Source organism: Haematobia irritans, chromosome 5 (assembly GCF_050003625.1).
Source record: "Haematobia irritans isolate KBUSLIRL chromosome 5, ASM5000362v1, whole genome shotgun sequence".
Classification (NCBI taxonomy): domain Eukaryota; kingdom Metazoa; phylum Arthropoda; class Insecta; order Diptera; family Muscidae; genus Haematobia; species Haematobia irritans.
The window spans coordinates 39,416,508-39,560,686 of NC_134401.1; the positions used below are offsets into that span (position 1 = coordinate 39,416,508).

The 144,179-nt window shown below is 33.9% G+C and overlaps 8 protein-coding genes and 2 long non-coding RNA genes across 12 annotated transcripts; 5 read left to right on the plus strand and 5 right to left on the minus strand.

The window, feature by feature from the left end:
* Positions 1–1,959: 1,959 nt before the first annotated feature.
* Positions 1,960–9,319, plus strand: LOC142239646 (uncharacterized). The gene is made up of 3 exons (XM_075311437.1): positions 1,960–2,634; positions 6,652–7,827; positions 9,233–9,319. Exons 1-3 carry the CDS (start codon positions 1,960–1,962, stop codon positions 9,317–9,319), a joined length of 1,938 nt encoding a protein of 645 aa, XP_075167552.1.
* A 4,537-nt stretch (positions 9,320–13,856) lies between these two features.
* On the minus strand, positions 13,857–27,344 carry garz (Sec7 domain-containing protein garz). The gene is made up of 9 exons (XM_075313363.1): positions 26,935–27,344; positions 26,530–26,728; positions 25,403–26,475; positions 24,339–25,337; positions 24,072–24,280; positions 23,769–23,995; positions 21,367–23,703; positions 15,737–15,993; positions 13,857–15,680 (listed from the first exon to the last, which is right to left on the minus strand). Exons 1-9 carry the CDS (start codon positions 27,034–27,036, stop codon positions 14,520–14,522), a joined length of 6,564 nt encoding a protein of 2,187 aa, XP_075169478.1. The 5' UTR covers positions 27,037–27,344; the 3' UTR covers positions 13,857–14,519.
* A 2,324-nt stretch (positions 27,345–29,668) lies between these two features.
* On the plus strand, positions 29,669–33,265 carry LOC142238206 (protein HID1). Its single transcript, XM_075309783.1, has 2 exons — positions 29,669–31,201; positions 31,268–33,265. Exons 1-2 carry the CDS (start codon positions 29,866–29,868, stop codon positions 32,578–32,580), a joined length of 2,649 nt encoding a protein of 882 aa, XP_075165898.1. The 5' UTR covers positions 29,669–29,865; the 3' UTR covers positions 32,581–33,265.
* A 208-nt stretch (positions 33,266–33,473) lies between these two features.
* Positions 33,474–34,687, plus strand: LOC142241327 (uncharacterized). The gene is made up of 2 exons (XR_012723577.1): positions 33,474–34,046; positions 34,104–34,687. It is a non-coding gene; the product is annotated as an uncharacterized LOC142241327 (long non-coding RNA).
* Positions 34,688–35,713: 1,026 nt separating this feature from the next.
* Positions 35,714–36,194, minus strand: LOC142238232 (uncharacterized). Its single transcript, XR_012722683.1, has 2 exons — positions 35,985–36,194; positions 35,714–35,927 (listed from the first exon to the last, which is right to left on the minus strand). It is a non-coding gene; the product is annotated as an uncharacterized LOC142238232 (long non-coding RNA).
* Positions 36,195–36,785: 591 nt separating this feature from the next.
* mIF3 (mitochondrial translation initiation factor 3) lies at positions 36,786–37,998 on the plus strand. Its single transcript, XM_075309882.1, has 2 exons — positions 36,786–37,186; positions 37,258–37,998. Exons 1-2 carry the CDS (start codon positions 36,867–36,869, stop codon positions 37,649–37,651), a joined length of 714 nt encoding a protein of 237 aa, XP_075165997.1. The 5' UTR covers positions 36,786–36,866; the 3' UTR covers positions 37,652–37,998.
* On the minus strand, positions 37,935–50,736 carry LOC142238275 (spondin-1-like). The gene is made up of 7 exons (XM_075309881.1): positions 50,478–50,736; positions 49,563–49,948; positions 49,282–49,494; positions 48,962–49,216; positions 48,628–48,799; positions 41,547–41,956; positions 37,935–38,892 (listed from the first exon to the last, which is right to left on the minus strand). Exons 1-7 carry the CDS (start codon positions 50,659–50,661, stop codon positions 38,074–38,076), a joined length of 2,439 nt encoding a protein of 812 aa, XP_075165996.1. The 5' UTR covers positions 50,662–50,736; the 3' UTR covers positions 37,935–38,073.
* A 12,648-nt stretch (positions 50,737–63,384) lies between these two features.
* Positions 63,385–79,232, minus strand: LOC142239647 (uncharacterized). Its single transcript, XM_075311438.1, has 7 exons — positions 78,954–79,232; positions 73,404–73,792; positions 73,134–73,346; positions 70,640–70,897; positions 65,481–66,008; positions 64,193–65,137; positions 63,385–64,095 (listed from the first exon to the last, which is right to left on the minus strand). The coding sequence occupies exons 1-7, from the start codon at positions 79,135–79,137 to the stop codon at positions 63,442–63,444; spliced, it is 3,171 nt and encodes a 1,056-aa protein (XP_075167553.1). The 5' UTR covers positions 79,138–79,232; the 3' UTR covers positions 63,385–63,441.
* Positions 79,233–83,510: 4,278 nt separating this feature from the next.
* LOC142238813 (spondin-1) lies at positions 83,511–98,723 on the minus strand. The gene is made up of 7 exons (XM_075310533.1): positions 98,594–98,723; positions 88,490–88,663; positions 87,828–88,420; positions 87,403–87,657; positions 85,182–85,353; positions 84,773–85,122; positions 83,511–84,716 (listed from the first exon to the last, which is right to left on the minus strand). Exons 2-7 carry the CDS (start codon positions 88,656–88,658, stop codon positions 83,622–83,624), a joined length of 2,634 nt encoding a protein of 877 aa, XP_075166648.1. The 5' UTR covers positions 88,659–88,663; positions 98,594–98,723; the 3' UTR covers positions 83,511–83,621.
* A 7,534-nt stretch (positions 98,724–106,257) lies between these two features.
* salto lies at positions 106,258–138,025 on the plus strand. 3 transcript variants are annotated; one of them, XR_012723371.1, is made up of 16 exons: positions 106,258–106,469; positions 106,561–106,664; positions 110,017–110,064; positions 110,181–110,373; positions 117,286–117,579; positions 117,662–117,777; positions 117,855–117,953; positions 126,164–126,307; positions 126,369–126,496; positions 126,554–126,821; positions 131,808–131,866; positions 131,939–131,987; positions 132,144–132,383; positions 137,002–137,204; positions 137,272–137,379; positions 137,675–137,865. XR_012723371.1 is itself a non-coding variant. In XM_075312458.1 (15 exons), the coding sequence occupies exons 1-15, from the start codon at positions 106,427–106,429 to the stop codon at positions 137,853–137,855; spliced, it is 2,169 nt and encodes a 722-aa protein (XP_075168573.1). In that variant the 5' UTR covers positions 106,258–106,426; the 3' UTR covers positions 137,856–138,025. The 3 variants fall into 3 exon arrangements, 2 of the variants coding, with proteins under 2 accessions (XP_075168573.1, XP_075168574.1); XM_075312458.1 differs by lacking the exon at positions 137,272–137,379 and having other exon boundaries at positions 137,675–138,025; XM_075312459.1 differs by lacking the exons at positions 110,017–110,064; positions 137,272–137,379 and having other exon boundaries at positions 137,675–138,025.
* The last annotated feature ends 6,154 nt before the right edge of the window (positions 138,026–144,179 follow it).

The window sequence follows — 144,179 nt, forward strand, 5'->3', positions numbered from 1 at the left end:
TACCGGGTAATGAGAGTTTTTGCTGGGTAGTTAGGTCCATATCGGTCTATAGTTATATATAGCCCTCAGATAAATCGATCCCCAATCACACAAAAATTGGTCCATATCAAGTTCATAATTCTATATAGCCCTCATATAAGCGACCCCCATATTTCAATTTCCATGTCGATTCGTAATTATTATTTTATAAATAACTTTTTTGTCTAATAAAGGGTGATTTGTTAAGAGCTTGATAACTTTTTTTTTTTAAAAAACGCATAAAATTTGCAAAATCTCATCGGTTCTTTATTTGAAACGTTAGATTGGTCCATGACATTTACTTTTTGAAGATAATTTCATTTAAATGTTGACCGCGGCTGCGTCTTAGGTGGTCCATTCGGAAAGTCCAATTTTGGGCAACTTTTTCGAGCATTTCGGCCGGAATAGCCCGAATTTCTTCGGAAATGTTGTCTTCCAAAGCTGGAATAGTTGCTGGCTTATTTCTGTAGACTTTAGACTTGACGTAGCCCCACAAAAAATAGTCTAAAGGCGTCAAATCGCATGATCTTGGTGGCCAACTTACCGGTCCATTTCTTGAGATGAATTGTTCTCCGAAGTTTTCCCTCAAAATGGCCATAGAATCGCGAGCTGTGTGGCATGTAGCGCCATCTTGTTGAAACCACATGTCAACCAAGTTCAGTTCTTCCATTTTTGGCAACAAAAAGTTTGTTAGCATCGAACGATAGCGATCGCCATTCACCGTAACGTTGCGTCCAACAGCATCTTTGAAAAAATACGGTCCAATGATTCCACCAGCGTACAAACCACACCAAACAGTGCATTTTTCGGGATGCATGGGCAGTTCTTGAACGGCTTCTGGTTGCTCTTCACTCCAAATGCGGCAATTTTGCTTATTTACGTAGCCATTCAACCAGAAATGAGCCTCATCGCTGAACAAAATTTGTCGATAAAAAAGCGGATTTTCTGCCAACTTTTCTAGGGCCCATTCACTGAAAATTCGACGTTGTGGCAGATCGTAAGTCTATTCATGATGAAATGTCAAAGCATACTGAGCATCTTTCTCTTTGACACCATGTCTGAAATCCCACGTGATCTGTCAAATACTAATGCATGAAAATCCTAACCTCAAAAGAATCACCCTTTATATACCACGTATGGACTAACTCACAATTTAGAAAACGATGTTAAGAAGTTTTAAGATACCACAACCCAACTAGTTCGATTGTGGATGACAGTCTTTCGTAGAAGTTTCTATGCAATCCTTGGTGGAGGGTACATATGATTCGGCCTGGCCGAACTTACGGCCCTATATACTTGTTTTGTTTAGTGTAGGATAAACAGAAATCCAAGGTTCTCTCTTTGCTACTTGTATAATATGTCACAATCAGATTCAATTGTCCATAATCTGAACAATACATCACAGTCAATTATCAGTAAATTATCAACCTATAATCAAAGTTCTGGAACCAATACCAAAATCCTTAAGGAGAGACCAAATTTTTGGATCCAAGAAAAAATTTTTTTTCGAGTGTAGAATAAACAGAAATCCAATATTCTTTCTTTGCTACTTGTACAATATGTCACAATCAGATTCAATTACCAATAATCTGAATGTCTCATCACAGTCAATTATCAACCTACAATCAAAGATAATTTCCCTCCAAAAAGGACCTTATTGGTTCATAATTCAATTAAGAGTGGAATAACTGAATTGATGCAATTTCAGGCTCAATTTAACTAATCAAAGGAGGGAGATAAATATCACAGAATTATTAAAATGCATTCCTAGATTTAGGTATAAAAAGAAATGCTTCTTCAAATTTCCTTCACAAAGTTCTCCGATAAGCTATGAAAATATTTCAAATATCAGTTTTATTCCTAGCCCTTTGCCATAGTATTTTGGCTAATATTTCTTTGGATTCAATATTCCAAAGACAAGTTTATAAGCTAGTCGAAATTATGAAGACGGTGAATGCCATGTATAAATTCGATAACATTATAATCTATGGGACTCCCGATGAGGTATATGAACCACCCATGGACAATACAAGACTTTTGGTCAATAGTTCAATGCTCTATAAAAGTGTGGGTGATGTATTGACGGATTACGTCTTAGCTGCTCAATTCTATTTGCCCATTATGACATTTTCCATAGCACCATGGAATTATGTAAATAATTCCGAGGATATACCTAATTTGGGAAAAATGTTAACCAATCGCAATTTAGTAGTGGTCATATTGAATGATATCTTCAATACTGAAGTTAAGGAATTCGTATCCACCTCGTTGGGCGCCAGTTTGGAAACAAAATTAATTTTTCTTTTAATTGGCCATGAGTTAACGGATGTCCCTTCATTCATACGTTTGGAGAAATTGAAACGTTTCTTTCGTTGGTGTTGGACAAAAAATCTCCTCAATGTTATCCTATTGTTGCAGCAACGCCATATAAAAGCTGGCGAAGATGTGAATACGCTACAAATGGAACTTTACGGCTATACACCATTCCCGAATCCTATAAAATTATTGACTTTGACTAAAAGCAATCCCTGGGAATATTATGTGGATAGAACAATGGATTTGCGGGGTTATGAGTTTAAGACACCCGTGTTCCATGATAAACCCAGAGTGTTTAAGGTAAGATGACAATCCTTTTTAACTACACAAAAATATTCAAAAAAAAAATACATTCATAATTAATTGTTTTATACAACTTTAAAAAAATAATTTAAATTAAATTATATATTTTTTTTTGAGGGAGGGGGTGGTATAAGGATAATAAAATCGTTTATGCATCCGACAGTGCGTCCACCCGTGTGCCGGAAACCACGATACCGGATAAAAAACCATCCGGAACCGATTTCGTATTAGGTTAGGTTAGGTGGCAGCCCGATGTATCAGGCTCACTTAGACTATTCAGTCCAATGTGATACCACGTTGATGAACTTTCTCTCTTATCACTGAGTGCTGCCCGATTCCATGTTAAGCTCAATGACAAGGGACCTCCTTTTTATAGCCGAGTCCGAATGGCGTTCCACATTGCAGTGCAACTACTTAGAGAAGCTTTGAAACCCTCAGAAATGTCACCAGCATTACTGAGGTGGGATAATCCACTGCTGAAAAACTTTTTGGTGTTCGGTCGAAGCAGGAATCGAACCCACGACCTTGTATATGCAAGGCGGGCATGCTAACCATTGCACCACGGTGGCTCCCTTCGCATTACTGCGAGGTGGACATCCACGTGGTCCGAGAACGTATACTACGAGTACAAAACACCTTACAATATTCCGTTTCCTCTCACATTGTACCATCTTGTGCCCTGTGCCAGAATTGACGATGCCGGATAAAAACCAATATCTCTTCCACGGAACCGATTTTGCATTACCTCGAGGTGGACATCCACGTGGCCCGATAATGTGTTCTACGAGTTCAAAATGTCTTACAATCTCCCAGTTCCTTTCACTTTGTACCATCTTGTGTTATATTTCTCGGAGGGACATGCCTAATTTCTTCCGCTGTTTCTTCGCTGTTCTGCCCACCGACTACATCTAACAAATCTATGCTGGGCGTCATCATCGCTGCATTTCCCCATACGGTACACGTACTTTCAAAAGTAGGCGTGACCAGGGAGCACATGAGCCATGTAATATCTCACTTTCCCGTATCTCCTCTTTTCCGATAAATGAATGTCGGTTATAACTCGGTGTGTCCATCTGCCCTTTAACTCGTTCATCCAACGATCCTGTCACTTATTACTGGTCCCATGTTAGTTGTTCGATATCAAGTTTGTATCGCCTTGTTGTTTGCTTTCGAAAACCTTTTCGCTCCATCGCCTGGAGGTATATTGGAATCGTTCCTGATATTGCTAACTTCGCACAGCCGCGTGCGGTATACTGAAGTGATTCTCAGAGCTGCTGTTCTCTCTGTACTGGTAACTGCTTGTTCGCTCTAGTTCGTCACTGTGGTGTCGACGCCCAAATCTAACATCCATAGAGGAGTATGCTGTTAATCATTTTCAAGAGCCTGAAAATAAATCGGGCTGCCACTTTAACCTCCCAGCTCCTTTCACTTTGTACCATCTTGTGGTTTATATTTCTCGGAGAGAAATGCCTAAAATTTTCTTCGAGCGTTCTCCGCTCTTCTTTCCGCCGGTTACATCTAAAAAAATATATGCTGGGCATCATCCGTGACCTCTTCTTCTTTGTAAATGCTGTTTTCTGCAATGTATTTCTCCACACGATACAGATACTTTCGAAAGTAGGCGTGACCAGAGAGCACCTGAGTCATCTAATATGTCACTTTCCCGTATCTTCTATCGCGCCATAATTGTATGTCGGTTATAAGGCGGGATGCCCATCTGTCCTCTGTCCAGTTCGTCCAACGTTCCTGCCTATCATCGCTGGTCTCTTGTTGTATATTCGGTACCAAGTTTATCGCCATGTTGATGGACACACCGATTGTAAGTCGGTGTGCTGATACTGTGCGGCATGCTGAAGTGATTCTCAGAGCTGCAGTTCTCTGAACTGAAAACAGCTTGTTCGTCTCTGCAGGGTTGATGCCCAGATCTAACATCCATATGCTCTTACTCATCTCTATGAGTATTCTTCTTTTGCTTGGGAGAGGTCCGCATATATTTGTCATTAGCCTGCGCAGTCGTGTCGTTTTCGTCGGAGCTTTTCCCGTTGCGTCTATCTGCTGGGAATACGTTAGTTTTGAATCCAGCCTTTGTCCGAAGTATTTGCCGTCTTGTTTGTAGTAATAGTCATTCGTGCCTAAACAGTATTTCCAATGTATCATGGTTTGGCGAAGTTTGTGTTGAGCCTCCTCATTATTTCTTGCGGTTATGTCATCAGCGGAGCCAACAAGAAATGCACCATCTGTCATGGTGCATTTCTTGTATTTCGTAGTATGTTGCATTCCAGAGATCCGTTCCAAGGATTGAGCCTTGTGCGGCACATGTGGTTACATATATCAGAACTCGGTCTTGAAGATAGTCTTTCAATATTCTCGTTGAGTATTTCGGTATTTGACATATCATCTCTAGGGAGCCACCGTGGTGCAATGGTTAGCATGCCCGCCTTGCATACACAAGGTCGTGGGTTCGATTCCTTCTTCGACCGAACACCAAAATGTTTTTCAGCGGTGGATTATCCCACCTCAGTAAAGCTGGTGACATTTCTGAGGGTTTCAAAGCTTCTCTAAGTGGTTTCATTGCAATGTGGAACGCCGTTCGGACTCGGCTATAAAAAGAAGGTCCCATGTCATTGAGCTTAACATGGAATCGGGCAGCACTCAGTGATAAGAGAGAAGTTCACCAATGTGATATCAAAATGGACTGAATAGTCTAAGTGAGACTGATACATCGGGCTACCACCTAACCTAACCTAACCTAACCTAGGTTGATATTGTAACGTGGTTATCCTTTTGTGCCTCGTGTACGGCATCTGATACTTCTTTAAGGGCTTCTAGTGTCTGAATCTCGCGAACAGATCCCTCAATAGTCTTGATAGCCTCTGATCTAGGTTGTATATTACATCTGCCCACCTTAGAATGTTGATCTTGAAACGTGACTTCCCTATTGTGCCTCCTGTACGGCATGTGATACTTCTTTAAGGGCTTCTAGTGCCGATTTTCCAGGCCTGAATCCGTATTGTCACGCCGAGAGACCGCCAACAGTCCTAACAACCTCGTCGAGGCGTTTGAATAATTTTCTAGCTGTGTCCAACATTTACAATGGTCTCTACAACTGGGACGAATTTTGGTCCCCCTTGTCCTTGATGTTCAGAACTAATCCTTGTTCTTTTCACACTTTAGGGAAGACTCCTTCTATTTGACAGCTGTTATGCATAGCGAGTAGAGTTTAGGGTCTCTTGGTTGCTATCTCTTTAACGACCTCTGCCGGCATGCCGTCAGGACCGTGTGCTTCTTCTCCTTGGGGCTTTTGGCAGCATTTTGATGTTTCCCTGTTGTAAAGACAGAAATGTTTTTGTTTGTGTCTTCTCTTCTCTGATTTCATGGTTTGGGGAAAAGTTTCCACAATGTTTCGTATTCTCGTCTATCTTGTAATGTAGGGTTTCGGGTCGCTTAGTTGCTATCTCTTTAATGTCCTGTTTCTCTGTTGAAAAGACAGAAATGTTTTTGTTTGTGTCTTCTCTTCTCTGATTTCATGGTTTGGGGAAAAGTTTCCACAATGTTTCGTATTCTCGCCAATCTTTTAAAGTAGGGTTTCGAGTCGCTTAGTTGCTATCTCTTCAATGTCCTGTGCTGGTATGCCGTCAGGACCGGGTGCCTTCTTCTCATTGGGGCTTTTGACAGCATTTTGAAGTTCCTCTGTTGTAAAGACTGGGATGTTTTTGTGAGCGGTTCTGTTTCGTTTTTTTTTTATATAATATTTTGAAAATAAACTGTCCACGATCTTTCGCATTCACGTCCATCTTGTCTACCGGACTTCTGGTGCCGAGTTTCTGCATAACTATATTGTATCCTAGTCCCCAATGGTTATTATTTATATCTTATCTATTCCCCATTTATCTCGTTTGCTCTTATTTATACTGTACTGTAATTGTTTCCTAAATTAAATTAAAATATTTTAATTAAAATTATTTTTTTCTGTATATCAATATATTTCTTATGGTTTCCCAATTTTCTTTACAGGCAAAAAATGCTTTTGGGGACTCGGAAACGGTGACAGGTATTGCTGGTCATTTCTATGTGGAATTTGTTAATAGCATCAATGGCAAATTCACTGAACTTGAGATATCGGATATTGATTATTCCATGATGGTGGAATATGAGAATAGTTTATTAGTTGCTCGCAATATCGACATAGCCATACATCCGTTCTCTTATCTTCTGCCCAATAATTACCATGGCAGTTATCCCGTTAGTAATACTAACAGTTGTGTTCTGGTTCCAGTTGTCCCGGAAATATATCCTGGCTTTTATATACCCTTGACTCTCAATATAAACATGTGGGTGCTATTGTTATTAATGTTTATCGCCTTCCAGCTGAGTTTTTTCTTCATAGACAACTTCGATTATGGCAAATGGAATCCTTGGAGAAGTTTCTCCAGCACATTACTTGGCCTTCTAAATATGCCTTTGGGTGATTTACATCTGAGTAGCAGACGAACATCTAGACGTAAACTTTTAATCTACACATTGGTCACCGTATGGGGTATGCTATTAAGTCAACTTCATATAGCATCATTAACCTCATTCCTAAGTGTTACCATCTATGGCAAGCAATTGAATACTCTGGATGATCTACGACGTGCTAATATCACCATTATGCTCATGGATAATATGTTTGAAGTCTACAACTATATGGACTTGATACCCAAGAGTTTTGAATCGAATCTAATAATAGCCGATGTTGATACTGTTTCCCAGCATTTGAATTCCCTAAATACCTCATATGCCTATGTGGTCTATAATGAGGAGTGGGAAGTCCTAGAGGTTTTACAACAGAATTTATGGAAGCCTCGTTTTAGGATAGCTGAAAAATTATGTATACCCAATATCTATTTGTCTTGGCCCATGCAATTCAACTCCCCGTTCTATCATCCTTTGAAGAATTTTATCCTAAGAATGCGTGAGACTGGTTTGAGTCTTAAATGGACCGATGACATTCTAACCAATATACGTAAGACAAGTAGCGGTAACAGCACTGTATTGGAGAATCTACAACATCCTGTTCCATTAACATTGAGACATTTATCTGTGGTGGGGTCTATATGGTTTATTGGTATTTTTGTGTCCTCCATGGTATTCGTATGTGAAGTAAAAATGAGAAAACCTCGGAGAGTAAAGGTTAGGCGTATAAAGCATGTGAGCAAAAAAATTTTGAAATAAATTTGTTGGTAAAATTTTCAATATGAATAGTGTGGAATAAAAAGAAGCTATATCAAATTGTGTAAAGCAGTTAATGGGTATATATATTTGGGAGTTCAAGGAGGTCAATATGTTCCAAATTTAAAATAATAAGGAGCCTTGGAAAAAAATAAAGAAAGAACCTTGTCCAGTGTCACCGTTGACGCAAATATACCTTTGAGGATATTTTGCCACTGAGGAATCAACATCCAGTTCACACGAAGCTTCCATTGTTTTTATCATTTTCAGAAGAGACCCCTAGCGGGAGTATTGCGGAAATATGGAACTCCTTGAGGAGATGTAGCAACTTGACCCAGAGACCAATGGTCTATTATGTACATCCTTTAAAAAATACATCCATGTCGGGTTGCGGAAATATGGGACATGTAGCAATTGGACAATCTATCGCAACTCCACTTGGGGGCCAGTAGCCTATTGCGTTCATTCTTTAAAGAATACATCCATGTGGGGTTGCGGAAATATGGGACTCCTTGGGGAGATATAGCCACTGAAGAATCTGCAGCAACTTCACCCGAAACCAAGGGTCTATTGTGTTCATTCCTTAAAGAATACCTCCATATGGGGTTGCAGAAATATGGGACGTCTTGAGGCTGTTGAAGAATCAACAGCAATTCCACTCGGAGACAAGGACTCCATATCCTATTATATATAGGCCCCTGGAGGGTTTATCGGGATATGGAACTATCTCAAGAAGTAGTAGCCACTGATCAATCAGCAGTAACTCCACTCGGAGATCAGGGGTCTACTTCGCTCATGCTCTGTAGAATAGGTTCCTGGTGGGTTTGAGGAGATATGGGACATGTAGCTTAAGAAGAAGAGTGCAACAACTCCAGCGGTCTATTGTGTTCATACTTTGAACAATGGATCCATGAGAAGTTTGCGGAGATACAGTACTTCTTGAGGACATATAGCCAGACCTACTCCAGGTTAGGTTAGGTTAGGTGGCAGCCCGATGTATCTAAGTGAGTCTGATACATCGGGCTGCCACCTAACCTAACTACTATTCAGTCCATTGTGATACCACATTGGTGAACTTCTCTCTTATCACTGAGTTCTCCCCCATTCCATGTTAAGCTGACAAGGGCCCTCCTTTTTATAGCCGAGTCCGAACGGCGTTCCACATTGCAGTGAAACCACTTAGAGAAGAAGCTTTGAAACCCTCAGAAATGTCACCAGCATTACTGAGGTGGGATAATCCACCGCTGAAAAACATTTTGGTGTTCGGTCGAAGCAGGAATCGAACCCACGACCTTGTGTATGCAAGGCGGGCATGCTAACCATTGCACCACGGTGGCTCCCTCTCCACTAGGACAATTCTATTCTATTTGCTAATCCTTTAAAGAATACGTTCATCGGAGATAATGAACATCTTGAAGTCAATGAAGAATCTGCAGCAATTCCACTCGTACACCAGGGACCTATTATGTGAATCCTTTCAGGAACAGATCCATGGGGATTTGCTGAAATATGGGTCTTCTTGAGAACATGTAGCTGCAGAAGAATCAGCACTCAGAGAACAGAGACATACATATTGTGCTCATCGTTTTCAGAATATGGGGATTTACGGAAAAGTGGGACTTTTTGAGGACATGTGGCTACAGAAGAATAAACACCAACTCAAATCGGAGACCAGAGGTCTATTGTGTTCATCCCTTGTAGAATAGGTCCATGGTAGGTTTCCCGAGATATGGAACTTCTTGGGAACATGTAGCCTCTGAAGAATCAGCATAAACTCCTCTCGGAGACTGGAATCTATTGTGTCCTTGTGTGGTTTGTGGAAATTCTGAAGAATTAGCAGCAACTCGACTGGAAGACCTGAGGTCTCTTGCGTCCATCGTTGGAAGAAGAGGTCTATGGGGGTCTGCGAAGGTAATGGACTTCTTGAGGATATTGAAGAATCAACCGCAATTCCTCCGCGATACCAGAATCTATTGTGTTAATCTTTTAAGGAATAGGACATTTATAATTTTGAGGACATCTAGACACCCAAGAATCAGACAAGATTCCATTGGCTTATACTTTTAAAAATAAGTCCATAAGGGTAGATTTTGCGCAGATAATTGACGTCCTGAGGACACTGAAGAATCTGAAGTAATCGCACTCGGAAACCAAAATTCCAGTGAGCTTCATGGGGGAAAAGTCAATAGTAACTCCACTCTGAGACCATGGTCTAATGTATTCATCCTTTGAAGAATATGTCTAGTATGGTTTGCGGAGATAATGGACATCTTGAGGACATTGAGAAATCAGCAGCAAATCCACTATTCTTTAAATAAAAGGTTGACCGAGGAGTTTCGGAAATATAAGACCAAGTGTCTATTGTGTTCAATTTTAAATTTAAAGGATAGGTCCATAGGGGTTTTGCACAGATAATGGACTGCTTGGTATCCTCTCGAATACCAAAAGTCTATTGTATTCATCCTTTAAAGAATAAGTCCATGAAGGTTTGCGCAGATAACCGACTTCTTGAGGACATTGGGTAATCAGAAGTAAATCTACTAGGAGATCAGGGAGTCTATTATGTTAATCCTTTGAAGAAAATTCCACCGAAGATAATAGAATTCATGAAGACAATGTAGAATCCGGAGCAACTCCACTGCAGTCCAGGGGTCTATTGTGTTATCCTTTGATGAATGAATCCCTAGTGTAAGAATCAGCAGCAACCCTACTCGGAGGCCATGGGTCTATTGTGTTCATCCAATGAATAATAATATGGGACTTCGTGAGGACATTTAACCATTAGAGAATCAAGAGCAACTCCAATCGGAGACCGGGGGTCTATTGTGTTCATCGTTTGAAGAATAGATTTATGGGAGTTTTCGGACTTCTTGAGGTCACGTAGCTACGTAAGAATCAACAGCAGCTCCACTCGGAGACCAGGGATCTTTTGTATTCATTCTTTGAAGAATATGTCCAGGGGGAGTTTTGCGGAAATAATGACCTTCTTGAGAACATTGAGGAGTCAGCAGCAACTCCTCTAGGAGATTAGGGGTCTAAGGTGTTCATCCTTTGACAAACATGTCCATGGGAGAAGAATTAGCAACAACTCCGCTCGAATACCATGGGTCTAGTTTATCCATCCTTTGAAGAATACGTTCATGGATGTTTTGGGAAATTAGCAGCAAATCCCTTAGGAGATCAGGGGTCTATTATTCTCTAAATAAAAGAAGTTTCGGAAATATGAGAAGCCTGGTCTGAAGAATCTACAGCAACTTCACTCAGAGACCGGTGGTCTATTGTGTTCATCCTCTGACGATTAGGTCCATGGGGGATTGCTGAGATAATGGACTTTTTGAGGACATTGAAGAATCATCAGCAACTCCATTAAGCGATCATGGATATATTGTGTTCATCTTTAAAGAATAGACTAGGATCAAGAGCATCTCTACTAGGAGTTCATGGGGTCTCTTGTGTTAATCATTTAAAGAAACGGTCCACCGAAAATAATGGACTTCATGAGAACAATGAAGAATCTGCACCAACTCCACTCGCAGTCCAGGGGTCTAGTGTGTTGATCCTTTGACGAATCAGTCTATGGGGGAAGAATCAGTGGCAACCAGGGTTGGCCTGTCACAAACTGTGACTTTTGCGACATACATTTGCGACGGTATAATACGTATGTCGCAAAAGTCGTAAACCTACTGTAGAAAACCAAATTTTGAATAGAAGAAATCCTGAACATTTTTTAATTTAGTTTGATAGCATTTGCTGTGAGTTTCTGCAGAAATTTGTGAAAGTTTTCCCATGGCCAAGCCTATTTTCTTAGGTGGTATCGAAATTCCCGTTGGTGAGTGTGCAAAATACCTTGAGGTTATATTGGACAGGAGACTGAACTTAAAGCTAAGAAAGGACGAGAAAATCAACGGTTTCCCTGTACTCGTGCAAAAGGCAATAGGGAAAATGTGGGGACTAAAACCGAAAATTGTGAACATTCCTAAGAATTGAAACTTCTTCGCACATACCATCGTCTTGGATATCATCGAATTCGCTGCCTAGCTGACGCGACTAAAGTATTTTCAGTTTGCGACTTTTGTTACTTTTTCTACATTTACGACGCGTATGTGACGTTTACGACTTTTACAACTTTGCGACAGTCGCAAACCTAAAAATGTTTGATACAACTCCATACGGATACCATGGGTAAATTTTGTTCATCCTTTGAAAAATAGGTCAATTGGATTTTGCGGATTTCTTGAGGACATGAAGCCACTGAAGAATCTTCAGCAACTCAACTCGATGACCGGTGGTCTATTGTGTTCATAAAAGGTCCTTCGAGGAGTTTCGGAAATATGAGACCAGAGGTCTATTGTGTTCAATCTTTAAGGAATTCATTGGTTTAGGCATTTAAGAATAGGTCAATGGGGGTTTTGCGTAGATAATGGACTTCTAGAGGACATTGAAGAATCTGCAGGAACTCCACTCGGAGATCATGGGTCTATTGTGTTCATCCTTTGAAGAATAGGTCCATGGGAGTTTGCGGATATTCTGAGGACATGGAGCAACTCAACTCTGTGACCGGGGCTTTATTGTGTTCATCATTTGATGAATATGTCCATGGGGGTTCTGCGGAGATAATGGATTTCTTGAAGATATTGAAGAATCGGAAGCAACTCCACTAATAGATCTTTTGTATTCATCCTTTAATGCGTTTTACAGACTATAAGTTATTCCGGACGGAATGTCGGTGTTTGTAAAGAATCTTACAGTGTGTCGGATCGATACGACTTGTCGGCGATGACTAAATAATCGGTAAATGTGTTATCGATCCCATAAACATGCAGCAGTATCGATTATGCCTTCGGACTTAACTTATAATGTGCACAATATATGGGATATGTTCGACACGAGCACTGTCGTCCGGAATAACTGATAGCCTGTAAAGCGCATTAGGAATACGAATATGGGGTTTTGGGATTTCTTGGGGACATTTAACCGCTGAAGAAACGGACAAGGTTCCATTGGACTGCTTGAAAACACTAAAGTATCTGGAGCAACTCCACTCGGAGACCAGGATCCTTTGTATCATCCTCCGACGAATAGGTTCATGGTGGTAGAATCAGCAGCAACTCCACTCGGAGCCCATGCGTCTATTGTGTTCACCCTTTAAAGAATATTGAATATTGAGGAATATTGCTGATATAACAAACACCTTGAGGACATGTAGCCACTGACGAATCAACAGCGACTACTGAGGATTCTCGACCCTCTTTCTCTCTCTCTCTCTCTCTTCCCTGCAACCTCACAAAGCCTGCAGATGGTTTTATATCTGTAGCTCCTATACTTCTTGAGGACATGTAGCCACTGAAGAATCGAACAAGGTTCCATTGGTTTATATCTTTACATTTACTGGACTTCTTGAGGATATTGAAGAAGCAGAAACTCCACTCGGAGACCAGGATCCATTGTTTCATCCTCTTACGAATAGGTTCATGGTGGCAGAATCAGCCGCAACTCCACTCGAAGACCATGGGTCTATTGTGTTCATCTTTTAAAGATTATATATTGCTGAAATATCGGACTTCTTGAGGGCATGTAGCCACTGACGAATCAACGGCAACTTCTATGGATTCTCGACCCTCTTTCTCTCTCTTTTTCATTCTCAAAAAACCTGCAGGCGGTTTTACACCTATAGCTCCTATACCAGATACGGTTTGCCCTCTTCCTGTAAATCTATGAACTATGCCAATGTAGTTAGAAGCTCTCCTGTGGCTTTAACACTTATTTGAAGAACGTGCCGCGTGTCATGTGACCCTTGCTATCAATCACTCATAAGCAGAAATTAAGGCGGCTGCATTGGCGTGATCTTAATTGGGCCTTTTTTATATTCTGGAATCTATAGGAAAAAAACTTTACGATAGTGCGTATATCATTTTGAGGGCTCCGAGGTGAGAAAAGTCTATCCCATGGGAAGCTTGCAGAAGCGATTATCCTTAATTTAATGTTAAAAATTTAATTGATTCAAATAATTTTAAATAATTCATTTTTTTAATAATTGTGTCATTAACATTTAAGTGAACTTTACAATTAAAATGCATGTGATTTATAAATTGCTGAAAATCAGGCGCAGATTAAACATCAGAAATTTTGGGTGATATATAAAAATAGTGCACAATAATTTTTTACATTTGTTCTTTAGTGTAAAAATAAAAATCAGCCATTATAAAGACAGAAATTTACTTTTGTTCCCTAGGGCTTGGTCACGGGAAAAAAATATTAGCGGCAATAATGTCACACTGTCATCTTTTGCTGACAGCGTATTAAATACTATCGAACAATTTTCTATATATTTATTTAGATATTTATTTTTTTTATATCATTTATGTACAGATTTGACATAGATTTCTCTTAATATTTTGTGTATAAATTATTTGTAATAATTACACTGAGGCCTAATAATTTCCTTTAGCTTAATTGATCTAAAATAAAAAAAAACGTTGAAGGTAAAACATCGTACAAACACAAACTATTAGTGGAATGTATTACAATTCCACCTATACTCTAGGTTTCCATCAATCAGCAAAGGGACAGTTACTGCCTCACAACTGATAACGTGTAGGGTGTACCTCTACTTACTTACACTCTAAACGCTTTTGATTTAAGCGATTATTTTCTAAAATTATGATGATGCTTTATGGTTGACCAAACAGCATTTCTGAGCCAGGTGGTATTGTATTAGGATCCACGGTGGAAGTGAAATAGTTGGCAGGTGTGTTAAATGCTTCAGTATGGGAACGTTGTTGCTGCTGATGCTGTTGCTGCTGTTGTTGGCGTTGTTGTTGTTGCTGCTGTTCAAATTGCATTTGAATTCGCATAAGATTTTGTTGATTTTGCTCCACACTAACCAAAGGGGGAAGTTGACTCTGTTGCAATGTTAGATTATAAGGATTCTGTACATATTCCTGATAGATATCACCCCCTGTTGGTTGAGTGGTTGAATGTTGCACATAGACCGGGGTAAAACTTTGAACAATAGCAGGTGTTGGTTGTTTTTGCAATGAAGGATATTCATTACCAGCCATGCGATGACTAAGTGGTATGGTCACATTTTGCTTATCATCCACACTCTTGGTATTATCTCCCCTCTGGGCCGCAAATTCTGCTTCAATTTCCTCGAGAGTGCTTACTTCATCTCCGGTAAATACAGAGGTATTGTGTTTACTGGTATTCATAGAATCGGTTGTTTGATTGCCACTTCCACCAGTAGCATTCAATGATTCGTTGTTTGGTTTAACGTTCTCCTTTTGTTTGCGAAGTTCCTCGTGCATTTTATATTGTTCAAAATATTGATTGTATTGTTGCTGGACCAAATGTCTTAGTTGAGCTTCTTCGGGTTTCTCCTTCATCTGCGACGATTGATTCATCATGGAAGCTTCTGTTGGTGGAATTGTATCAAATAATTCTATAGAATAGCTTTGATTCGTTCTGTCATTTGTAGCATTATGGGGATCATTGCGAGGATCTTGTAGCAAGGTAGATGTTAAAGGCATCCCAGTGGCGGGCCTTTGGTGGTGGTGGAACGTATTATTGTTAGGAACATTACTGGTAAAATGTAAAGTTGTTGGGGTGGGAGTGGGAGTGGGATTAGTTGTCATCATGCTAGCAACTTGTGGTGCAGGTTGTGTGGTTGACGTTTGAAGTTGCGATAATACAGCACTCTCATTTGCATTATTTTGCAAACCCGAAGTAGATGGCTGCACTGCTGGTGAGACTGGGGGTTGTGAAACCGGCTGCTGTTGCTGATGCTGCACTGGCTGTTGCGGCACAATTATCGGCATATTTGTTGTGGGTACCTTAAAATGAACGGGTTTTAAATTGTTTTCTTAATTTCGTAATCGAACTATCTAACCTGGCCCAAGAAAAACGGTGGCTGTTGTAGAGTTTCGACAACAGGTGGCTGCAAAATTATACTATGTCTTGGTGAACCTATAGGCGACATGATCGGCACTAGTGGTGCCGAAGAAACTGCAGGCACTGTAATTGTATTCGACTGTGGCACTATTGCCACTGTGGGTGGTGATCTCACTTCGTTTGTGGCTGTAGCAGCAACAGCCGCGGCGGCTGTTGCAGCTGCATTGGATTGTTTCATAACATGAGCTCGATTTCCTTTGGAGAGATAAAATTCTTAGATTACTTTGAGGCATTGATGTTATCTTAAATCTAAATGGCGAGATGATGGAACTAGATGCTAGATTTTTCAAAAAAACTAATTAACATTTTTGTTTTGTAAAACTTTTCTTTAGGTGGACTTAACTCTTCGACTACCGTTGTAGTCTGCGGGAAACATGCTAAAAGTACTCCATAGTCTACAATTAAGTGTAGTTTCAATTTATCCACCAAAAACTTTCATAGGAAATCAAAATACAGAAATAAAATTTTGACAAAATTTTCTACAGAAATAAAATTTTGACAAAATTTTCTACAGAAATAAAATTTTGACAAAAATTTTCTACCGAAATAAAATTTTGACAAAATTTTCTATAGAAATAAAATTTTGACAAAATTTTCTATAGAAATAAAATTTTGACAAAATTTTCTATAGAAATAAAATTTTGACAAAATTTTCTATAGAAATAAAATTTTGATAAAATTTTCTATAGAAATAAAATTTTGATAAAATTTTCTACAGAAATAAAATTTTGACAAAATTTTCCATAGAAATAAAATTTTGACAAAATTTTCTATAGAAATAAAATTTTGACAAAATTTTCTACAGAAATAAAATTTTGACAAAATTTTCTACAGAAATAAAATATTGACAAAATTTTCTACAGAAATAAAATTTTGAAAAAAATTTTCTATAGAAATAAAATTTTGAAAAAAAAAATTCTATAGAAATAAAATTTTGACAAAATTTTCCATAGAAATAAAATTTTGACAAAATTTTCTGTAGAAATAAAATTTTGACAAAAAATTTCTATAAAAATAAAATTTTGACAAAATGTTCTATAGAAATAAAATTTTGACAAAATTTTCTATAGAAATAAAATTTTGACAAAATTTTCCATAGAAATAAAATTTTGACAAAATTTTCTATAGAAATAAAATTTTGACAAAATTTTCCATAGAAATAAAATTTTGACAAAATTTTCTATAGAAATAAAATTTTGACGAAATTTTCTATAGATATAAAATTCCCGTGTAAAAATTAGAGGATCCAATCCTATCTAATAATATCAAATTGGATCTAATTGGATCTGGTCAGATATTGGTTCAGACATAATTAGATATGCACAGGTATGCTATATATGGTGCTAGATCTGGTTAGATATAATTGCAGATCTCATCATATATAGTATAATATCTAATTATATCTGGCATATCTAATAATATATGCTTGGATAGGACCATATATAGCACTATATCTAATAAGATATGGTAGATATAACATCATATCTGACTATATATGGGGAAAATACGGTCCAAAATATAATTTAAAAAAAATCATGTACAAGTTAAAAAGATTTTTGAAATACACGTCTAAACCTCAATATCATTATGTCAAATGTCAACGCCGTCAGGGTCATCATTTCTAAACAAATTTAACGCCAGACTAGCTGAGAAAATTAAGAAATTTAATTTAATTGTTTTAAATGTGTTCCTTTGATAAAGTGTATATCGTTTCCTTTATTGCGGAGATTATGTAGGTAAGTATATTGTATTTGTTATTTCCTTAGTAGTCATTTTCATATTGTTTTACTATTTTCTAGATTTGGAAAAAAAGGAAACCTCAGTGGTGTACTGGTTAACATGCCCGCCTTGCATTCAAAAGGTCACGGGTTCAATCCCAGTTCCGACCAACACCAAAAATTATTTCGGCGGTGGATTATCTCCTCGCAGTAATGTTGGTGACATTTCTGCTTCAAAGATTCTCTAAGTTGTTTCAGCGCAACGTGAAATGCCGATAGGACTGGATTATAGCAAGGAGGTCCCATGTTATTGAGCTAATTATTGAATCGAGCAGCAATCAGTGATAAGTGAGATGTTGATCACGGTGATGTCATGATGGTCTTAATAGTATGTATGAGCCTAAAATAACAGCCTATCGCTATACCTAACCTAATCCCGAATACACTTTAAATGTGAGTATTAAAAGAAACATAAAATTATATGGCAATTTTTATTGCAACTTAAAGAAGAATGATCCAAAGCAATACTAATACTTGCTTACATAGTTCAATATATTCCCATATTTGTTTATTCCTATATTTGTTTAATAATTGTTTTTTTACTTAATTTCATTGCAGATTGCCTTATCGCTAAAATACTTCAGTCGCGTGTCTAAGTCCAAAGCAGAAGAAACAAACGAAAAAACCCTTGGACAACACTCTAACTCAACTGTCAATACTCTTAAATAGCTTTGATGGATCAATTTAAATTAAACATATTTATTATGCACATACTTTTTGTCTGTATTATTAAATAAAACAATTGATCTCATTTTATATACTAATTATGGGCTTTTATGTGTTGAAAGATCTCGAAAGATACGATTGTATCAAATAATATACAATTATATCAAATTAGATCTGATTAGATGTGTCTCATTTTTGAGATCTGATCAGATCCAATTTCATAGTATTTAGATCTGACCAGATATAACCATTTTTCGGATCTGCTCAGATCTGACCATATCTTGGCTCAGATCTAACCCTATCAAATCAGATCCCCCAATTTTTACACGGGTTTTGACAAAATTTTCTATAGAAATAAAATTTTGACAATATTTTCTATGGAAATAAAATTTTGACAAAATTTTCTATAGAAATAAAATTTTGATAAAATTTTGACAAAATTTTCTACAGAAATAAAATTTTGAAAAAATTTTCTATAGGAATAAAATTTTGACAAAGTTTTCTATAGGAATAAAATTTTGACAAAATTTTCTATAGGAATAAAATTTTGACAAAATTTTCTATAGGAATAAAATTTTGACAAAATTTTCTATAGAAATAAAATTTTGAAAGAAATTTTCTATAGAAATAAAATTTTGACAAAATTTTGTACAGAAATAAAATTTTGACAAAATTTTCTATAGAAATAAAATCTGGACAAAATTTTCTGTAGAAATAAAATTTTGAAAAAATTTTCGATTGATATAACATTTTGACAAAATTTTCTATAGAAATAAAATTTTGAAAAAATGTTCGATTGATAAACATTTTGACAAAATTTTCTATAGAAATAAAATTTCGACAAAATTTGCTCTAGAAATAAAGTTTTGACAAAATTTTCTACAGAAATACAATTTTGAAAAAATTGTCTATAGAAATAAAATTTTGAAAAAAATGTCTATAGAATTATTTCTATAGAAAATTTTTTCAAAAACAAAATTTTCGATAGAAATAAAATTTTGACAAAATTTTCTATAGAAATAAAAATTTGACAAAATTTTGTACAGAAATAAAATTTTGACAAAATTTTCTATAGAAATAAAATTTTGACAAAATTTTCTATTGAAATAAAATTTTGACAAAATTTTCTATAGAAATAAAATTTTGACAAAATTTTCTATAGAAATAAAATTTTGACAAAATTTTCTATTGAAATAAAATTTTCTATAAAAATAAAATTTTGACAAAATTTTCTATATAAATAAAATTTTGACAAAATTTCCTATAGAAATAAAATTTTGACAAACTTTTCTATAGAAATAATAAGAAATAAATAGTAAGTGTTATCGAACGGCTACTGGTTTACTGAAATCGACACCAATCGAATCGTTAAGGCATGAGGGTAAATTTAAAAGTTTTCGTGAATTACATGAGAAATACTGTGTTTTTTTGTCCTCTCGAGGAATCACCATGATCAGGTATGGGGTCCATATCGGGAACATATCGTAAATGGATCTCAGTTACCGAAGTCTGCTATCAACAAAATTATGGGCTTACTTTCCGACTTTGACATATCTATTCCTGATAGACCCGTCGAACTATTCGACTTTAACAGAATTCTTTTCGACGACGGTCTAAGAAGATACAACAAAGATCTTACTGCTCCCCATGTATATAAGTCTCTGATGGCTTAGAAAATAACTCTTTATAACCCACAGACTGTATTATATACAGATGGTTCCTTTGATGGAATTCGTACTGGGTTTTCAGTCATATGGACATCTGATCAGCACTTCTGCATTATAAAGGAATGTAGACTACCGGACAAAGTGGGCATATTCTCTGCTGAGTTAGTTGCCAGTGCATATGCTCCAGAGCAACTCGGCAGAACACTAATCTGTACCGACAGCCTTAGTGTGTTAAGAGCCATTCAATCCAACAAGGCTCAAGTTTTCGACCACTTAATTTTCCACGCCTCTCGATCTAACATTGTAATAATGTGGATACCTTCCCACATCGATATAAGCGGTAATGAGTACGGGGACGAGATTGCAAAGAGATCCTAGAATTCGAATCGAATTGTAACTCCACCTTGTTTCCACAAGGTTATAACAACACCTTTTTTGTCCAAAAAGACCTTCATTAACACTAGGAATTGGTGCGACTCCAGTGTATTTCTTAGCTTGATAGACCCTACTATAAATAGATCTAACTACAACTCTCGCCTTAGTAGATCGGAATGCATATTTCTTGCTCGCCTTAGGGTGAATAAAGCGCTTTTCAATACACAACACTATTATGATCGAACTGAACCCGCCAAATGTAGTTTTTGAGACGATTACCTCTCCCTGAAACATATTCTTTCCGATTGCCCATCATCCAGAATAAATAAACCTATTAAGAGCATCCTTGACTGCTCTTTAAAAGTAATGATCCCGAAAATACGAGAATACCTTAGAATCCATGGAATCTCAAACATCTAATTTTGTTCTTTTATATATTCTAAAACCATATTAATATCATTATCAATTAAAGATTGTTCATATTATGTACATAAATAAAATTTAAACCAATAATTTAACTATACAACAGGCACAAATGATCTGTGTTATCCGGTGCCTTTTAATTATATTTTATAAATTTATTTTATGAAATATATTTTGTAAATAAATAAATAAATAAAATTTTAAAAAATCATAAAGTCAAAATCCAAAATTTTCAAAGGACAAAATGTCGGTGTTTTTTATTGATCAAGCTGATCAAGAAAACATAATATACTTTAGGAGCTCGGAAATCATATCCAACATCCCATTGTGGTCGATATAACAGTACTGTTTTGGCTCCTTTTAGATAAAAATTCAAAATTTCATGTATATTCCTCTTCATCAATTTAATGTTTACAAATTCCTTCCTTTAATATTTATTTGTTTTATTTAAAAAAAAAACATCTTCGTTTTTTACGATTTCTAGAATTTCATTTCGGTATGCGTTTCATTTTTAAAATTCACTTCTTTCATTAAATTCCCTTCAAATTTCATCAATTGCAAATGTAGGAATAGAGCTTTAGCAAAATTTCCTATTTGTACAATGATAGGTGATGATGATGATGATGATGTCAGAATAATAATAAAATCACCACACTTACCTTCATCACGGAAAAGCTCATCCTTCAAATTAGGCAAAAATTCTCCAATACGCTTCCAGGTGAGTTCCCACAAATCCATACGCAATGAACCATCATTATTATGAAATACACGAACTGAATGCATTACCAAAAGCATATTCTTTAAAATCTCTTGCATTTGCTCGGACAACATATCCGAACCGACTTTCATAAATTTCTCAATATAATCCAAAATTTGTATCCACAATTCATTGAAAGCATTGCCCAATTCAATGAGCGGTGTTAAATGATGTAAAAATACCTTAGACATAATGGTGGCCGTTCGAATTCTTGATTCTTCCAAAAGTATTTGATCTAGATGCACCACAGCAGCACTCTCAGGCAATAGCTCATTGAGCAATGGAAAGAGGACTTGTTGGAAACAAGATGCCCATTCTGTGCCCGATAGCGTTTGTAAATCATGGACCAATAAAGCTCTTTGTTGTAAACAAGAAATGGCATAAGTTCTTACTTCACGTCGTCTATCCATGGCCAGACGGGCAATGCCCTGTAGTAAGGGGCACCAACCTTGGGCCCACAATGCCGAACATTGTGGTACATCACAACCTTCTTCTGCCCACCAACGGAATATCTGGGCTGTTCTTGTATACAATGTGTACATTAAGTCAAGCAATTGGATAGACAAAGTTTCATAACGTTGTGCCAAATCTGATTCATCAACACTTTCACCTTCAATACCAGTATCAATGGCTCCCCCGCCAGCTTGATCACCACCATGTCTATTGCGTTCATTGGAACGATCATTACGTTTATTATTGGGTTTTTTCTTTTGATTGCCTGCTGCAGCAGCAGCAAAAGCTGCTTCCATTTTTCGTCGTTGTCTAATTCCACCATCGCGGCATGCTTCCACAAATGTTCGTATACATCTAACACAACTCTCGAAATTATATGGTGTAATATGGGCCACGTTACGTACAATAAAAGCTAAAGAATCCCAACATTTGAATAGAGCAAATGGCATATGATCGAGCAATTTGCAATTGTACACTAAGTTCGATAACACTGGGGCACTAAGGGATTCCGGAGGAGATTGTGGTCTTGAAGCTGCTAAATCTGTATCCTTATTGACCAATATCCAATTTTCCCCCGTTGGGGTAGAAGCATAGGGGCTACTAGTATTGGAACTTTGTTGTTGCGATGGTTTTTGCACATTTTGTTTACTGCCCAATTCAGAATCGGATATATAACCTCTATCGGGTAGACCAGAATCATCTTCACTACTTAAGGCTCCATCGGATTTGGCAGCCAAACCATTGGGAACTGGTAATGAGGCATCATCATATTCTGGAGGTTCGGCACCAGCCCCAACACACTCAAGTATGGTAAATACAATTTGCCAATCTTGTTCCGAATGAATATTTTGAGCCGATGTCTTTAACAATTCATACATTCCAATAGATATTTGTTTGGATATCCTTAAGAGGACACTAGGTTTTAGCATGAGTAACATTTTCAGGGATTTCAAAACAATGGGACACAACTCTTCATTACGCATTAGATAAATGGCCAATTTGAGCATGGCAACTATACAACGATTCAATAGATAATCATAGCCACACGAAGAACTTCCCATTAGCAACAGGTACATTTGATCACGAACAGCTGGCCACAAAGGGATCATACGATCACGATTGTATATAACAATTTTCACCAGGAATTCCATCCAAAAGACCACAACATCTTCGCCATAAGGCATTCCAATGGATTTATGGGCATTGGGAGCCTTTAAAGAGCCCAATACTTGTTTCATTAGCTCTTGCAGTGACTCCAACTGAACAAATTTCGATTCTTGTATCATTTGATCCAATTGACATTCCTTTATGCATTTTTTGCCAATCTTTATAAATTCTTGCTCTTCGTAGGAGGGTTCACGTTGACCCTCTGATGATAGATAGGAATATAGACTGGAGAAAATACCAGATTCTTGTTTTTGACTTGGTTTCTCCAAAATCAATTGGGCTTTGCCCGTTGCTTCACAAAAGTCTTCGACTTCCATGAGGGATTTTGGTAGTAATTTCAAACGGAATAATTGCAAATACAAGTCGAGTATATGACGCCAGCCATCTCTTAAACAATCACCATAATCATGGACCAAAGCAAAGACAGTACGCATAGCAGCTTGGGCTTTGGCATTTAGGCCAAAATTAACAGCTTGTACTATCTCATTGGGTGGTGGGTGTGCGGTTTCCTGTTGGGCAGAACTTAAAATTGTGGTAAATTTGCAGAGAGTTAAAATCAAAGCATCAAAGTCTTCATGGAGACCATAAAATCCAGATATGGCAGCACATTTGGTGAAACCTTCATAGGAGAAAAAGAGCATGTTTATGATTGGGGCTTTGGTAAATTTTACAAAAAAATCATACCAGTCAAGGTCCTTTGATAACCATTTTCACTGCTCTTATCAAACATAAAGCTTAGGGAGCTCAACGATGGTCCCCATATGACATTAAAGATTTCCATATCATAGCTAGAATCATGGACATAGGTAAAAGCTGCATCTGAGCCAGCCCCACGTCTTAATAAAACTTTCCAGAGATAATTTTCGCGAACCAAACCGGTTTGCTCGGCAGGCATAACAATTTCATCATTCCTAGAAACCAAAAAAAGATAGTCATGAATAAAAACTCCATAAATTTCTTTTTAAATTTTAAGATAGGAATCCCTACTTTATAGCATTGAAGATGGTGGCCAATAAATCTTGATCATAGTCAATACCGCCATTAAGACCTCTTAAATTCTTAAGGAAATCCTCTTGAGTCATGGGTATATTCAAACGTTTAGCATTGGAATTATGTTGATCCATATTCAACATAATAATGGAATAGGCCAAACTGAAAGCAGCATCTGTATTGGCAAATGGTTCACCATTTTGTTTCTATCAAAAGAAGGAAATTTATTTATAGTTTGTTTTTATACCCCCAAAAAACACTTACATGCCAATGCTCAGCAAAATGTTCCAATACCAAAAATATCAAGGGAGCCTCTCCCGGCAAACGGAATGTTTCCAAATACAAACGTAAAGCTTGATCCACCCGCAAACCCACAAAATCAAATGACTCTACAAAATTCATTAGAATCTTGGAATCGACATTCTTCTTTTTCGATATGTATTCGCCAATCATTTTCTTATCCAGACCAGGATTTTCCCTTAAAAACATGGCCACCTCCATGGGATCAAGTTGTGAATTTAAAATACCATTCTCTTGTAGGAATTGGATACCCTTATCGGGTCGTTGATTGAAAAGCTCTGTACCTTGACTAAGTAGACGTTTCTTGTTCTTCACTTCTTTGAGGTATTCACCAGTAATAGCTTTCTTTGAGGCTGTATCACCAGCCATAAGGCGTAAACGTGATGAGGTATTAATGAATTTTGAAATATTTTCCACATATTCCTTATCCTCTGGCGCTGTGGCATTAGAGCCATCATCTATAACAATACCCTCTAGTCCCGAGTTATGACGAGAATGCCTATACGACGATTGGGTTTGCATATTTACTCCATTGGCATTACCATCGCTAGCTCCATTAACATTTTTGGCAGCCGCACAATTACCTTCTATACTATCAACCACCGATATTAAGGTATCCATGGCCAATATATGCGTATTATAAATGGCATTTGTAGCCGATAGAGTATATTTCGATAGAAGATTCGTTATACTCTCAAACAAATCGCTACAGTAGAGATCACAGTCATAATTAATATAAAGCTCAGTGACAAAACCTGGTATACGCCACAGCTGTAGCAGATTGTCCAAGGCTAATTCACGCATTTCATAGGGTGTCTTGGGATTATCACTAGTAATTATTTCCGACAATTTCTTGAGGTAGCTTTCCAATTGGAATTTCAAGTGGCCCCTTAGTGATTCGAACATAAGGAAGCAAACTTGTAGATCGGCAGCAAATATGGTCAAACGTTCCGAATTCATAAGCTACGGGAAAATCAAAAACGAAATTAGGAAATACTCATACCAAAAAAAGAAAAACAAAAACTTACCGCAAATAAATGACGACACAAATCATCCTTGACCAACTCCAATAGAGAATCATACATTCCTATATTATCAGCTCCCACCTCAAAAGCCACAGTGAGTAGGCTCAAGCCCATATGCATCATGGTATCGGTGTTTTGTTTATCCAAAGGATTACAAAGTAAAATCAAAAAGCGAAATAACTCCTGGATACAAGGTAAACCATAAGGAACCAATGGAGCCATACCCTCGGAACCATCAACCGAATTTTGTTGGGTAAAACGAACACCCACAGAGTTTATGTATTCGCTACTGCCATCCTGAGACTGGGGAGATTGGGGACGAATTTCGGCATTATCATCACCCGCATTGTTCGTTTCTGGTGAAGCTGGTTCTATGGAAATGGCAGGAGTCTTTAGCTCTGCATTGCCACTTTCTCCAGCTTCCGTTTCTGTGGTAACCAAAGCTGATGTTGGAGTTTGTGTGATTTTCCCCTGTAGATCAACTATATTTCCTGCTGGTGTGGCCGGTGTTGTGGCCAAAGGTGGAGCTTTTAAATGATTCAAAGATCCCGGAGTAGCCAGGCTTTGCCCATCATCTCCAGGAGCCGAGTGGGTAGATATTTTTCTTACATCATCTCCTGCAACTTTAGATAAACTCTGACTTCTTTGAAGATTTTCATGACTTTGAGCTGTGGTTGTTTTCACCGAACGTTTTCTTTGTTTCTTGTTTTTTTCCATAGATGCAGCCATCATATGGAATTTTTTTAGCAAACCCGATTCACTGCGATCATCTACAAATTGTGGCAAACGCATAAATAATAGCAGCACCATATCCTTAAGAGCTTGTTCCGCAGATCGGCGTAGCAATTCGTTGAGACGTGGCTCAAAGCATATTTTAAAGCAACTCAGCATAACCTCACACACCGATTCATTGGTTAAAACAGATCCCTCTGGGCTACGCATTAGAGTGTGCAATACTTCGAGCACCCTAAACAGGGTAACACCATCCGAAGATTGATCGGTACCCATAAAACGGGCATGTGTAACAGCATCAGCAATATTTTCTATGGTCACAGCCAAATTGGCGCAAGTGGGATCTAAAACAAAAACGACCATAATAATATGTCACCTATTTAACATATTCTTATTACCTATTAATCCATATGATAGAAATTTGTTTATTGCCGATAAGGCCAAACTGGTTACTGCTCCCGTAGTTTCTTCGGTTCGTATTACTTCCAGAAAAGGGGCCAAGAAAACATTTGGATCAATCAGCCGCAAATCTTCTATGCGATTTAAAATTTGTTTTAAATCCATAAACAATTTCATTAGGCCATCTTTCTCATCATCCTAAGTTTAACAAAAGAAAACAGCATCAGTAATCGCAAACCATCATAAGACACACACAGTGTTACACACAAGCATATATCGACGCATATTTACAAACAAACAAGAATGAAAAAAAAAAACGACATATACACAAGAAGAATCTGGTCGACCAACCTACTACATATATACACGTCCATATGTCTCTTTGAACGGTCAAATATACTTACCACGTATGCTGAAGCATTCCATCGGGAACCCCTGCGCATGGCGGTCATTAACGTGGACATTTCGCCACGGACCACAAATATGCCATTCCCTGGTAATGACATTTTTGTTTTACTATTTTCCTCGGAAAATCTTTAGATTTTAGTTTTCCCCCAACGAAAGAAAAACTCCTGGAAAATTTTTTCTGCAAATCGATCGAGAGGGTGTTGACGGCAAGACGTGTTTTAAGTTTTTTCTATATCTTCACCTTGTTGTAGATGATTTAGCACATTTAAAATATTTTCTATTCAAATGAAGAAGATTTTTTTCAACACTCTAATTTAATTTACATTTTAATAGTATAGTTTTTCCCACAATTAATCTAATTTTTCCACATACTCCACGCAACACCACGATAAAATTATGATTTTCTGAGTAGCAAGTTGATGACGTTTTCAAACTGTCAGAATGGCAGATATTGTCAAAGTGGCATCTCTCAAATTGTATGGTCAGTGTTGCCGTTTCTTTGGCTAAATTCAAAGCAAAGAGAGTTGTAGAATAATTTACTTTAATTTATGCAAATATTATCAAAATCATCAAATATTTAAGGAATTGGATAATAAATACGACAAATAACCTGCGTTCGAGTATTAAGGTTTAAATTGTGATTTAAAGAATCTAAAAAGATATATGAAGGCGTTTACAGATTAATATAATTTATGCAAATATAATTAAAATCGTCAAACGTTTAATAACATTGGATAATATATGCGACAAATAAGGCTATGTAAGAGTATTATGGTTTAAATTGTGATTTAAAGAATCTAAAAATATCCACGAAGGCATTTATATTTTTATAAAACAATTTCCATAGCGCTGATTGCATAAAATTTTAAAATTAATTGATTCAAAATTATATCCGTGAAAATAATCTGGTTTTCGACATGAAAGCCGCATCCCTGCTAACATTTTTTGAATTTGACGGCGCTTCCTAGAATCCCCACTACGTCGAAAACAGTCGTATACGATATCCAAAACTCCTCGGAAAGCGCCGTCACTATTGAGAAGTTGTACAACGCCAAGTTACTACAAAAAGTATCGCATAAGTGCAATTATTATGTGCCCTTCTGGATACATTTAGAAGGACGCCAATAAGAGTCCCTTCAAACAATCGGAGAAAGTGCATTTTAAGACAGTTGTAAAAGAATCATTGTGGTCAATAAAAACACGATTGTTTAGATGTTAATTAATTTTATTAAACATTTATAAATTCTCATAAATTTAACATTTATACGACTATCACATCACATTTAATATATTTTTATGCATTAATTAAAGGTTGATGTTGAGTTACAAGTTGCAAGTTACATGTTGTAGCGTCTATCAGCCAGTGCTTTTATTCCCAATGCAGGCAGCGAGTCTGGAAAAATATTTGAAAAACTATCACTTTATTCCATTTGGAAAGTCAAAAATTGTTCACCAATATACCTTTCACAATTTTAAGCGAAATAACTATGTTTTCAGCACTTCATTATCGTTTTTATTTAAATAAATTATAAGAAGCTAGTTGCGCTTGGTGTTTCACAAGATATAAAATGCTTCTTGTGATGGCAAAATACTATCACAGTTGGCGATTGTTGCAGTGTCACTTACGAGTCTGTGGTAGCGATGATGATGAAATGGAACTTTGAAATGCTGGCAGGGTAATAAATATGTTTTCAACACTTTATTTTCCTTTTACACAAAAAATGGCTCTTCTAACAATAGTGATGGCAAAATACTTTCATGTACATTTTGTACTATTTAATATGCTTCGCCCATCACATTTGGCGATTGTTGCAGTGACGTTTACGAGTCTGTTGTAGCGATGAGGATGAAATGGAACTTTGAAATGCTGGCAGGGTGGTAGCGATGGGGAGCTTTGAAATACTGGCAGGGATACCATCTGGTAATAAAAATTCTTTTTTTTTTAATTAAAGGCCGGTATGCACCTCTAGCGAAAAATTTCATTCCCATAAGAAATGCATTGCTATTTATGCTAACGAAATTTTCGGTAGCGTTCAATTTCGTAAGCTGGTACGCACCTCTAATGAAAATAACAGGGTTGTCAAAAGCATATTTTGGCAGCAAACATTTAATTTATTACAATCATTGTGTGCGTAAAAGTTTTAAAAGGTCTGTAAATAATAAACAATTTATTTGAGGAATATTTGGAACATATATTAACAATTTTTAAAAGCGATTAGCTGGTTTAAAATTTGTGTACACAGCCCTGTTTTTTTTGTTGTAGACTTAAATAATTTTTTGCTACCGAAAATTTCGCTAGAGGTGCATACCGGCCTTAATGAAAGACTATGTCGATTTCTTGCTGATTTGAGAACATCTGGTAGATGCTGTTTCGCTTATATATTTTCAAGTGACTGAAAGTCATAATTCTATTTACAGCCTGTTTCTGTATGTCGAATGAGCTCTATCAATCGACTAAAATGGAAACAAACAGCTGAATTTATAACCAAAAAACAGCTGTTTCTATGCATTTCAGTAGATCGATTGAACTCGTTCGACATACAGAAACAGGCTGTTAAATTATATTACAGAAGTAGTTTACTTCACAGTATAGGCAATTCCAAAAGTCAATGACCACACCTAATATTCCTTTGTGTCTGTTGCCATATGGATTAGAGATATTGCCATACCAACCATATGATGATGTTGTCAATTTTTGCAATACTTTGCAAACTGTGTGGCATCTCCCTTCCATATCCATTTGTCACAGAAAATTTTCAGTACGTCGTCGTATTTTGATTTCATTCCGATAAAATTGAAAAATATCAAAAATTGTGAACTTAACTGAGTGAAAAGATAAGAAAATCGCTGGAATATTGTCGGTGTTTGTGCCCAACGTAACTTTCGGCCAGAATTAGTGCGACAAAATCCCCTGAAATACATGCAATATGGGGAACACCGACTCTAAACTTAACTTTCGCAAATCTATCGTGCAGCTTACTCAGAAGAATCAAAAGATCGATCATGATGACCCATTCTGGGAGCAGTTCTGGTGTGGTCATCAAACATCATTAGAAGATGTATTCGCCTTGGTGACTGCATCGGAGATACGTACCATACGCAATGATAATCCGGCCAATTTAGCTACACTTTGTTATAAGGCTGTTGAAAAACTTGCGGAGGCGGTGGATAGCAGTTGTCGTACACAGGCAGAACAGTCTTGTGTTTTGAATTGTGTGCGTTTGTTGATACGTGTTATGCCCTACATATTCGAGGATGATAAATGGCGTCATTTCTTTTGGAGTAGTTTGCCTGCCCAGGATAAGTCTCGCGGTGAAGAGGGGGCTAGCGAAGCCAGTACTAGGGAGAATGAGCAATTGGGAAACCAAAATCAAACTATTCCTTTGGCCCAGAGTCTATTGAATGCAGTGTGTGATTTGCTTTTCTGTCCAGATTTTACAGTGACTGCGGCTACCAGACGTCCAGGCCCAGAGAAAGCTGAAGAATTGGCCAATATCGATAGTTGCGAATATATATGGGAGGCAGGTGTGGGCTTTGCCCATTCCCCACCCAAAAATACAAATATGGAGCGAAGGCGTACGGAATTGCTAAAATTGTTGTTGACATGTTTCTCGGAACCTATGTACAGAGCTCCCCAGCCCTCAGATGAGCCCAATAAATGGATAGCCTACTTCACATCGGCTGACAATCGTCATGCACTGCCTTTATTTACTTCCTTTTTGAACACAGTCTGCGCATACGATCCTGTAGGTTTTGGTGTTCCCTATAACCATCTTTTATTCACTGATACCACTGAGGCTTTGGTGGAGGCCTGCCTTCAAATACTGATTGTTACCCTAGATCATGATATGATTGTTCAGCAACAACATCAATTGGAGCTACAAAGGCATGGGAAGGCAGGAGCGGGGCCAAATCCCTATGATGATGTGTGTGGCGATAATCTGTTCATCAATTATTTGTCGCGGGTCCATCGAGATGAAGATTTCCATTTTATTTTAAAGGGCATTACCCGCTTGCTAAATAATCCATTGGTCCAAAATTATTTGCCCAACTCAACGAAACGTTTACATTGTCATCAAGAGCTATTGATTTTATTCTGGAAGATATGTGACTACAACAAAAAATTCCTATATTTTGTTTTGAAGAGTTCGGATGTATTGGATATTCTTATACCCATACTGTATCATTTGAATTACTCTAGGGCCGATCAATCAAAAGTTGGTCTAATGCATATTGGTGTTTTCATTTTGCTGTTGTTATCAGGTATGTAACACATATGGTTTTTCTTTGGGGCGGTTGGTGATGTGGCTTTTGTTTATATTTTGACAGGTGAACGTAATTTTGGTGTGCGCTTAAATAAACCCTACACAGCAACTGTGCCGATGGATATCCCCGTTTTTACGGGTACTCATGCCGATCTTTTGATTACCGTATTTCATAAAATCATAGCTACGGGCCATCAACGTTTGCAGCCATTGTTTGATTGTTTGCTAACGATTTTGGTTAATGTTTCGCCCTACTTGAAAACTTTGTCAATGGTGGCCAGTGTGAAACTTTTGCATTTATTAGAGGCTTTTAGTACTCCATGGTTTTTACTCTCAGCTCCAAGTAATCATCATTTGGTATTTTTCTTACTGGAGATCTTCAACAACATTATACAGTACCAGTTTGATGGAAATTCCAATTTAGTTTATACCATAATACGCAAACGTCATGTATTCCATGCTATGGCAAATTTGCCCTCCGATATGGCGGGTATTGCAAAATGTTTAAGTGGTCGTAAAGTGGGAAAATTTAATTTGCCCCCAGTTAGACAAAAGAGGATAACAACTGTAGTCCAGAATTTTAACAATCAATTACCAGATTGTGAGGAAGAAGATGATGACGAGGATGAAGATGGAGATGTAGCAGATAATGCGGCGAATAACGGGCCCCATTGTAATAGCAATGTTGAGTCGGAAACAGAATCACAACAGCAAACTGCAGAAGAGCAAATGGAGGGAGCTTTTCCAGCTATGCCTGCAGAACCTGGTACTTTGAAGGCTTCCCTTCCCGAGACACCAGCCTTACATCAAATGACTGAAAGAGAACAGGCCCATCCTGGCAGCAATGCTGCAGATGAAACTCCCACCATTGATGGTACTTCCGATATAGTTGGTTTCGATAAAACCAATGAAAAATCTCCAACGAAATCGCCAACGAATAGCCCGAATGGAAATGTGGAACGGGATGAGAAAACAATCAGTCGTCTTTCGGTGGCCCATCGTAGTAGTATCCGTATGGTACATCAGCCATCGATGGAGGTGTGGACCCCTACCCCTGAGTGGATTGTTTCATGGCGTTCGAAACTACCTTTGCAAACAATTATGCGTTTGCTACAGGTTCTAGTGCCCCAAGTTGAAAAAATATGCATAGATAAAGGACTAACAGATGAATCAGAAATATTGAAATTTCTACAACATGGTACATTAGTGGGCCTTCTGCCCGTTCCACATCCCATACTTATTAGGAAATACCAAGCAAATGCAGGCACCACTGCATGGTTCCGTACTTACATATGGGGAGTGATCTATTTGCGGAATGTGGAACCAGCAATTTGGTATGACACAGAAGTTAAGCTATTCGAAATCCAAAGAGTCTAAGTGTAGGAAATCAAATCTCACTCGTAACTATTAAGTAAGAAGAGCTTTAGTTTATTTCCAATTTTCCCAGTCATAGTGCAACTATACTGCTACTCCTCTACATGACAAAAAAAAAACGCTCAAAATTGATGTCTACTGATATTTTTGTTAATTTAATTACTTACGATGATGATGTATATGCATACGCCGGCATACACACAAAGAAAATCAATAACCTCTTATCGCTTTTTTTATCAAATACCACTTGAAAAAGAGGTAACCACAGCCATCTATTATTGGTTTGCTAATTACGTTTTCCGACCCTTCATTTCTAGCTATCGCCAAATAATGAAATTACCTTGATGTACATATACCTACCCTATAATAAATTAACAATCTTTTACATACACTCCCACCACCTACACCTAAAAAGTAGATGATATGATGCTAATTTACATTATGTACGCTCCGAAAAAAAACTATAGTTTATGTTTTTCTTTAATATAAGTGCAATTTTTTTTTTTGTTAGTCTCAATTTTAAAAGAATGAAACCAATCGCTATTATTCCATTAAAAAAAGTAATAACTACACAAGTATTTATAAAGAAAGAATGATATATACAAATAACTACATATTATTATTCCATATTATTATTGTATCGTGTTACAAATAAAACAAAATATGTATCTCTTACACCATCCATCAATTTGCCACCAAGTTATTTGAATATATAGGGTAATGTTGGCTAACGGTAGGTTTTGTTGTATGGGTTTGCAATCAGCTGTTTTGATGATGTGTCAACAATGCTAAAAGAGTTGCCACATAATGCAAAGGGTACAGCGTTGGGCAAAACTTTTCTATTCGTAGTTACACTTTTATCTGGTATACAGTACAGTAAACCCTGCCAACATTTTTTGAATTTGGGGGCGCTTCTGAGAATCCCCAGTACGTTGAAAACAATCATATACGATATCAAAAACTCGTCGGAAAAGCGCCGTCACTATTGAGAAGTTGTACCACGCTAATGTTGGAAATTTTGATTACTTTTGACTACTCGTTACTACTCGTTACTTTTGAATTGAGTACTCGTTACTACTCGTTACTTTAATAAAAAATTCAAAAAAGACCATTTGTATAATTTTTAATAATATTTTCTTTCCCAACAGTTAATAATATATATTTGGTGCTTTTTGCATTTCGGGAGTTGGCATCACTGATAAACGGCGTAACAACTTTGAAGGGCGTCAATTTTTGTTTGACCGCCTTTTGCAGAACCGATTTTTTTTATTTGATAGTATTGTTTTGTTTACTTACATGTATTATGTATGTGTATCTATTTTATATGTATTAGTAAAATTAGTATTTTCCAGAGTATTTTATTTCAAATTGCCTGCATATTAATGAACAATTTTAAATGGCTTAAATATAAATATCAAATTAAAAATATCTGGATGGAACTGTTTGGAAATTATTTGAAATTATATTTGGTAAGTTAAAATGGAATGAAAAGTTAAAGAAGTCTCTAAACGCATATTTATTTGCAGAAAGCTAATATCTTTGGATGACACATTTTTGGAAGCATTCAGAAGCTGATCGATGAAAAAATATGGTGTCTCATCGACAAGTGCAATTTTCCACAAATCTTTCAAAGTGCAACCAATGGATGGATAATCTATCCTTTTCCATATCTACTAACTACACCTAGAAAATAAATTCGTTGCCTCAACCGAATTATTTGCCAGCTGTTTTGGGATAATTATTTTATTATTATTCAGCTGTTGTGGGAATCCTAGTCGAACGAAAGCATTCGTTTCGGATATGAGAAATTGGTTGTTATTTATATGGTTTGTTGGTGATAGATATACTTACCAAATTCCAATATTAAATGAAAAGGGCAGATTATATTGAGATTATATAATTCAATTTTCATATATTATGCATGTACGTACATATTACAGTTTTTATAAATATAAAATTATAATTCATAGACTTATACTTACCAGAAATGTCCTCCTTAAGTCTCTAGATATAAATACAGATCTCTGAAGTAGTTCTAGAATTTTATGTGCTTAATACAATAAAAGTATTTGTGTTGGTTGGTGTATGAAGCCTGCAAACTTTATGGAAACTTTTGTAATATTCCTTTTTTATAAATCGGTGCGATACTTACCTTAAGCCAAATTCTATTCTATGGGATAAACTATTCAATTTATTGCGGACTATTATTAAGTACATTTAGTGACGCTGTTCCCCGTTTTGCAAATTATGTAGCGTCATATCATCTAACATGTCGATGTTGATATTAATAGTTATTTGTTTGCAACAACTGCCTTAAGCGCGTCCCATAATTTGACTAAGATTCTATTAGTTTACTCAACTTTTGGTTGTACCAACCATTTGTTGATTCCCATGCTGGTGGTTAGCTCAACAATTTTATACGACATAAAACCAAATTTATCGGCATTGGTTATCGTAACCAATTGAATGGTTATGGGAATTTCTATTTGATCCTGTGAACTTTTTTATGGTCGTGTTGAATATATAATGGGTAAAATAATAAAAACATTGTTCTTGTAGCAAAAAATAACTGCCTGTTCATGAAACTCAAAATCGTCCCGCGACGAATCGTTCGTCTAGAGTGAAACTAAAATAACTTTATATATATTTGCTACAAATCCTCCAACTTTGCCATGGACTCATCCTTTATGATTTACTATCGACCACCGAAACAATTGTGATTCAACGGACTCTAGTTCTCGAGATATCAACGAGTGATTTTTGACGTTTCTTTCGTCTCGAGGCGAACGAAAATTCCAGTAAGTTCTGTAATGATCGAATATTATAAATATTCCCTAATTGTTTGAAAAACAGATGAATTTTAGCATTTTTCAAACGTTTGTGTTTATTGGGATTGTATTGTAGATATTGAGTACTCATTTAACTGTAACGAGTACTCAAAAGATTAGTCAGTAACGAGTACTTGCAATCAAATACTCGTTACTTTCCCAACACTATACCACGCCAAGTTACTACAAAAAGGTTTCGCATGAGTGCAATTATTAGGTGCCTTTATAGATCAATTTAGAACGACGCCAATAAGAGACCCTCCAAACAATCAGAAAAAGCTCATTTTAAGATAGTGGTAAAAGAATCATTGTGGTCGTGTAAAACACGTTTGTTTAGATATTTAATAATTTGATTAATTATTTACAAATTCTTAAAAATATAACATTTATACCACTATCACATCACATTTAACATAATTTTTTGCATTAATGATGATGTTGAGTTACAAGTCGCGAGTTACATGTTGCTGCGTCTATCAACCAGTGTTTTTATTCCATGGAGGCAGCGTGTCTGTAAAATATCTGAAAAACAATCACTTTATTCCATTTGGAAAATCACCAAATTGTTCACCAATATACCTTTCACAATTTTAAGCGTATAATCTATGTTTTCAGAACTTTATTTTCGTTTTTATTTAATTAAAATATAACAAGCTGGTTGCGCTTGGCGTTTCACAAAAAAAATGGCTTTTTTAACAGTAGGGATGGCAAATTACTTGCATGTACTTTTTGATGTACCTTTTCATGATGGTTGAAGTGACATTTACGAGTCTGTGGTAACGATGAGGTTGAAATGGAACTTTGAAATGCTGGCAGGGTATTGGGTATAGTACATCACGATAAAAGTATTTTCCAAAAACAGTATCCAGATATTTCGAAAGTGCTCCTGGACAAAAGTTTGACACTTATTTTGGGCAAATATTTGCCTTGTGTGACCATACCCTTAGTCTTCTGAGTTTGATTAAAAGTTAATTGTATCAATTATTTTTTTAAATAAATATTTTTAAAATTTTCAATCCTTGTCTTAATGTTCCTATCTTGATTAAAAGGTTAATTGATACCGTTAATTAATTTATTAATTGAAAAATTTTTCAACTTCAATAAACTTTTTAATTGGAAATATATTCATTGGGGCTTTATTTTGTAGAGCCTATATTTCAGAATATCAATTGAGTGGAAGCGTAGTAGAAATATGATTAGTTTTATTGCTTCAATAGGATTAAAAGGTGTACATTTTTTTACTATTCATTTTCAAGTTTGTACTGTAAAATTTTTACAGGAAAAATACACAAGCAGACCTAATATTTCATAGTTTGAACTGCCGTTATTTAATTAGAACGCTTTGTTATTAGGTCGACAAACATAGATGTCACTATCAGCTGATATTTGCAATACATTAAGAAAAACAAAAACAAAAAGTGTAATTGCCTTGAAAGCTACTATAAAGGTTAATAGAAAAATATGGCCTTTTTACTAAAAAATTCAATAAGATACGTAACAACGAATTGCCTGATAAGACCACAAAGGGCAACTGCTAACAATTATGCCACAATATCATCAGGATTCTATCAAAGGGCAAATGTGGGAGATAAACAAGGTTCTGATAGCACCAAAGAAACAGCACAAAAGAAATCAAAATCATCCATAAAAATTACCCTCATACAAAATCAAAATTTAACCGTTACAGCTTTGGAGGAAGCCCGAAACTTGGCCAAACGTAGGTCCATGCATTTGGTACAGGTGCAAAAGATGGACAATAAGACGCAACGGCCGGTATATAAGTAAGTGGGAGGTTATATTCTTTGGAATATCTATTTTTTTATGGGCATCTCTTTTTCTTCTTATCAATCAGATTGGTTTCATCAGCAGAGCATTTACAGCAAGAACTATCCGAATTGAAGGGCCAAGATAAAGATGGAGGAGCTTCCGATAAAGCAGGCCAGAAAAAATCGGAAAAAGCTTTGAATATTGGTTCACGTATATCGGAACATGATTTGTCTTCTCGCCTTAAAAATATTTCAAAATGGTTAGAGAAACGTCATGAAGTTCGTATTCTTATACAGGGTACCGAGGGTGATATGGCTAATAGTGAAAAAATTTTCAAAACTATTGAGGAATTTGTCAAATCTCCAGAAATTATTGGAAAAATTGTACAAAAACGCAATAAAGGTAGTGTCATCAAATTCAATATTCTTCCAGTAACCAAAACCAATGAGAAGTCATCTACCACGGCAGCAAATCAATGACTTGCTATGGGCCATTGTGAGACAGTACTTTTAAATAACTTTGTTAATGGAAATTTCACATTTTCCCGTACTTGTTGTCAACGTAGAGATTATTGTTTACCTGTCCACAATAGCCCCAATAGGAATAACCTGAAATTAGCCTTATTTACAATGGCTGTCTTAACACTCAAATATTATTTCTGGTGGTCTTATATGAAAACCAAGCCTACACCTTCATCCCCGTCAGCATTGAAGCAAGAGAATAACTCACCTAAGCCCGTACCATAAAATTTAAGAGAACTGATTATGTATGTTACAACATTTCTATATTTTATTTAATAATAATAATCTTAAGTTATTGGCCCAAAGTTTATAAATGTTACTAAATCTCTTTAGCACCTGAGAAGATTCCATAACAGAAGAATTTTTATATGGGAAACATACTAATTCATATAACCTCTATAACTCCTATTGCGAAACAAAGCTTGACAATGTGGCGAATTTTGTTGTTTACGCCTTAAATAATTTGGAAATTTTCTCATGGGCGCAGCACATTGCTCCTCACATTTTTCCATTGAGGGATATTTGTTAGTGTTGGGATCACAAATATCAGCGGCATAGAGCATACATTCATCTGTACAAAAATTATAGAACCAAAAATTGCCCACCGTACGACTATCAGAGCATTGGACAATTGACAAGGGCTGGAAGCAATGGGTGGGAATATTAACGGTTGTGGCCTTTGAGCTAAATGGATTATTCTCTTCATAGTAGTTGGAATAACGTTGTCCCAAAAAGCCTTGGTAAGAAGCTTCTTTGGGTTGCCTTTGTAAAACTTTGGGATTTATTCGATTTCTTAGATTCTGATGATTTCTGGCATTGTAACGATCCTTATACATTGGAGGATAATAATCATCATAGAAAGGTTGTTCTTGTCTTAGATTTTCCGCCTGTATATCTTCTATATTATTGTAGGTACTGTATTCATCATCCTGATCATCTTTGTTATGCCTTGATCTATATGGATAATTCGATGGTATATTACCATAAATATCATCGGGATTGTTTAAATCCTCTATAGTGGGGAAATTTCCAAATTCTCGATTATTTCCTTGTATATTTGCTTCGTCTTCTTCATTTTCGTCGGTATTTTCATCATTTTCTTCGGTAAATTCAAAATCTCCTACAACTTGAGGTCCATTGTTTCGTCGGCAGGCTACATTGGACACGAAACATTTTTTGTATTCGTACATATCCTCATCCTACAATAAACATAAAGAAAAATAAAATATATTAGTGCGTCCCGACTCTGTGTTAAGCCCCATGATAAAAGATCTCATTTTTAAAGCCGAGTCCTAACTGCGTACACGATTGCCACAGTTGGTAGAATTCTACCAAAAAATGGTAGAGTTTTTACTGTTTAGTAAATTGGTAGAATTGATGTTCATAACTAGAAATAAAATTTTGACAACATTTCTTATAGAAATAACATTTTGACAAAATGTTCTATAGCAAAAAACTTTCGACAAAATTTTCTATAACACAAAAAAAAAATTGAAAAAATTTTCTATAGCAAAAAAAAAAATTGACAAAATTTCCTATAACAAAAAAATTGACAAAATTGTCTATAGCAAAAAAAAAACTTTGACAAAATTTTCTATAGAAATAACATTTGGACAAAAATTTCCTATAGAAATAAAATTTTGACAAAATTTTCTATAGAAATTAAATTGTGACAAAATTTCCTATAGAAATTAAATTTTGACAAAATTTCCTATAGAAATTAAATTTTGACAAAATTTCCTATAGAAATTAAATTTTGACAAAATTTCCTATAGAAATTAAATTGTGACAAAATTTCATAAGAAATTAAATTTTGACAAAATTTCCTATAGCAAAAAAATTTTAACAAAATTTTCTTTAGAAAACAAATTTTGACAACATTTCCTATAGAAATGAAATTTTGGCAAAATTTTCTATAGAAATGAAATTTTGACAAAATTTCCTATAGAAATGAAATTTTGACAAAATTTCCTATAGAAATGAAATTTTGACAAAATTTCCTATAGAAATGAAATTTTGACAAAATTTCCTATAGAAATGAAATTTTTCCAAATTCCCTATAGAAATTAAATTGTGACAAAATTTCCTATAGAAATTAAGTTTTTACAAAATTTCCTATAGAAATGAAATTTTGACAAAATTTGCTATAGAAATTAAATTTTGACAAAATTTCCTATAGAAATGAAATTTTGACAAAATTTCCTATAGAAATTAAATTTTGACAAGATATTATATAGAAATAAAATTTTGACAAAATTTCCTGTAGAAATTAAATTGTGACAAAATTTCCTATAAAAATTAAATTTTGAGAAAATTTTTTTATAGAAATAAAAATGTTGACAAAATGTCCTATAACAAAAAAAATTGACAAAATTTTCTATAGCAAAAAAGTTTTGGCAAAATTTTCTTTGCAAAAAAAATTTTGACAAAATTTTCTATAGAAATGAAAATTTTCCAAATTTCCTATAGAAATTAAATTGTGACAAAATTTCCTATAGAAATGAAATTTTTACAAAATTTCCTATAGAAATGAAATTTTGACAAAATTTCCTATAGAAATGAAATTTTGACAAAATTTCCTATAGAAATGAAATTTTGACAAAATTTCCTATAGAAAGGAAATTTTAACAAAATTTCCTATAGAAATTAAATTTTGACAAAATATTATATAGAAATAAAATTTTGACAAAATTTCCTATAGAAATTAAATTGTGACAAAATTTCCTATAAAAATTAAATTTTGAGAAAATTTTTTATAGAAATAAAAATGTTGACAAAATTTCCTATAACAAAAAAGAATTGACAAAATTTTCTATAGCAAAAAAGTTTTGGCAAAATTTTCATTAGCAAAAAAAATTTGACAAAATTTCCTATAGAAATAAAATTTGGACAAAATTTCCTATAGAAATTAAATTGTGGCAAAATTTCCTATAGAAATTAAATTTTTACAAAATTTCCTATAGAAATGAAATTTTGACAAAATTTCCTATAGAAATGAAATTTTGACAACATTTTCTATAGAAATGAAATTTTGACAAAATTTCCTATAGACAAAATTTCCTATAGCATAACAATTTTAACAAAATTTCCTATAGCAAAAAAATTTAACAAAATTTTCTTTAGCAAACAAATTTTGACAAAATTTTATATAGAAATAAAATTTTGACTAAATTTTTTATAGAAATGAAATTTTGACAAAATTTCCCATAGAAATGAAATTTTTACAAAACTTTCTATAGAACTGAAATTTTGACAAAATTTCCTATAGAAATAAAATTTTGACAAAATTTTCTATATAAATGAAATTTTGACTAAATTTCCTATAGGAATGAAATTTGACAAAATTTCCTATAGAATTGAAATTTTCACAAAATTTCCTATAGAAATGAAATTTTGACAAAATTTCCTATAGAAATGAAATTTTGACAAAATTTCCTATAGAAATGAATTTTTGACAAAATTTCCTATAGAAATAAAATTTGGACAAAATTTCCTATAGCAAAAAATTTTAACAAAATTGTCTTTAGCATACAAATTTTGACAAATTTTCCTATAGAAATGAAATTTTGACAAAATTTCCTATAGAAATTAAATTTTGGCAAAATTTCGTATAGAATTGAAATTTTGACAAAATTTCCTATAGAAATGAAATTTTGGCAAAATTTCCTAAAGAAATGAAATTTTGACAAAATTTTCTACAGAAATGAAATTTTGACAAAATTTTCTATAGAATAAAATTTGGAAATTTCAGAAGACTGAGGCGATGGAAAATTTACTTGCCCCCCCGCCCCCCCTGGGATTTCTTTATCATCGGATGTAGATTACCATACATACCCAATTTAACTGTACATACCTGACATCCTCTCTGAACTTTATCATCCAAAATTAATTTTCTTATACGAAATCCAGCTCCACATGTTGCATTACAAATCGACCATGGAGTCCATTGACCCGAACAATCATTGGTTAGTCGGCCGCCCCGTTTCATCATTGGTCTTAAAGACTTTAAGAGGCTATCTTCTTCGCCATTTTCTTCCTCCTCGGCATTCCATGGTGGATTTTCCGATTTCAAGCATTGTCCTGTACAAGATTCAATTTGTCTTCTTTCCACAATTTCATCACAATTGTAAATTTCAGCTACTTCAGGTTGTTTAAAGACACGATAGCGAGATCTTACACCAGTACCACATTCAGAAGTGCATTCACTCCAAGCGGACCACGGGTGTGTGTGACATTCTCGGGGTGTATCCTCACCATTATTGGCTGGAAAAACAATTGTGATTGTTAATAAAAATCCAATGAAATTGGGAAATATTTTTCAGGAATTATCCGAAAGAAATATTTTCGATGACCCCTGAAGTTAAGCCTCGGACATATGAGCCCCCATTTAAGCAATTTAAGCAAAAGTTTAACAATATGAAAAAATCTTTGACCCAGATCCAAAAATACAGTCATAGATGAAGTTATGGAGTCATAGAAAGTGTCGTAAGTTTGAGTCCCCAAAAGTGGATTAGGGGATTGCTACATTGGCCCGTCGAGGGTTGTCACATTGGCCTTGTACTCGAAAAAAGGTGCACTAAATCCAATTGCGGTGCATAGTGGTGTAGATACAAATGGTCAATCTTCGCTCATTGATCCTTTCCGAACCGATAGATAGAATTTCAAGTACCTAAAAATGCCAGATTATTGATATAGCACTGATCTGGAATTGTTGCCATAGTACTGATCTAGTCTCTCTAGGTAGCCGTCTCTCATCCTCTATAATAAGATTTGGTCTTCTTGCTAGTTCCATGCAGAAAGGGATGAGCGCCTTACTCAATACTACGAGGAACCTTTGTGATGTCAAACAAGATTCGTTCATAGGGAAACCTCCTAAAGTTGTCATCATTTTGGCGGTCCTCTATGCCACGAATATTCTTTCTGAAGTCGAACCAGATGGGTTTGATTCCTCCAAAGGTTACCCACCTATGACAACATGCTGTTGACAATCTATAACTCAGTACTTTGCACGATTGAGAGATTTCTTCATTGGGTATCGCTAATACTGAGATTCCAAATGGGGCCGCACAGTCGACAAAGTTGATGTAGGTCCTTTGTAATGTGACTTTATCTTCCCCCTTGTTGCTGTCAGCTAATACCTTTGGGAACATATTTCTGCTTCCAATCTTTTTATACCCTCCACCATAAGATGGGGGTATATTAACTTTGTCATTCCGTTTGTAACACATCGAAATATTGCTCTAAGACCCCATAAAGTATATATATTCTGGGTCGTGGTGAAATTCTGAGTCGATCTGAGCATGTCCGTCCGTCTGTTGAAATCAAGCTAACTTCCGAACGAAACAAGCTATCGACTTGAAACTTGGCACAAGAAGTTGTTATTGACGTAGGTCGGATGGTATTGAAAATGGGCCATATCGGTCCCCCAAATTTGGCTTGCGATTGCTCTAAGAGAAGCAAATTTCATCCGATCCGGCTGAAATTTGGTACAAGGTGTTAGTATATGGTCTCTAACAACCATGCAAAAATTGGTCCACATCGATCCATAATTATATATAGCCCCCATCATTAGCGTAGCTAGACAATTTTCCTAGGGGGGGCTATAGCCCCCCTAGCTAAAAATTTATAGACTGAACTTATAGGTTCAATTATTGTTTTATTTCATAAAAAAGAATACAAAAATAGCCACACTTTTCCCAGCAAACAAATTGGGATTTGTTTTAAAGGCACAACTTTAAAAGCACTTCCAAAAATGTCCTCACAAAGAAGTTAATTATATTAACTACACAGGAAGTTTTTTACTTCAGTTTTTTTCATATTTTAATGCGTAATTTTTGTTTTCTTTTTTCAAATAGTTAAAAAAAAGAGTAAGAATAAATAAAATGGTAAAAATTATTTATTAATTTATGAAAGAATAGTTTTAATACCAATTACTATTTTTTAATTAAGATGACTAAACCAGACTAAACAATATAATAAAGGAGCTTTACAGCCTGTTTATATATGTCGAATGAGCTCTGTGGATCGACTAAAATGGAAACAAACAGCTGAATTTATAACCAAAAAACAGCTGTTTCTATGCATTTCAGTCGATCGATTGAACTCGTTCGACATACAGAAACAGGCTGTTAGTTATTCAACTAAACCATAAGTTCAATCACAGCTCTATTTCATAAATATCAGACTTCAAACATTGCCATCGGCAACTGCTACCACAACCCAAGTAATTCGATTGAGCATGAAAGTCTTTAGCGGAACTTTGTGCGGTTGTATACACTTGTTTAATTTTTATAAATATGTAAAATCGTAAATAGGTTTTCAAATTCTGGGGGGGGGGGCTAAATTTTTTCCGATCCCCCGATTTGGCTTGCGGAGCCTCTAAGAGAAGCAAATTTCACCCGATCCGGCTGAAATTTGGTACATGGTGTTGGTATATGTTCTCTAATGACCATGCAAAAATTGGTTCACATCGGCCCATAATTATATATAGGCCCATATAAACCGATCCCCAGATTTGACCTCCAGAGCCTCTTGGAAGATCAAAATTCATCCGATCCGATTGAAATTTGGTCCGTGGTGTTAGTATATTGTCTCTAACAACCATGCCAAAATTGGTCCATATCGGTCCATAATTATATATAGCCCCCATATAAGCCGATCCCCAGATTTGTCCTCCGGAGCCTCTTGGAAGAGGCTCCGATCCGGTTGAAATTTGGAACGTGGTGTTAGAATGTGGTCTCCAACAAACACGCAAGAATTGGTCCATATCGGTCCATAATAATATATAGCCCCATATAAACCGTTCCCCAGATTTGATCTCCGGAGCCTCTTAGAGGAGCAAAATTCATCCGATCCGGTTGAAATTTGCAACGTGGTGTTAGTATAAGGCCGCTAATAACCATGCCAAAATTGGTCCATATCGGTCTATAGTTATATATAGGCGATCCGCAATCACACAAAAATTGGTCCATATCGGTTCATAATAATGGTTGCCACTCGAGTCAAAAATAATCAACCAAAATTTTATTTTTATAGAAAACATTGTCAAAATGTTATTTCTATAGAAAATTTTGTAAAAATTTTATTTCTATAGAAAATTTTGTCAAAATTTTATTTCTATAGAACATTTTGTCAAAATTTTATTTCTATAGAAAATTTGGTCCAAATTTTATTTCTATAGAAAATTTTGTCAGAATTTTATTTCTATAGAAAATTTTGTCAAAATTTTTTTTGTGGATGACAGTCTTCAGTAGAAGTTTCTACGCAATCCATGGTGGAGGGTACATAAGCTTCGTCCCGGCCGAACTTACGGCCGTATATACTTGTTTGATAATCAATTTCCCATGTTTACTATGGAGGAACGGGTTTTCAAACATCACGCCCCGAACATTGGAGGCCTTCTCTGAAATGGAGATTCTGGTCCAGCTTTTTTCCCGAAACGTAAATATGACGGATTATGTGGATTTTAGATGGACATCTGCTGTGGAATGTGCCATAGATTAAATAAAAGCCTACAGGACTCGGCATTGAAACACGTCTTGTATCTTACTCCTGGGCAGAAGTTTTGCCTTGACATTCCACATAAGATTTCATACCAGACATTGGTCAACCAAGGAAGGGAGGTTTCCATAAAAATCTCCTAAGAGGTATGATACAGTTTATCGTGTGAAAGGTAAGGAACGCTTATGGTACTTCTTACTATTCAATCCCTCTGATCCGCCCTACCATACGAAGCACCAATGTGTCCCTGTTTTCTCGATTTTAATAGCGGAACTTTCAAAAGTACTGAGGGGAAATCTTGAACCGTTCTCTACAATGTGCTTCAGGATCCTCGTAGCTAAACCGGTGGAGACCATCCTCTCTCTGTAATATTCGCGTTGGGGAAATTACCTGCAGCAGGCATTCGCCTAAATTATCTGCTGAAGGCCTTCACTGTAAGGTTATAATTCTTCGAAGTTTGTCCACCCCAAATGTTGTCATTCCGTTTGGGGTCCGTGAAATTCCAAATCGGAGATCACAGCCGCTTAGGTTTCCAGATCTCGTTCCTTTTATCCTAACCTTGATGTCCCCATTAAGGAAGATCAGACAGACGTAGGCTGTCTGGTCAGATGGCAGGGAGAATTCGGCAGGGAGACAAATTGTCTTCCGAATGCATTCTCCGTACCGTGTCATCCTTCGGAGTTTGTACCCCAAATGAAATGAAAGTGTTTTCCCTGTTCTTCTCCTTTGAGATGAGAGATTAAGATCGACGACCATAGCCGCTTTTATTCAAGATCAGACTCTTCCAGGAGCTTGTGCCACTTTTCTCTTTCCGTGACCAGGGATCCTATGATCACCTGGGGTTTCTTTCCGTATCTCAATCCTTATATACATTTTGATGCTTCCATAAGAATCTCGAAAATTCGACAAGCTAGAATTGCTGCCAAGCGGATGGATAATGCTCTCCTGATGACCCTAACAAGCACAAAAAATATGTCTTTTCCTGCACGATATGCAGACTAAGTGTATATATTGTCTTTCCGTTTGGGGTTCGAGAGATTCGATCACATTCGTTTGGATTCGAGATCGGAGTTGCCCAAAGCTTGCCCTTTTATGCAAAGCTAGGGATCCTAGGATCAGCTGATTTCTTTCACCATCTCACTAATCTTATATAAAGCTTGATGCCTCCATAATAAAGTTCAAACAGATGTCGGAAATTCGGCCAGTCAGAATATTTGTTAAATGGAATGCTCTCCTGACGTAAACTATACTTTTGCCAGGTACGGAAAACTATCCTTTTGCCTTCCTCCGCTCTCTTTGTTTATTTACAGGATCAACAGCAAATATGAAGATTTATGGAAGAGACGATGGGCTTCTTCTATTGGCTGTGAACAAACCAAACTGATATGGGACGAAAATAATATTAGGAACTCTGAAGTCTTGATGTCATTGCAGAGAGAGGATGTAAGGTCTATGATAGGCATCATAACGGGACACAACACCTTGGGAAAACACATGGTAAGGATAGGTCTAGCGAATGATGACATTTGTAGGTGGTGTCTGGATCCCGATGCTACGGAAGATTCTTTTCACATCCTGTGCCAGTGTCCAGCACTATCTTTCAGAAGAAACAAGATACTGGGCTCTTATTTCTTTCAGACTATGACCGACTTGCGAGTATGCAGTATGAGGAATATCCTCGTCTTCATCAAGTCTTCGGGGTGGAGGAACTAGGCGCGTCCAAAGGATACATTATCATACGATAGACTCATTCCGGCCGGAAGTAGACGGACACGAGGAGGAAGATGGAAAGAAGTTAGAGGTATCGCAATGGACCAACTATGGTCTAAGTGGACACAAACCCGCAAGTTCGGATTCGTGTCAGCCTCCATAACCTAACCTAAACTAACCTTTTGCCTGCGCGATTTGCAGGCTAAGGAAGCTCGAGCAATTGTCTGTTGAAGGCATTCGCCGCACATCGGAATATGTCCCCCAAATTGATTTATAATGTTTTCTTTCCCTGTGGGGTTCCAAATCTTCGATTACAGCTTGGATTCAAGACTAAACTCTTCCAAGTATTTGGGCTATTTTTCTATTTGCGAGACAAGGTGTCCTAGCCAATCATTTTATCACAATGGATTGAATAGTCTAAGTGAGCCTGAATCTTAATCGGGCTGCCACTCTAACCTAACCTAACCTAGCCAATCACAGCCACTTAGTTTCGAAATTAGACTCTTCCAGGTGCTTGGGCCACTTTTCTTTTGGGAGTTAAGGGATCCCAGGATGGGCTGGGGTTTTCTCTCCTGATGCCCCTATAGGTAAAATCTGGCAGGCGTCGGAAATTCGACCACCTAGAATTTCTGTCGAGCGCATAGAGATTGATGTCCTAGCGACCTTAGCGTAGCTGTCTGGTCGGACGGCACAAAAAATTCCTTTGCCTACGCGATCTGTAGACCAAGGGTACTGTTGATGGGCTTTGTTCCCCAAATTGAATGATAACGCTGTCCTTCCGTTTAGGGTTCGATAGATTCCAAATCTCTGATTACAGCTTGAATTCGAGATCGAACTGATCCAAGTGTTTGCGTCGATTTTCTCTTTGCGAGTCTAGGGATCCTAGTCAAAAACGGCCGCTTAGATTCCAGATCAGTGTCTTCCAAATTCTTGGGCCACTCTTCTGTTCACGAGATTAGGGATCCTAGGATGGGCTGCCACTAAAACCTTTAACCTGGGATGGGCTGGGGTTTCTTTCTTCCATAGAGAATATCGGTCGGAAATTCGATTACCTAGAATTGTTGTCGAGCGTAAGAAATTTTTGTCCTAATGACCATAGCCGGCCTGTCTGCTCCAGTTCTCTTATACTGCAGATCATGCACCCATGACCATGAAGGGATCATATAGGATGCAAGATCTACATTTGAAGGTTTTCGCCAAATCGTCTGCTGAAGGCATTCGCAGTATAGATATCATCCTTCGGAGTTTGTCTCCGTTCTAAATAGAATGATAATGTTGTCCCTCTTGCATAGATTCGAGACCATAGCGGGTCTGTCTGATCAGATCATAACGAAAATACGCCTCCTTCGTAGTTTGTTCCTCAAATTAAATGAAAATGCTGTGTAGGATCCTAGAATCGTCTGGGGTTTCTTTCCGCCGCGCATTGCATCAAATGTCAGAAATCTCTTAGACGGCATCAGTGAAGATTCTTTCTTCCATCTGCGATAACGTTGTCGGTGGGGTAATGACAAAACCGTTTTTCCAAATCCAGGATACAGAATACAGTGAAACCTCTCAGAAGTGGACACTCAAGGCCACCTAAATTTTGTTCACATTTGGGAGGTTCCCAGTTATGAGAGATTAATTATAACGAAATAATATAGAGAACGTCGGTTCTCAGAGTGTCCAAGTTTGAGAGGTTTCATTGTAGTTATTTTTCCTATTTTAATTTATAGTAGACTTACAATCATCATCGGCACATCTCCTTTCATATAAACGTTGACGTTTTATAGTCAATACAGCCATGGGTTTCATAGGCTCTCCAGTTGGATCATAGAATGGAGATCTGGGATCAGATGGATAATCAGAACGTATACGGCGTATGACATCTGGGGGTATTTGTGGTTGATCTGGAGACTGGAAATACCAAAAAGATTTTTTTTTATAATTTAAGGATGATAGTAGTCACAATGATTTATTCCAGAAGGGATCAATTTCTATTATTAAGGGGCATAGTAGGGGGAAACCCCCTCTCATTGGAACTGGTCTTCTTTCCAATTTCCTTGTTCGATTGCTTACCGTGTACGATGGTCCTGCATCTGTTCCTATATCCCAAGGATATAATTTAATTTCTTTCTCCTCCAGCCAAGTACAATTAGATAAGCACAATTCCAAACCAGCCACACCCACAATCCAATCCGGTGAAGGCATAATCTTTGAGGCAAGCGATAATTGATGGCGTAAGGGATCAACTCTTACCCAAGATAAGGTAGGACTATTAAGATAAGGAAATGAGGGGCCTCTAGCTTTCAAAATAGTGCGTACCTTTTTCTCCTAATAGAGGAACATTTAATGGATTAGGAACTTTTTTGTGGGCGAAAATAAGGTTTGGAACTTACCCTGAAATTTGTATTCAGTTCTTGCTCTAGACCTTTTGCAGATCCATGTTGGGCAAATTCTTGCATAGCAAGTGAAGCTAGCTCCCCCGAATCCCAAAAGCGATAATCTGAGGTATGGGCTGCTCCCAAGATATCACTGAACTTTGTAAGCCATCCCTTGGCGGGGAAATCTTTGGGATGAAGATTACGGGACCAAACACCCTCAAATGTAATCTGAAATAAAGATGGATAAAATTTTTATTTGGTCGTATATCACCTCCTCCTCCTCCATATGTACTCACCTCATAACGTGCCTCATCACAAGCACAACACTCCTTACTTTCCTCATCGCGTTTTTGACTTTCCAAATCATCCACCGACTCCTTACATATACGCTTAGTAAGCGATCCATCATCCATAAACCAAACATCACGATGTTGAATCACTGTTGCCCGAATAAGTACACAGGCATCCTCCGTATCGGTTGGAGCAGTCCAAGCCAAATCTAAGCGAGTCTTTGGATTTGTATTTGTAGTCTCAATCATATTTTCACATGCCGGACTAAAGCGGCTTTCCACGGGGTCAATAACCTCCAGATGGCCCAAATCGCCTAAGCTAGCTCCGTTATCGTTTTCCAGTGCCAATTTCGCACTTATGAAACGCCGGCCATTGTAAGCTTGTAAAGAAACTAATGGAAAGTTCTTTCTGCATTAAATGTAAGAGAGAAGGCGAATGCCCAGACAGGGCTTGACGAGCTCATTCCAAGTAAACAAAAAGAAAACAAAAATTATTGTTTACTTTGACCAGCGTTTCGATGAGAAAAACCTTATCGCTTTGGCGCCTCCCAAGAAAAAAAAAAAAAACAACAACCTTCAAAAAATCTAAAAAAATTGATTTTGAAACAGACGGACGGACTGACGGCATAAACCCAAACACAGAGACATGCTTGTGTCCCCAGCAACAACAATTTTTGATTATATTCCAACGGGGCTGGTCACAATTAGCTCTGCGATTCTTTTCAAATGTATAATCAAAGTTTAAGTTCAAGGTTACACCGGCGAGCAATAACACCCTCGATCCATAACACCCACATACACTATAACATTTTGTTTACACTAACACCATTGCAAAATTCAAACATAAAAGTCCCAGACATTAAGGCGTCTTCTCTTTCGATCAATGGCTTGGCATTCATGTCATCGACTTTGTCTACTTACTGTTATAGGTTTGACCCAAGAGATAGGTTTGGGCATTGCCCGTTATTGAAATGGCAAAATTATCATCAACCGGTGCCTTGGGCCTCAAGGTATTCTTTGGATAACGGCTGCATATGATTGAGAAAACATTTCCTGGTATTGATGCGAAGTAAATCCACATGACCAGTAACGTCCACTTTGCCATGGCGATATTGGTGTTGATTCAGTTGATTTCACGATTTTCTTATGTTCACAGTTTCAGAGTTTGTATACTAATGACATGGAACGACTGAAATATTGCCTATAAATGGGGACTACTACAAAATTTTAATCTCTCTTTCGAGCTCAATATAATCTCAATCTTGGGTTGGGATTATATATGCTCGCCTTAATCGAAAAACGATGCTCTTGCGAGAACCAAAGAGAGAGAGAGAGAGAGAGAATTCGCAAATAACAGCATTTCTTATCGCTTCAAAGACATTGTGAATTCAAGGTTGCAAGGAAACCCGAATTAAGTGGATTTTTGAAATACCCTACACCTAATGGACTGGAAAATAAACGGTTAAAAGCCAAAATTAAACATAACAAGTAAGGAAAGTCTAAAGTCGGGCGGGCCGACTATATTATACCCTGCACCACTTTGTAAATCCACATTTTCGATACAATATCAAATCCGTCAAATGTGTTGGGTGCTATATATAAATGTTTTTGTCCCAAACACATACATTTAAATCTGACTCCATCTGAACAAAATTTATAATCTATAGACTTAAAATTTAAGTCGGCTAATGCCCCCGAATGATACACTATGTTAGTAAAAAACAAGTATATACGGCCATAAGTTCGGCCAGGCCGAATCTTATGTACCCTCCACCATGGATTGCGTAGAAACTTCTACGAAAGACTGACTTCCACAATCGAATTAATTGGGTTGCGGTATCTTAAAACTTCTTAACATCGGTTTTCTAAATTGCGAGTTAGTCCATACGTGGTATATATTAGGTATGTATATGTAAGGTATGTATATGTAAGTCTACAAATAATTACGAATCGACATGGACTTTTGCGCGGTACGTAGAGACCCAGAATTGAAATACGGGGGTCACTTATATGGTGGCTATATACAATTATGAACTTGATATGGACCAATTTTTGTGTGATTGGGGATCGATTTATCTGAGGGCTATATATAACTATAGACCGATATGGACCTAGTTAGGCATGGTTGTTAACGGCCATATACTAGCACAATGTACCAAATTTCAACTGCCTCGGATGAAATTTGCTCCTCCAAGAGGCTCCAAACCCAAATCTCGGGATCGGTTTATATGGGGGCTATATATGATTATGGACTGATATGGACCACTTTTGGCATGGTTATTAAATATCATATACTACCACCATGTACCAAATTTCAACCAGATCGGATGCATTTTGCTTCTCCAAAAGGCACCAGAGGTCAAAACTGGGGATCGCACAGTGCACTGGTAGAAAAATGTTTCGTACTATTAACGAACGGGCTTCGTTGATTATTTTTCGTTAATATTACGAAATTTTTCGTAATATTAAAACAGTCGTTTTATATACTTCGAAACTGGAATTGAAAATTTCATTTATAAAACGAAAGCGATCGTTAATATAATGATATGGATCGTTAAAAAATAAATTTTAAATTGTTATATTTCGTCATATTAATGAAATATGTTCATTAATAATACGAATGGGAGTTTGAGTATTTCTGCCTCTCCGTACTCTCTCTCTAAAACGTCTCTCCATACTCTCTCTAATACGTCCGTAGCGTCTATGTAATTTGTACATACACATCTAAGCATGGCAATAAGCACATGTTTGCGTGTGCGTCCATAGACCAAGGAAGGTATAAACATCTCAAGTGAATTCACAGCGCTGTAGTTTGTCTGCACACCGTAGAGGGCTTTTTTACATCTGCAATTGAGTGATTTTTTAATTTTCTTTCTTTCCTTTGTTTTCTTGATGAAACACCGAATATTGTAACAGCATATAAAATTCTATACATCCACACCTTTTTTGTAATGCAAATTGACTGATTTGTGCGGTAATTCTCGTTTTCCAAAAAGAAATTGAGTCACTTGACTGCGCAATTGAGTGGAATGACTGCGCACTGCAAATAAACAAAACCATGGTGAATTGTCAAGGTATGACTCTATTTTAATTGGTCTATGGTGCGTCTTGAAAAACAAACGGTAAAAAGTTCAACAGAAAACTTGTCTGATGGGCAAGCCTTAACACATTTACGTTCTTTTCGCTGAAGAGTGCACAGGCTCATATTACAGTTTCGTTGTGAATAATAAACATAGATGGTGGGTGAGTTAAATTGGTGTTTTTTGTACATTCGCTTTCAGATGAAGAAGACGGAACAATTACCGTAATGATCCTTGATTGCAAAAAAAATTGGATAAATGGACACGGCGATACGATTATAATTTTTTGGTCTTAGAAATTAGAGGCTTTTTTCTTAAGTGAAAGTCACACTATATGATTATTAAATTACTTAATTTTTCAATAAATATTATTTCCTACTGTACGAGTATATAAATCCTATTTCAAAGATCTTAACAAAAAATAATACACTACCAATGACTACACTCAAATGCAATAATTGGTTGGGTTTCATTAATATAACGTTTGTGTCCATTTATACAACGTTCGCCTTTCATTCATACAATGAAAAAACTGGGTTCGTACAATGAATGATTTTCGTTCATACAACGTATAAGCTGCATCCATACAATGATTAAATTTCATTAATACAACGAATAATATTCGTTAATACAACGAAAAGGCTACGTAATAGCAACGTAATTATTCGTTAATACTACGAAATGTATTCCATAAAGGGTTTCGTAAATATAACGTAAAATTACGTTGTTATAACGAAATGCTACGTTGGCTGACTTTTAATGAAGAATTTCGTTAATACAACATAGAAATTCATCGTATTAACGAAACTTTTTCTACCAGTGTGGGGTTTTTGATGTCAAAAGCGGGAATTAATTCGAAGTAGTTTTCCCTGTTTATAGTTTTAACTTTTTTCGGCCAAATTCACTAAAAGACATAAAACCAATCAAATTTTAAATATTTTTTAGTCCACTTTTTATTTGTTTTCCATTAGTTAATTTGCAACAAAAAAAGAGAATGAATATCTGCTTTTTGATCTGATTCTTAACAATTATTATCATCATCATCACAATCATCATCGTCAGTAAAATTACTATATGGATCATTATCATCAACACTGGCATTTTGATCACCATCAAGATTTGACTCAAATATCAACATTTGAATTGCTTCCATAGGCAAATTGTGGGGTTTCTTCTCTTTTAATTTCTCATTTCTGATATAACTGGATCCGAAGTATGTTAATTAACAGTATTTTAAATATCTCTTCATTTGATTTTTCCATAGAACATTTTCGCAAAAAATGCTCTCTAAAATTTTTAAAATCTTTGTTTCGAGCTTCTTGCGCTTCTTCCGACAACTGTCCAATCGGAAGTAAAGCGTGGTTAATTATTTCTGCTCCAAGTAATAAATATTTGTGCACGGTTGGGGACATATAGTACCAGGGGTTGAAAAATGTATTTCCATTTAATTTCAAAATGTGCAAAAAAGTGCAGACAACTTTTTCATCTATGCTTTCAAAAGAGTTTATTGTTTTAGAAAAAATAAACTTTTTTACTTAATTTGGCTTTATTCACAACTATTTGTCGACATATTTCTCGAAATCCTCTAATTTAAAGACTTACGAGCGAAACTAAATTTCAAATAATAACACAAGTCACATATAAAAACAAAAAACACAATAATAATCTTACTAACCTGAGAATGAAGGTTCCATTATAAAAATTTTTTCGGTTCTCCTAAATTTCATTTTTCAATTAATTCCCATTTTTGGTATCAAAAATCCCAATGTGGATCGGTTTATATGGGGGCTATATATAATTATGGACTGATATGAACCAATTCCTGCATGGTTGTTGGATACCATATACTAACATCACGTACCAAATTTCAACCGAATCGGATGAATTTTGCTGTTCCAAGGGGCTCCGGATGTCAAATTTGTGGATCGGTTTATATGGGGCCTTTATAAATTTATTGAACGATTTCGACCAGTTTTTGAATGGGTGTTTGAGGCCATATATTAACACCACGTACCAAATTTCAACTGAATCAGATGAATTTTGGTCTTCCAAGAGGCTCCTGAGGTCAAATTTCAGCCGGATAGGATGAAATTTGCTTAGAGGCTCCGCAAGCCAAATCGGGGGATCGGTTTATATGGGGGCTATATATAATTATTGACCGATGTGGACCAATTTTTCCATGGTCATTAGAGACCATATACTAACAACATGTACCAAATTTCAACCGGAGCGGATGAAATTTGCTTCTCTTAGAGGCTCCGCAAGCCAAATCAGGGGATCGGTTTATATGGGGGCTATATATAGTTATGGACCGATGTGGACCAATTTTTCCATGGTTGTTAGAGACCATATACCAACACCATGTACCAAATTTCGGCCGGATCGTATGAAATTTGCTTCTCTTAGAGGCTCCGCAAGCCAAATCGGGGGATGGGATTATATGGGGGCTATATATAGTTATGGACCGATGTGGACCAATTTTTGCAAGGTTGTTGGAGACCATATAACAACACCATGTACCAAATTTCAGCCGGATCGGATGAAATCGGGGGATCGGTTTATATGGGGGCTCTATATAGTTATGGACCGACGTGGACCAATTTTTGCAAGCCAAATTTGGAGGTCCGTTTATATGGGGGCTATACGTAAAAGTTGACCTATATGGCCTATTTGCAATAGCATCCTACATCAATAACAACTACTTGTGCCAAGTTTCAAGTCGATAGCTTGTTTCGTTCGGAAGATAGCGTGATTTCAACAGACGGACGGATGGACGGACGGACTTGCTCAGATCGACTTAGAATTTCACCACGACCCAGAATATATATACTTTATGGGGTCTTAAAGCAATATTTCGATGTGTTACAACACGCAGGGGCTCTATATAGTTATGGACCGACGTGGACCAATTTTTGCATGGTTGTTAGAGACCATATACTAACGCCATGTACAAAATTTTAGCCGGACCGGATGAAATTTGCTTCTCTTAGAGGATCGGCAAGCCAAATTTGGAGGTCCGTTTATATGGGGGCTATACGTAAAAGTTGACCTATATGGCCTATTTGCAATAGCATCCTACATCAATAACAACTACTTGTGCCAAGTTTCAAGTCGATAGCTTGTTTCGTTCGGAAGATAGCGTGATTTCAACAGACGGACGGATGGACGGACGGACTTGCTCAGATCGACTTAGAATTTCACCACGACCCAGAATATATATACTTTATGGGGTCTTAAAGCAATATTTCGATGTGTTACAACACGCAGAGAAGAAACATGATTGTCACAATCATATTCGAAGAGCAAAATAATATGATATTTTTGCGGCGACCATGTAACATTTTAACCTGCAACCATGTTGGATCAGTGAACATGGTTCTAAGAAAAATGTAATTGTCCTCATCTAAAATGTTATTATATTGATAAAAAGAATTTTGTTTGAATGAAAAGACAATGGTCACGATTTAAAATGTTATGATATTTATTCAAAATGTTTTTCTTCTAGTTAAAAGAACATGATCACAACCTAAAATGTTTTGATCTTTATGAAAAAACTTTTTTCATCGTTGAAAAAAGGACGCCACTTGAGAAAAGAAAACACAAAAATAACTTTATTTATTTGTTTTTATTTATTTATAAACTAATTCATTGTTTATTTGTATTTATAATGCCGTTCAAGCAAACATCATATATTTTTACACACTCTATTTTATTTCAATTTCAACAATAAGTAATTATTCCATATTTACATCGTGCCCATCAAATGTACAAACGCAGACATCATGTAACTGCAAATAAAAATAAATGATACCATATAGCAAAATCCAGAACAAAAAACAGGTACATTTTTTCAATTACACTTTCCTTTTTTGTCTTCACATAAAACCAAGTGTCACTTCTGAATAAATAAATTAACACAAAACACAGTAAATCCGTATTCTCCGTCCATTCCAAGAAACAATCAACACACGACTAACGCGCAAAATGAAAATCGTGTGTACATGCTCAATGTTTTTATAAAATTCTTTTCGCTGGAAAAAAGTTAAAAAATTAAATGGTCACGAAAAAAATGTAAATGGTCTTTATGGCCATGTAATGGTTCTAGACATGTCTATACTTAACCTATAAAAATACTTTTTTCCCTGCAAAAAAGTAAAAAAATTGAATGGCCAGGTACATGATTTTCCCGACCATGTAATGGTCTCAAATTCTATCATTTAAATAATAGAACATGTTTGCGGCATTTACATTTTTCTCCGCTCGAAAACTATTTTTACAAAGACAAAATACATGGTTTTCGCGACAATTACATACTCTATATAAGCATTAAATGGATGCGGCAACCATGTCCAAACATGTTTTTTCTATGCGTGAAACGGTGGTGGGTATAAAAATGGGAAACATTTTAATCTGAACCAATTTTGAGGCAACTTCGCAAAAGTATATTTATGATTTATCGGTCGATAGATGTGTATTAAAAATAAAGAAAAATTTGAGTCACTTTTACAAGGAAAATGTGGGTATTTTGGCCATTTTTGCCCAAATCGGAAAACATATATACGGAAGCTATATAGAAATCTGAACCGATTTCAACCAAATTTGGCATGCATACTTAGTATTTTAATTCTACTCCCTGTGCAATTTCACATAAATCGGACTACAACTTTGACCTCTGTGGTCATATGACGGAAAATCGGGCGAAAGATATATATGAGAGCTATATCTCAATTTGAACCGATTTCAATCCAATTTGGCACACCTGACTATAGTACTAATTATACTCCTAGTGCAAAATTTCAACCAAATTGAGCTAAAACTCTGGCTTCTGGGGCCATATGTGTCCATATCGGGCGAAAGATATATATGAGAGCTATATCTCAATCTGAACCGATTTCAATCCAATTTGGCACACCTGACTATAGTACTTATGGTTCTCCTGGTGCAAAATTTTAAGCAAATTGGGGTAAAACTCGGGCTTCTGGGGCCATATAAGTCCATATCGGGCGAAAGATATATATGGGAGCTATATCTAAATATGAACCGATTTCAATAAAATTTTGCACACATGACTATACGACTAAGTGTTATGATTGTACAAAATTTCAAGTAAATAGGTATAAAACTCTGGCTGCTGGGTCCATATTAGTGCTTATCGGGCGAAAGATATATATGGGAGTTATATCTAAATCTGAACCGATTTCTTCCGAAATCAATAGGGTTCTATTCTGACCCAAAACAGGAACTTTTGCCAAATTTGAAGTCGATTGGACTAAAACTGCGACCTAGACTTTGATCACAAAAATGTGTTCACAGACAGACAGACGGACGGACGGACAGACGGGCATGGCTATATCGACTCTGTTCCACAGGGTATTATAAGAAATAAAATATAGAAATAAAATTTTGGCAAAATTTTCTATAAAAATGAAATTTTGGCAAAATTTCCTATAAAAATGAAATTTTGACAAAATTTCCTATAGAAATAGAATTTGACAAAATTTCCTATAGAAATAAAATTTTGACTAAATTTCCCATAGAAATAAAATCTTGAGAAAATTTTCTATAGTAATAAAATGTTGACAAAATTGAGCATAAGAATGAGATTTTGATAAAATTGTCTATACTAATCAAATCTAGACAAAATTTTCTATAGAAATAAAATTTTGACAAAGTTTGATAAAGTTCACCACTGTGGTATCACAATAGACTGAATAGTCTAAGAACCTGATATATCGGGCTGCCACCTAACCTAACCTTCTATACAAATAAAACAAGTAAGGAAAGTCTAAAGTCGGGCGGGGACGACTATATTATACCCTGCACCACTTTGTAGATCTAAATTTTCGATACCATATCACATCCGTCAAATGTGTTGGGGGCTATATATAAAGGTTTGTCCCAAATACATACATTTAAATATGTCTCGATCTGGACAGAATTCTACAAAATCTATAGACTCAATATTTAAGTCGGCTAATGCACTAGGGTGGAACACGATGTTAGTAAAAAACAAGTAAGAAAGTCTAAAGTCGGGCCGACTATTTTATACCCTGCACCACTTTGTAGATCTAAATTTTCGATACCATATCACATCCGTCAAATGTGTTGGGGGGGTATATATAAAGGTTTGTCCCAAATACATACATTTAAATATCACTCGATTTGGCCAGAATTTGATAGACTTTTGCAAAATCTATAGACTCAAAATTTAAGTTGGCTAATGCACTAGGGTGGAACACAATTTTAGTAAAAACAAGTAAGGAAAGTCTAAAGTCGGGCGGGGCCGATTATATTATACCCTGCACCACTTTGTAGATCTAAATTTTCGATACCATATCACATGTGTTGGGTGCTATATATAAAGGTTTGTCCCAAATACATACATTTAAATATCACTCGATTTGGACAGAATTTGATAGACTTTTACACAATCTATAGACTCAAAATTTAAGTTGGCTATTGCACTAGGGTGGAACACAATGTTAGTAAAAAATAAATATGGGAAACATTTAAATCTGAAGCAATTTTAAGGAAACTTCGCAAAAGTTAATTTATGATTTATCGCTCGATATATATGTATTAGAAGTTTAGGAAAATTAGAGTCATTTTTACAACTTTTCGACTAAGAAGTGGCGATTTAACAAGGAAAATGTTGGTATTTTGACCATTTTTGTCGAAATCAGAAAAACATATATATGAGAGCTATATCTAAATCTGAACCGATTTCAATCAAATTTGGCACACATGACTATATTACTAATTGTACTTCTAGTGCAAAATTTCAACCAAATTGGGCCAAAACTTTGGCTTCTGGGGCCATATAAGTCCATATCGGGCGAAAAATATATATGGAAGCTATATCTAAATCTGAACCGATTTCAATCAAATTTGGCACATATGACTATACTACCAATTGTACTCCTTGTGCAAAATTTCAAGCTAATCGGGATAAAACTCTGGCTTCTGGGTCCATATAAGTGCATATCGGGCGAAAGATATATATGGGAGCTATATCTAAATCTGAACCGATTTGAATAAAATTTGGCACACTTAGCTACACTACTAATTGTACTCCCTGTGCAAAATTTCAACCAAATTGGGCCAAAATTCTGGCTTTGAGGACCATATTAGTCCATATCGGGCGAAAGATATATATGGGAGCTATATCTAAATCTGAACCGATTTCAATCAAATTTTGCACACTTGACTATACTACTAATTGTACTCCTAGTGCAAAATTTCAACCAAATTCGGCCAAAAATCTGGCTTCTGGGGCCATATAAGTCCATATCGGGCGAAAGATATATATGGGAGCTATATCTAAATCTGAACCGATTTCAATAAATTTTTGCACACTTGACTATACGACTAAGTGTTATGATTGTACAAAATTTCAAGCAAATCGATATAAAACTCTGGCTGCTGGGTCCATATTAGTGCATATCGGGCGAAAGATATATATGGGAGTTATATCTAAATCTGAATCGATTTCTTCCAAAATCAATAGGGTTCTATTCTGATCAAAAACAGGAACTTGTGCCAAATTTGAAGTCGATTGGACTAAAACTGCGACCTAGACTTTGATCACAAAAATGTGTTCACAGACAGACGGACGCACATTGGGGTTTTTGATACCAAAAATGGGAATTAATTGAAAAATGAAATTTAGGAGAACCGAAAAAATGTTTATAGTCGGTAAAAGTACACAAAATTCCACATCACTAGCGCAAAAATTGTGTCTTTGACAAGTACCGTTGTGTCACTATATATGTTTGAAGTTGGAGTTATTTTACGTTTTCCTTGCGTGCGATATAAATGTAAATTATTGGTGTCTTAAAAATTAGTTTTGAGTGTTTTCTAAAGCGATAATTAAAAAAAATAATAATGGAACCTTCATTCTCAGGTTAGTAAGATTATTATTGTGTTTTTTGTTTTTATATGTGTTATTATTTGAAATTTAGTTTCGCTCGTAAGTCTTTAAATTAGAGGATTTCGAGAAATATGTCGACAAATAGTTGTGAATAAAGCCAAATTAAGTAAAAAAGTTTATTTTTTCTAAAACAATAAACTCTTTTGAAAGCATAGATGAAAAAGTTGTCTGCACTTTTTTGCACATTTTGAAATTAAATGGAAATACATTTTTCAACCCCTGGTACTATATGTCCCCAACCGTGCACAAATATTTATTACTTGGAGCAGAAATAATTAACCACGCTTTACTTCCGATTGGACAGTTGTCGGAAGAAGCGCAAGAAGCTCGAAACAAAGATTTTAAAAATTTTAGAGAGCATTTTTTGCGAAAATGTTCTATGGAAAAATCAAATGAAGAGATATTTAAAATACTGTTAATTAACATACTTCGGATCCAGTTATATCAGAAATGAGAAATTAAAAGAGAAGAAACCCCACAATTTGCCTATGGAAGCAATTCAAATGTTGATATTTGAGTCAAATCTTGATGGTGATCAAAATGCCAGTGTTGATGATAATGATCCATATAGTAATTTTACTGACGATGATGATTGTGATGATGATGATAATAATTGTTAAGAATCAGATCAAAAAGCAGATATTCATTCTCTTTTTTTGTTGCAAATTAACTAATGGAAAACAAATAAAAAGTGGACTAAAAAATATTTAAAATTTGATTGGTTTTATGTCTTTTAGTGAATTTGGCCGAAAAAAGTTAAAACTATAAACAGGGAAAACTACTTCGAATTAATTCCCGCTTTTGACATCAAAACCCCACTGTGCTACGTATAGAAATAAAATTTTGGAAAATTTTCTATAGAAATAAAATTTTGGCAAAAATTTTCTATAGAAATGAAATTTTGGCAAAATTTCCTATAAAAATGAAATTTTGGCAAAATTTCTTATAAAATTTAAATTTTGACAAAAAATTTTGACAAAATTTTCGATAGAAATAACATTTTGACAAAATTTCCAATAGAAATGAAATTTTGACAAAATTTTCTATAAAAATAGAATTTTGAGAAAATTTTCTGCAGAAATAAAATTTTCTATTAAAATAAAATTTTGACAAAATTTTCTATAAAAATAAAATTTTGACAAAATTTTCTTAAGAAATAAAATTTTGAGAAATTTTCTATAGAAATAAAATTTTGAGAAATTTTCTATAGAAATAAAGTTTTGAGAAAATTTTCTATAGAAATAAAATTGTGAGAACATTTTCTCTGGAAATAAAATTTTGACAAAATTTTCTTCACAAATAAAATTATGATAAAATTTTCTTTAAAAATAAATTTTTGACAAAATTTTCTATAGAAATAAATTTTTTATAAAATTTTCTGTATGAAAAAAATTTTGATAAAATTTACTGTAGGAAAAAAATTGATAAAATTTACTGTAGAAATGAAAAAAAATCTAAAAGAAGTAAAATTGTAACCAAAATTTTCAATTGAAATAAAAATTTTCAATAGCAAAAAATTTTGACAACATTTTCTATGACAAAAAAATTGGAAAAATTTTATATAGCAAAATATTTTGCAATCTTGCAAAATTTTATTTCTATAGAAATTTTTTTCAAAATTGTGTTTCTATACATTTTGTTCTATAGAAACTCTTTGCAAAATTTTATTGGTATAAAAAATTTTGTCAATGTTTTTTGCTATAGAAAATTTTTCATTTTTTTTTTGCTATAGCAAATTATGCCAACATTTAATTTCTATAGATTTTTTTTTTTTCAAATTTTTGTCAAAATTTTATTTCTATAGGATGTGTTGGCAAAATTTTTCTATACATTTTTTTCTATAGAAACTGTTTGCAAAATTTTATTGGTATAAAAAATTTTGTCAAAGTTTTTTGCTATAGAAAATTTGTTCATTTTTTTGCTATAGAAAATTATGCCAACATTTAATTTCTAAAGATTTTTTTTTCAAATTTCTGTCAAAATTTTATTTCTATAGGATGTGTTGTCAAAATTTTATTTCTATAGAAAACTTTTGCAAGGTTGTATTTCTACAGAAAAATTTGTCCAAAATTGTAAGTTTTGAAAGTTTTCTTGCTATAGAAAATTTTGTCATTTTTTTGCTATGGAAAATTTTTTCAAAATTTTATTTCTATAGAAAATTTTGTAAACAAATTTTTGCTATAGAAAATTTAACAATACCCTTATTTCCATAGGATATGTTGTCAATTTTTTTCTACAATAAATTGTTAAACCTTGTTTGCAATAGAAAATTTTGTCAAAAATTTTTTGCTATAAAAAATTTTTTAATAAATTTTCTATAGAAATGAAATTTTTACAAAATAAATGTATAGAAATATAATTTTGTAAAAAATTAAATTTTGCCAAATTTTTCTTTAGAAATAAAAATTTGCAAAACATTTCTATAGAAATAAAATTTTGATAAAATTGTCTATTGAAATAAAATTTTGCAAAATTTTTCTATACTTGTATATAGAAAAAAAAAAATAGTTTGCAAAACATTTATATAGAAATAAAATTTTGATAAAATTATCTATTGAAATAAAATGTTGCAAAATTTTTCTATACTCGTATATAGAAAAAAAAAATATTTTGCAAAACATTTATATAGAAATAAAATTTTGACAAAATTGTCTATTGAAATAAAATTTTGCAAAATTTTTCTATAGCAAAAAAATTTTCCAAAAATTTTCTATGGAAATAAAATTTTGTGAGAATTTTTATAGAAATAAAATTTAGAGAAAGTTTTCTATTTTCTATATACTACCTCTAAATTTTGTACAAGAATAAATATTTAACCTTTTATTTTTTGTAGAAAAACTTTATTATACAAAAATTTTTATATGTGGAGATATTATCAATTCCAGTTTTTCTTTCTTCCCACTTGACCTTTGGTTTTCAAGCCTCCACCTCCACCATAACTTGCTCTATTTCCAATGTCTACAGCATTATCAAAGCCCAGTGGGGTTTCTCCGTAGACATTTCTAGGATTGTCCACGAACTGTTCACCAATCTGTTCTTCCAAGCCACCACATTCGTTTTCACAAGCCTCTAGACTTAGGAATTTATTTTGATTTTGGTCACAATTATCCGAGGTAAAAATTTTACACTGCATATCGGAAACATCATAGAACCAATAATTTTTGATAAATACCCTGGGTTTTCTACAAGGCTCCAATGAAGCCACAGGTTTTTGTAAACAGAAACTTTTATCCATATCCAAATCGTAGGTATCATCAATGGTTTTATATCGATCTGGTTTATCCAATGGACCAATACGATAGGGTTCTCTGAATGTCCTCGGTGTGGTATAAGAAGAACCTCGCAAAGGACGTTGGGTAGTTGTCATCCTGGTATTTAGTTTGGCATATTTATTGGGATTTTGGGTAGTCGTTAGATTTTTATTTTTCCGCTTTCTTGCATTGTCATTATAGTTGGTTTCCAAATCTCCAGTAAGTGAAGGATTTTCATCATCATATGAATTAAGTTTAAGTTTTCTATTTTCTATATACTACCTCTAAATTTTGTACAAGAATAAATATTTAACCTTTTATTTTTTGTAGAAAAACTTTATTATACAAAAATTTTTATATGTGGAGATATTATCAATTCCAGTTTTTCTTTCTTCCCACTTGACCTTTGGTTTTCAAGCCTCCACCTCCACCATAACTTGCTCTATTTCCAATGTCTACAGCATTATCAAAGCCCAGTGGGGTTTCTCCGTAGACATTTCTAGGATTGTCCACGAACTGTTCACCAATCTGTTCTTCCAAGCCACCACATTCGTTTTCACAAGCCTCTAGACTTAGGAATTTATTTTGATTTTGGTCACAATTATCCGAGGTAAAAATTTTACACTGCATATCGGAAACATCATAGAACCAATAATTTTTGATAAATACCCTGGGTTTTCTACAAGGCTCCAATGAAGCCACAGGTTTTTGTAAACAGAAACTTTTATCCATATCCAAATCGTAGGTATCATCAATGGTTTTATATCGATCTGGTTTATCCAATGGACCAATACGATAGGGTTCTCTGAATGTCCTCGGTGTGGTATAAGAAGAACCTCGCAAAGGACGTTGGGTAGTTGTCATCCTGGTATTTAGTTTGGCATATTTATTGGGATTTTGGGTAGTCGTTAGATTTTTATTTTTCCGCTTTCTTGCATTGTCATTATAGTTGGTTTCCAAATCTCCAGTAAGTGAAGGATTTTCATCATCATATGAATTAAATGGATTGCCACTTAAACGTTCACTACCATAAATATGATTGACATTCTCATAGGGATTTTTATTGTTATCGCCATAACGATCTGCTGTTGGTCTGGCTATTTGAGATCTCATATCAAAGTCATCAATGGATGTGGTAATGCCGTCCACATATTGATCATCATCGTTTCCATTGGGACCTTGATCATAATCTAAGGGACTAAGGCCATATGTATTGCGGTTTGTAGATCTTCCACCAGAGAATGAGCCTGGAATATTACCTCCACAATAAGTGCCTTCACAGGGTTCACTTTGAGATAATTCAACTGGTTTACCAGCACTCTAGAAGTATAAAAAGGGAGGAATTCAAATTTTAGGGTTGTGTCACATCGACAAGAAGTCACGATTACGGATATTAAACTGTCAAACGATCTCTGTCTTATGTGCTGCTCTGACAACTAGATTTATTGTACAACTTTTTGAGGATTTATTTCAAACAATGGCAAACCTTATGTGCCTGCTAATGAAATAATTAGGAGTCCCATCCGAATTAACCATGTTTTATAAAAAAAATCCTCAAAAAATGTTTACAGATAATCAGCAGTCAAGTCGCCAAGTAAAATTTTGACAATCAGCTGATTAATGTTTACTACATTTGGTAACGCTAAATTATTGCTTTCATTACCTGACATTTCTCTCTGGCATAGGGATTTACATAACCACGTGTTCTAGTCCTTTCGCCAGCTCCACAACTATTGGAACACTCGGAAAACCTTGACCAAGGAGTAAGTTCACACTCTGCACTGGTATAACGGACTGTTGGCGATGGCATTGCCATTGCTGGAACATTAACGTTGCTATCAAAACAAGGTCCACTACAATCTTGATTTTGTCTTAATATCTCCTGACAGTTCTTTTTCTTTGCCACATCGGGGTCTTTGTAATCTCTTAGACGATATTGTGTACCTTGACCACATTTAACACTGCATTCACTCCATTCAGTCCAAGGATGGGTATCACATTCTAAAGGACTCTCATTTTGACTACCTTCATCAACGCATCGACCATATGTTCGTTTACGGGTAACACGTAAAGTACCCAAAGGTTTCATTGGTGCTCCGGTTTTGTCATAAAATGGAGAATGTTCATCACTGGGAAATGAGGAGGTTATACGTCTCACTACATCTGGTGGTATTTGAGCTTGATCAGGAGACTGTGAAAAATGAAAAATTTGATGCGACATTAATTACCGGTTTTTCATAAAATTTTGACAAAATTTTCTATAGAAATAAATTTTTGACAAAATTTTCTATAGAAATAAAATTTTTGACAAAATTGTCTATAGAAACAAAATTTAGACAAAATTTTCCAGAGAAATAAAATTTTGACAAAATTTTCTATAGTAAACCAAATTTTGAAACAAATTTCTGTAACAAACAATTCTGCCATAGAAATAAATGTTAAAAAAAAATTTCTATAACAAAAATTTTTTAAATACATAAACTTATGACATAATTTTCAATTTGGATAAAAAAATTGAAGAAACAGTATTGACAAAATTTTCTGTAGAAATAAATTTTTTAGAAAATGTTCTATAGAAATATAATTTTGACAAAGTTTTCTATAGAAATAAAATTTTTAGGAAATTTTCTATAGAAATAAAATTTTTAGAAAATTTTCTACAAAAAATAAAATTTTGACAAAATTTTCTATAGAAATATAATTTTGACAACCTTTTCTATAGAAATACAATTTTGACAAAATTTTCTATAGAAATATAAATTTGACAAAATTTTCTATAGAAAAAAATTTTGACAAAATTTTCTATAGGAATAAAATTTTGACAAAATTTTCTATAGAAATAAAATTTTTACAACATTTTCTATAGAAATAAAATTTTTAGAAAATTTTCTATAGAAATATAAACTTGACAAAATTTTCTATAGAAATAAAATTTTTAGAAAATTTTCTATAGAAATATAAATTTGACAAAATTTTCTATAGAAAAAATTTTTGACAAAATATTCTATAGGAATAAAATTTTGACAAAATTTTCTATAGAAATAAAATTTTTACAATTTTTTTTTTTAGAAATAAAATTTTGACAAAATTTTCTATAGAAATAAAATTTTGACAAAATTTTCTATAGAAATAAAATTTTGACAAAATTTTCTATAGAAATAAAATTTTTAGAAAATTTTCTACAGAAATAAAATTTTGACAAAATTTTCTATAGAAATAAAATTTTTACAAAATTTTCTATAGAAATAAATTTTTGTGAAAATTTTCTTAGAAATATAATTTTGAGAAAATTTTCTATAGAAATAAAATTTTGATAAAATTTCCTATAGAAATAAAATTTTTAAAAAAATATTTTATAGAAATGAAATTTAGACAAAATTTTCTAATGAAATAAAATTTTGACAAAATTTTCTATAGTAAAACAAATTTTTAAATTTTCTATAGAACCAAAATGTTGACACAATTTTCTCTAGAAATAAAATTTTGACAAAATTTCCTGTAGAAATAAAATTTTGACAAAATTTCCTGTAGAAATAAAATTAAAAAAGCTATTGAAATAAAATTTTGACAAAATTTTCTGTAGCAACCAAATTTTTACAAAACTTTCTATAAACTTTTGAGAATATTTTCTATAGAAATAAAATTTTCACACAATTTTCTATAGAAAAAAAAAATTCAGTAAATTTCTATAAAATTAAATTTGGACACATTTTTCTAAAAAAAAAACATTTTGACAAAACTTTCAATAAAAAAATAAAATTTAACCAAATTTTCTATAGAAAAAAATTTCAGTAAATTTTCTCTAGCAAAAAATGGTTGCAAATTTTCTCCAGAAATAAAATTTTGACAAAATTTTCCATAGAAATAAGTTTTTGACAAAATTTTCCATTTTGACAAAATTTTCCACAGAAATAAGATTTTGACAAAATTTTTTATAGAAATAAAATTTTGACGAAGTTTTGTAGAAATAAAATTTTGAAAAAAATTTTTACAGAAATAAAATTTTGACAAATGTCTCTGTCATTAAAGATCACAAAAAAATGTGGAGAAAATTTTCTAAAGTAAAAAAAATTTTGAGAACATTATCTAAAGTGAAAAAATTTTGAGAAAATTTTCTGTAGTAAAAAAATTTTGAAAAATTTTTCTACAGCAAGAAAATAAATAGAAATAAAGTTTTGACAAAATTTTCTATAAGATTTTGACAAAATTTTTTATAGAAATAAATTTTTTTCGACATTTTCTATAGAAATAAAATATTGACGAAGTTTTATAGAAATAAAATTTTGACAAAATTTTTTACAGAAATAAAATTTTGATGAATGTCTCTGTCACTAAAAATCACCAAAAAAATGTGGAGAACATTTTCTAAAGTAAAAACAAAAAAAATGTTGAGAAAATTTTCTAAAGTAACAAAATTTTGAGAAAATTTTCTGTAGTAAAAAAATTTTGAAAAATTTTTCTACAGCAAGAAAATAAATAGAAATAAAATTTTGACAAATTTTATTACAGAAATAAAATTTTGGCAAATGTCTCTGTCATTAAAGATCACCAAAAAATGTGGAGAAAATTTTCTAAAGTAAAAAAAATTTGAGAAAATTTTCTACAGTAAAAAAATTTTGAGAAAATTTTCTGTAGTAAAAAAATTTTTACAAAATTTTCTATAGAAATAAAATTTTGACAAAATTTCTTATCGAAATAAAATTTTGACAAAATTTTCTATAGAAATAAAATTTTGACAAAATTTTGTATAGAAATAAAATTTTGACAACATTTTCTATAGAAATAAAATTTTGACAAAATTTTCTATAGAAATAAAATTTTGACAAAATTTTCTATAGAAATAAAATTTTAACAAAATTTTTTATAGAAATAAATTTTTGTGAAAATTTTCTTTGAAATAAAATTTTGAGAAAATTTTCTATAGAAATATAGTTTTGACAAAATTTTCTATTGAAATAAAATTTTCACAAAATTTTCTATAGAAATAAAATTTTCACAAAATTTTCTATAGAAACAAAATTTTGATAAAATCTTTAACAAAATATTCTATAGAAATGAAATTTAGACAAATTTTTCTAAAGAAATAAAATTTAGCCAAAATTTTCTATAGTAAAACAAATTTTTAAATTTTCTTTAGAAGTAAAATTTTGACAAAATTTTCTATAGAAATAAAATTTTGACAAAATTTCCTATAGAAATAAAATTAATAAAAGCTATTGAAATAAAATTTGACAAAATTTTCTATTGAAATAAAATTGTGACAAAATTTTCTATAGAAAACAAATTTTGACAAAACTTTCTATAGAAAACAAACTTTTGAGAATATTTTCTATAGGAATAAAATTTTGACACAATTTTCTATAAAAAAATCATTAAATTTCTATAAAATTAAATTTGGACACATTTTTCTAAAGAAATCAAAATTTTGACAAAATTTTCTTTAAAAAAAAAAAAAAATAACCAAAATTTTCTTTAGAAAAAAAATTTCAGTAAATTTTCTCTAGCAAGAAAATGTCAGCAACTATTTTCCAGAAATAAATTTTGACAAAGTTTTCTATAGAAATAAAATTTTGACAAAATTTTCCATAGAAATAAGATTTTGACAAAATTTTTTATAGAAATAAATTTTTTACGACATTTTCTATAGAAATAAAATTTTGGACAAGTTTTATGGAAATAAAATTTTGACAAAATTTATTACAGAAATAAAATTTTGGCAAATGTCTCTGTCATTAAAGATCACCAAAAATGTGGACAAAGTTTTCTAAAGTAAAAAAAAAAATTGGGAAAATTTTCTAAAGTAGAAAAATTTTGAAAAAATTTTCTGTAGTAAAAAAATTTTTACAAAATTTTCTATAGAAATAAAATGTTGACAAATTTTTTTATAGAAATAAAATTTTGACAAAATTTTCTATAGAAATAAAATTTAGCAAAAATTTGTATAGAAATAAAATTTTGACAAAATTTTCTATAGAAATAAAATTTTGACAAAATTTTCTATAGAAATAAAATTTTGACAAAATTTTCTATAGAAATAAAATTTTGACAAAATTTTCTATAGAAATAAAATTTTGACAAAATTTTCTATAGAAATAAAATTTTAACAAAATTTTTTATAGAAATGAATTTTTGTGAGAATTTTCTTAGAAATAAAATTTTCTATAGAAATATAGTTTTGACAAAATTTTCTAAAAAAATAAAATTTTGACAAAATTTTTATTGGAAATAAAATTTTCACAAAATTTTCTATAGAAATAAAATTTTGACAAAACTGTCAATAGAAATAAAATTTTCACAAAATTTTCTATAGAAATAAAATTTTGACAACATTTTTTATAGAAATAATATTTTGACAAAATTGTCTATGTTTAGTTTTCTTAGTTGACCTTTGCAATTTTACAATTTTGGGATTTTTCGTTCGGCTTAAGGTCATGAACTAATGAAAAATGCTGGCGTAATTTTTTTTCATTATTTTATTCTTGAAATATTGATATTTTATGATATATCGATAGACCTTCGGTGATCATCTTAAGCGTGTTATTATCTATAAATTGTGATTATTTAAACATTTAAAATTGTGAAAGTTAATATTGTTAAATATTTAATTTATCACAATTTGTACAGCAAAAATTTTTGACAAAATAATAAATAAAATTTTGATAAAAATTCTCTATATAACTAAAATTGTTAATAGCATTTACAAAATAATATTTCAATAATAAACGAAAAAATATGAACATAAGTCAACTTTACTAATAGACCACTGTTATCCACATTTTTCAATAGCATTACAATATATAAACCAAAAAAATATATACATACCATATACGTTGGCCCTGAATCTGTACCCACATCCCAAGGATATAAATTCAGGACTTTACTTTCAATCCACCGACAATTTTCCGTGCATAATTCCATGGAAGCTACGCCTAAAATCCAATCGGGCGAAGGATTTATTTTCGATACTAATGAGATCATATGGTGTTTAGGGCCTACACGTACATTAGCCAATGTTTTGCCCTGAGCATTTGGCCGATATTTGATTCCAGGAGCTTTGATAATTGTGCGTATATTGCCGCTCTGTAAGAGAATAAAATGGAAAAGATTATGTTGAATTTTAAGAGAATTTTTTCAATACGAAATAAGAATAAGAACTTAGAAAGTGGTAGACATTTCTAATTTTGTAAACACTTAATTTCTATAGAAATTTTTGTATTTTTTTTGCTATCGAAAATGATTTTTAAATATGTTTGCTATAGACACTTTTGTTAAACTTTTTTTGCTATAGAAAATTTTGTCAAAATTTTCTATAAAAAATTTTCTTAATTTTTTTTTTACAGAAAATTTTGTCAATTTTTTTGCTATAGAAATTTTTTAAAAAATTTGTTCCTATAGAAATTTTTGTAAATATTTTTTCGCTATAATTTTGTCAAAATTTTTTTTCTGTAGAGAATTTTATCAAAATTTTATTTCTATAGAAAATTTTGTCAAAACTTTATTTCTACAGAAAATTTTGTCAAAATTTTATTTCTACAGAAATTTTTGTCAAAATTTTATTTCTATAGAAAATTTTGTCAAAATTTTATTTCTATAGAAAAATTTGTCAAAATTTTCTATAAAAAATTTTCTTAATTTTTTTTTGTTACAGAAAATTTTTAAAATTTTTTTGCTATAGAAATTTTTTAAAAAATTTGTTGCTATAGAAAATTTTGTCAAAATTTCTTTGTTATAGAGAATTTTATCAAAATTTTATTTTTGTTTCTTGGTGTTTTATTCGATCTTTTTCTTTTTAATAAAAGTCAATAGTGCAATAGATAAAGTAGACGAGAGCAGTGATGCTCCATTTGAATAATAATTGTTTTGTGATCATTGTCTCATATATCAAATAACCCTCTGAAGAAGCAATTCAGTGAAAATTGCGAAATATCAGGAATAATGGATTAAAAATAAAAAATAAAGGAAACGAAGATCTTAAGCTTGAAAAACTATTGACTTTTATTAAAATTTTATTTTTATAAAAAATGTTGTCAAAATTTTATTTCTATAAAAAAATGTTGTCAAAATTTTATTTCTATAGAAAATTTTTTCAAAATTTTATTTCTACAGAAAATTTTGTAACAATTTTTTTCTATACAAAATTTTATCAAAATTGTATTTCTATAGAAAATTTTGTCAAACCAAAAGTTTCTATAGAAAATTTTCTCAAAATTTTATTTCTACATAATATTTTGTCACAATTTTTTTTGCTATACAAAATTTTGTCAAAATTTAATTTCTATAGAAATTTTTGTCAAGATATAGAAAATTTTTCCAAAATTTTATTTCCATGGGAATTTTGTAAAAATTTTATTTCTATAGAAAATTTTTTAAACATTTTATTTCTATAGAAAATTTTGTCAACATTTTATTTCTATAGAAAATTTTTTCAAAGTTTTATTTCTATAGAAAATTTTGCAAATTTTTATTTCTATAGAAAATTTTTATTTGTATAGAAAATTTTTACAAACATTTATTTATGTAGAAAATGTTAACAAAATTTTATTTCTTTAGAAAATTGTGTCATAATTTTATTTCTATAGAAAATTTTGTCAAAATTTTATTTCTATAGAAAATTTTGTCAAACCAAAAATGTCACGTTTAATTTATAGACCTATAGCCTCTAACCTATAGATTATTAGACAAAAATCTTAAAAATGGAATTAAAAAGTTAACAATATCAAGAAGAAAAATTTTATTTCTATAGAAAATTATGTCAAGATTTTATTTCTATAGAAAATTTTATCAATTTTGTTTGCTATAGACATTTAAAAAAAAATTGTTGCTATAGCAATTTTTGTAAATATTTTTTCGCTATAATTTTGTCAAAATTTTTTTCCTATAGAGAATTTTATCAAAATTTTATTTCTATAGAAAATTTTGTCAAATTTTTATTTCTACAGACAATTTTTGTCAAAATTTTATTTCTATAGAAAATTTAGTCATAATTTTATTTCTATAGAAAATTTTGTCAAAATTTTATTTCTATAGAAAATTTTGTCGTAATTTTATTTCTATAGAAAACTTTGTCAAAATTTTCTATACAAATTTTTCTTAAATTTTTTTTGTTACAGAAAATTTTTTAAATTTTTTTGCTATAGAAATTTTTTAAAAAATTTGTTGCTATAGAAAATTTTGTCAAAATTTCTTTGTAATAGAGAATTTTATCAAAATTTTATTTCTATAAAAAATTTTATTTCAATAGAAAATTGTGTTAGATTTATTTCTATAGAAAATTTTGTCAATTTTTTTTATATGTTTTTTTATTGTCTTTACTCACCTCTGAGTGACTTTTGATTTCCATTTCAAGAGTTGTGCTAGATCCATGTTCGGCCAGCTCCCTTAGACCTTGACTGGCTGCAGAACCATAACTCCAAAATGTATAATCCACACTATGAGAGGCTCCAATCATGGTACCAAATGAAGTGCGCCAAGCTTCCAAAGGAAAATCTTTGGGATGAGTATTTCGTGTCCAATTACGTTCCAAGACAATCTATATAAAAGACAGAATTCGTCATACAAAAATGATTAACTATGCCCTGGTGCATACCTCATATTTAGCCTCATCACATGCACAACATGGATCAACTGGAGGCAATTGACTATTAATCTCATCAACATGTTCGCGACATAGTTTTTTCGTTAGATAACCATCATCCATAAACCACACTGTACGATGTTGTAAAATGGCAGCCTTAAAGAATACGCAGTCACTATCAGCATTATCGGGTGCCATCCAAGATACACTGACCCGATGTTTGAGATTTGTATTACTGCTCTCTACCATATTCTCACACAGATTACTGAATTTGGTCTCAGCTGAATTAATGATTTCAAATTTTCCCAATAATTCACTGCGGCTATTCAGATTGGAATTTTCGGCTTCTACTAACAATGTGAAACTCATGAATTTCAGAGTTTCCGGACAGGAAAGGGAAACTTAAAGTACAAGACAGAGAGAGAGCGAGAAAATATGAGATTAATAATAAGCCATGGATAAATATATTTTTACCCTAAAACCCCATGATGTATAAGGGGGGACTTCTCTCTTATGGTGAATTTCTCTCTTATCAGTGAGAGAGACTCTACTATAGCAGAGTCCGAATGGGGAGCCCCTTTGTTTATTGTACTAGCGAAAATTTGTCAAGAATGAATTCCGCAGCCATATTTAGATGACGTCTTCGAATTTGTAGTTGAAACTTCCGATATTTTATGGTGGTTTGCCTTTTCACCAAATGTTCGAAAGAAGGTGTCTCAGATTTTGTGTGAAACCACTTAGATAAGCTATGAAACACCTAGAAAAGTCAACAGCAATATTGGGGTGAGATTAATAACCGCTGAAAAACCTATTGGCATTCGGTTGAATATGGGATAGAACCATGAGCTTTTTGTATGAAATTTAGAAATGCTAAGCATTGTCCCACTTTCGACAATAGACTGGGGCTTGGAGATTCACCCACGACATGAAACATGATACTTCTAGTTTCGGCATCACAATATACACACACAAGAAAGAGGAGCTACTGGAAGAGAGTACGTCGACAGTCAATAAAACCGTGGGATTCAAGATGTACGGTTGTCAGATTGAAGTTCAGATGTTCTGCGAAATAATACTAAAAACGACCTGAAAGATAGCACCGAATCTGAGACTATTACCGTCTGAAACACGAAGAGCTTATAGATTTCCAGTCACCTACGGGAATTCACAAGTTCCCAATTAATTAAAGAAATGACCGAGTTCATCGGATCTACAGTCTATCCACTGAGTTCTTCGGTTCTACAGTTCTCTCACTGATTTCTTCCGGTTTAAAGTTCTACAATTGAGTTCTTTCGATCTGTAGTTCTCCGCTGAGATCTACGGGCCTAGATTAGCTCGAGTTTAATAGACTACTAAAACCTATTTAAATGCTGCCACCGATCCCGATACTACTACCACACTACTACCGATACCGAAGTGAAACCACCTGTAGTTCCTTGAAGCCGTCTGAAACACGAAGAGCTTATCAAGTCAAGCGACTACACAAAACTTCACCATCAATAAATTGACAGAGTTAATCGGTTCTAGAGTTTCTCCACTGAGTTCTTCAGTTGTACACTTCTTTCATTGACTTTTTCGAATTTTCATTTCCAGCATTATGCTCTTCTTCTGATCTGCAGTTCCATACTATTATCTTTGGGCAGTAATACTATAAAGTATGAAAGCTACTACGGATCCTGAGACTACTAACGATTCCCATCCAACCCAAAGGAAGAAACCACAACCAACAATAGTCCCTCTCACCTAAAAACCGAAGAGCTTTCCTAAATAATCGCCAAACTGTTAATATCGATTCTGAAAGCTGTCACCGCACCCGAAACTACTACCGATACCGAAGCTTAGGCAGCACCAAAACCCACTTGTGGTCCCTCGAAGCCGCTTGAAAGCTGAAGACCTTATCAACTCCAGTCCCCGCAGAGAGCACACAACTCCGTAATAATTTATAAATTGATTGAGTTCATCGGTTCTAAATTGTATCCATTGAGTTCTTGGTTCGATAGTTCCATTATTAACTTCTTCGGATTTACCGTTCCCCCATTGAGTTCTCCATCCGATCTGCAGTTCCACACTGAGATCTTTGGGCCTACCGGGTCCAATTAGATTAGCTAGCATAAAGGGTGATACGGTCAAAATTTGGTCAATATAAACTTGACGTATTTCTTTCACTTTGCATTTAAACAACCTGAACACCCCTCATTTTGAAGGTGTGTGTGTAGAATGTTGCTCCTATTTTGATTTTGGAATTCACTCTTCAGTTGTCAAAATGCCGTCCAAGCAAGAAGAGCAGCGTATCAAAATTTTGCTCGCGCATCGCGAAAATCCGAGCTACTCGCACGCAAAGCTGGCAAAATCGCTAAAAGTTGCCAAATCAACCATAACAAATGTAATTAAGGTGTTTGGGGAACGTTTGTTGACAGCCAGGAAATCTCAATCGCGGGGAAATCGAAAACCGGAAGCCGCTGAGACGACAAAGAAAGTAGCCGGTAGTTTCAAGCGAAACCCTAACCTCTCTCTCCGAGATGCCGCAAATAAGCTGGGTGTATCGTCTACAACCGTGCATCGAGCCAAAAAACGAACCGGACTATCGACTTACAAGAAGGTAGTGACTCCAAATCGCGATGATAAACAAAATACGACGGCCAAAGCGCGATCCCGGAGGCTGTACACGACGATGCTGACGAAGTTTGACTGCGTGGTAATGGACGACGAAACCTACGTCAAAGCCGACTACAAGCAGCTTTCGGGACAGGAGTTTTATACGGCAAAAGGAAGGGGAAAGGTAGCAGATATTTTCAAGCACATAAAACTGTCAAAGTTCCCAAAGAAATATCTGGTTTGGCAAGCCATCTGTACCTGTGGCTTGAAAAGCAGAATTTTCATAGCTTCCGGGATTGTCAACCAAGAAATTTACGTGAAAGAGTGTTTGAATAAACGTCTGCTGCCTTTCCTGAAGAAACACGGTTGTTCCGTACTGTTTTGGCCGGATTTGGCATCTTGCCATTACGGTAAAAAGGCCATGGAATGGTACGCCGCCAACAACGTGCAGGTGGTTCCCAAGGACAAGAACCCTCCCAACACGCCAGAGCTCCGCCCAATTGAGAAATACTGGGCTATTGTCAAGCGGAACCTAAAGAAGACCAAAAAACTGCTAAGGACGAGCAGCAGTTCAAGGCAAACTGGCTTTCTGCGGCGAAGAAGGTGGACAAGGTGGATGTACAAAATCTGATGGCAGGTGTCAAGCGTGAGGCCCGGCAATTCGGATTTGGAAAAGCGAAAGCCTAACTGAATATTTTTCCTGAATTTTATACTAATTGAACTTGAAAAAGAAATTTAATTTGATTTTTTAAATAAACGATTTCACCGATTTACACGCGTTTTCCCTTGACCAAATTTTGACCGTATCACCCTTTATGAGTTTGTCTAAAAAGTAGCTGTAATATTAAAACCGAACTGAAAGCAACCACAGAACCTGAGTCTCCTACTATACTAATGCCTGTACCGAAGCAGAGGCCAGTCCACTTCCACGACCCACGATCCACGACATCTCGGAGGCAGGAACAATACCCAATTGTAGTCAATTGAAGCCACCTTAAATACGAACATTTTTATCAATTTCCAGTCACCCGCGGAGAGAGGACACATCCCTCTAATGATCTATAAATTGTCTGAGTTCATCGGTTCTACAGTGTATCCATTGAGTTCTTCGGTTTGGCAGTTCCCTGACTGACTTCTTCGGATTTACAGTTCCACCATTGAGTTCTTCTTCTGATCTGCAGTCCCACACTGAGATCTTCGAGCCTACCGGGTTCAATTAGATTAGCTAGCAAATAAGTTTGCTAAGAAGTCGCAGTAATATTAAAACCGAACTGAAAGCTACCTTAAGTTAGGTTAGGTTATGTGGCAGCCCGATGTATCAGGCTCACTTAGACTATTCAGTCCATTGTGATACCACATTGGTGAACTTATCTCTTAGCACTGAGTGCTGCCCGATTCCATGTTAAGCTCAATGACAAAGGACCTCCTTTTTATAGCCGAATCCGAACGGCGTTCCACATTGCAGTGAAGCTTTGAAATGTCAGAGAAGCTTTGAAACCCTCAGAAATGTCACCAGCATTACTGAGGTGGGATAATCCACCGCTGAAAAACTTTGTTGGTGTTCGGTCGAAGCAGGAATCAAACCCACGATCTTGTGTATGCAAGGCGGGCATGCTAACCATTGCACCACGGTGGCTCCCTTAGATCCTGAGTCTCCATCATCCATCCCCGAGGCAGGAATAATACCCAACTCTAGTCAATCGAAGCTGTCTGAGTTCCGAAGATTTTATCTGTCACCCGCAGAGAGAGGGTACAGTTCCCTAATCATCTATAAATTGACTGAATTCATAGGCTCTAAAGTATATCCACTGAGTTCTTCGGTTTGACAGTCCCTTCATTGACTTCTTTGGATTGACAGTCCACCATTGAGTTTTTCTTCTGATCACTGACACTGAGATCTTCGGGCCTATAGTTTTCACGTAGATTAGCTACCATGGAACTTGAGATTACTAACGATTTCGAAGGAAGACCGGTCTACTTCGACGAACCATAGCAAAGGGAGAAACCACAATACACTATAGTCCCTCTAAGGGCGTTTTCGATTCGCAAAAAATATGTTGCCTTGGTCTTACACTACTTTTTCCCTAATTGACATTTCGCCCAAATGATAGTGTAATTCTAAAGTTATTGTTAATTTATAATATTGTGAGGTATAAAGGATCCAAAATCTATGGCAGTGACCTTGATATGTTGCAATCAATTTCGAGAATGTTGCACCTTCTTTCCCAATCGAAATCGCCATAAGTCATTTGAAAACTGAAGAGCATATCAGTCATCTACAGCACATACACAAGTCCACAATCATCTAAACATTTGGAGCCACCGTGGAGCAATGGGTAGCAAGGTCGTGGGTTCGATTCCTGCTACAACCGAACACCAAAAAGTTTTTCAGCGGTGGATTATCCCACCTCAGTAATGCTGGTGACATTTCTGAGGGTTTCAAAGCTTCTCTAAGTGGTTTCACTGCAATGTGCAACGCCAGTCGGACTCGACCATAAAAAGCAGGTCCCTTGTCATTGATCCTAACATGGAATCGGGCAGCACTCAGTGATAAGAGAGAAGTTCACCACCGTGGTATCGCAATGGACTGAATAGTCTAAGTGAGCCTGATACATCGGGCTGCCACATAACCTAACCTAATCATCATCTAAACATTGACTGAGTTCATCGTCTCTACAGTTTCTCCCTTGTAATGAAAAATTCCCGCACTTAATTCTCGGGAAAGTAGGAGCGAAAATATGATAAACCCTGAGAAATTCCCAGAATTCTGTTGTTCGAGAAAAACCCCAGAGCAGACTATCCATTCTACCTCGTATATTCCGAAAAAATATACTCGATGTTATATCCTTCAATATTATTTGAATGTGGTGAGATTCCTCATTTAAACTCTCTCTGGAATATTTCGACGAAATTTAATCCATGTATTGTTCTTCAGTACTCTTCTCCTTGACACAGTAAATATCTTACTATTATACACCATTCCTGGTAGATAACTAGATGGATTGCCATCTATTAGAATTTGATAGTTTTCATCAACTGGTGAACGATCTCCAGTAGCTCCTTGAGGTATACGATAACATCCTGCCAAACACTTTTGCACTAAAGCAATGACAATTAATACACACGCGAATAATAAACCGAAAGAATTCATTTTGAATCCATTAATGGTTAAAAAATCCTGGAAACTCTAAAAAACCCCGATCAACGATGGCGTATTGCGGAAGCAGCTATTGCAACGTTCTTAATTGTTTGATATATCGAAGGCAACTGAATTCATCCATTCAAAGCCAAGAGTTTTTGGTATACAACTACAATGTGGACTTCTACATAGATTCAATTAAATGAAAACTATGTCATCTTCATTTAAATGTCTTTTCGTACTCATTCCTCCTAGACCAATTACCATCATTCGATACTCAATTTCATTTTCAAGCTCTTAGCATATGAGTTCCCAAATTGAATTGGATCTGTGTAGATATGAACATGTGCTGGCCGTTATTACTACATAGAATTGTTTTCATTTTAATTCTATTGTTTTGACACTTTCCAATTAAGGACGACAAATATCAACATCAACAACACACCAGGGATGGTCACAATTTTTTTTTCTTCCAAGACACTGTGTGGGAAAGATGATTGAGCTTTGTAGCTCCCCCATTGAAGGCACGCGAATTAATTGAAATTTATGATGATTTGTTGGCGACTCTTATACAAAACAAGTTATGGAATTAAATTTTATTGTCCAGTCACTCAAAGTCTATTTTGTTGTGATGATTTCCGAAAGAAATCTGAACAGTTCATGACGAGGGTTAATGAACCAAACTTCTGAGAATGCAATTGATTTGAAATCGAAAAGAATTGTATTGAAAGTTTGTTGTTTGTATTCAATAAAAGTTTATTGACTGATTATTGAGTAAAAGTGAAGTGTCTGCGAGTTCTGACAGAAAAAGTTTGAAAATGTAGGTCAATAGAATAATTGGAGATTTTTTTGGGAAGAACATATATCAGAGGGGGAAGTCTATGATACTTTGAGGTACAATTTCTATAGAATTTCGAATCGGACCAAAGTTTTCCAACTGAGTTCTTCGGGTCTAAAGATCCCTTACTTAGGGGAAGTCTACGATACCTCGAGGTACAATGTCTATAGAATCTAGAATCGGATCTACAGTTTTCATAATGAGTTCTTCAGGTCCACAGATCCCTCACTGAGCTCTTCAGATCTGAGAAGACAATTTCGGTAAAAGAGTTCTACTGTTTCCCGGGTTCTACAGTTCCCCCACTGACTTGTTCTTCTGTTTTGCAGTTCCCCCACTGACTTCTTCTAATTTACAGTTTCCACATGGAATTGCAAACAATAGATCGGGTAATAAACCCGAGACAACTGCCACTGATATCGAAGCGAAGGACAGTCCACTTCTACGACATATCTCCGAGGCAGTAACAAGAACCAAATGCAGACACTCGATGGCGAACAGTTTATGAAATGCCTGTATACGGCAGCGAATACAAATTCTATAAATTGACCAAGTTCATTGGCTCTACAGTTTTTCCACTGAGTTCTTCCCATCTACAGTCTTGCACAGACTTCTTTGGATTTACAGTTCCTCCATTGAGTTCTTTTGGTCTGCAGTTCCCCACTTCAGCCTTCTGGCCTACAGTTTAACGTATATTAGCTACATTACTACAGAAGCGACAGCAGCCAGCTGTAGACCCTCGAAACCGACTGAAGCACGGAGAGCTTATAAATCTCTAATGACCTGCAGCGAATACAAGTCCCCAATCATCTATAAATTGACTGAGTTCATCGGTTTGACGGTTCCCATCTGACTTCTTTGGATTTGTTGGTGTTTGGATTTACAGTTTCACCATTGAGTTCTTTTGATCTGCAATTCCCCATTGAAACTTACGTACCTACAGTTTCCACCTATATTAGTTAGCAAAAGAATTACCCTAAGCAGTCGCACTAAAAACGATCTGACTACTACAACACAAACGCCGATAACGAAGCGTGGGCCAGTCCATTTCTACGACTCATTCCTGAGGCAGCAACCTACTGTAGTCATTAGAAGTCGTCTGTAGTGGTACAATTTCTATAGAATTTCGAATCGGACCAAAGTTTTCCAACTGAGTTCTTCGGGTCTAAAGATCCCCCACTTAGGGGAAGTCTACGATAACTTGAGGTACAATTTCTATAGAATCTAGAATCGGATCTACAGTTTTCCTAATGAGTTCTTCAGGTCTACAGATCCCTCACTGAGCTCTTCAGATCTGAGAAGACAATTTCGGTAAAAGAGTTCTACTGTTTCCCGGGTTCTACAGTTCCCTCACTGACTTGTTCTTCTGTTTTACAGTTCCCCCACTGACTTCTTCTAATTTACAGTTTCCACATGGAATTGCAAACAATAGATCGGGTAATTAACCCGAGACAACTGCCACTGATATCGAAGCTAAGGACAGTCCACTTCTACGACATATCCCCGAGGCAGTAACAAGAACCAAATGCAGACACTCGATGGCGAACAGCTTATTAAATGTCTGTATACGGCAGCGTGTATAAAATCTATAAATTGACCGAGTTCATTGGCTCTACAGTTTCTCCACTGAGTTCTTCCCATCTACAGTCTTGCACAGACTTCTTTGGATTTACAGTTCCACCATTGAGTTCTTTTGGTCTGCAGTTCCCCACTTCAGCCTTCTGGCCTACAGTATATTAGCTAGCAATTAGTCGCAATGCTCCCAAAACCGAACCTACGAACCCTAAACTACTATCACATTACTACAGATACCGAAGCGACAGCAACCAGCTGTAGACCCTCGAAGCCGACTGAAACACGGAGAGCTTATAAATCTCTAATGACCTGCAGCGAATACAAGTCCCCAATCATCTATAAATTGACTGAGTTCATCGGTTTGACGGTTCCCATACTGACTTCTTTGGATTTGTTGGTGTTTGGGTTTACAGTTTCACCATTGAGTTATTTTGATCTGCAATTCCCAGTTTCCACGTATATTAGATAGCAAAAGAATTACCCTAAGCAGTCGTACTAAAAACGATCTGACTATTACAACACAAACGCCGATAACGAAGCGTGGGCCAGTCCACTTCTACGATTCATTCCTGAAGCAGCAACCTACTGTAGCCATTAGAAGTCGCCTAAAATCCAAAGAGCTTCTCAATTTCTGGCCCCCTGCAGCGAATACACCGACCTGAATGCTGTCAACGGACCTTAGACTACTATCATACTACTATAGATACCGAAACGGAGGCAAGTCTACGTCTTAGACCCATTCCCTAGCCAGGAATAATACCCGTTTGAAAGCAGGAGGACTTATTAATTTCCAGTCACCCGCAGAGAGTACACAACTCCCCACTAATCTATAAATTGACTAAGTTAATCGGTTTGACAGTTCCCTCACTGACTTCTTCGGATTTGCAGTTCTCCATTGAGCGCTTCTGTTCTGTAGTTCTTCACCGAGATCATCGAGCATACTGTGTCCTCTTAGATTAGCCAGAAAATGAGTTTGCCTAAGTAGGCTATACCGATGCGGACGAAAGTCGTCTTCTATGACCCATCCCCGAGGCAGGAGCACTACTAGCGATATCGATCCATGCCCGAGATTTGATCACTAACCAACTTTAGTCAATCGAAGCTATCTGAAAGGCTAAGTTCCTTTTAATTTCCAATTATCCGCAGCGAATACACAACTCCCTAGTCGTCTTTAAATTGACTGAGTTCATCTACAGTTTATCCACGGTGATCTTCGTATCTACAGTTCCCCATTGATTTCTTCTGAACTGCAGTACCCCACTGAGATCTTTGGGTTTACAGTTCCCTCACTGACTTCTTCTGATTTACAGTTCCTCAATGAGTTCGTTTGATATTCAGTTCCCCACTGAGACCTTCCGGCCTAAAGTATCCACCAAAAGAATTAGCCTAAGTAGTCTACTAAGGCCAACATAACCCGTGATTACTACCACACCGATACCAAAGTCCATTCCTTCGACCTATCTCGGAGGCAGCAACAGAAAGGAATTGTAGACCCTCGAAGCCGTCTGAAAGCCGAAGATCTTATTAATTTCTAGTCACCCGCAGGGAATACACAACTCCATAATCATCTATAAATTAAGTGAGTTCATTGATCTACAGTTTATCCACTGAGTTTCCTCACTGATTTCTTCCGATTTACAGTTCTAGCATTGAGTTCTTCTGAATTCCAGTTCCCCACCGAGACCTTCGTATATTAGCTAACAAACGAACAGTGTAGGCATTACCACGCCACCTGAAAAGTACTACTGAACCGGAGTCTATTACCGCAGGGGGCTAGTCCACTTCTTCGAGCCATTCCCGTCAACAACAACCACTATCAATTTATCTAGCAATTTCCAGTAACCCGTAACGAGATCTCAATCATCTATTAATTGACAAAGTCAACAGTTTCCAATGTAGGATGATCCTGAAACATCGTTGTTCATTTCCTCTTCGAGATTGTCAGTCTGTTTCTGCCAGTCTGACATGGATAACATTTTTTTTGAATAAAATATTTTATTTTCATAATTCGTTATACATTTCAATAAATAATAATTAAAATATCGTAATACAAAACTAATCTTGCATCTTGTACTAGATGCCCAAACTATTTTCCCTCGAATTCATCGTTGGCATTCAAAAGGCAGGGCATCATTTTACATTTCTCCACAATGACACGATCTTTACACTTGTAACTCATTTCAATGTTGAGTAAAGTTCGAGTACGTTGGCGATATGAACTATCACCACAACTGGCCGTACATGGTGTCCACACAGACCATTCGGAATAACGGCATTCATCCTTCTCTTCAATATGTGACGACTCGAGCTTAACATGATTCTGATGACGTCTTCGTTCTTCATTATTCTGCGGTACATAGCCTCCAACGGAGTAGATGTCATCACAGCGCTGATAACAACTTTCGGTGCGTACCAAATGTTTGGGACATGGTTTGCCTCCATATTTGGGGGAACGTAATACTTTACGTGTCTTAATTTGAACACCTTCACCACAGGTGACATTACAAGCATGGCTAACCCAATTGCTGACTGCACAATCGATGGGTTCCACATTCAAATTCTCACGTTGGAGTTCCATTTTTTTGCGTGGCATACGGCAGGTGTCTTCGCATTCCTCTTTGGATTTGAATTTATTGCGATTTTTATCGCATTTATCTGCCCAAAATATCGAACATTGATCACTCATGTGATCATAGAACCAATAATTGGCTACATCACTATCACGACAATGGCTAGGTTTTAAGTCCTCATAGCATTGTGGAGGTACTATGGCATCACAATTGAGGGTATTGCAAGTGACAACCTCTCGGCGTTTAATGTGGCGACATGGATCCAGAGTAGGATCACGATCGGGTCTTTGAACCCCATAGACCTCATCTTTATTCCATACAACTCGTTGACGTTCACTGGTACCCTTGCCGCCACAAGGTCCCAGGCAAGGTGAAAAATCAGACCAATGCGAGACACCACATTCGGGTGGTATATAATCATCCAATTGATGGCTGAAACTTTCCAAATCACGGTAACGTATATTATCATCGATATTGCCAAACAGAGATCTAGTACCATCGACCTCATTATCTTCGCCATCGCCTCCATTGTCGCCCTCACCGCCAATATCACCACCACAATCGGAAGCACGGCAAACACGTTTTTCCTCCAATATCAAACGGAGAACAGGCTGAAAGAATTCCACACAATTATACAGCATCCTATACTTCCCATTACCATCCTTACCTGACATTTCTTTTTAGCTCCCCTGGCCAGATAGCGTCTCTTCCTTGTCTCAAATCCTTTGCCACATGAAACCGAACACGATGACCATTCTCCCCAATCGGATACGGCACACTCAGGCATATCAGGCATTCCTCCATAAGCAGTCTCTTCAACCTCTGCATTATCCGATTCGCATTGACGTCCCATACAAGATTGCTCCTGACGTAAGCTGGTGCGACAACGAACACGTTGTGCTGCTGCAGGATTTTTAAATTCTCTTGTACGATATTGAGTACCGGGACCACATTTTGCCGAACATTCATCCCAAGCGGACCAATGGTGGGTGGCACATTCCAAGGGTTCATTTTCCGCTAGAAATGGAAAGGAAATTAGGATACGGATACTTTTATTTCGCTATTCTCTAACTTACATTCAGTATTGTCACAAGTTTTCTCATAAAGTCTTCGACGATTTAGATATACCGTGGCCAAAGGTTTCATTGGTGTCCCACTTGTATCGTAGAATGGTGAACGTGGATCATTTGGCGAATTCGGTTTAATGCGCCGTATAACATCAGGTGGAACTTGAGGTTGATCGGCAGACTATTTGGATGAGAGAAAAGATGGAATTAAAATGGAAGGAAGGCTATCATGACTTTGACGTATATGAGGGTGTAAGTAACGATGAGTTTCAATGGTTATATTCTTCACAACTATACTGGTTCTCTAGACCTGATCAATTATGGCTATTATGAGGATTCTGAAATTATCATTCCTGTCCCTATAGTTCAATCCAGGAAAGAGTTGTCGGAGAGGAGTGCCACGTTTTCTGACAGTATTGAAAATGAAGAAAGCTGCAATAAAGGTTATAGCGGAGTCGACAGAGCTTCGAAAGTCGGACGTCCAAGATAACAAAATCGAACGGTCTCATCTGAGAGTATTGATAAATCTGCTGTTACTCCACAAAACATCTACCAATGTAAGTCAGAATTTATCAGAAACCATGGCAGACTGTTCCAGGACATGGAAAATACGTCCTTATCGGCAGGAACCAAGCGTTGGGTTCTCAATTATCTGTGCAGGCGAAAGTCAGAATTGAAGGATAAGAAGACAAGACCTCATAGAGTGAAACAAAGAGTTCACAAGGTGAGGTGATATCTTCGGCAGTGTTCAACCTCTACCTTTCCTCTATTCCAACCCTTCCTGATAGCGCTGAGATTGAATCATATGCGGGCGACTGTACGCTCAAGGCATCCGGGCCCATTGTTGATGACATTCGCGATCGATGAAATGTCTACCTTGCTGATCATACTATTTATTTCTCTGAAAGAAATTTTTGGGATATCCACCACATGGACGGCAGAAGCACGCCAGTAATTGAATGTCAGAGTAGATTCCGATTATAAATTACACCAAGATTCTCGGGGTCACGTACGACAGTCTTTTAAAGTCGTCTGCCTACGCCACTGCAATTTGTTATAAGCTCCTCAAGTCGCTTGCTGCTACCATTTGGGGTGCGGTCAAAGAAACCTTGTTGTCTACCTATAAGGCAATTGGCTAGTCAGTGGTAAACCAGGCAGCGCCAGTGTGGACACGTCAGACAAGTGATACGGAGAACTGTTATCAAAACAGGTAGACCTGACCAGGTTTCATGTGGATACTTTAGCTGAGGATACCACAGCACCGGAGGAAAGAGGTCTCCCACGACAGACTGGGGTAGTTTTGACTAAGATCCGGTAAATGCAGTCTCTCAATTCCAACCCACCGTGGTGCAATGGTTAGCATGCTTGCCTTGCATACACAAGGTCGTGGGTTCGATTCCTGCTTCGACCGAACACCAAAAAGTTTTTTAGCGGTAGATTATCCCACCTCAGTAATGCTGGTGACATTTCTGAGGGTTTCAAAGCTTCTCTAAGTGGTTTCACTCTAATGTGAAACGCCGTTCGGACTCGGCTACAAAAAGGAGGTCCCTTGTCATTGGAATCGGACAGCACTCAGCGATAAGAGGGAAGTTCGCCAGTGTGGTATCACAATGGACTGAATAATCTAAGTGAGCCTGAGACATCGGGCTGCCACCTAACCTAACCTAACCTATCTATCAGTGATCGACAGCAGTGTAGCTGGCGATGTCCCATCTGTAATCACGAGCCGCGTCTCCATCTACTCACACATTCCACTCCTGAGAGGTTTCCGTCTATTCTATTACATTTTCGTACAAATCCAGTGTTGAGATCGTATAGTCTGTGGGAGCGGAGTGAGTGCTTTAACTCTTCTCCTTCGATGGCTACCATAAAAATTTGGATTGTGACAATATGTTAGACATGGGACACGCAGTGTTTGGTCTATGAAGGTTGCCGTTGCTATGAGTGGGTTCCTGAGGGAATTTTGAGTTCTGAGTTCGGACTCGGCTCCCTTGTCATTGAACTCAACATAGAATCGGGCAACACTTAGTGATAGGAGAGAAGCTCACCACTGTGGTATCACAATGGACTGAATTGTTTAAGTGAGCCTAAAATATTGCTCTTGCACTATACCTAACTTAACCATCTAAACGAATTCAGGGATGAATATTTTGATTAAATCACCCATTTTTACTTTTGTCCAACATAAAATGGAAAAATATTTTCGTAATAGAATCAATTCTACTCTTACCATATACGAAGGACCCATATCGGTGCCCACATCCCAGGGATATAAATTATAGATCTTCGTCTCGACCCATGAACAATTCGATAAACACAATTCCAAACCGGAAACACCCACAATCCAATCGGGTGAAGGATCAATGCGTGACACAAATGAGATGACATGATGCTGGGAATCTACACGAAATACGGCATGAGTTTTACCGGTAACATCAGGATATGAGATACCACGGGCCTTGATAATAGTGCGGATTTGATCACTCTGTAATGAAAGGCAAATAAGAAAATACCAATTTTAAGAAAACTTTTACACCATTCACATTCAACTTCCAAAATCCACTTCAATTAGAATTCAGCAGTAATTCGCATTATCCACTTTCAGTAGATTTCGAGCCAAATGTGAATGGGCTATATTTTTTAGTGAAAACCTACCTTATCTTTTAATTCAGTTTCCAGAGTTTTCGTTGAGCCATGCTCGGCTATCTCCCTTACACCCTCGCTAGCCAATTCACCATATTGCCAAAAACGATAATCCACGGTATGCGAAGCCCCTATAATATCACTGAAACGTGTACGCCAACTATTGGCAGGAAAATCCTTGGGATGTGTATGCCTTGACCATTTTCCCTCAAATGTTAACTCATATTTGGCCTCATCACAGGCACAGCAAGGATCTACGATAGTGGGTTGACTATCAATATCATCGATTTCTTCTTCACATAATTTTTTCGTTAAATAACCATCATCCATAAACCATACATCACGATGTTGCATTACAGTGGCCCTCAATAGAACACAACCCATTCCGGTGGCAGCAGGAGCTACCCATACCATATCCACGCGCTGTTTGACATTCGTATTTGTATTCTCTATGAGATTGGCACAGCGAGGGCTAAATCGGGTTTCGGCCAAGTCAATAATCTCAAAAGTCCCCACAACATCCATGGCATCTACACCACCATTTTCAGATTCTACACCCAGCATGAAGCTAATAAATGTTTGGTCATTGGAAGCTATTAGAGAAACTACAACAAAAAAGGCATATTTTTATTAAAACCGATTAATAGCTTAAAACCAAAATTCTCAGCGCATACCATTGTATTTTTGTCCTGGTATATATGTCTGGGGATTTCCCACTATAGATATGGCATAACTTTCGTCTGCTGGTGATTTTGCGGCTGTTGTCCCATAAGGTACCCGATTGCAAGCCAACGCTATATTGAGCGTTGCCGATATGGATATGGCCAATGTTAGCCAATTCATATTTGCTGCAAATACAAATGAGAATAGCTATAGAGCGGGCATTTGGCTGAGGAAATTAGAGGAAACTAAATTTTCAAATTATTAATTGCACCATTTGATAGCACCACAATTGTGACAATTAGATGTTGCTTTTCAGCGCTCAAGTAATCGGATATTTTGCACATGACCAAACTCATGTTCACGTACACTTTTCAAAAATAATTGCAGAAGGAGGTTGCTGTAAAAAGTCGAAGTGTTAGAGTACTCTTGACTGTGATTGTTCGATTTGATATCAAGAATGTCCTTCTTAAATTCATCGCTTCTGCGCCAATTTTACACCACTTCCAGCTCCAAAACTAACATTTTCACTACGCTTTTTTGCTGGGTTCTTATAGCCGAGACCGAACGGCGTTTCAAAGTGTTCTGCTATTGCTATTATGTTCGGCCTATTGTTCCCCCCAGAGACCTTCGGGCCTTCGGTTCCATCACAGAGAACTTCGAGCCTACTGTTCCAGTAGGAGTTCTATCACCTCTTCTTTGGAATGTTGCTATAAACAACCTTCTGGTTTCCCTAGAAAAAGAAAGGATAAAAGTGGTGGCATACGCAGATGATGTGGCGCTAGCAGTCAGGGGAAAATTCCCATCCACAATCAGAGATATTATACAGAGAGCTCTCCGGATGACTGAGAAATGGGCGAAAGATAATGGTCTTGGTGTAAATCCAGCAAAGACAGAACTAGTCATGTACTGCAAAGATCGTAAAACTCCCACGGTTAGGCCCATTTCCTTAGGGGGTACTGAAATTCCCTTTGGTGAGTGTGCAAAATACCTTGGCGTTATTTTGGACAGGAAGCTGAATTTTAGGCTTAATATTGAAGAGAGGGCGAGAAAAGCCACGGTAGCTTTGTACTCGTGCAAAAAGGCAATAGGGAAAAAGTGGGGACTAAAACCAAAAATTGTGCATTGGCTATACACTGCAGTAGTTAGACCTATAATGCTATATGGTGTTGTAGTCTGGTGGCCGGCACTTCAGAAACCGACTTGTTTAGATAAAGTTCAGCGTATGGCGAGCTTATATATCTCAGGCGCATTTAGTAAGACAGGAACAGACTCCCTTAATGTCATGCTACATCTATTGCCTTTAGACATTTTGGCCAAACAGTCAGCTGCAACAACGGCTGTGCGGTTGCGCGAACTATCGCTGTGGTCGGATAATGGTTACGGTCACAGTTCTGTCCTCAAAATAATGTCAGATGTGCCTAACGTAGTGGATTACACTTTGGCGAGTCCACTTTTCGACAAAAAGTTTGAGACTCTAATCCCCAACAGTGAGGCGTGGTGCACACAGACCCCGGGGAATAAAGAATATATAGATTTCTACACTGATGGCTCCAAATTGGATGGACAAGTGGGTTTCGGAGTATATTCTAAAGATCTGGAAATTCGAATAGCGAAAAGATTACCTAATCACTGTAGTGTTTTTCAGGCTGAAATATTAGCAATAAGAGAGGTGGCGAATTGGCTGAGAAGTAATGTTCCAAAAAATGTGGGCATTAATATATACTCAGACAGTCAACCTGCAATAAAATCCTTGGACTCTGTGTTCCTCAACTCGAAAACGGCCATCTACTGCCGCAAATCTCTCAATGAGATGGCTGAGCAGTACAATATTCACCTAATATGGGTGCCTGGCCATAGGAACATACCGGGGAACTGCGAAGCGGATGAGTTGGCAAGGCTAGGGACTACCTTACATATTCCAGGGGAACTGGAATTTGTTGGTATGCCCCTAGCTACCTGCAAGCTCATGCTGCGTGAGAAGGCTGTTAGGATGGCAAATGTTCGATGGGAGAATTGCAAGGGTTGTAACGACACCAAGCAAATATGGCCCCATTTCAACTTAAACCGCACACTAGATATGCTAATGTTCTCGAGACGTCAGATATCACTCCTGATATCTGCTATAACGGGTCGCTGCCTGATAGGCGATTTTGCAAAAACTATTGGCGCGAAGTATAATGACTATTGTATGAGCTGTCATGATGCGGAGGAAAAAGAATCAATTAAACACCTCTTGTGTGAGTGTCCTGCATTTTGTGTAAAGCGCAAGCAACTTTTAGGAGCATATAGCTTCAGATTACTGGCGGATCTGGAAAACGTTAACTTAAGCAGTCTGCTAATGTTTTTGGAACAATCTGGTTGGTTCAACAAAGAAAAATAATCAAGAAGGTTCAGCGGTTAAAACTAGAAGTGCCCATATGTAATAGGTACTTTTAGTTAATGTGGTATCACAATGGACTGAATAGTCTAAGTGAGCCTGAATCTTAATCGGGCTGCCACTTTAACCTAACCTAACCTAACCTACTGTTCCACCACAGAGACCTTCGGGCCTACCGCCACAGAGACCTTTAGGCCTTCTATTCCACCACGGAGACCTTCGGGCCTTCTGTTCCATCAAAGAAACCTTCGGGCCTATTGTTCCACCACAAAGACCTTTGGGCCTTCTGTTTCACCACAGAGACCTTCGGGCCTACTATACAAATAGACGAGTAAACAAGTTCCCTATTGATGTCTACACAATTTTCCATTCGCCAACGAACCGAACTACCTATCCTCTTCGTTTTAACGAAAACAATAGCTTTCAAGTATCAACGAACCGTATTTATCATCAACTACCGACCATCGACGAAACGACTTTGTCTCCACTACCGATAATTCACGAAACGAATTTCTCATCAACTACCGGACATCGACGAACCGATTTTCTCCCCCACTACCGATTATAAACGAACTGAACTTCTCATCAACTACTGAATCGATGATAAACCGACGTTCTTATCACTACGGATCGTCAATAAACCAATTTTTTCACCGACTAAGAGTTATTAACGAACGGAATTTCTCATTAATTACAGAATTTCTACAAGCCGACATTCTCATCCATCACTGATCATCTTCGAACCGAATTCTCAACAAACACCGATCTAGGAACCGACGTACTAATCAACGAACCGAATCTCTCATTAAGTACCGATAATCAAGCAATCTCATCAACTACCGCACCGACGATAAACTGATGTTCTTATCACTACTACACGTCAATGAACCGATTTTGACACCGACTACGATTTATTGACAAACCGCATTTCTTATTAATTACAGAATTCCTACAAGCCGACATTCTTATCCATCACTGATCATCTTCGAACCGAATTCTCAACAAACACCGATCTAGGAACCGGCCTACTAATCAACGAACTGAATCTCTCATTAAGTACCGATAATCAAGCAATCTCATCAACTACCGCACCGACGATAAACTAACGTTCTTATCACTACTACACGTCAATGAACCGATTTTGACACCGACTACGATTTATTGAAGAACCGAATTTCTTATTAATTACAGAATTTCTACAAGCCAACATTCTTATCCATCACTGATCATCTTCGAATCGAATTCTCAACAACCACCGATAATCTAGGAACCGACGCACTCATCACCGAACCGAATCTCTCATCAAGTACCGATCATCAAGCAATCTCATCAACTACCGAACCTTCGTTCTCATCACTACTGATCCTCAATGAAATGATGTTCTCAATGACTACCATTTTTAACGAACCGAATTTCTCATTACTTACGGTATCTCTACGAGCTGACATTCTTATCCATCCCCAATCATCTTCGCACCGAATTCTCAGCAATCACCGATCAACTAGGAACTGACGCACTCATCAACGAATCTCTCATTAAGTACCGATAATCAAGCAACCGAAGAATCTAAGTACTTACAAACTGTAGATAATCATCTATGAATCGAATTCCTTCTTCATTTGAATGGAGATACCAGTTGCCGATTATCTACAAATCGACGACATCCCGAATGCCTGCTTCCATCTTATACCACAAAAGATGATTATAAAATAGATTTATGCAATAAAACCGAATTAATTAATATTTAACTCAACAGAGGTTCTTATTCCGAAAAGTTTAATGGACCCTTAAGTGGACCCTGCAAGCGACTGAGCTTACCTCAGCTAACGAGAAAAACCAGTGTTAGGTTAGGTCAAAGTGTCAGCCCGATTAAGTTTCAGGCTCACTTAGACTATTCAGTCCATTGTGATACCACATTAACTAAAAGTACATATTACAGATGGGCACTTCTAGTTTTAACCGTTGAACCTTCTGAATTATTTTCTTCTGTTGAATCAACCAGATTGTTCCAAAACCAATAGCAGACTGCTTAAGTTAACGTTTTCCAGGTCCGCCACTAATCTAAAGGTATATCCCTCTAAAATTCGCTTACGCCTTACACAAAATGCTGGACACTCACACAAGAGGTGTTTAATTGATTCCTTTTCCAATAGTTTTTGCTAAATAGCCTATCAGGCAGCGACTCGTTATAGCAGATATCAGTAGTGATATCTGACGTCTTGAGAACACTAGCATATCTAGTGTGCGGTTTAAATGGGGTCATAATTGCTTGGTGTCGTTACAATCTTTGCAATTCTCCCATCGAACAGTTGCCATCATAACATCCTTCTCACGCAGTAAGAGCTTGCAGGTAGCCAGAGGCATACCAACTGATTCTAGTTCCCCTGGAATATGTAAAGTAGTTCCTAGCCTTGCTAACTCATACGCTTCGCAGTTCCCCGGTATGTTCCTGTGGCCAGGCAATCTCTCCTTGAGAGTTAAGGAACACAGAATGTAAGGATTTTATTGCAGGTTGACTGTCTTGTTGGAACATTACTTCTCAGCCAATTCGCCACCTCTCTTATTGCTAATATTTCAGCCTCAAAAACGCTACAGTGATTAGGTAATCTTTTCGCTATTCGAAGTTCAAGGTATTTTGGAATATACTCCGAAACCAACTTGTCCAACCAATTTGGAGCCATCAGTATAGAAATCTATAAACGTTTATTCCCTGGGGTCTGTGTGCAACACGCCTCATTGTTGGGAATTAGAGTTTCAAACTTTTTGTCGAAAAGTGGTTTCGCCAGAGTCTATTCCACTACGTTTGGCATATCTGGCATTATTTTGAGGACCGAACTGTGACCGTACCTTTTTTCCGACCACAGCGATAGCTCGCGCAACCGCACAGCCTTTGTTGCAGCCGACTCTTTGGCCAAAATGTCTGAAGGCAATATATGCAGTATGACATTAAGGGAATATGTTCCTGTCTTACTGAATGCGCCTGAGATACACAAGCACGCCATACGCTGAACTTTATCTAAACTAGTCGGCTGCTAAGTGCCTTGTCGGCTGCCCAATTTCCTCCAAGAAATTAGAATAGGTTTTAATTTGACGACATGCCACTGCTGTCACGGTATTCCGTTACGTATTTTGGACTTCCTATAAGAAATGCTAGTAAACACGTTTTCACCTATCGCACTTAAACTGTGAAGTCTCTTGTGATACCACAGGCAGTGAACCTCTCTCTTCTGCCTTTTTAATTCTTGGTTCCCCTCAGATTTGGGTTCTCCAATAATAACATTCTTTCTAGATAAACTCATATGCATAGGTTTTTGGTGGCAAGTAAATAATATAATAAGTTGTCAATAGATAAAAACTGTCAATAATAACAGGTTGGCTGATAAGTCCCCGGTCTAACGAAGAAAAACACATTTTTTTGTCAAAATTCGTTTTTATTATTCAACACAGTTTCCTTCAAGAGCGATACAACGATTATAACGACCTTCCAATTTTTTGATACCATTTTGGTAGTACTCCTTCGGTTTTGCCTCAAAATAGGCCTCAGTTTCGGCGAACACCTCTTCATTGCAGCCAAATTTTTCCCTGCGAGCATCATTTTGAGGTCTGAGAACAAGAAAAAGTCGCTGGGGGCCAGATCTGGAGAATACGGTGGGTGGGGAAGCAATTCGAAGCCCAATTCATGAATTTTTGCCATCGTTCTCAATGACTTGTGGCACGGTGCGTTGTCTTGGTGGAACAACACTTTTTATACCCTCCACCATAGGATGGGGGTATATTAACTTTGTCATTCCGTTTGTAACACATCGAAATATTGCTCTAAGACCCCATAAAGTATATATATTCTGGGTCGTGGTGAAATTCTGAGTCGATCTAAGCATGTCCGTCCGTCCGTCCGTCTGTCCGTCCGTCCGTCTGTCCGTCTGTCCGGCTGTCCGTCCGTCTGTGGAAATCACGCTAACTTCCGAACGAAACAAGCTATCGACTTGAAACTTGGCACAAGTAGTTGTTATTGATGTAGGTCGGATGGTATTGAAAATGGGCCATATCGGACCACGTTTACGTATAGCCCCCATATAATCCGATCCCCAAATTTGGCTTGGGGAGCCTCCCGGAGCAGCAAAATTCATCCGATCCGGTTGAAATTTGGTACGTGGTCTTAGTATACGGTCTCTAACAACCATGCAAAAATTGGTCCATATCGGTCCATAATTATATATAGCCCCCATATAAACCGATCCCCAGATTTGACCACCGGAGCCTCTTGGAGGAGCAAAATTCATCCGATCCGGTTGAAATTTAGTACGTGGTCTTAGTATACGGTTTTTAACAACCATGCAAAAATTGGTCCATATCGGTCCATAATTATATATAGCCCCCATATAAACCGATCCCCAGATTTGACCTCCGGAGCCTCTTGGAGGGGCAACATTCATCCGATCCGGTTGAAATTTGGTACCTGATGTTAGTTTACGGCCTCTAATAACCATGCAAAAATTGGTCTATATCGGTCCATAATTATAAAGGGTGATTTGTTAAGAGCTTGATAACTTTTTTTTTTAAAAAAACGCATAAAATTTGCAAAATCTCATCGGTTCTTTATTTGAAACGTTAGATTGGTCCATGACATTTACTTTTTGAAGATAATTTCATTTAAATGTTGACCGCGGCTGCGTCTTAGGTGGTCCATTCGGAAAGTCCAATTTTGGGCAACTTTTTCGAGCATTTCGGCCGGAATAGCCCGAATTTCTTCGGAAATGTTGTCTTCCAAAGCTGGAATAGTTGCTGGCTTATTTCTGTAGACTTTAGACTTGACGTAGCCCCACAAAAAATAGTCTAAAGGCGTCAAATCGCATGATCTTGGTGGCCAACTTACCGGTCCATTTCTTGAGATGAATTGTTCTCCGAAGTTTTCCCTCAAAATGGCCATAGAATCGCGAGCTGTGTGGCATGTAGCGCCATCTTGTTGAAACCACATGTCAACCAAGTTCAGTTCTTCCATTTTTGGCAACAAAAAGTTTGTTAGCATCGAACGATAGCGATCGCCATTCACCGTAACGTTGCGTCCAACAGCATCTTTGAAAAAATACGGTCCAATGATTCCACCAGCGTACAAACCACACCAAACAGTGCATTTTTCGGGATGCATGGGCAGTTCTTGAACGGCTTCTGGTTGCTCTTCACTCCAAATGCGGCAATTTTGCTTATTTACGTAGCCATTCAACCAGAAATGAGCCTCATCGCTGAACAAAATTTGTCGATAAAAAAGCGGATTTTCTGCCACTGATTTTGGTAATAAAATTCAATGATTTGCAAGCGTTGCTCGTTAGTAAGTCTATTCATGATGAAATGTCAAAGCATACTGAGCATCTTTCTCTTTGACACCATGTCTGAAATCCCACGTGATCTGTCAAATACTAAGGCATGAAAATCCTAACCTCAAAAGAATCACCCTTTATATAGCCCCCATATAAACCGATCCCCCGATTTGACCTCCGGAGCCTCTTGGAAGAGCAAAATTCATCCGATCCAGTTGAAATTTGGTACATGGTGTTAGTATATGGTCTCTAACAACCATGCAAAAATTGGTCCATATCGGTCCATAATTATATATAGTTCCCATATAAACCGTCCCCAGATTTGACGTCCGGAACCTCTTGGAGGAGCAAAAGTCATCCGATACGGTTGAAATTTGGTACATTTTGTCAATATATGGCCTCTAACAGCCATGTAAAAATTGGTCCATATCGGTCTTTAGTTATATATAGCCGATGACTTATTACACAAAAATTGGTCCATATCGCCAAAAATAATCTACCAAAACTTTATTTCCATAGAAAATTTTGTCAAATTTTATTACTATAGAAAGTTTTGTTAAAATTTCATTTCTATAGAAAGTTTTGTCAAAAGTTTATTTCTATAGAAATGTTTGTCAAAATTTTATTTCTATAGAAAATTTTGTAAAAAATTTATTTCTGTAGAAAATTTTGTCAACATTTTATTTCTATACAAAATTTTGTCAAAATTTCATTTCTATACAAAATTTTGTCAACATTTTATTTCTATAGACATTTTTGTCAAAATTGTATTGCTATAGAAAATTTTGTCAACATTTTACTTCCATAGAAAATTTTGTCAACATTTTATTTCTATAGAAAATTTTGTCAAGTTTTTATTTCTATAGAAAATTTTGTCAAATTTTTATTTCTATAGAAAATTTTGTCAAACTAGATTATATACGTATTTAATCGGCCTTTTTTTGTTTAATATATACCCCGTATGGGCTAACTTACAATTTAGAAGACAGTGTTAAAAAGTTTTACGATACCTTGCCATCGGCAAGTGTTATCGCAACCCAAGTAATTCGATTGTGGATGACAACCTTTAGTAGAAGTTCCTACGCAATCCATGGTGGAGGGTACATAAGATTCGGCCTGGCCGAACTTACGGCCGTATATACTTGTTTCTTCTTCATATGGGGCCGTTTTGCTGCGATTTCGACCTTCAAACGCTCCAATAACGCCATATCATAGTCACTGTTGATGGTTATTCCCTTCTCAAGATAATCGATAAAAATTATTCCATGCGCATCCCAAAAAACAGAGGCCAGCGGACTTTTGAGTCTTTCCACGCTTCGGAACCAGTTGCATTTGGTCAAATGTGAGCTCGCGCGGCACCCATTTTGCACAGAGCTTCCGCATATCCAAATATTGATGAATGATATGACCAACATGTTCCTTTGATATCTTTAAGGCCTCTGCTATCTCGATCAACTTCATTTTACGGTCATTCAAAATCATTAAGTGGATTTTTCTGATGTTTTCGTCGGTAACCACCTCTTTCGGGCGTCCACTGCGTTCACCGTCCTCCGTGCTCATTTCACCACGCTCGAATTTTGCATACCAATCAACTATTGTTGATTTCCCTGGGGCAGAGTCCGGAAACTCATTATAAAGCCAAGTTTTTGCTTCCACCGTATTTTTTCCCTTCAGAAAACAGTATTTTATCAAAACACGAAATTCCTTTTTTTCCCATTTTTTTCACAATAACAAAAGTTGCTTCATAAAAGACGCTCTATCTCACAAACTAATTGACTTACAGACGTCAAATTTTGACACGAATCATTTGAAGGTTGGTACTATATAAAAATCATATGCATTTAATACTAGCGACGCCATCTATGTGTCAGACCGGGGACTTATCAGCCAACATGTTAAATTAACAGATATATCAATAAGAACTTGAAAACACTTCGTGTCATCTATCCTATACATATATATTTTCTACTCTAAATATTTTTAAATATAAATTCATACAATCCACTTTGGTATGAGATCAAAGTACACTGGATTATTAATAATGACGCATGGTTAGACTACGCGGTAGTAGTTTAGGGCTATCTGTAATAAATCACGTGGGCATTAAATCCGTAATGTTTGAGGGACTGGTATAGGCAGGTTATCATCTTCAATTTCGATTACTTTCACTATCTCACCATTTCTAGGGATTTCGGGAAATTCCAAAAACATATTCCGACGTGAAAAAGCAATTTACAAATTAACGTAGGTTATATAGGGCTTTATGAATAATTTGAATATTTTATTTATTTTTTTCACATTTTTTTAGATTAATTTTCATCGTTTCAATTGAATTAATTAATATTTTTTCTGATGATCATGATGGGATCAAATCACCATAGCATCAACAAACACTAATCACATACACACACACAAACACTCACATTCAAATCAGGGGATAAACTGGACTTAAGCGTGTTGCTTAATGCAAAGGGTCGTCTGTCTGTCTGTTCCACTTCCTGCGATTTTCCACGTTCCGGTTTGATGCTCAATGTCTAATAGTTAACGGTCAACTGAAAATGTAATGCATTTCATGCGTCTCCAATAGTTTAATTCCTAAAATGCAATGTAGTGTAAACTTATCTCTTTGGATTTGTCAACTAAGCTCTGGTTGTGAGAGATATTAAGGCTGGCAAAATCTCTTTTTATAGGATTGCCAATGAAGAGAGTGTGGGAGACAGAGAGTGTGAGTCAGAATAATGGGGGTGCTCTTTAAATGCCAACATGTAACATATATGTTCTTATTGAATATCTCTTGATGTATGGCAATTGGCAATTACTCAGCCATCATCATTCAAGTAGATAATATAATTTCATTGGACACCTTAGTACCTACTCATATGGATGACAAGTGTGTGAGATGGTGTGTGAATAGTGTAAGTTCCGGCATTTGCAGTTTTTTTACACTCTCATATTTAGGAAGAGATGTTTATATGTTGGAATGTAGTTACCATTAATTGAGTACAGTGAAAAAAAAATATAATTTTTATATTTTGTTTTGGTTATGATGCTTATTGAAGGCAGGTAAGACGTGCATTCTAATGCCAAAGCCCGCTTTTAGGCGGTCTTCATTTAATAAGACAACAAAAAATGGGCAAAATAAAAAGAAAACTTATTTGAAACTATTCAAGAGGCTTTGCAGCATATGCTGAATTTTACTGTATAAATTTTTCTTACTTAGTTCTCTTGCTTATGTGTCGTTAACATTGAAAATTTAATAAGCTGGCAAAAAAATTGGGGCATTAGAGGGTTAACCACTTCGTTATGCCACCAGAACTCAAATGACGCCAATGGTAATGGTATTGGCCGCCTTAACGGCCGACGGTCGCTCCCCGCTCGTATTCAACGACCGTCAAAACAAAATGCTGAATACTATCGGCAAATTGTCCCAAACACAGCCTTGAAGCCCTACACGCTCACAAAAAATCGCTTCTGTAACATATACTCCCAAACATATTTTGCTTCAAGCATATACATTTTTGGGTATTGCCCAAACATTTATATATTTGATCTCTTCCAATATATAATATGTTTGAAAGCATATTAGTCTAAACAATATATGTTTGGGTAGTCTAAGTTCCAAACATTTTGTATTTTTGCATCCAAATTCAATAATGTTGTCTTCCAAAAAACAATATGTTATTATGTGAACATATAATATGTTTGGAAGCATTTTGCACCCAAAAATATTATATGCTTAAAAAAAATTCTCCCAAACAATATTGTGCTCAAAATTTTATTTATTTATTTATATATTTACAATCATAACCAATTATGAAAATAAACAGGTAATATAGGTGCTAACAACATAGGTTTTCGACCTGAATGCTCAAAATTTTGTTTCTGCCCAATTGTATATTCCCCCACATCTTTCTCACTTCCACGAGATTTTTTAGTTCTTAGCACCTTTTTCTGTAATACAAACATTGTAGAAGAAATTATTCAATTGTATGATTTTTTTTTATTTTAATTTTACCTTTTGCCGGACGGGGATTCGAACAGCGGACCACACAGTTTGTAAGGATCAAAGTAGCTGATCAATTGCCCAAGGAAAAATGATATGTTAATTTTGTAATAACAAGCAACTTAATTCAATATCGCTCCCTGTTAAATAGCGCTCCAAGCTACTAAACACATATATGTTTATAGGCTATTTCTAAATTAATATATGTTTGCATCCAAGCATATTATATTTACAAAAATTTTATGTCCCAAACATAATATGTTGTAACATATTAACATATATGTCCCAAACATGTTATGCTAGTTTATGAACATTATATCCTTGCACTCAAAAATATTGTGTTTAAAAATATGTGTTCCAAACATATAATGTTTATAGCCAAACATATGAAAAACAGCCTTTTTCATCCGTGTAGGCAGACAAACATTTCGACCGCAGACCATAGAGATCACACTCAGCACGCGTCAATCAAGAATGGCTTAAAAAGGAGGTTACTCGATTCATTTTCCAACGCACAATGGCCACCAAAGTCTCTGGATCTCACTCCGATCATCTCAAGAGAGGGGGATAGGCCCAAATACAACAAAGTAACTTTCTAGCAGCTTGTAATGGCTTTATCGTCGATTTGAAGACCATAATTCGAACCAAAGATAGCCAATTCTAAAAAATAAACTGTACAATTTGATATTATGTTATTTCTAATACCAAACAAGTGAGTAAAGTAGAAAGTCGGGCGGGGCCGACTATATCATACCCTAAACCACCTCTACTGAATTAGTGAACATAAGCATTTGTGGGGTATCATTGGCACAGGTTTTGGGGTATTATTGGTATAGGTTTTGGAGATTTCCATATTTAAGAACATAAAGGGGGATACATGTTCATGGGAGTCTTGTCACAATCTGAGCAGAAATGTCTGATATTAGGAGCTATAGTTTATTTTGCACCTAAAGATTTAGTATGCCACTAATATCGAGTCCATTATTAAACAAGTATATACGGCCGTAAGTTCGGCCAGGCCGAAGCTTATGTACCCTCCACCATGGATTGCGTAGAAACTTCTACTGAAGACTGTCATCCACAATCGAATTACTTGGGTTGCGGTAACACTTGCCGATGGCAAGGTATCTTAAAACTTCCTAACACCGTAATATATACCATGTAGTCCATACGTGGTATATATTAAACTAAAAAGGCCGATTAAATACGTATATATTTAAGTTTAAAGTTTCTATAGAAATAAAATTTTGTCAAAATAAAATTTTGACAACATTTTCTATAGATGTAAAATTTGGAAAAAAATTTCTATAGAAATAAAATTTGGAAAAAATTTTCTATAGAAATAAAATTTGGAAAAAATTTTCTATAGAAATAAAATTTTGACAAATTTTTCTATAGAAATAAAATTTTGAGAAAATTTTCTATAGAAATAACATTTTGACAATGTTTTCTATAAAAATAAAATTTTGGTAGATTATTTTTGGATCGAGTGGCAACCATGATTATGAACCAATATGGACCAATTTTTGTGTGATTGGGGATTGGCTATATATAACTATAGACCGATACGGACCTATTTTGGCATGGTTATTAGCGGACTTATACTAACACCACGTTGCAAATTTCAACCGGATCGGATGAATTTTGCTCCTCCAAGAGGCTCCGGAGATCAAATCTGGGGAACGGTTTATATGGGAGCTATATATAATTATGGACCAATATGTACCAATTCTTGCTTGTTTCTTAGAGACCACATTCTAACACCATGTTCCAAATTTCAACCGGATCGGATGAATTTTGCTCCTCCAAGAGGCTCCGGAGGACAAATCTAGGGATCCATTTACATGGGAGCTATATATAATTATTGACCGATATGGACCAATTCTTGCATGGTTGTTAGAGACCATATACTAACACCACGTACCAAATTTCAACCGGATCGAATGAATTTTGCTCATCCATTTAGCTCCGGAGGTCAAATCTGGTGATCGGTTTATATGGGGGCTATATATAATTATGGACCGATATGGACCAATTTTTGCATGGTCATTAGATACCATATACTAATATCATGTACCAAATTTGAGCCAAATCGGATGAAATTTGTTTCTCTTAGATGCTCTGCAAGCCAAATCGGGGGATTGGTTTATATGGGGGCTATAATAATTATGGACCGATGTGGACCAATTTTTGCATGGTTGTTAGAGATCATATACTAACACCATGTACCAAATTTCATCCGGATCGGATGAAATTTGCTTCTCTTATAGGCATCGCAAGCCAAATTTGGGGGTCCGTTTATATGGGGGCTATACGTAAAAATGGACCGATATGGCCCATTTTCAATACCATCCGACCTACATCAATAACAACTACTTGTGCCAAGTTTCAAGTCGATAGCTTGTTTCATTTGGAAGTTAGCGTGATTTCAACAGACGGACGGACGGACGGACATGCTCAGATCGACTCAGAATTTCACCACGACCCAGAATATATATACTTTATGGGGTCTTAGAGCAATATTTCGATGTGTTACAAACGGAATGACAAAGTTAATATACCCCCCATCCTATGGTGGATGGTATAAAAAGAGGAAATTGGTCAATTAGTTGTGGATAATAAATCCAAAATGGTAAAAATCGGTCAATATTATATTGTAAGCGCTACATATAAGTCCAAATACGATCCACTAGTACATCAAAATTTGAAATTTGAGTAAGATTGGTTAAGAAATCAGAGAATTATGGCCAAATTTGGGAAAATCGTGCGATGCATATATATGGGAGCTATATCAAAATCTGAACCAATTTGCATAATATTTTGCAGGTATGATTGATACCAAAGGAGGCGATACATATGTATGGGAGCTATATCTAAATCTGAACCGATTTCGATGAAATTTTGCACATAAAGTTAGTGCTATAGAAGATTACATTTAGCCAACTTTGAGTACGATCGGTCGATAAATACGGGTTTTACGGCCTAATTTGGCAAAATCGGGCGATAAATATATATATATGGGAGCTATATCTAAATCTGAACCGATTTCGATGAAATTTCACACATACAGTTTGAGCTATAGAAGATTACCTTTAGCCAACTTTGAGTACGATCAGTCGATAAATAAGGGTTTTACGGTAAATTTTGGCAAAATCAGGCGATACATATATATGGGAGCTGTATCTAAATCTGAACCGATTTCGATGATTTTTAGCACATATTGTCAGTACCATAAAAGATTAGAGTAAGTCAAGTTTGAGTAAGATCGCTTAATAAATAAAGTTTTTATGACGAAATTTGTGAAAATCGGGCGAAACATATATATGGGAGCTATAACTAAATCTGAGCCGATTTCGATGAAATTTTGCAGACTTAAAGGGTGATGAAAAAGTTTACTATGTGCAAAATTCGATGACGATCGGTTTGTAAAAAAGCGCAACGTGACTCCATTTATCAAAATCGGGCGATACATATATATGGGAGCTATATCTAAATTTGATCCAATTCGTTCGTCCTTGTGCCCAAAAAAAAACCCTTTACCAAATTTCATCCAAATCGGTTACATTCCAGCTAATTTTCCCTTTCCTTTAAACTCAGGGAGCCACCGTGGTGCAATGGTTATCATGCCCGCCTTGCATACACAAGGTTGTGGGTTCGATTCCTGCTTCGACCAAACACCAAACAGATTTTCAGCGGTGGATTATGCCACCTCAGTAATGCTGGTGACATTTCTGAGGGTTTCAAAACCTCTCTAAGTGCTTTCACTGCAATGTGGAACGCCGTTCGGACTCGGCTATAAAAAGGAGGTCCCTTGTCATTGAGCTTAACATGGAATCGGGCAGCTCTCAGTGATAAGAGAGAAGTTAACCAATGTGGTATCACAATGGACTGAATAGTCTAAGTGAGCCTGATACATCGGGCTGCCACCTAACCTATCTTAACCTTCCTTTAAACTCAAATCGACGGATTCTTCTGCCAAATGAATGCTCCCATTGAGTAGTTGACGCTACTCTAAGCTTCAATGTAATATGAAATGCTGTTCGGAATCGGCTATAAAATGGAGATCCCACGTAATTGGGCTAAACACCGAATCGGGCAGCACTTATTGAAGGGAGAGGAGTTCATCACCTTGGGAATGGTCTGAGTGAGCCTAAAATATTGGGCTAACCTTAAGCATTCTTACCACAATAAAAATTCATTTCATGAGGATCATATGTCACCTACAGAAGATATATCATTTGCGATAAATTTGGATGCTGTATGTACGGCCTATTTTATGTAGATCCACGAAGTCACCCTCAGCCCTGGATCCACTTATATATGTCCGTTTTGGCTTTAGGGTTTAAATCTCAGTTTCGGCCGAACATTCCATATGGCTAAACTCTAACTTAGCTATACCTCTTAGATTTTTATACCCTCCACCATAGGATGGGGGTATATTAACTTTGTCATTCCGTTTGTAACACATCGAAATATTGCTCTAAGACCCCATAAAGTATATATATTCTGGGTCGTGGTGAAATTCTGAGTCGATCTGAGCATGATCGTTTGTCCGTCTGTTGAAATCACGCTAACTTCCGAACAAAACAAGCTATCGACTTGAAACTTGACACAAGTAGTTGTTATTGATGTAGGTCGGATGGTATTGCAAATGGGCCATATCGGTCCACTTTTACGTATAGCCCCCATATAAACGGACCCCCAAATTTGGCTTGCCGATCCTCTAAGAAAGGCAAATTTCATCCGATCCGGCTGAAATTTTGTACATGGTGTTGGTATGTGGTATCTAATAACCAGGCAAAAATTGATCCACATCGGTCAATAATTATATATAGCCCCCATATAAACCGATCCCCAGATTTGGCTTGCGGAGCCTCTAAGAGAAGCAAATTTCATCCGATCCGGATACATGGTGGTATCATGGTGTTGGTATATGGTCTCTAACAACTGTGCAAAAATTGGTCAACATCGGTCAATAATTATATATAGCCTCCATATAAACCAATACCCCGATTTGGCTTGCGGAGCCTCTAAGGGAAGCAAATTTCATCCGATCCGGCTGAAATTTGGTACATGGTGTTAGTATATGGTCTCTAATGACCATGCAAAAATTGGTCCACATCGGCTCATAAATATATATAGCCCCCATATAAACCGATCCCCAGATTTGACCTCCGGAGCCTCTTAGCCTCTGAGCAAAAGTCATCCGATCCGATCGAAATTTGGTACGTGGTGTTAGTATATGGTCTCTAACAACCATGCAAGAATTGGTCCATATCGGTCTATAATTATATATAGCCCCCATATAAACCGTTCCCCACATTTGATCTCCGGAGCCTCTTGGAGGAGCAAAATTCATCCGATCCGGTTGAAATTTGCAACGTGGTGTTAGTATAAGACCGCTAATAACCATGCCAAAATTGGTCCGTATCGGTCTATAGTTATATATAGCCGATCCCCAATCACACAAAAATTGGTCCATATCGGTTCATAATCATGGTTGCCACTCGAGCCAAAAATAATCTACCAAAATTTTATTTTTATAGAAAACATTGTCAAAATGTTATTTCTATAGAAAATTTTGTCAAAATTTTATTTCTATAGAAAATTTTGTCAAAATTTTATTTCTATAGAAATTTTTTCCAAATTTTATTTCTATAGAAAATTTTTTCCAAATTTTATTTCTATAAAAATTTTTTTCCAAATTTTACTTCTATAGAAAATGTTGTCAAAATTTTATTTTGTCAAAATTTTATTTCTATAGAAACTTTAAACTTAATTATATACGTATTTAATCGGCCTTTTTAGTTTAATATATACCACGTATGGACTACGTATATTACGGTGTTAGGAAGTTTTAAGATACCTTGCCATCGGCAAGTGTTACCGCAACCCAAGTAATTCGATTGTGGATGACAGTCTTCAGTAGAAGTGTCTACGCAATCCATGGTGGAGGGTACATAAGTTTCGGCCTGGCCGAACTTACGGCCGTATATACTTGTTCTTCTTTTTTGTCCAGGCTGTAGTTTTTAAAAATAAAACAAAAATAACATGTATAACATGCCAAACATCTATTTTTACTTCAATTATTTTTCATGTCATATACATATGTACATAGAGACATTTTTGTAAAAATTAATTTTTTATTTTGTGTTTAAAGAAAATTTTGTACTCATAATCCCGTTATACTCAGATACCTGTGTAACATAATTTCGACAATAATAAAAAATATCTAAATTACGCGAAAGACAATATGGAACAGCCAGTTATTAGTTTAAAAACCGATGAAAAATCGGGTGAGTATGTAATATTGACAATTTTGGTATTAATACGAGACCATCAATTTCTGAAAAATATTCTCCAACTCTTGAAATGTCCAAATTACAGATCAAGAGCATAACTTCGATACTGAAAGTAAAGCTTCTGTGTCTGATGTCTCCCAAGCAGGAAATAAGAAAAAATCACCTTCCAATATACCGAGAGCTAAAAATGTGAGTATGTGAGCGAAATTTATTTGCTAGAAATGTTATAGATAGTTTTAGTGGCAATAGATTTTTGGGGCCATTTCATAACTAAATAACTGAGTTTTCGGGCTCACGAACCCTCTGCGGAAAATCGGAGAAATTATATTCATTTTGCAAAAATTGAAATCAAGGGAGAGATCATGCCCTCCAAAAATTCAAGTATCCCTTTATCGATAAATAAGGGATTTACTTTTTTCGAGTTTTTCAAAATTTGAAAAAGTCGATTTTCGACTTTTCGACCTTTTCAAAATTTGAAAAAGTCGATTTTCGACTTATGTATGTTTCTTCTCTTCTTAAATATTGAAATTTTTAATAGATTGGCGGCTACATACATTCGACGAAATCTGTTTTTTTATACCCACCACCATAGAATGGTGACGGGGGTATAATAAGTTTGTAATTCTGTTTGTAACACATCGAAATATCGATTTCCGACTATATAAACTATATATATTCTTGATCAGGGAGAAATTCTAAGACGATATAAGCATGTCCGTCTGTTTGTCTGTTGTAATCATTCAATAATGGAGCTATCGTCCTGAAAAGATTCGTCTTTTGTTTGCGGCAGGTCAAGTTCGAAGATGGGCTATATCGGTCCAAGTTTTGATATAGTCCCCATATAAACCGACTTCCCGTTTTGGGGTCTTGGGCTTAAAAAAACTGTAGTTTTTATTCAATTTGCCTGAAACTGGAAATCTAGAGGTATTTTAGGACCATCAAAAACTGTACCGAAAATGGTGCCTATCGGTCCATGTTTTGCTATAGGTTAGGTTAGGTGGCAGCCCGATGTATCAGGCTCACTTAGAATATTCAGTCCATTGTGATACCACATTGGTGAACTTGTCCCACATTGGAAAAAAAATATCACCAAAATATTTCCAATTAAAAAGTTAATCGAAGTTGAAAATTTTTTCAATTAATAAATTAATTGGTACAATTAACTTTTACGGCCATTTTCATGTAGCTCCGTTAGACTTTAACTCCCAGTTAAAAGAGAGTAAAATGGAAATATCTTCTATCCGGTTTACTTTAACTGAAAATTTTTTAGCAGTTAAGCTCCTAACTGGCATATAGAATATATAGGCAAGATGATAGATATGTCCATAGTACGGTTTAAAAGTTCGTTAGCTAACCTAGCACTAACGGAGCTTCATGAAATGGGGGTTAGTCTCATATGCAGTAAAAAAATAGGAAATTTTCCAAATTGAATTTTCAATTAAAAAGTTAATTGATACAATTAACTTTAAATCAAATTCTGAAGACTAAATCAGTTAAAAAAGGTGATGAACATTTTTTTTAAATTTTTAATTAAAATTTCTTTTCAAACAATCAATGGATTAACAAATAAAAATTCTAGGCCAATTCAGAATGTAATTGAAAATAGTTACTTTTTTTTAATTAATAAATTAATTAAGTTTTGCAATCAACATCAATTAAATTTTTAATTGAATCAATTAAAAAATTAATTGAAATTTGGTAATGAAATCAATTAATTTTTTAATCAAGAATTTTTTCTATGCCCAATTAAAACTGTGATTGATACTATCATTTTCGTGATTGAAGACATTTCAATTAAAAAATTAATTGGATCAATTAATTTCGTGATTAAATCAGAAAATTTTTTTTTTGTGTGTATGGACCGATTTCTCGATTTTGCTTCTTGGGCGTCTAGAAAGTGTATTTTCCATCGGATTTGCCTGAAATTGGAAATCTAGAGGGATTCTAGGACCATAAAGAGGTATCGGTCCATGTAGACCATATAGACCGATCTCCCGATTTTACTTCGTGGTCTTGTAGAATCTGTAATTTTTACCCAATTTGCCTGAAATTGGAAATGTAGTACCTCTAGGAAAATAAAGGGACGTGCCGAAAATGGTGATTATCGGTCGATGTTTTGATATAGCCCCATATATACCGATCTCCAGATTTACTTCTTGGGCTTCTAGAATCCGAAGTTTTTACCCTATTTGCCTGAAATTGGAAATCTAGAGGTATTCTAGAAAAATAAAGAGATGTGCCGAAAATGGTGATTATCAGTCGATGTTTTGATATAGCCCCCATATAGGCCGATCTTCCGAGTTTACTTCTTGAGCTTCTAGAATCCGAAGTTTTTACCCTATTTGCCTGAAATTGGAAATCTAGAGGTATTCTAGGACCATAAAGGGGTTTGCCGAATATATTGAGTATTGGTACAGTTTTTGATATAGCCCCCCTTATAAACCGCTTTATGCATTTTTTTATTTTATTAAATTCTAAATTGAACCAATAATTAAAAATTTATTGAAAGTGCCAAAGAAATCAATTAATTTTATTAGAATTTCTCCCTGATCAAGAATATATATACTTTATATAGTCGGAAATCGATATTTCGATGTGTTACAAACGGAATGACAAACTTATTATACCCCCGTCACAATTCTATGAAGATCAAAAAAAAGTATACAAAATTTTAAGAAAATGAATAAAGCAGTTATCATAAATTATTTTTGTGTAATATTCAATTAAAAAATTTTCCAAACAATTTAAAAGAATTTAATAAAACACTTATCCTGAATTATTTTTTTTTTAATATTCAATTAAAAAATTAATTCAACTCATATTTCAAATAAAAATTAAATCTTAATTGATAGAATCAAATAAAAATTCACTTTTCGTTCTTACGCTATTTAAATGAAAAATTTATTTAAAATTTCATGTTTGAACTCCAAAAGCAACTAGTTTTTTTTTTGTGAAAATTGCCAACATTTTATTATTATGTTTTCCGTTATGTTTTTTGCTTATTCAATCATGAAATTAATTGATCCAATTATTTTTTTTAATTGACACTGCTTTATTTACAAAAATAATAGTATCAATCACAGAATTAATTAGAACCAAAAAATGCTTGATAAAAAAATATATATTTATTTTTTCGCAAATTTCAATAAATTTTTTAATTATTAAACCAATAATTTAAAATTTTAATTGAGTATGGTCACCAAACTCATCCATCAATTAATTGAATTGTAATTTATTTATTATTATTTTAACTTTACATGGAATTTTCTTGTAATTTAAAAATTTTTTCTTTGCATTTTAAATTTAATGACAAGTATGAATAAACTAATTATTTTCGAATAAAAAATCAACTATTGAATTATATGTTTTTATTTAAATAAAATGTCAATTGTTAATAATATATGAATGAAAAACGTAAAAATGTAATTGACTTTCATTTTAAATTGATTCAAAAAATAATTGTTAATTTTTTAATTTGTTAAGTTTCAATCAATATTTTTTAATTGGATAGATTTTTTGTTGAAATATTTTTTCTGTATAGATATCTGTTACAAATCCCGCTTCAGTAATACCAGGAGTTGAAACTGTGGTAATAAACAAATATTTATATTGATAAGCCTGTATATGTTCACTCTCATTGATTATTTCCTTTATCTCTCCTTTACTCTTTCTGTCTCTCTCTCTCTCTCTATCTTTCAAATACAGCCTAATAAATTAAATTTGAATAATGCTAGTAAGCCTTTAGCGAATTCAACAGGCCAGAGTAGCTCAAAGAATCTTAAAAATAGCACCACTAAGAAAAAGCAAGAAAACAGTGCTGAGGGTCCAATTTCAAAGACAAAACCATCAACTACTCCCAGATGGAATTCGAGAAGCAATAAAAGTGATATTCAAAGTGGTAAGACCAAAGTGTTTTATGTAAAAATAATACTGTCATGCAAAATGGCCCGTAATTTTCCGGGTCTTGCCTCAAAATTGAGGTGGGTTTGAAAAAAAAAATGATTCTGCCGCATAAAGTCTTTTAATAATTGTACAATTCTACAAAAAGAATTTAGTCTTTGCCATGCCGAGAAAATGATTATTTTTCATATCGTAGATAGTACTCCGTTATTCCTCTACCACCTTTATTATTAACGCCGTCTTTGCTTCAAATACCTATCCATTACGTTCAAAATCTAGAAGTGTTTTTTTTTTTGTTGTTAAAAAAATTATATTCAGTTCATAGACCTAATACATATCCCTAATTATTTTCAGCTATGCGTACTAAAATAATTATTTTTGAGCTCAAACAAATAGTATTCAAATGGAAACAACATTTATTTATCCTTCCTACGGAAGCGAGTTTTTGTTGTTTGAGGGCGAGGCATTTTAAATAGAATTCTCAGTGTTCCGGAGATTTACTCGGTTTATCTAATATAGAAAATTTTTCTTTGCATACTTTTAGGCGGTACATGTTTCCATTGAAATCATGTGAAAAAAGGGGAAAATTGCTCACAAATATAATATGGAACTCGTATACATGATTATTCGTTAAGACACCGATCACTTGTCTTTAATATTTCTGAAAAAATGTTCAAAATTAATGAAATCGTCGTTGACTTTTTGTATTTTGGCTACAAAGCTAAAAAAATTTTTTTTTTTTCAACACTGTATTTGAAAGACGTTTTCTACTTGAAACACATAGTCTGAATTTGAAAATTTATGTTGTCTTTAACACGTTTTTAATGGATTTTGACTTTGGCTCATCAAGGAGAAAGGCTGAAAAATTAATAAATTAAAATTTATTGTTACCTAGAATAAAGTACGCAAAAACTCAAATTTTAAAGATAATTGTTTCTTAAATGTATCCATACTTCAATTCTCCGCTTCTTTGGCCCGAAATCAACACCAAAATCATTAGTGTGAAGATAAATTCTTTGAAACCGGGCATGCTTGTTGTTTTCAGTGTACACTTGGCACCCGACAAAAAAATTATGCTTCCGTTTTCCCAAGTTTAAATCTTGAATATCCATTATTTCTATACAAAATTTTGTGAAAATTTAAGTTCTAAAGAAAATTTTGTGAAATATTTATTTCTATAGTAAATTTTGTCAAAATTTTATTTCTATAGAAGATTTTGTCAAAATTTAAGTTCTATGAAAAATTTTGTGAAAAATTTATTTCTATAGTAAATTTTGTGAAAAATTTATTTCATTGTTGTTGTTTTTATTGCAGCTTAAAACCATACATTGACTAAACTACAAGTGTAGCTTAACCAACAGAGGAAAAGAATGTTTGTCAAATTTATTTGGGCAAAGCCCTATAGACTGCAAGATGGTTGTATGGACGCACGTTTCGGAATTACCACATTCCTCATCAGCATCCTCTACTTGCAGCAAAACTATCAACCAATTATCAGAATAAATTCAGGCAGTTCATTAAACCCAACAATGAACCACACTTGAACCTCCCGAAAAAAGGTTTTGTATGATAGCCGGCTTATGCCGAAATAAATTCAAAACAAACATAGAAAAAGAGATATGTTTGTTTTGAAAAATTTATTTCTATAGTAAATTTTGTCAAAATTTTATTTCTATAGAAAATTATGTCAAAATTTCATTTCTATGGAAAATTTTGTCAAAATTTTATTACTATAGAACATTTTGTCAAAATTTTATTACTATAGAAAATTTTGGCAAAATTTTATTTCTATAGAAAATTTTGACAAAATTTTATTCCTATAGAAAGTTTTGTCAAAGTTTTATTTCTATACCAAATTTGTCAAAATTTTATTTCTATGGAAAATTTTGTCAAACTTTTATTACTATAGAAAATTTTGACAAAATTTTATTCCTATAAAAAGTTTTGTCAAAGTTTTATTTCTATATAAAATTTTGTCAAAATTTTATTTCTATAGCAAATTTTTAAAAATGGTTTTTCCATAGAAAAATTTGTCAAAATTTTATTTCTATAGAAAATTTTGTCAAAATTTCATTTTAGTGGAAAATTTTGTCAAAATTTTATTTCTATATAAAATTTTGTCAAAATTTTATTTCTATAGTAAATTTTGTCAAAATTTTATTTCTATGGAAAATTTTGTCAAACTTTTATTACTATAGAAAATTTTGTCAAAATTTTATTCCTATAGAAAGTTTTGACAAAATTTTATTTCTATATAAAATTTTGTCAAAATTTTATTTCTATAGCAAATTTTTTAAAATGGTATTTCCATAGAAAAATTTGTCAACATTTTATTTCTATAGAAAATTTTGTCAAAATTTCATTTTTATGGAAAATTTTGTCAAAATTTTATTTCTATATAAAATTTTGTTAAAATTTTATTTCTATAGTAAATTTTGTCAAAATTTTATTTCTATAGTAAATTTTGTCAAAATTTTATCTCTATGGAAAACTTTGTCAAAATTTTATCTCTCTGGAAAATTTTGTCAAACTTTTATTACTATAGAAAATTTTGACAAAATTTTATTCCTATAGAAAGTTTTGTCAAAATTTTGTTTCTATATAAAATGTTGTCAAAATTTTATTTCTATAGAAAATTTTGTCAAAATTTTATTTCTATAGAAAATTTTATCAAAATTGTATTTCCATAGAAAAATTTGTCAAAAGTTTATTTCTATAGAAAATTTTGTGAAAATTTAATTTCTATAGAAAATTTTGTCAAAATTTTATTTGTATAGAAATTTTTGTAAAAAGTTTATTTCTATAGAAAATTACATAGAAAATTTTGTCATAATTTCATTTCTATAGAAAATTTTGTAAATTTTTATACCCACCACCGTACGTGGAATGGTGACGGGGGTATAATAAGTTTGTCATTCCGTTTGTAACACTCGATGTGTTATATATAATATCGATTTCCGACTATATAAAGTATATATAACATATTCTTGATCAGGGAGAAATTCTAGGACGATGTTGTAATCACGCTACAGCCTTTAATAATGGCGATATCGTCCTGAAATATGGCACAGATTTGTTTTTTGTTTGCAGGCAGGTCAAGTTCGAAGATGGGCTATATCGGTCCAAGTTTTGATATAGTCCCCATATAAACCGACCTTCCGATTAGGGGTCTTGGGCTTATAAAAACTGTAGTTTTTATCCAATTTGCCTGAAATTGGAAATCTATAGGTATTTTAGGACCATCAAAAACTGTACCGAAAATGGTGCCTATCGGTCCATGTTTTGGTATATCCCCATATGGACCGATTTCCCGATTTTGCTCCATGGGCGTCTAGAAAGTGTATTTTCCATCCGATTTGCCTGAAATTGGAAATCTAGAGGTATTCTAGAACCATAAAGAGGTGTGTCGAAAATGGGGTGTATCGGTCCATGTTTTGATATAGCCCCCATATAAACCGATCTCCCGATTTTACTTCTTGAGCTTCTAGAATCAGTAGTTTTATCCAATTTGCCTGAAATTGGAAATGTAGAGTTATTCTAAGAAAATATAGAGATGTGCCGAAAATGGTGATTATCGGTCGATGTTTTGATATAGCCCCCATATAGACCGATCTGCCGATTTTACTTCTTGGGCTTCTATAGAATCCGTAGTTTTTATCCAATTTGCCTGAATTTGGAAATCTAGAGGTATTCTAGAAATATATTGAGTATCGGTAAAGTTTTTGATATAGCCACCTATAAACCGGCCCTCCGGTTTGGGGTCTAGATTCCAAAACTAAAATTAAATGTGCTGAATACTGTGTGTATCCTTCCATGTTTTGGTATAGCCCCCATTACACGGAACTTCCGATTTAACTCCTATTGTTTCTAGAAATTGTAGTTTTTATCCTGTTTGCCACAAATTGAAAATATACTGGCATTTTACACCCATAACGAAGTGTATATGGTTTAGTTTTATCGATCCATTTGGTAAGGCCTCCATATAGACCGATTTCACTTATTGAGGGTATAGAAGGCGCACTGATCATGAAAATTGCTTGAAACTGAATGCAAAATTTCCAAATTTTACTTCTCGTAATCATTTAAATAATTGGGATGAAAATCTACAGATTTTAGATTTCAAATCAAGGCGTTATTTCATCATTTTCTTACACACTTACAAGAGATGTTTATGATTCCTCTAAAACTCAAACAAAAAATGGTTCTTATAAATTCAGAATCTGGTCTAGTCTTTATAGGTAAAATCTTTACATTTATCTGTGGGAAGCGTACTGGTTGAACTGATCTGCTTGGGAAAATATTTGTCATCAAACCCCCCTGAAATTTTCAGACGAAACTATTATATTTGATTCATGGTGGTGGGTATTTAAGATTCGGCCCGGCCGAACTTACTGCTGTATATACTTGTTGTTTTTTTTTTCTATTGAAAGTTTTGTCAAAATATCATTTCATTAGAATATTTTTTCAAAATTTTATTTCTATAGAAAATTTTGTGGAAATTTAATTTCTATAGTATATTTTGTCAAAATTTTATGCCTGTAGAAAATTTTTTCAAAATTTAATTTTTGTACAAAATTTTGTCAAAATTTTAATTCTATAGCAAATTTTGTCAAAATTTTATTTCGAGGCAAAATTGTGTCAAAATTTTATTTCTATGGAAAATTTTGTCAAAATTTTATTACTATGGAAAATTTTGTGAAAATTTAAGTTCTATAGAAAATTTTGTCAAAATTTTTATAGCTATGGAAAATTTTTTCAAAATTTAATTTATGTACAAAATTTTGTCAAAATTTGATTTCTGTAGTAAATTTTGTCAAAATTTTATTTCGATGGAAAATTGTGTAAAAATTTTATTTCTATGGAAAATTTTGTCAAAATTGTATTTCCATAGAAAAATTTGTCAAAAGTTTATTTCTATAGAAAATTTTGTGAAAATTTAATTTCTATAGAAAATTTTGTCGAAATTTTATTTCTATACAAAATTTTGTGACAATTTTATTTCTATACAAAATTTTGTGAAAATTTAATTTCTATACCAAATTTTTCAAAATTTTATTTCTATGGAAAATGTTGTCAAACTTTTATTACTATAGAAAATATTGGCAAAATTTTATTCCTATAGAAAGTTTTGTCAAAATTTTATTACTATACAAAATTTTTCAAAATTTTATTTTGAAAATACAATTTTGTCAGAATTGTATTTTCATAGAAAAATTTGTCAAAAGTTTATTTCTATAGAAAATTTTGTGAAAATTTAATTTCAATAGAAAATTTTGTCAAAATTTTATTTCTACTGAAAATTTTGTCAAAATTTTATTTGTATAGAAAATGTTGTCAAAAGTTTATTTCTATAGAAAATTTTGTCATAATTTCATTTCTTTAGAAAATTTTGTCAAAATTATATTTGTAGAGAAAATTTTGTCAAAAGTTTATTTCTATAGAAAATGTTGTCAATTTTTTTCCATTGAAAGTTTTGTCAATTTTTTTCTATTGAGAGTTTTGTCAAAATTTCATTTCTTTAGAATATTTTTTCTAAATTTTATTTCTATATAAAATTTTGTTAAATTTTCATTTTTATACTAATTTTTATCAAAATTTTATTTCTATATAAAATTTTGTTAAATTTTCATTTTTATACTAATTTTTATCAACATTTTATTTCTATAGAAAAGTTTGTCAAAATTTTATTTCTATAGGAAAATTTTTAGCAACATTTACATAATTTATTTTATTTGAATTTTTAATTTTTAGAGCAATAATTATAATTTATTTATGATGGTAATAAACCCATATCAAATCCATTTGAAATTTATCACACAGCGTAACTTTTTATTTACTACAACACTTTCTCATTTGATTTAGTTTTCCATCACTCGTTTGACCTTCTTAATATCTCAGAAATATCTTAAATAAAATACTTCAGAAATACTTTAACTTTATAAATACACATTAAGACAATTATTTTTGCCATCACCAAATCAAATAACCTACTAACCCTACGGCTGTCCGAAAAGAATTCAAAATATTTAATTTATTAATTTCTTTGGAAAATTATCTATCTGAAAATCGCTCAAGTTAATTTATAATTGCGAATACAAATCTCGTTGCGCTCTGCAGTTATTCAAAAGAAATGGAACACAAGTACAACTCCTTTACTTCAAAAAGTTGTAATCTCAACTTTTTCAAGGAAGTTTGTATGCAATGTAAGGGAAGGTCTAATTCAAAAATTGAAAGTGAATTTAATCAAAAAACGTTAATAAAGATATAGAAATTAAAATTAATTATTTTAATTAATTAATTTTTTTTCTATAGAAAATTGTGTCAAAATTTTATTTCTATACACAATTTTTCCAAATTTTTTTTCTATAGAAAATTTGGTCAAAATTTTATTTCCATATATTTTTTTTTCCAAAATTTCATATTCATAGAATTTTTTTTTCAAAATTTTAAGTCTTTTTTGAGAATACAGAAAAAAGTATTTGATTTTAGCGATATGTTTGTGAATCGAACATGACAATTCTTTTGTTATAAATTTGTGAAAAATTCCTACAAATATCCCCAAATTTTTTAAAATAACCCATAAAATCCCTCGACTTAAACATTTCCCCCCATTTCCAAAGAAAAATTCCCCAATAATGGCAATATAATAATAAACTAAATCTGGTAATGAGATATTCACAATAGAACACAAGAGTAATAATGTTCTGGATAGGTCATAAAAATTTTTCGTGAAATACTAAAAGCCTAGTTACACTGCTAGAAAAATTTCATTATATTATATTTTTATAAATCCTAAGAAAATTTTCATTATTTTAATGAAAAATATTTTTTATTAAATAATGAAACATTTCATAGTAGTAATGGACGTTTTCCTTGTCTTAGTGAAATAATGTTCATATCTCTCTCCTAGGTAGTAAAACAACTCGACCCACTATTTCTTCAACAAATTTCAAAACAAAATCTCAAACAAATTTACAAAAAGTTACCTCTACGGCTGGAGATCAAATAACATTGGAAGCTCACGAAAAAGAACTGATTAAAGTACAAACTGAATTTATGAATCGATTTGAAGCTTTTACGCAATCATCCCCCGATAATCAACAATTGAAGGGGAAACACTACAAGTTGATAAGTTTAGTCCAAAATGGCAAACCTCAGATACTTGTAGATGAATCTCTACGTGAAAAATGGTCCATTGTACTTTGTAAGTAAAAAAATAAAAAAAAAGAAAATTCCAAAATATTTGAAAAGAGATATTGCTACCTGTTTTTTTTTCTTGCTGATAGCTGATAATTCGAAAAATGAATTCAAAGAGAAAATCAAAAAATACATGGATGAAGAATTTGCCACATTTAAGAACAAGTTAAAGGAGAATCCAACAGAGGATCAACAAGAAATTCAGGTGAGAAATTATTGGCATATATTTAGAATTTCTTTATATACGTTTGACCATTAATTTATTTCATTGGCTGTGTTTAGGATTCAAACACAAAAGCCATATTTGATTTAATTGATGCTTTATGTGAATCTTATAAATATGATGACAATAATATTGAGAAACTTCACAATGAATTGAAGGTAAGTTGATTATAGATAATAATTATTTTTTTTCGGGCTAATTAGTTAGAGTAATGAGTGGATAAATAGCTGCTGAAGAAATTATAGCTAGTACCCAGATATTAGTTGGTCAGTCAAATCAGGTACAAATAAGTTGTGGACTATCGTAAGAGCACTCTCCAACCCGGAAGAAAAAAATCATGGGACCTAACATACGTTGAGGTTTTCAATCTACATACCTTACACAATAGATCCTATAGAAGAATTTCTGCTGAATCAAATGAACCCAGAATTCAGATATTAATAAGACAGTCAACGAAGTCAACAGAGACCCATGGGTAGATCATTTTAGATTTTAGATAACCATTTAACCACCTAAGCTCGGCTACAGAAAAGTTGTGGACCCAATAGGAGAATTTCTGAAAGCAACGCTAGAATCTAGATATGATTAAAATAATCGACGAAGAGATGTGGGACAGCGGTGCCACAATGAATTTTTATTTTGGACCAACATTTTTCCAAAATTGGACCAAAATTCGTACAAGCGGATCATGTTTCTAAATTAATATCGTTTAAAAGTTACAATTTTTCCAAAATTTTACTTTGATAGAAAATTTTATCAAATTTTTATTTCTATTCAAAATTTTTATTTCTATTTATTTCTATAGAAAATTGTGCCAAAATTTTATTTTTGTAGACAACTTTGTTAAAATTTTAGTTCATTAGAAAATTTTGTGATAATTTCATTTCTGTAGAAAATGTTGTCAAAACTTCATTTCTTTTGGAAATTTTGTTAAAATTTCATTTCTATTGAAAATTTTGTCAAACTTTTATTTCAATAGAAATATTTTGTCAAAATGTTATTTCTATAGAAAATTATCGCAAAATTTTATTTCTATATTAAATTTTTACAAAATTTTCTTCCTATACAAAATTTTTGCATAATTTTGTATCTATACAAATTTTTTTTTTTAAAGTTTATTTCTGTACAAAATTTTTGGCTAAATTTTATTTCTATAGAAACATTTATAGAAATTTTGTAGTTCTATTAATTTTGTTAAAATTTTAGTTCTACAGAAAATTTTGTCAAAATTTTAGTTCTATAGAAAATTTTGAAAAAATTACCGATTTGACGAAATGGACCAAATAAAAATTTTTTGGACCAGTTTTGGTCCGATCGGACCAAAATAGCAACCCTGATGTGGGACACAATGATAAAGCATATCAAATCTCATTTACAGATGAGTTGCGGATCCAAGTAAAAGTACAGATATAATGTAATATATTAAATTAGTCTGTAAGGGTTTAATCCATAGATGAAAATAATAAAAAAAAAAAAAAAAAAAAAAAAAAAAGTTGTGGATCATTGCAGAGCATTCTAGCACCTGATAGAAAATTTTATCAAATTTTTATTTCTATTCAAAATTTTTATTTCTATTTATTTCTATAGAAAATTGTGCCAAAATTTTATTTCTGTAGAAAACTTTGTTAAAATTTTAGTTCATTAGAAAATTTTGTGAAAATTTCATTTCCGTAGAAAATGTTGTCAAAATTTCATTTCTTTAAGGAAATTTTGTTAAAATTTCATTTCTGTAGACAATTTAGCCAACATTTTATTTCTATAGAAATATTTTGTCAATATTTTTATAGACAATTTGTCAAACTTTTATTTCTATAGAAAATTATCGCAAAATTTTATTTCTATATTAAATTTATACAAAATTTTCTTTCTATACAAAATTTTTGCATAATTTTGTATCTATACAAAATTTTTTTTTTAAATTTATTTCTGTACAAAATTTTTGGCAAAATTTTATTTCTATAGAAACGTTTATAAAAATTTTAGTTCTATTAATTTTGTCAAAATTTTAGTTCTACAGAAAATTTGGTCAAAATTTTAGTTCTACCCGTGTAAAAATTGGTGGATCTGGCCCGATATTATTAGATCTTCTGCCATATCTGATTAGATATGATAGTATATGTAGGCAGATCTGGACAGATCCGAAAAATGGTAATATCTGATCAGATCTAATTCTAAAGGAATTAGATCTGACCAGATCTCAAATTTGGCCCACATCTAATTATATCTAATTTGATATAATTAGATGTTAATATATCTAATTATATATAATTTTATCTACAAATTTCCAAAATTAGTGAAATTACAGTAATTAATAAAAAAGATTTATTTTATGGTTTTATAATGAAAAGAGTATTTAATATTATAAGTTGGATCAAACTTATGTACATTATATGTAAGTCTAGGTATAAAAGTCTACGAATTAAAAAAAAAAAAACAACAACAGCAAAAACAAAATATATATACATAGCCACCAAGGGTTCTGGCATATAAATTTCCCAAGGCGTTAGTACATTGCTCTCTGCAAACATTTCTTTAAATGAGTCTCGCAATTCCTTTATTTGACTACTCGATATGAAAACTCTAAAAAATATAAAATATACAGAAGAATTATCAGTCTAACATATTTAAAGATATATTTGCAAATAATACATATACTTACCAAAATTTGATTCTCGTACCCAATAATTTAAACCAGCGCTGTATTGAATGGTTTGTGCGAAGCTCCAAATACCATACTATGAATAATTGCACGGGAATGTATCTGGTTCACAATCCAAATCATCTCCAAATTTGTATTCTTTTTGAAATTGGATAATACTTCCTTCTATCGCAACTTCGGATATGGCCTGGTCACAAATCTTTACGTTGCTCCGCTGTCTTCTTTTAATCTCTTCCTGGACTACCACAAATTCATCCTCCTAAAACAGAGAAAATATTCAATATATAAAAATAGGAACAAAACAATAAACTTACCTTCTCATACTCCTTTATCTTCCTCGAAAAATGAGATTTTTATATGAAATAAAAATATGAAACTCGCATTATCAAATATTTGATATATTATTTTTTTTTCAAATTAAATAACAACAGGCGTTGCTAATGGTGATAGTTATGGGGTTACATTTTTGAAAACAAAAAGACAGTTGTGTCTGAAAGTTAAGCATTTTATGAAGACACTTCAAAATGATATTTAAAAGGGTTTCTTGAAACTTCACAACATATAAAGATTGTTTGGTTATGTTCACCACTTGTTTTGATGTGTGACCAAACATACGTGCTTGTAACCAAGTATATCACGTTAGTATTCTCGTAACAAACACATCATTTTTACACACAAACATATTCAAATATTTTTTATCCGTGCTACACAGCTGGTTCATGATTTAACGCGATATATATAATTATATATGGAGCTATATATAGTATATATAATTAGATATGATGTCATATATGAAGATATATAATTAGATCTTACCAGATATGACTGATATAAATAGATATAACAACATATATAATGAGATCTTGAATCAGATCTAATCATATATAGCACTATACATAACATATCTCCGTAGATCTATTTATATCTACAACCATATCTGAGCAGATATAATTATATATAATTTGATATTATTAGACATGATTAGATCTCTCAATTTTTACACGGGTACAGAAAATTTTGTCAAAATTTTAGTTCTATAGAAAATTTTGAAAAAATTACCGATTTGACGAAATGGACCAAAATCAACCAAATTTAAAAATTAATAATTTGGTCCGACCATCGGATCAAATTTAAAAATTAACAAGTATATACGGCCGTAAGTTCGGCCAGGCCGAAGCTTATGTACCCTCCACCACGGATTGCGTAGAAACTTCTTCAAAACACTGCCATCCACAATCGAATTACTTAAGTTGCGGTAACGCTTGCCGATGGCAAGGTATCTTAAAACCTCCTAACACCGTCTTCTAAATTGTATGTAAGTCCATATATACTAAATCAAAAAAGATCGATCAAATACGTATATAATTCTGTTTGGCAAAATTATCTGTAGACATAAAATTTTCTATAGAAATAAAATTTTAACAAAATTTTCTATAGAAATAAAATTAAAAAAAAATATATAGAAATAAAATTTTGACAAAATTTTCTTTAGAAATAAAATTTTGACAAAATTTCCTACAAAAATAAAATTTTAACAAAATTTTTTTATAGAAATAAAATTTTGACCAAACTTTCTATAGAAATAAAATTTTGACAAAATTTTCTATAGAAATAAAATTTTGACAAAATTTTCTATAGAAATAAAATTTTGACAAAATTTTCTATAGAAATAAAATTTTGACAAAATTTTCTATAGAAATAAAATTTTGCGAAAGTTTTCTATAGAAATAAAATTTTGTGAAAAATTTCTATAGAAATAACATTTTGTCAAATTTTTCTATAGAAATCAAATTTTGTCTACATTTTTTTTTATAGAAATAAAATTTTGACAAAATTTTCTATAGAAATAAAATTTTGACAAAATTTTCTATAGAAATAAAATTTTGACAAAATTTTCTATAGAAATAAAATTTTGTGAAAGTTTTCTATAGAAATAAAATTTTGTGAAAATTTTCTATAGAAATAAAATTTTTTGAAAATTTTCTATAGAAATAAAATTTTGTGAAAATTTTTTATAAAAATCAAATTTTGTCTACATTTTCTATAGAAATAAAATTTTGACAAAATTTTCTATAGAAATAAAATTTTATCAAAATTTTCTATAGAAATAAAATTTTATCAAAATCTTCTTTAGAAATAAAATTTTGACAAAATTTTCTATAGAAATAAAATTTTATCAAACTCTTTTATAGAAATAACATTTTGACAAAATTTTTTATAGAAATAAAATTTTGACAAAATTTTCTATAGAAATTAAATTTTGTAAAAATCTTCTATACAAATAAAATTTTGACAAAATTTTCTATAGAAATAAAATTTTGACAAAATTTTCTATAGAAATATAATTTTGACAAAATTTCCTATAGAAATAAAATTTTGACAAAATTTTCTATAGAAATAAAATTTTGACAAAATTTTCTATAGAAATTAAATTTTGACAAAATTTTCTATAGAAATAAAATTTTGTCAAAATTTTCTATAGAAAAAAAATTTTGAGAAAATTTTCTATAGGAATAAAATTTTGTCAAAATTTTCTATAGAAATAAAATTTTGACAAAATTTTCTATGAAGATAAAATTTTGACAAAATTTTCTATAGAAATAAAATTTTGTGAAAATTTTTTATAAAAATCAAATTTTGTCTACATTTTCTATAGAAATAAAATTTTGACAAAATTTTCTATAGAAATAAAATTTTATCAAAATTTTCTATAGAAATAAAATTTTATCAAAATCTTCTTTAGAAATAAAATTTTGACAAAATTTTCTATAGAAATAAAATTTTATCAAACTCTTTTATAGAAATAACATTTTGACAAAATTTTTTATAGAAATAAAATTTTGACAAAATTTTCTATAGAAATTAAATTTTGTAAAAATCTTCTATACAAATAAAATTTTGACAAAATTTTCTATAGAAATAAAATTTTGACAAAATTTTCTATAGAAATAAAATTTTGACAAAATTTTCTATAGAAATATAATTTTGTGAAAATTTTCTATAGAAATAAAATTTTGACAAAATTTTCTATGAAGATAAAATTTTGACAAAATTTTCTATAGAAATAAAATTTTGTCAAAATTTTCTATAGAAATAAAATTTTGACAACATTTTCTAAAGAAATAAAATTTGACAAAATTTTCACAAAATTTTTTATAGAAATAAAATTTTGTCAAAATCTTCTATAGAAATAAAATTTTATCAAAATCTTCTATAGAAATAAAATTTTGACAAAATTTTCTATGAAGATAAAATTTTGACTAAATTTTCTAAAGAAATAAAATTTTGTCAAAATTTTCTATAGAAATAAAATTTTGACAACATTTTCTAAAGAAATAAAATTTGACAAAATTTTCACAAAATTTTTTATAGAAATAAAATTTTGTCAAAATCTTCTATAGAAATCAAGTGTCTATAAAAATAAAGTTTTGTCAAAATTTTTTATAGAAACAAAATTTTGTCAAAAATTTTTAAAGAAATAAGGTTTGACAAAATTTTGACAAAAAGTTTCTATAGAAATAAAATTTTGACAAAAATTTCTATAGAAATAAAATTTTGACAAAATTTTCTATTGAAATAAAATTTTGACAAAATTTTCTATAGAAATAAAATTTTGTCAAAATTTTCTATAGAAATAAAATTTTGTCAAAATTTTCTATAGAAAAAAAAAATTTGAGAAAAGTTTCTATAGAAATAAAATTTCGACAAAAATTTCTATAGAAATAAAATTTTGACAAAATTTTCTATAGAAATAAAATTTTGTCATAACCTTCTATAGAAATAAAATTTTGACAAAAGTCTATAGAAATAAAATTTTGACAAATTTTTCTATAGAAATAAAATTTTGTCAAAATCTTCTATAGAAATAAAATTTTGACAAAATTTTCTATAGAAATAATATTTTGACAAAATTTTCTATAGAATTAAAATTTTGACAAAATTTTCTATAGAAATTAAATTTTGACAAAATTTTCTATAGAAATGAAATTTTGTCAAAATTTTCTATAGAAATAAAATTTTGTCAAAATTTTCTATAGAAATAAACTTTTTTCTCAATCTTCTATAGAAATAAAATGTTAACAAAATTTTCTATAGCAATGAAATTTTGTGAAAATTCTCTACAAAAATAAAATTTTGTCAAAATTTTCTACAGAAATAAAATTTTGTCAAAATCTTCTATAGAAATAAAATTTTGTCAAAATCTTCTATAGAAATAAAATTTTGACAAAACTTTCTATAGAAATAAAATTTTCTATAGAAATAAACTTTTTACAAAATTTTCCATAGAATTTAAATTTTGACAACATTTTCTATAGAAATAAAGTTTTGTCAACATTTTCTAAAGAACTAAAATTTTGTCAAAATTTTCTGTAGAAATAAAATTTTGTCAAAATCTTCTATAAAAGTAAAATCTTGACAAAATGTTCTATAGAAATAAACTTTTTACAAAATTTTCCATAGAAATTTTGACAAAATTTTCTATAAAAATTTTCTATTGAAATAAAATTTTGACAAAATTTTCTATAGAAATAAAATTTTGTCAGAAATTTCTATAGAAATAAAATTTTGTCAAAATTTTCTACAGAAATAAAATGTTGACAAAATTTTCTACAAAAATAAAATGTTGACAAAATTTTCTACAAAAATAAAATGTTGACAAAATTTTCTACAAAAATAAAATTTTGTCGAAAGTACAATTTTAAAAACTATTTCTATAGAAATTACATTTTGACATAATTTTCTACAAAAATAAAATGTTGACAAAATTTTCTATAGAAATAAATAGAAATACAAATTTGACAACATTTTCTATCGAAAATTTAAATATGAATTTAATTTGGAAAAATGATCCGCTGATACGAATTTTGGTCCAATTGTGGAAAAATGTTGTTCATTGTGGCAACGCTGCTTATAAACTTAAATCTTCAGAGATGACTTTCTATCTAGAGCTAGAGATACAACTTAACAAAAGAGAGCTTTTAGTTCAGGCAGCATACCAAACAGGTATGCGGTGAGAAGCTACAAGGATTAACCTCCTTCCGAGCACCGGATAAAAGAGGCCTTCTGCACCAAACAAGGGTAGTTTTCCTCCATCAGCTGTAGCAGTTGCTACAGCTGATTATTTGGCTAGCGTGTCTAAAGCCAATAGATGCAATATGTGATTAAGGGAATCTGTAGCTGTCTTATGTTCTTTACACTACATCGCGAGTTCTATCTATGCCAGATTTACCACAAGACGATTCTTCAATTCGTGCCCATTTCCCAGTCTTCTGGAAAGCTCGAATGACTTGGAAATGGGTGTCTAAGAATTTACCATAACTGCTAGTGCCTATTTATCGTATATCACCACTTTTATACTTTACTTTTCTTAGAAGAGAAAACAACTGTTTATAGCAAGACTCCAAAGTAAAGAGATTCCAATTCTCTTTGGGGAGGAGGATTGCCATAGGGCCACTAAAATACGTTTCTTCGTTAGGAATTCGTCTTGTATCGCTTGACCAAAATTTAAAGTTGATAATGCTTTTATTATTGCATGTGGATAGCCATCTTAACAAAGAATGGAGATATGTTTTATTGCATTAATATTCGATTGTAGAAGATCTGTTCCATATATAGGGGAGTAGAGCGATTAAAATGCTAGGTGAAGGGTTTAACAATTATTGTTGGTCAAACTTTTGTCGCCCCTTATTTATTTTATAATTTTTACAGGAATATAAAAAATCCTTGAAAGAAGCCGAGGAAAATCTGGCTGAACTTACTAAGAAACATGAGGACGAAATACTTTCATTAAAAACCAATTTAGAATCTGAATCAATCATGCTTATAGCACAGAAAGATAATCAAATAAGTGAAGTAAGTTTACACTACCATGATTATTTTATCAAAAAAAAAAAAATAAAACACAAAATTTCAGTTGGAAAAGAATCTGCAATTGGCTGTAGAGGAAGCTAGAACTCATCAAGCGAATCTAAAGGCAAAAGAAAAAGAATTCACCATAGATATAGAGAATCTGCAAGAAGAATTGGACACTAATCGAGAAAGGTGTGTTTGCATTTTTAATAAATAAAAAATTACACATTATTTTTTTTTCATTTTCAGTTATAAATTATTAGAAAAGAATTTTAAAATCCTTGAAGTTGATCTTAAAACCCAAAGCAATGAAGTGTATGAAAAGAATGAAACTATAGCAAATCTCCAAAATGAATTACAAGCCTTAAAAATAAGAATGAAGGAAATGACGCTTAAATATGAAAAGGAAAATAAATCTCCAGAATTATTGAAAGAAATTTCCAATTTACAAGAATCACTAAAAATTTTACAACATAATAACATGGCTTTGGAAAAAGAGAATCAAAAATTACAGGAGGTAAATGCACACAAAAAAATAGTTTTTGTGTTCAATCACGAAATTACTGTTTAATTGAATTGTCTTCAATAGAAATGATAGTATCAATTAAAAAATTAATTGAAAGTCAATTAAAAAATCAATTAATTGATTAACTCAATTAAGTCTTTAATTGGAAAAATTGTCGCCATTTTTTTCTGCCTAGCTTCACAGAAAAAAATATCACGAAAATATATAGAATTAAAAAGTTAATTGAAGCTGAAAACTTTTTGCATTAAAAAAATTAATTGATCCAATTAAATTAAGTCAGTTACACATAAAACATTTTTTTCTGATTCAATAGCGAAATTAATTGATCCAATTAATTTTTTTAATTGAAATGTCTCCAATCAAAGTCATGAAAGTCAAATAAAAAATTAATTGATCCAATTAAACAATTGATTGACGCTATTAATTTTTGTGATTGAATTTTGTTTCAATTAAAATATTTGTTTTTAATTGAATATTTTTTAAAACTCAAGACAAATTTTCGTGAAAATTTTTTCTGTGTAGGTCAATTACTGAAAACAATAAAATTTTTAATTATTATTTTTAACCATTAATTGTTTCAATTACCAATTTAATTAAAAAAATTTTATCGATGTCGAAAAAATAAGTTAAACAAATAATTGTTTAACTGATTTAATTAAAAAAGTTGAATGGTATTAAGATTGAAGTTTAACTAAATAATCAATTAAAAATCTAATTGAATTTTCCAATCGACATCAATGAAATTTTGATCTATCAAATAAAAAAATTAAATAATTTTTGCAATAAACATAAATTAAATTTTTAATTGATTAATTAAGAAATTATTTGTTTTTAGCAAACAACATCAATTATGTTTTTGATTGAATCAATTAAAAACTAATTGAAATTTTCAAATTGTTTAATCAAATATTTTTAAAAAAATTGATTGTTTTCCAATCGTTATCAATTAAATTTTTGATTGAATTAACTACAAAATTAATTAATTTTTGCAATCAACATCAATTAAATTTTTGATTGAATCAACTTAAAAATTAATTGAAAATTTCCAATCAAATCAATTAATTTTTTAATCAAATATTTTTTATGTCCAATTAAAACGGTGATTGATACTATCATTTTCATTATAGAAGATATTTCAATCAAAAAATTTATTAATTTCGTAATTGAATCATAGATTTTTTGTGTGTTCCAAATGTATTCCAAAAAATTAATCAATTAAAAAATTAATTGAAATTTTCAAATCAAATCAATCGTCTTCAATTAAATTTTTGATTGAAGTAACTACTAAATTAATTAATTTTTGCAATCAATATCAATTAAATTTTTGATTGAATCAATTCAAAAATTAATTGAAAATTTCAAATCAATTAGTTTTTTAATCAAATATTTTTTTATGTCCAATTAAAACTGTGATACTATCATTTTCGTGATTGAAGATATTTCAATTAAAAATTAATTAGATCAATTAATTTCGGAATTGAATCATAGATTTTTCAAATGTTTTTTTTTCAAAACTTTAATGAAAATTGCATTAAAACTAAGCCACCGAGCAAAAAATTTGGAAGTTCTTCTCAAGGCACAACATTAAAAGAACTTCCAAAAATGCCCTCCCAAAGATGTACACAGGAAGTTCATTTCAGTCAACTTTTTTATAACTCTCTTTTTTCATATTTTTAATGAAAAATTTATTAATATTTTTATACCCTGCGCCACACTGTGGAACATATGTTCATAATTTGGGTCAGAATAGAACCCTATTGATTTTGGAAGAAATCGGTAGATATAGCTCCCATATATATCTTTCGCCCGATATGCACTAATATGGACCCAGCAGCCAGAGTTTTATTCCGATTTGCTTGAAATTTTGTACAAACAAAACACTTAGTCGTATGGTCAAGTATCCAAAATTTGATTGAAATCGGATCAGATTTAGATATAGCTCCCATATATATATTTCGCCCGATATGGACTTATATGGCCCCAGAAGCCAGATTTTTGGCCGAATTTGGTTGAAATTTTGCACTAGGAGTACAATTAGTAGTATAGTCAAGTGTGCAAAATTTTATTGAAATCGGTTCAGATTTAGATATAGCTCCCATATATATCTTTCGCCCGATATGGACTAATATGGTCCTAAAAGCCAGAGTTTTAGCCCAATTTGGTTGAGCACAGGGAGTAGATTTAGCATTGTAGCTATGCGTGCTAAATTTGGTTGAAATCGATTCAGATTTAGATATAGCTCCCATATACATCTTTCGCCCGATATGCACTTATATGGACCAAGAAGCCAGAGATTTATCCCGATTAGCTTGAAATTTTGCACAAGGAGTACAATTGGTAGTATAGTAATGTGTGCCAAATTTGATTGAAATCGGTTCAGATTTAGATATAGCTTCCATATATATTTTTCGCCCGATATGGACTTATATGGCCCCAGAAGCCAGAGTTTCGGCACAATGTCGTTGAAATTTTGCACTAGGAGTACAATTAGTAGTATAGTTATATGTGCCAAATTTGATTGAAATCGGTTCAGATTTAGATATAGCTCCCACATATATGTTTTTCTGATTTCGACAAAAATGGTCAAAATACCAACATTTTCCTTGTAAAATCGCCACTGCTTAGTCGAAAAGTTGTAAAAATGACTCTAATTTTCCTAAACTTCTAATACATATATATCGAGCGATAAATCATAAATAAACTTTTGCGAAGTTTCCTTAAAATTGCTTCAGATTTAAATGTTTCCCATATGCCACACTGTGGAACAGGGTATTATAAGTTAGTGCATATGTTTGTAACACCCAGAAGGAGACGAGATAGACACATGGTGTCTTTGGCAATAATGCTCAGGGTGGGTCCCTGAGTCGATATAACCATGTCCGTCTGTCTGTGAACACATTTTTGTGATCAAAGTCTAGGTCGCAATTTAAGTCCAATCGCCTTCAAATTTGGCACATGTTCCTAATTTGGGTCAGAATAGAACCCTATTGATTTTGGAAGAAATCGGTTCAGATTAAGATATAGCTCCCATATATATCTTTCGCCCGATATGCACTAATATAGACCCAGCAGCCAGAGTTTTATACCGATTAGCTTGAAATTTTGCACAAAGAGTACAATTGGTAGTATAGTCATGTGTGCCAAATTTGATTGAAATCGGTTCAGATTTAGATATAGCTTCCATATATATTTTTCGCCCGATATGGACTTATATGGCCCCAGAAGCCAGAGTTTTGCCCAATTTGGTTGAAATTTTGCACTAGGAGTACAATTAGTAATATAGTCATGTGTCCCAATTTGATTGAAATCGGTTCCGATTTAGATATAGCTCCCATATATATATTTCTGATTTCGACAAAAATTGTCAAAATACCAACATTTTCCTTGTTAAATCGCCACTGCTTAGTCGAAAAGTTGTAAAAATGACTAACTTTCCTAAACTTCTAATACATATATATAGAGTTTTTTTTTTTTTAATTGCTTCAGATTTAAATGTTTCCCATATTTGTTTTTACTAAAATTGTGTTCCACCCTAGTGCATTAGCCGACTTAAATTTTGAGTCTATAGATTTTGTAAAAGTCTATCAAATTCTGTCCAGATCGAGTGATATTTAAATGTATGTATTTGGGACAAACCTTTAAATATAGCCCCCAACACATTTGACGGATGTGATATGGTATCGAAAATTTAGATCTACAAAGTGGTGCATGGTACAATATAGTCGGCCCCGCCCGACTTTAGACTTTCCTTACTTGTTTATATCTTGTATGTTCTAAATGTAGTCCAAAAAATTAATGAAAATTTAATTAAAATTAATCCAATAAAAGAATATCGTAAATATAATGAAAGTTTTCATTATTGTTGGGATTTTTGTTTTTTGATTGACTAAAGAAATATTTCATAATTTATATGAACAATTTCCTTACCTTAATGAATATCTTTCGTTGTATCAACAAAAAAAAAATGTCGTTGGATAAATTTTCTCTAATCCAACGAACTATTTCATAATATTTCCATCCATATTTCCATATTTCCTTCCATCAGTCCATTAATGAAAATTTCATTAAAAATGATTCAATGAAGAATTATTGTAAATATGATGGAAGTTTTTATTATAATTATGGATTTTATTTTGACTAACGAAACATTTCACAATTTATATAAAATATTTCCTTACCTCAATGAAAGTGTTTCATTGTATCAATGAAAAATTTCATTCGCTACTAATGAAAAATTTCATTATATTTCATAGTATATATGAATAATTTCCTAGCCCTTCCCAGCAAAAAAAGCGTCGCCAAAAAAGTAGTGAAAATGTCCTTTTTGGATCCGGAAGTGATGCAAAATTGGCGCAGAAGCGATGAATTTAACATGGGCTTGTCATAGGACGGATGTCCACCATTTCAACAGCCGTTGCACGGAATTTGCATCACTTCTCTAGGTGTGATCCGAATTCAATGTTTTGGATGTAAATTAAAAAATTCTGTGATATTTTGTCAAATAAATAATTTTTATAATTTTCTATAATTTTTATTGGATTCTAACGCTTGTCGGAAACGTTTGACCTCAAATATTTTCAAAAATGCACAATTTTTTCAGATTGGATTTAGTATTTATTTCGACAAAATTTTAATGATTTGTACCATTTTATGAATTCTTATTCTGTTTTTAATCTATTTGAAACAAAAAAAAGTTAAAATTATCCATTAAAAGTATGAAAAAACCAAGTTATAAAATTTTTAATTAAAATAACTTCCTGGGTAGTTAAAATAAAGAACATCATCGGGAGTGCATCTTCTGGAAGTGCTTTTAAAGTTGTGCCTTTGGAAGAACTTCCAATTTTTTTTTGCTGGGTTATAAAAGTATTTCATTGTATCAATAAAAAAGTTCCAAGCCTCAATTTACATATAGTATATCTAGAAACCAATGTCTTTTATTTTTCCTATAATATTCATAAATCTTTGGAACATTTTCAGAGTTTATCTTTGAAAAAGGATTTGGAAGGGAAACTGCAGCAAGCCGAAACTCAAATAATGTAAGAATTTTTATTTTCTAGCTAAAGTAAAAATTTGAAAATATTGCATTTTTAATATTTTCTATTTTGTAGAAACTTACAACAACAGCTAAGTGAATATCCAGAAAATGTACAACATGAGGTAATTAAAAGAGTTAAGATTATTGTGTTTTATTTTTTCTATGAAATTAAAAATATATCTTTTTAGTTTGTATTAAAGAATTTTAGAGATATTTGGAAAATATTTTAAATTTAAAATCCTTGGCACCCTTTTATTTATTTATTTATTTATTTAAAGCTTTCAAAACTACGCCAATCTGTAACGGAAAAACGCCGCGAAATAGAAAAGCTCAAATCAGAACTTTCCAAATCCCAAATAAATATCACACAATTGGAGGAGCAAATTAAACGTGAGCACCAACTGTTGGAAGTCCGCAGTGAATTGATAAACTCTCTACAGGAAAATGAGAAAAATCACAATATTCAAATGGGTGATTTATTAGCACAAATTGGCGAAAGGAATACAACGATAAATGAGGTATTGTATCCCCCAAGTCCCGATATTCGGAATTGCAAATCGCAAAATTTTCATTTGACGATATTTTAATAATTTAAAAAAGATATGAACTTAAAAGTTCTAAGTTATAAGAAATATAAATACTTGCGATTCCCAATATCGGAAGATGGGAGCATGTGTTGTGTTTTCTATTCACGGATATCAGGATCTGGTAAAGCTAATGGTGGCCATTAATTCTTCCCAATGTGAAGTAGTTCCGGTTTTTATACCCACCACACATACCATATTAACTTTGTCATTCCGTTTGTAATACATTGAAATATTGGTCACACACCCCATAAGGTATATATATTCTGGGTCGCGGTAAAATTCTGAGTCGATCGAGTGATGTCCGTCCGCCCGTCTGTTGAAACCACACTAACTTTCGAACGAAATAGGCTATTAACCTGAAACTTGACACAAGTTGTTATTATTAATGTAGGTCACATGAAATTGCAAATGGGTCATATCGGACAACTTTTAGGTATTGGCGGAGGCTCTTGGAGGAGCAAGTTTCATCCGATTGCTCCAAAATTTTGGTCGTGGCATTAGTAATTGAGCCATTGTAAAAATTTAATGTAATTTTTCGTTATTGTAATTATTTTCCCATTCGAATTACGAAACTTTTCATATGTTAAATACTATACAATTGTACAAAATTTCTTATAGAAATTACATTTGCAGAAAATTTACATTAGCAAAAAAAATTTTTCCTATACCATGTAAATTTTGAAGAAATTTCCTACATTTTTAAAACTTCCTGCAGAAATAAAAATGTTGACAAAATTTCCCATAGAAATGAAATTTTAACAAAATTTCCCATAGAAAGGAAATTTGTACAAAATTTAGTATACAAAGGAAATTTCGACAAAATCTCTTATAAATAGTGGTCAGGGTATAATAACTTTGATCTGCCAAAAAATGTGCCTACCAGAAATATTGACTTTAGACCCCATAAAATATATACCTATCGACTCAGCACAACCTCCTGAGTCGATCTAGCGCTTGGTGTCCGTCCGTCCGTCTGATTTGTCCGTCCATGTATTTGTTGTTCGCAGGATTCCGGTCGCAATTATTAACCGATTTTGATGAAATTTAGTTGTTGGCGTTTCTTTGGTACAGAGACAAACGCTATTGAATTTGGAAAAAATCTAATCAAATTTAGATATACCAGAAAAAGAAAAGCAAATTGTGTTTATTTACTAACCGATCGGCGTCAAATTTGCCACAAAGTAATCGAATGGACCACGCTTTAAGTGTGCCAAATGTCATCGAAATCAGAATCAGATTTAGATATAGCTCCCATATATATATGTATCACCCGATTTTCCCAAATTTGGCCATAAGTCCCTTATTTATCAACCGATCTGACTTCAAGCTGGCCAAATCTAGTTGTGTATAGCACTTAATATATGTGAAAAAATCATAGAAATCGGTTCAGATTTAGCTATAGCTCCCATATATATGTATCGCCAGATTTTCACAAATTTGGCCATAAGCCCCTTATTTGTCAAACTTGGCGTATTCTAATCTTCTATTGCACTGACTCTATGTGCAAAATATCATCCAAATCGGTTCAGATTTAGATATAGGTCCCATATATATGTATAGCCCGATTTTCCCAAATTTGGCCATAGAACCCTTATTAACTGACCTTACTCAGAATTGGCTAGATTCAGTCCTCTATAGTTCTAACTATATGTGCAAAATTTCATCGAAATCGGTTCAGATGTAAATATAGCTCCCATATAGACCATAGAGGCCTCATTTCTAAACTGATCTTACTAAAATTTAGCACAAGGTCACCTTCTGTGGTTTCAATTAAACCTTGAAAATATCATCTAAATCGGGTCAGATTTAGTTATAGCTTCCATATATATATATATATATATATATATATATATATATATATATATATATATATATATATATATATATATATATATATATATATATATATATATATATATATATATATATATATATATATATATATATATATATATATATATATATATATATATATATATATATATATATATATATATATATATATATATATATATATATATATATATATATATATATATATATATATATATATATATATATATATATATATATATATATATATATATATATATATATATATATATATATATATATATATATATATACAAATCGGATAAAAATTTTGGTGTCTAAAAAGCCAAGACATCAAATCGGGAGGTCGGTCCATATGGTGACCAACTTTATAAAATTCTGATAAAAATGTCGATGTATAAACGCTCAAGAAGTCCAAAATATTTTTAGATTTCCAGTTTCAGGCAAATCGGATATAAATTTCGGTGTCGAAAAGTCCAAAAAGTCAAAACGGGAGATATGTCCAATTAACGGCTATAGGGAAATATGGGCCCATATACACTATAGTCGGCACACCTGTTTTTTTTTTTGTATCAAAATACCTCTCGATTTCCAATTTCAGGCAAATCGGATAACAATTTCGGTGTCTAGAGGCCCAAGAAGTCAAACCGGGGGATCGGCTATAGCAAAACATGGACCCATATACACTATATTCGCCACACGTATTTTTTGTGGGCCTATAATACCTCTAGATTTCCAATTTTAAGCAAATCATTTGAAAATTTTGGAGTCTTGGAGGCCATAAAATCCAATCGGGGGTGGTCGCCTATATGGGGTCTATACCAAAACATGGACCGATATACTCCATATTCGTATTGGCGGACCCAAAATATATTTAGATTTAAAGTTTTAGGGAAATCGGAAAAAATTTCGCTGTCCAGGGAGTCAAGAAGTCAAATCGGGAGTTCGGTCTAATTAGGGCTATACCAAAACATGGACTCATATACACAGTACTTGGCATAAATATTTTTTTACTCAAAATACCTGTAAATTACCAATTTGGGGAAATTCATATAAAAATTTCCGTGTATAAAAACCTATGAATTCAATCGACCCCCAGTCTATATGGGGGCTATACCAAAACTTGAACTGATATACACCATATTCGGTACACGTATTGACGGACCCAAAATATCTCTAAATTTTCAATTTTGGGCGAATTGGATAAAAGTTCCGGTCTCTAAAAACTCCAAAAAAATCACACTAAACTCGTACCTCTAGATTTCCAATTTCAGATTAATCGAATAAAAATTTCGGTGTCTAAAAGACTAAGATCAAATCGGTTGATCGGTCTAATTGGGGGCTAAAGCAAAAAACTATATTCGTCACACCTGTTTTTTGACTCAAAATACCTCTAGACTTCCAGTTTCAGGTAAATCGGATAAAAATGTGGGTATATCTAAGGCTACGAATTTAAATCGGGAGAACGGTCCAATTGACGCACTTAGTTTTTGACCCAAACTCGAACTGATATGCACCATATTCGGTACACGCATTGACGCACCCAAAATATCTCCACATTTTCAATTGTGGGCGAATTGGATAAAAGTTCCGGTCTCTAAAAAGCCCCAACAAAAAATTACACTAAAATACCTCTAGATTTCCAATTTCAGGTTAATCGAATAAAAATTTCGGTGTCTAAAAGACTAAGATCAGATCGGTAGATCGGTCTATTTGGGGGCTAAAGCAAAAAACTATATTCGTCACAAAATACCTCTAGACTTCCCGTTTCAGGTAAATCGGATAAAAATGTGGGTGTATCTAATGCTACGAATTTAAATCGGGAGAACGGTCTAATTGACGCGCTTAGTTTTCAATTTAGAAAATTTAGGATAAATTTTTCGGTGTCTAAAAGCCAAAGAAATGAAATCGGGGGGTCTGCACAATTAGAGGATATACTAAACCAAGGACCGACCGACGTATTTGCGAATCCAAAATCCTAGACCTACAATTTTAGGCGAATCGGATAAAAATTGCGGTTTCTAGATGCTCAAGAGACCAAATGGGAGGAAGGGGTTGGTTTATATTGTGACCAATATAGCACATCTTCGAAAAAAACTGAGTATATGCCAAATTTCAGAATTGAAGGCTTTAGCGTGGTTACATGCAGAGAAGGAATATTATCACCTCAAAACTATTTCAAGAGCAAACTGTTAGTTTTGGATGGGGAACATGTTTGCCGTAAACATAAAATCCTTGTCGAAATCAAATTATATGGTTGCTTCAAACATGTTACATGATCCACATACAAAAAAAAAAAAAACATTTTGCTCTTGAAATATGTTTGAGGTGATCGTATTCCTGTGGTGATCGTATGTTTGAGGTGATCGTATTCCATGCAGAGAAGGAATATTATCACCTCAAAACTGTTTCAAGAGCAAACTGTTAGTTTTGGATGTTTGCCGCAAGCATAAAATGCTTGTCGAAATCAAATAACATGATTGCGTCAAACATGTTACATGATCCACATACAAAAAAAAAAAACATTTTGTTCTTGAAATATGTTTGAGGTGATCGTATTCCTTCTCTCTATGGACAACTGATAGACTGACATTCTTAGATCGCCTTAGAATTTTTCCCTGGGTTGATGTGCCAATTACCGATATCCGAGACTAGATCCTGTTGTATATAATCATCATTATCTACCATAATATAATCGGACATTTCTTGTTCTCAGCTTACTACTGAAGTACGCATAAAGACAGAAGATTTTCAAAATCTTTGCGATAAAATCAATAGCAAACAAGAGGAATTATCGAATCAGGCTCATGTTATTAAATTGTTGGAGGAAAATAATAATCGTAATCAAATGTTAAGAATTAAGCAAGAGGAGAAAATAGGACGTATGGAAGATGATATAAATCAATTGAAGCAGACCATGTGAGTATACAAACCGAGAGACAGAGATTAGAAGAATTCAATAAAAACTTTAAATATTTTTTAATAGAAAAATGTATGAACAATATTATCTGAGTACGATATTGAATCAATAATAAGATGTCGTAAAAAAACGGAAAACTTTAGAAACCAATCAATCTATGTATATTTTTATAAAGTAAGTTTTTAATTTTCCCAAACAAAAAAAAATAATATTCACATCTTTGAAAAATGTTAGAATTCCATTCGATTTCAAAGGTGTTCCTTTGAATTATCTATGAATTCAAACATTTTTCAAAGGTTTTTGTTTAGAGCGTGTTTTTCTCCATAACAAAGCTTTAGAGAAAGTTTTATGTGCTTCTGTATACTAAAGTTTTCCGTTATATGCGAGCATAAAGCTTTCTAGAGCTTTGAGAAATATTTTGCAGGAAAATTAAAAAGCATTTTGTTCTTTTTTTTTTGATTATTTTCAGAGCCATTTACCAAGCCAATCTATTAAATTGTAATATGAATTTAATTTTACCCGCTGCCATAGCATATCACAATCACCATGATGGTGGGGATGACGGTGTTAATCATAACTTGCAACATTTCATCAATGAACGCAAACGTAAACGTCACATCGATATTAATGTTAAAAAATATGAAACTTAAAGCTTTTTAAGCTACCGTTTGTTAATTATTTCTAAATGATTGTGGGTTTATAGGTTGTTTTGCGCAAATTATCGTTGTATGCATTTTTATGGAAATTGTCTAAATTGTTGATATGTATGTAGAGAGAGTAGCCTCAATAAATTTTGTCTCGAAATAAATGAATAAATAAACATAGTTTGTCCAATCACTTCACAAAGAATTCATCTAATAACAATGGGACCAATCGTTAGAACATAACGATACACATACATACATCCATACATACATATGTATATCCATTGAATACTATTTTCATTCATATATAGTCGAGTAAATTATAAGATTACTTGAATATTAAGGTATTTCGAATACAAATTATGAGGATGGTGGAGAAGTTTTAGCCATTCGCTTTTTGACTCCCTAAAATATAGATCTAGGCATTACCACAGATGCTAATTTTCACTGATGGGCTAAGCTTACGCAGATCCACCGATAAATGAAGGCGGAATTAATGAAATCTAAAGGAGCATGTTCTGATCCATCTTTTTATTCCAGAATGTTGCACATTTCTGCCGACAAAAAGTCCCTTATCGTTGCGAGGAAATCAATATTCTGCTCCTCAAGCTCCTTGATATATCTACTTTTAATGCATTATGGATATAAACGAATCTTTCGCATATGATACCAGATTACCTGGTTTAAATAATGCAAAATTCTTTCTTATTGAATGTGAATGTGCCACGGATGTGAATATCTAACTACTGGTTCATCTCTTTATTCCACGATGTGGGAACAGAAAGTTGTATATTTCTGCTGACCAAGAAGCAGGGTTGATAAAGTTTACACTTTTGTGTTTTTTTGTACCCTGCGCCACACTGTGGAACAGGGTATTATAACAGGTTGGCTGCTAAGTCCCCGGTCTAACAAAGAAAAACACATTTTTTTTTTGTCAAAATTCGTTTTTATTATTCAACATAGTTCCCTTCAAGAGCGATACAACGATTATAATGACCTTCCAATTTTTTGATACCATTTTGGTAGTACTCCTTCGGTTTTGCCTCAAAATAGGCCTCAGTTTCGGTGATCACCTCTTCATTGCAGCCAAATTTTTTCCCTGCGAGCATCCTTTTGAAGTCTGAGAACAAGAAAAAGTCGCTGGGGGCCAGATCTGGAGAATACGGTGAGTGGGGAAGCAATTTGAAGCCCAATTCATGAATTTTTGCCATCGTTCTCAGTGACTTATAGCATGGTGTGTTGTCTTGGTGGAACAACACTTTTTTCTTCTTCATATGGGACCGTTTTGCCGCGATTTCGACCTTCAAACGCTCCAATAACGCCATATAATTGTCACTGTTGAGGAATGATGAATAGTCCAAATATTGATGAATGATATGACCAACACGTTCCTTTGGGAGCCACCGTGGTGCAATGGTTAGCATGCCCGCCTTGCATACACAAGGTCGTGGGTTCGATTCCTGCTACGACCAAACACCAAAAAGTATTTCAGCGGTGGATTATCCCACCTCAGTAATGCTGGTGACATTTCTGAGGGTTTCAAAGCTTCTCTAAGTGGTTTCACTGCAATGTGGAACGCCGTTCGGACTATAAAAAAGGCTATAAAAAAAGGAGGTCCCTTGTCATTGAGCTTAACATGGAATCGGGCAGCACTCAGTGATAAGAGAGAAGTTCACCACTGTGGTATCACAATGGACTGAATAGTATAAGTGAGCCTGATACATCGGGCTGCCACATAACCTAACCTATCCTAACCTTCCTTTGATATCTTTAAGGCCTCTGCTATCACGATCAACTTCATTTTACGGTCATTCAAAATCATTTTGTGGATTTTTTTTTATGTTTTCGTCGGTAACCACCTCTTTCGGGCGTCCACTTCGTTCACCGTCCTCCTTGCTCATTTCACGACGCTTGAATTTGTATACCAATCAATTATTGTTGATTTCCCTGGGGCAGAGTCCGGAAACTCATTATCAATCCAAGTTTTTGCTTCCACCGTATTTTTTTCCTTCAGAAAACAGTATTTTGTCAAAACACGAAATTCCTTTTTTCCATTTTTTTTTCACAATAACAAAAGTTGCTTCACCAAAGACGCTCTATCTCACAAACTAATTGACTTACAGACGTCAAATTTTGACACGAATCATTTGAAAGTTGGTACTATAATATGCATGTAATACTAGCGACGCCATCTATGTGTCAGACCGGGGACTTATCAGCCAACCTGTTACAATAATTTTTAAATTTGATATTATGCCTTTACTATGGACCAATTGTTCGCATACCTGCTTGTCTAAACGGCAGGACTGTGAGGACGAAGGTCTATGTGGGTACGAAAGATTTGCAATTTCTTTCCGTCAACTCTATCTGCTATCTGAAGGTTCTCAATGTGGAATGCTTTCATTAAGGCTTTCGTCCTACGAATATAATGTCTCAGCGTTTGGCCCCCGCCCAATCAAAATGCAGATGCTGTCTTTACGGAGTTTGGGGTTATAGAGAAATCGAATCATGTAGCGAAACTCCTAGAATAGAATCGGGAATTGTTTTGGGAAATGGTTCATCTCTTTATTCCACGATGTGGTGACAGAATGTTATACATAGCCTGCGACCAGGAAGTCTGTAAGTTTGCGGAGCTAATCAATAATCTGCAACTCAAGCTTCTTAACACATCTATATGACAAATACAATTGCTCGCATAGGATACGTGGGTGTATTGTAGATCTGAGGTCCTCTTTAGGAGAACTGTATGTTCAATGCATTTAGTCTGTGTACTATAATCCCGAAGGCCTCAGTGGAGAATCTGCATCTCTGAAGGTTTCAGCAGGGGAACTGTATATTCGAACTATATGCTCGAAGGTCTCAGTGGAGAAACTGCAGGCACGAAGGTCTCAGATGGGGATTTGTATGAATCTTCGAAGCTCTTTATATTCCATAGGCCAGTTAGGAACTTAACTGACGAAAATTTTTCAGTTAAAGTTATCCGGAGAGAAGATATTTGCAATTTACTTTCTGTTAACTGGCAGTTAAAGCCACACGCAAAGAAAAAAACGTTTGGAAAACGTGTACCGAAAACGTTTTTCTTTTGTTAGAGTTTTTTGAATTGCTTCGAAAATTTTAAACTTGTATCGCCAAAAAAATTCGTTTGTTACAAAATTTTTATTTTTTCAATAAAAAAAGTTATTTTTGAAACAACAACACAGTCCATTTCGTTTATATCAAACACTGTTCTTTTCTGACTTTAGGTCTTTAATAAGACACATTTTATAGTACAAAATTTAATATAGTACAATGTTATGTTGAACATTTTTTCGGAATCTTCCGTACATATCTGGAATATATGTAAAAAAAACTTTGGTCGAAGCAAGGATCGAACCCACGACCCTTGGCATGCAAGTAAGACGTAGCAACCACTGCTCCACAGTGCCAAACTAAATGTTTGTTTCTGTTAAATAAACTTTGATTATTGGGTTCGTGGGCGCCGCAAGCTATGCTATATAAATATAACTTATATGGATAATTATCTATTGATGACCATAACAGGTACATAGCTCAGTGGTTAGTGTGTTGGATTACAAAGTGCATGGTCCGCGGTTCGATTCTCCGTCCAGGCGAAAGGTAAAAAAAAATTTTAAAATTTATAAAATCGTATAATTTCTTCTACATTGTTGGTATTACAGGAAAAGGTGTTAAGAACTAAAAACCTCGTGGATGTGAGAAAGATGTGAGGGAAAATGCGATTAGCAAGAAAACAATGTTTTTTTTTGAGATAGTCTTTATGAAATTGTTTTTACATCCTGGAAAAGAATACGCGTTTATCACAAAAAGTATATACTTTTCTTCCAAATACACTTCCTTACAGCGAAAGCAAATGAGAAACGAACTTTGTTTGTCTAAAATTTCGTTTGGGAGGAAAGAATTATTTTTTTGCGTGCAAACGGAGCTACATGAAAATGGCCGTAAATGGGAGAACTGTAAGCCCAATGACCAATGGAACAATGGTACGCATAAGATATCAGGTGTTCATGCTTTCCTAGTTTAAATAACGGTACAACCTTCCCTATTTTCCTGAAATCCTGTATTGAAGGTGTGGGCTAGGAATTTAGCACCATCCTCACCAATGTGCTTCAGCATCCTCGTACCCGGACCATCTGGGTTATTTGCTGTCGAGCTTTTGGCGGTCTTTAAAGCCTAAAGCGCGTCCACTTGACATAGGGGACCTATCTAGACTTAGGGCACGAAATACTTTCTGCCAACTCAATTTGCAATCTGAAATGCGTACATGATGCATTCGTTAGCGCCCTGTCTAAACGAAATGCAGATGCTGTCTTTCCGTTTGGGCTTATAGTGAAATCGTATAGTGTACCACAACCCCTAGATTCTGAGATCACTCGGCTTTTCTAGATGCTTGGACCACTTTTCCATCGCATGTACGACAACAAGCTGGTCGATCTCGTTAGCAAGACTAAGGCTATGGGCACACTAGACAAATATTAGCCCAAAACCCAGGAACTCTTTCGAAATATCTGGATACAGTTTTTGCGAAATACTCCTATTGTGATGTAATGTATCCAATATGAGCTAGAAATGTTTGGTGGTTTGAATGTGACTGTCAAATGTTTGCCCAGTGTGACCATACCGTAAGGATCGTACACGCAAAGAAAAAAAACGTTTGGAAAACGTGTACCGAAAACGTTTTTCTTTTGTTAGAGTTTTTTGAATTGCTTCGAAAATTTTAAACTTTTATCACCAAAAAAATTCGTTTGTTACAAAATTTTTATTTTTTCAATAAAAAAAGTTATTTTTGAAATAACAACACAGTCCATTTCGTTTATATCAAACACTATTCTTTTCTGACTTTAGGTCTTTAATAAGACACATTTTACAGTTCAAAATTTAATATAGTACAATGTAATGTTGAACATTTTTTCGGAATCTTCCGAATATATCTGGAATATATGTAAAAAAAAAACAAAAGCAAAAAAAAAAACTTTGGCCGAAGCAGGGATCGAACCCACGACCCTTGGCATGAGAGTCGGACGTAGCTACCACTGCTCCACGGTGCCAAACTAAATGTTTTTTCCGGTAAATAAACTTTGTTTATTCGGTTCGTGGGCGCCGCAAGCTATGCTATATAAATATAACTTATATGGATATTTATCTATTGATGACCATAACAGGTACATAGCTCAGTGGTTAGTGTGTTGGCTTACAATGTGCATGGTCCGCGGTTCGATTCTCCGTCCAGGCGAAAGGTAAAAAAATTTTAAAAATTTATAAAATCGTATAATTTCTTCTACATTGTTGGTATAACAGGAAAAGGTGTTAAGAACTAAAAATCCTCGTGGATGTGAGAAAGATGTGAGGGACAATGCAATTAGCAAGAAAACAATTTTTTTTGAGTTTGTCTTTATGAAAATGTTTTTACATCCTGGAAAAGAATAAACGTTTATCACAAAAAGTATATACTTTTCTTCCAAATACACTTCCTTACAGCGAAAAGCAAATGAGAAACGAACTTTGTTTGTCTAAAATTTCGTTTGGGAGGAAAGAATTATTTTTTTGCGTGTAAGACGGATAAAGGTTTCGAAATAAGATTTGCAAACTCGTCATGGGGAATATCAATGATATTTAAATCGCAGCACTATGATCGATAAACTGATTTTCAATGAGAAAACTGAACGTAGTATCGACCTTAAGGGGTTGAGTTTTTCTGTGGGAACTCGGTTAGAAAAAGTTTTCGCCAGATAAGGAAATTTACCATTGGTATTGGGTCTATGAAATAATTTGATAAACATACTGACACTTTGCATTATTGTTATGATTATACCCTGCTCCACACTGTGGAACAGGGTATTATAAGTTAGTGCATATGTTTGCAACACCCAGAAGGAGACGAGATAGACACATGGTGTCTTTGGCAAAAATGCTCAGGGTGGGCTCCTGAGTCGATATAGCCATGTTCTGTCCGTCCGTCCGTCTGTTCGTGAACACATTTTTGTAATCAAAGTCTAGGTTGCAGTTTTAGTCCAATCGACTTCAAATTTGGCACAAGTATGTGTTTCGGCTCAGAATAGATCCCTATTAATTTTGGAAGAAATCGGTTCAGATTTTGATATAGCTCCCATATATATCTTTCGCCCGATATGGACTAATACGGTACCAGAAGCCAGAGTTTTACCCCAAGTTGGTTGAAATTTTGCACAGGGAGTAGAAATAGCATAATGGCTATGCGTGCCAAATTTGGTTGAAATCGTTTCAGATTTAGATATAGCTCCAATATATAGCTTTCGGCCGATTTACACTCATATGACCACAGAGGCCTATTTTTTG

Bases quoted from the DNA above. Each gene is read 5' to 3' on its own strand.
- LOC142238206 (XM_075309783.1), top strand. From the start codon at position 29,866: ATGGGGAACACCGACTCTAAACTTAACTTTCGCAAATCTATCGTGCAG. The intron at 31,202-31,267 runs GTATGTAACACA...ATATTTTGACAG, and splicing joins CATTTTGCTGTTGTTATCAG to GTGAACGTAATTTTGGTGTG.
- LOC142238275 (XM_075309881.1), bottom strand. From the start codon at position 50,661: ATGGCAAAGTGGACGTTACTGGTCATGTGGATTTACTTCGCATCAATA. The intron at 49,949-50,477 runs GTAAGTAGACAA...ACTTTCCATTAG, and splicing joins CTTGGGTCAAACCTATAACA to TTTCTTTACAAGCTTACAAT. The intron at 49,495-49,562 runs GTGAGTACATAT...TCTTTATTTCAG, and splicing joins GTGATGAGGCACGTTATGAG to ATTACATTTGAGGGTGTTTG.
- mIF3 (XM_075309882.1), top strand. From the start codon at position 36,867: ATGGCCTTTTTACTAAAAAATTCAATAAGATACGTAACAACGAATTGC. The intron at 37,187-37,257 runs GTAAGTGGGAGG...CTTATCAATCAG, and splicing joins ACGCAACGGCCGGTATATAA to ATTGGTTTCATCAGCAGAGC.
- LOC142238813 (XM_075310533.1), bottom strand. From the start codon at position 88,658: ATGAATTGGCTAACATTGGCCATATCCATATCGGCAACGCTCAATATA. The intron at 87,658-87,827 runs GTAGGTTTTCAC...CTTTCATTACAG, and splicing joins AAACTGAATTAAAAGATAAG to AGTGATCAAATCCGCACTAT. The intron at 85,123-85,181 runs GTAAGTTAGAGA...TTCCATTTCTAG, and splicing joins AACTTGTGACAATACTGAAT to CGGAAAATGAACCCTTGGAA.
- garz (XM_075313363.1), bottom strand. From the start codon at position 27,036: ATGTCATTACCAGGGAATGGCATATTTGTGGTCCGTGGCGAAATGTCC. The intron at 26,476-26,529 runs GTAATAAGAATA...TTTTTGTTTTAG, and splicing joins TCTATCATATGGATTAATAG to ATCCCACTTGCGCCAATTTG. The intron at 24,281-24,338 runs GTAAGTGTTTTT...TTCTTTTGATAG, and splicing joins ATTTTGCTGAGCATTGGCAT to AAACAAAATGGTGAACCATT.
- LOC142239646 (XM_075311437.1), top strand. From the start codon at position 1,960: ATGAAGACGGTGAATGCCATGTATAAATTCGATAACATTATAATCTAT. The intron at 2,635-6,651 runs GTAAGATGACAA...TTTTCTTTACAG, and splicing joins ATAAACCCAGAGTGTTTAAG to GCAAAAAATGCTTTTGGGGA. The intron at 7,828-9,232 runs GTGAGCAAAAAA...AATCCTTTAAAG, and splicing joins AGGTTAGGCGTATAAAGCAT to AATACGTTCATCGGAGATAA.
- salto (XM_075312458.1), top strand. From the start codon at position 106,427: ATGGAACAGCCAGTTATTAGTTTAAAAACCGATGAAAAATCGG. The intron at 106,470-106,560 runs GTGAGTATGTAA...TCCAAATTACAG, and splicing joins AAAAACCGATGAAAAATCGG to ATCAAGAGCATAACTTCGAT. The intron at 117,954-126,163 runs GTAAGTTGATTA...TAATTTTTACAG, and splicing joins AACTTCACAATGAATTGAAG to GAATATAAAAAATCCTTGAA.
- LOC142239647 (XM_075311438.1), bottom strand. From the start codon at position 79,137: ATGAATTCTTTCGGTTTATTATTCGCGTGTGTATTAATTGTCATTGCT. The intron at 73,793-78,953 runs GTAAGATATTTA...TTGTACTTTAAG, and splicing joins ACCAGGAATGGTGTATAATA to TTTCCCTTTCCTGTCCGGAA. The intron at 73,347-73,403 runs GTATGCACCAGG...TCTTTTATATAG, and splicing joins GTGATGAGGCTAAATATGAG to ATTGTCTTGGAACGTAATTG.